The sequence below is a fragment of the Pieris napi genome, chromosome 16, assembly GCF_905475465.1.
Source record: "Pieris napi chromosome 16, ilPieNapi1.2, whole genome shotgun sequence".
Lineage (NCBI taxonomy): Eukaryota > Metazoa > Arthropoda > Insecta > Lepidoptera > Pieridae > Pieris > Pieris napi.
In genome coordinates, this window is record NC_062249.1 from 44,227 (window position 1) to 173,854 (window position 129,628).

Below are 129,628 nucleotides of genomic sequence, written 5' to 3' on the forward strand. Positions count from 1 at the left end.
AATGGACTATATGAATATGTGTGTAATGGTGAATGTGGTAAATCACAGAACAGATTTTTATTTTTTTTACTTATGTAACTTTAATGATGTTGTGGTTTATGACATTTTCCTATGAATAATTGTAATGTAAAGGGAGGGCAAAACTTGCTGAGTTTCTTGCCCGTTCTTCTCAGAACAAGGCCTCCTGGTAGTTTTCCGAACGGATGGCGTAGTCCTGCTCTTTCGTGAATTTTGTAAACGTTGTTGACATTCATAAGCATGCTCTAAGAAGCATCTAAATTGAATAAACGTATTTTGATTTGATTTGACTTCTAGTGACTTTTTAACCTTCGGTCTAGCGACATTTGCTTTAATCGAGCTGGCAACACTGGTATTTTATTTCTCCCAAGTCCCATACAAAGTTGATCTTCCCTGATTCCTCAAGTAAACACTCAAGTCAGCAGTCAGCACTCAGCACCCTCCACAAAATTGAAAATTCTGATTTTTCTGTACAGTGGCCAGTGTAGTGTACATTATTCAAAAGCGCAGAAGCGAAAAGTATGTCTAAAACTCTTGTTATAAAACATCTTCCAACAAATTTATCTTTTCAAGAAAAAGAACGACTTTTAAAGCATTTTGGAGCTGAAAATGTTTGGGAAACTGTAAAGAAACCTTTAGTGGTATTTGCGTCTTTTTCTACGAAAGAAGAAGCCGAATCAGTATTACGTAGATTGCATCAATTGGAAATAGCAAAAAGACGCCTCATTGTAGAGTATTCATACGAAAAAGAATCTTATTTATATCATAGAAAATCAGTAGGAGAATCATCTATAACAACACACAAAATTAGAGATTTTTTACGAGAATTAAATGCATGGAATCCATCTGTTGACTTTTATCAGCCTCCACCTGCACATCTTAGTTACAAATATTCTTGTTTGGACCCAAAAATAGCTGTGAATATTATATTTTCAATGTTCAATCATAAACCATTCTACATTCAAGTTATCCATCTAATGAATAAAATGTGCATCGATACCCCTTTCAGTGATAGTCCAGAAGCTATTACTTTTTTTAGAGAAACATTTCATGAACTTTTTTTTAAAGACATTATATTTCCCCCACATGAAAAACTTAGTGAATCAGAATCAGAAATTGAGTCTGGTGAGGAAAGTGACAGAACTTATCAATCCACACCTACCTTCGTAAAGCGCCTCCACACATTGAAAAAGCCTTTAAAGAGAAAGCACTCTACACCTGTGTTATTTGCTCCTTATAAACCAAATGTTAAAAAAAAACACATCAACCAGGCAGAGGTATTTGATGTTGTGACACCTGTTACTGAAGGTAAAAAAATATCTGTAGTTATTCATAAAGATATTCCACAGAAATCACTGGAAAAGCCTGAGGTAGTGGGTAAACTAGGATTATTTGAAAAAAAAATTATACCTTCAGAGCAACCTTCAGAAGCTATTGAAGAAGAGCAACCTACGATTACACGAAAAGAGCTTTTAAAGAATAGAATCTCTTATAATGATATGAAATTACTTCCAGTATATAAAAATTATACTCCTGGGCAACCATCAATGAGGCTCTACATAAAAAATTTAGCTAAGACAGTAAAAGAACAAGATGTTATAAGGATATATAGGCAATACATTGAGAATTTATCAGAGGAGAACCAAAATGGCTTTGATGTTAGAGTGATGCAAGAAGGAAGAATGAAAGGACAAGGTTTTGTTACATTTCCATGTATAAAGATAGCAGAAACTGCACTAAATGAAACAAATGGTTTTATTCTACAAGATAAGCCTATGGTGGTCCAATTTGCACGAGTAGCTAATAAGAAAACCATAGACTAACTTAATTTAATTATTTTAAGTTTTAATATTATTTGTATAATATTGTCTATAAAATAAAAAAATATGAACTTCATTTTTTTTATATATTTAACAAGTCAATAACATAAGATGAAGTTGTTTTCTGCTCGGAAATAGGAGTACCATGCAGCATCTTGCCTAACAATGGCATAACATTATCAATCAATTGCATGTCATGAATAAGGCTCTCAACAATTTTTTGTATCTTCTGTAGCACATAGGTAACCTTTGGATCATTTGTCATCAAAAACTGTTGATAAAATGTGTCCAACAGAAGTATACACCAGTCATATATCTTACTTTCACGCTCCATATCTAGCTCCGTATCCATTATAAGATGAGCAATAAAACTAATCAATAAAAGAGCATCATCCAGTGATAATAATTGCCTCAAGTGTGGTATTATTAGTGCATCACTAAAAGGTATTTGAAGGAGATACTTGAGCAAATCACCCTTTTTATTTTTTTTATAACAATCACTTAAACATAATATCCTTATTTCTTCATCATTAGTTACATCAATGTCATTTGAATTAAGCGTTGATACTGTATAGACAATGAGAGACACTATTACTGACTCGGGTATATCTGTAAACTGGATTAGTGTTTTATACAGTGCTTCAAAATCATCTTGTTCTATCAAGGCTGACATAATTTGTGAACATACAGTTCTTTCTGCCAAACCCTTCAGCCATAGATGTTTAATGTCACTTCCAATTACCAAATCAGATTTCCCTGATGCATCCCAACTGACAATTTCCATGACATTTTCTGAAATTATGTTATGTGAACCTAGAAGACTAGAAATGTTTCTATCTGTTTCCAGCATGTATGGCAGCATTGCTATGTGGTTTGAACCTTGTAGGATAATTCTATTGTTGAAACTGTAAAGCTTAGCTTCTGTAGTATACATTTTCAATGGATATCTGCATGACCCTACACCTAATACCACATCGTAAGCAACAAGGATTGCACCATCTTCCTCAGTATTACTACCAAACATGATTAAATGGTTCTTTTCCATGCAAGCTATAGACACACTAGATAATGTAGAGATCCAAGGCACAGAAACCATGTTTTTCCAAGATTTGGTTTTAATATCGTAAACAGACAGCTTTGAATCACTCCCTGAAATCCAAAAAAAATATATAAACTAACACAAGATCTTCTAGAACTCTATATAAAAATGATGTGCAAATTTATATAATTATAGAGGAAAAGAGCAAAAGGGTGTTACAAAACAATAACTTTTCTCTGAAAATTGAGATCTTAACAGCTTATTTTGTCTATTTGTATCATACACATACTGTGTCTAACGTAAGCAAGAAAATGCACTATAATATATTTGTGGACACAATAATTTAAGATAAAATTTAAACTTACACAAAAAATAGACTTTATTATTGTTGGTTGAAATTAAGTGACCAACAACATACACATCATCAGATCTTACAACCTTTTCCCTGGTCAGCTTCGCCTTTTCTAGATCTCCCAATTCATCTCGTAGAGGAGAAATAAGAATTTCATATTTTTCCTTTTTTTTATTATTAGTATTCTTGATAACATAACAAATATAATCTTTTTTTTCAATGGTGTATGCACCAACATCAATAATATTTTCGCTGTCTTTAATTATAGGTTTGTGAGCAGACATCAGTCTATTATCAACACCATATGGAAGTGAGGCACAGTTTCCATTTTCAAAAATAATTAGTGATGTTTGCTTTTGCCTCGCTAGAACCTTAAAAATTTTTGCTGAAAACTAAGTTAACCATTAAATTTAGCCTTACTAATTTAAAAAATAAATATTTGTTTTAATATTCCAACATACTTTGTATTTCTTTAGTTTATCCAAGTTTTCACATTCATCTTTCCATGCTTTAATAGTATTTTGGTTGAAGACACCAACATATGACTCTTGTTCATCATCATAAATCACAGCTGAAGTGATATGGTCCTTTGATGTCCAGCCCCCGGTCTGTTTCTGGTCCGATAGCTATTAAATTAAGCAAGGATTTAGTTTAATTATTTAGTTTTCCTTTCATTATATAAAAATACACATTACACTAACCCTGTACTTATTAACAACGTTCCGACCCAACGTAACCACAACAGTTTCGGGTTCTTTATCTTTAGTTACTCCAAGAAAACTATTTTGATCAATTAGTGGACATAGTACGTAATAGCTATAAAATTTAGCCATTTCAGTTATTAAAAAATACACATTTAAATTCACCACAAAAGCGTGGTGATAGCATGGAATATGAATAACTAAACTGGCCAGTGAATAGTTTATACTTTATAGTAGTGATCTGTGATGCTACAAACCTACAGAATTTTCCCACTAAAACCAACTATAAATACCCCTAAATATCAGTGTTGCCAGATTATCTCGGCGACGTACCTCTAGACTAATTTGATTTTCCCCCAGAAATCCCTTAGGATGCCCTCACCAAGCGGCGGTCATTTTGGGATTGTTTGGAAATGAAAGGCATTAAGCAAAGTATCTGTAATAGAAAATGGATCGACAGGTTCAAGTTTTATTCGGTTTTTGGTTACAGAAGATTCTTTGGTTGTTGATTGATTTTGAGATTAATTCTAAGTCACAGAAACAGCTCACAGCTCTCAGAATCAGAAATTGACTTAAACGTGTATCATATCAGGCAAAGACCTAATAAAAAAAATAATATTGGTTGTTTGTAAAGTAGGTTTACGATCGAGATGTTTACGTGATAACGTCTTATTGGTGATATAAATTTTTGGGAAGTAAGGAATTAATGAAGATAACAATTTTTTCAAATTTTAAATTACATCTATCGTTTTATTCACACTTTTGATGAAAAATTTCGGGTGTAAAATGACAAGTTTACTTATTCGACTATGATATACATTTTTCTTCATACATTCACGGAATGACTGGCAGCGCTCGAGATGAGACGGGAGATCGGTCCGTCTCTCTCTCGTTATACCTGCGATCGCGCTCGTGAGGTTTTGGTGTGACACAAGTTTCTGAACATGTCACCCGACTAAAACGATTTTAAAGACGTTATCACGTCAAAATGTGTGCGTGTACTAGTGTACACACGTAAGAAGTGAAACTTCTTTATGACCTTATTTTTGCAGAAATTGGTTAAATAAAGTTAAATTAGATAAAGTTTAACAAAAGGCTTTTATTATCAGAGAGATAGAGACAGACAAATAATACAATTATTTTAATTTGCCTTATTACTACTAATATTATTAAAGAATTTCATTAATTGTAATAGAATTATTACTATCATTGTTATCGTTATTATATATATTTTTTAGTAATGGCTTCGAATCTCTCCGGATCAACCGTGATAGAGATAAGAAAAAGATGGCGCGTAGCGGAATAATGTGACGGTAATTTTTTTTCCAACGCCGATAAAGAAGTTTCGCTTCAAAAATGCGACTCCAAATATCATACACAGCTCAATGTGTTTTTTATATAAATGTTACGCTGTGTGTTAAAATCGGCGTAACATGCTCGTCAAAACTCTGTTCTCCACTTTCAGCGCTAATGTTCACGAGATGGCCGACAGCGAGGACGTGTTGATATCTTTGATTGTACTTTATTATTCTTTCATCCAAATTAAGAAGAAAAAAATAGGGTGCGTGTACTTATGTACGCGCGTAAGAAGTTATACTTCTTTGGCTCTCTTTATTTTTTTAAATATTAAATAATTAATAATAAATATTTAACGTTAATAATTTAATAATATTTAGTATATTATTCAATTATTAATTAATATTTATAATAATTATTATTATTATTTATTATTTTATTATATTATTCATTCAATTTAATGACTAGGTAAGTATGTTTCATAACCTTTTAACTAAGTAACAATAGGGTTTGTGTGAAAGCATTGCTAAATTTCTTTGAAAAAATAATTAAAACTCCTTTATTTGTTTAAAAGGTACTACAAAGGTCATTATGGTCATTCAAAATTCTTGGCATAGCTGCTAACTTCACGCATATTCTACTTCTTTTACTTGTAGATTGTCTTATTCCCATCTCGCTCGCGCACGCTCGGCGCCCGGCTGGTTTAAAAACTTCTGATAATTTGATAATTTTGTGTCAAAAATACAGGATGTATTTGTCCCCCACAAAAGAAACTTTTTCGTCATTGAGGATTATTATCAGAGGAGTAGGTCTCGTCGTGCACAGTTTGTGGTTTGGGACAGACTAATATAGGTTCTTTTTCAACGGCATTTAAAAACACAGTATGGAAGCTTTGAAAGTTGATCTCTGCAGTTTCTAGAGAGTGCTTGGTTGTAAGCTTGATCATGTGTTAGAGTTAAGTTTTCTAAAAGCCTTTGTCTAATTTTATGCGATGTTATACCTACATTTTATGAGATGATAGGGTATGAAAGCATCACGCACGCTATCGTTATTGTTTGTTTCTGCATCAACAGCCGCAAAGTCACAATCTTTAGAAAGTAGTTTCAAAGCTTGTAAATATATGTCAACACTTTCTTTGTTTCCTTGTTGCTAACATGTGTCTAGCAAAAATCAGATTTTTTTGGTTTTACATACAGTTTTTGCAGTATTGTGATCGCTTCTTCGTAGTTCTTCTATATATGTAAATATTTGGTGATATATGATTTACCAAAAGCTAAAAGTTTACGCTGTCCCATTTTTCTGGCGGAGGAACTGACTGTGCATCTGTTTCTGGAGCGGTTGGTTTCTGCACGGTAATGAAACTTTCAAAAGTCTTATACCAGTGTATCCAACCACTCGTACCAGAGCTATTTGACGGAACGATATCATCTAATCTTTCAAGGAGAAGATATTTTTATCCATGTTGCTTTTAAATTGAAATAAGAGAAAACCTTTAAAGAATATTAGGTTTTTATAAGCTAAATTAACAGTAAAATATTTTGGTACACTACAAAACTTTCAAGTAAGAAGTTGGCATCACTGTAAATGGCACAAATTTAGTATACTAAAGACTAGAGGTTTTTATACTTTTAGTTGTGTTAGTTTAGTTGATCTAGTTCTTAGGGTAGGAAATTAAACACTCCAATGATGACTTGGTTTACTATCTTTCACACACTGACCCTACGTAAAATGTATAAACACCAACTTGAACAAAGGAATAGCCTGTGCGCATGTGTTACACTTGTTTTTATCATCTCGTCCCCACTCCGACTCGACCTTCCTACTTCGGGCAGTTATTCGAGTCAATTCGTAACAAATCGTAAATAACCGAACGAGTCCAATGAGTAATTATTGCACATGCGCACTTGTAGCAAAAGAATATGTTTCATAAATTATTTAGAATATTATTAAATAAATAATAAAAGCTAACAGTTGATTTTAATAAATCGATTATACTACTCACCGAAAAATAAGAAAGTTAATGGTTATAAAATATATTTATCACAGAAATATGTAGGTTATATATTAAGGGAATAAGTATTGTTCTGAAATATTAAACCAATAATAAAATTTTATTTTTTTTAGTAATTTTTATATTTCATCGTTTTTCATCTATCATTTCCAGTTCTTGTGATTTTGAAGCTGTTGATTGTCCATTTTCTCTTTTTTTTCGCGAGAAGTCGCTCGTGTCTAGCTAAGGCCATTTGTGATATCTCTTCTTTTTGTACACGGGGGAAAACTTTTGGGACATACGCGGGGCTGTTTTCAACGTTAGACTGTTTTCCTCCAATAAAATGAGCACTGCAGATTCGAGTGCTCTTACTCGGCTGCCACGGTTTGTTATCTAATGTTTTAAAAAAATAATAAAAAATAAAACGTATGGCATAAAAACGGACAATTTGGAGTTAGTATATTTTCGATACGTTTCCGGTATCAACTCGTCATAATAAATATTTACTTACATTCTTCTGACAGCTTTTATCCATTCATTTCTTTTTTTAATTTCCCAATTCCGTCTAGGAAACGAATAAAAATAGTCCAGTCATAATAGACAAAAATAAGTCATAACTTAGCCAAAATTCGCATAGAGCTGAAAATTGGCAGAGACGTTAAATACATCATTATAAATGAAATGTCAAAAATCCCCTTCGATCCTACTTCTGCAAAAATTTTTATTCAAGGTGAAAAGTATAAAATTAAGGTTTTTTCCATTTTTCTCGAAAACAGTTAGTATTATCGTGAAAATAGATCAGACATAAGTTGTAGATCATACAATTCTCTACAAAAATAGTTCAGTCACTTTTTCTCTTATGACTCACCATTCATGAGATATCGCGGTTTTAATCATTAGAAAATTCATATTTTACATAATATGCCCTAAAATGCAGTCTGTATACGTCACCGGACGTTCAATATAAATGAAAATAAGAAACTATTCGTTTGTGTAAGTAACTTGTATATTAAATGAGGATTTTAAAATATAAGACTATACTGTCAGTCCCTAATTCCCTTCGTCGGTAACCTTAAGTAAAATCTGCTAGCTACGTCATTGTTTGAGTGTGGAGGGTCGCATACCTGCCTATTTTTGAAGGAAGTAAATGAAATGACTCAGTATATACCTACTGTTAGTTTTGAAAATTCCTGTGCAGTGAGCAGACGTGCTTATTGGTAATATTTTCAATTTTAATTTGTGCTGTTAAATAATTTAAACAAAATGTCAGAAGTTTGATTTATTTGTGATAAACCTTTGAAAGAAAGTGAAGTAGTTGTTGTTGATCGTGGAATGAAGACTTTGATTGATGCAAGTGTTGAAAGAAATGATATTTTTTTTGAATACTTAAAAGACAAGCAATCTGTGACAGTCCACGTGCAGTGTCGTAAAATGTATACTCGAAAGAGTAGTATTGTTGCAGCTAAAAGATAGCGCGAGACAGAAGAAGAGAGCACGAGTAAGTGAGCCAGATTTCAACTTTAAAAAATGTTGTTTATTTTGCGGCGATGAAGCAAATGAAGAAGCTGAAAAGAAGAAAGCGCAGAATGTTCGTCGTAAAATTTATAAAGTATCTACACTTGAATTTAAAGATTCCATTTTAAAGGTAGCTCGGACTCGTTCTGATGACGTAGCAAAAGTTGTTATTGCCCGCATTGGGTATGAATTTGACTATTGGGTATGAAGTTGCTGCTGAAGCTAAGTACCACAATAACTGTTATAATATCTTTCTGAGACCTACCACGGGATATAAAGTCGGTCGTCCCGAAGATGATTCAGTAAACTTGGCGATGGAGGAAATATTTCAGTACATTGAAAATAATGATGATTGCCAATTTTCATTACAAGAATTGAAAGATATCGGCAAAAATCCAACTATAGATAATAAAACAATTAAAAGAAGATTAAAGTTAAAGTATGGTGATAAAATTATTATAACTGAGAAGAAAAGAAGCTTAACAATTATCTATTTTATTGATAATCAGTACGATATTCTTAATAAAGCTTGGTATGAAAATAAAAAACAAAATACAAACTAAGAACGATTCAGAATATTGAAAGCTGCTGCAGCAATTATTCAAGAGGATATTCAATCTGTAGTGATTGATAATGATAATTATCCCCCGCCGAGTCAAATGTTTGAAAATATTAACAAAGATATTCCGGAGTCCTTGACTTATTTTTTTGGAGCAAGTAATTTTAAAAAATCGACGATTTAAAGTAGATCATTTGAAATTAATATGTACAACTATCAGCCACTGTATAATGACTGCTGTTCGGCCTAGGTCTTTCAAATCAAGATTGCAATTGGGTTTATCAGTTTTTTTTCATCGACGATTTGGATCAAAACGTCTTATACAGATTTTTTCGCCTTTCGGATTGTGTGCATCATATAATGATACTATTATGTATGAGGCAGCAGCAGTTCTGCATCGTCTACCGCATATTTTGCCACCAAAAACTGGCACATTTATTCCGTATGTTGCAGACAATGCTGATATAAATGTACATACCTTAGACGGTCATAATACGCTTCACATCATGGGGATCATTAAAATTATTACTCCAAAAAGTTCAGTTATAGCAGAAGAGCCTATATTACGAACAAACATACTTCCTTCAGCGCAACATTTTGCAGAAAAAGCTCATGTGCCAATACAAGTCTATCAAACAGATAGTATGGTAGGATATAGCAAAATAGCTGTGCAGGATTTTGATTATAAAAATAATACAACAACATCTTTACTTAAAAATGCGCCAAGTACATTACCTCATAGGTGGTGCGGAAATGTGTGCATATTATGTAAAATATGAATTTTCTAATGATTAAAACCGCGATATCTCATGAATGGTGAGTCATAAGAGAAAAAGTGACTGAACTATTTTTGTAGAGAATTGTATGATCTACAACTTATGTCTGATCTATTTTCACGATAATACTAACTGTTTTCGAGAAAAATGAAAAAAACCTTAATTTTATACTTTTGACCTTGAATAAAATTTTTTGCAGAAGTAGGATCCTACTTTACAAATGCCTATTTTGACTGGACTAAAAGTTAATCCACGATTGCGAGATTGGGAATTTTTACATCCCACAACACAACAGTATAAAATATAAAAAATACTTAGCATTTTATATTTCATAATGCTAAGTATTTTTCATCCTCAAATGGGTCAAATTTGTCCCTTTTTCGGTGGAGAACTTTGTTAGAAGCAACACTTATGAAATGTCAGAATTCTTAATCTACGGAATGAAAAATCAGACTATATATATTATGTGATATGATATATCGCAAAAATACAAATAGATTTAAGATTATAGAAGTTCAGTTCTAGTAAACTGTTAAGGCAGGACTAAGGAGTCTAATAACAAATCTAAAATAAGTAGGGAAAAATTGATTGACATTGTAAATATTACAATTTACTATTTACGAATGCAATACAAATTATCATGTCATTAGAAAACGCTCTAGTCTCGGTAAAAGTGGTAGTTTTAGGCGATATTGGTAGAAGTCCACGTATGCAATATCATGCCCTGTCTCTGGCGAGTTCGGGAATAAAAGTGAATATCATAAGTTATACGGAAACTAAGCCTTTGCATGATGTTGAGCATAATGCCAATATTAAAATAACAAAATTGCATCGTCTAGACATAGGAGGCCCTAAGTTGATACAGTATTTTGCCAAAGCATTATGGCAGAGTATAAGTTTACTTTTAACATTATTTATAACGGGAAAATGTGATTTTGTGATGTGCCAGAACCCACCTGCCATACCAACTTTGCCAATATGCAAATTTTATTGTCTGATTACAAAAACAAAATTTATAATTGATTGGCACAATTATGCTTACTCAATTATGGCATTATCTTTAAAATCTGATCATCCCCTGTTAAAATTGTCTTGTAAAATAGAAAAGTGGTTTGGCCAAGGTGCAGACAACAACCTCTGTGTTACTTATGCCCTAAAAGAGGATCTTTTAGAGAAATGGAGTATAATGTATGTACCTATCATGATAATAAAAATTAAATGCTAACACAAAAAGCAAAACTTTAGACACAAAAGAGTACTACAACTTGTTTCTTATATCTTTAATAATAAGAACCACCATCTCTAGCCATGTTGTAGGCAGTTTTTTTATAGACAAATAAATGAAGGTATATTTTCAGCGCAACTGTTTTGTATGACAAGCCACCAAGAATATTTTATCCACTCTCACAGGAAGAAAAACACAATTGGTTTGTGAAATTAGGAAAACAATATGAAGAATTTACAGACTTAAAAGCTGTCAATCCCAAGATGAAGACAGCATTTACAGAAGTAGTTGACGGTAATGTGACTATGAGGAGTGACAGACCGGGTTTGTTGTTTAGCAGTACAAGCTGGACACCAGATGAAGACTTTAGTATATTGATGGATGCCTTACAAGGTCCTTAAGTATAGAGGTCATATTAAATTACTATGTAATATTTTCCCTATATTTTTTATTCCTTACAGTCATAATAACTCAAAACCCACAGTTAATCACTACAATTATAACGACGTAAATATTGGGTTACCAGTCTATAGTTAGTATATTCTTGGTAGATTCTAGTATAAATCACAGTTATGTCCAAAAATAAACACACGGATTACCAAATGGAACACTACTAACAAACGCAGTCGTTTTTGAAATACTCAATATTTATTTACAGTTTATGAAACAACCTATAACCTGTCAAGAAAGATGCCCAAATTAGTTTGTGTGATAACTGGTCAGGGTCCTATGAAGGAGTATTATAGAAACCAGATTGCCTTGCGTAATTGGAAAAATGTCACTGTCATCACACCTTGGTTGGAAGCGGCCGATTATCCAAAAATGGTAGCCAGTGCAGAATTAGGTGTGTGTCTCCACACTAGTTCATCAGGATTAGATCTACCAATGAAGATAGTTGATATGTTTGGTGCTGGACTCCCAGTTGCTGCTTATCAATTTAAATGGTATAATCTTATCAAATGTCAAATATAACTTAATTAAAATATTTGTAATATTAATTTGCTATTGTTTCAGTTTAAGTGAACTTGTACAGGATGGTATAAATGGATATACATTTCAAAATAGTGCTGAATTATCAAAACAAATTGTTGGTTGGTTTGAAAATTTCCCAAACAACAAAGAGCAAATTAAAATTGCTGACAAAATGAGGAGAGAATTGATCAAGTTTCAAGAATCGAGATGGGAAGATAACTGGAATTTAAGGGCCAAGAAATTTTTTGAATTGTAAATTTGTAATATAAAACATTTTCTTAGTAAGCATTTTATTTTGAAGGCAACAAAAAGAGGGTATAAAGATATTCAATAATCAAATATTGATATGATCATAAAAAATAAAACACATTACTTTATTTGATACTTTGTATTAAAAAATAAGCTGTACACATACATCTTAAACTAAAAGTCTTTCAATTTCTTGTTGAATGCTTTGTATTTGTGGCTTTAATTGAGAGCCCTCGTTAATGGTAATTGAGCAAGATATAATGGGACGAGATACACCACATGCGCGCCCCAAAGCTTGCTTCGACCTTACAAACACATACGGAACATTTTTATCTTCACATAATATTGGAATATGCAAAACAATTTCTAAGGGTTCTGCATCTGCTGCCATTATTATAAACTCCGAGAGACCCCTGTTTAGAGTTTTAGTAGCTTCATTAGCACCTTTACGGAGCTGTTTATAATTTGCCGCTTGTTGTACCAGATTTAAAATTTTTGCAGTCAGAGCTGCATCTGCTAATGGGTAAGCTTTAGGATTAACATTAGCTTCCGACTCACTCTGAAAATGTTAAACACATCTACAAAATCTAACCTAAAACAATAACCTCAAAAAGCAGTAGCTAATAAAATTTTGTAATAAGGTTAATAATATGCATTGGCGTGCGGTGTAGAAATTATTATGAGGCTTTTTTATGGGATTTATTATTACGGAATACATGAGAAGTCGAACTTACCATATTGAATTAGTTACCGCGTGTTAAACAATATTAAATATATCGGCCTCTCAGCGATTTCTCGCTTCACTGAGGGAAATGGGAAACGACTACTTCAGTGTTCACCGAGTCCAAATTTACAATAGTACTTTTATTCATTAATGTTACTTATTATAAGAATTTATATTTCCTTCGCAATAACACAGACGTTAAGAGTTAAGACTTTAAAGTATAACTATAAACTATAAAGTAGTAAGTAGTAAGTACGATTAGATAGAATCACAAATACAGATGTGGATAGGGTAGATCTGTGCACAATCTAGAGGGATGTCAGTTTGAGAACGATTAATTGAAAAATACAATATTATTCTGGGCCAAAAATCTATTTTTTAATTACATAATATATTATTAAATTGCAGTATTGAATCGATCCAGTGAATCAGTATTTCGCCTTTGAAAATCACCAATTGATTTTTATTATTTGGCTGTAAGCCATACATTTATTTATGTTTTATTGAAGTTAGACTTCTTTTAGCGCGTTAGGGAAAAATGATGAGAGTAAATTTTTACGATGCGCGCGCACACCGTCACAAAAAACTGACACCTTGAAGTTAATTATAGTCAAAATTTTAGAGTCGTTTTTTCTACCAACATAGAATAAGGCAAAAGATAAAAAAAAATAATATGATTTTTATCTTGTTACGCCAAAGAAGTATATCTTCTAACGCGTGTACATAAAACACAGACGATTTTTATTTATTTAATTTTTTTTACTATTTCATTAGTTGAATGTACCCGTAATATTATCGTGCTGCCGGGTAAAGTGTTAATTACTCAAAAAGTCGTTTCTTTTTCTGAAATCTGTTTTCTTTATATCACATTCTTTGCTTTGCAATGTATTTTTGTATTTATACAAATTCTCTGACTAAGAAAGCTCAGGATCACCAAGCAAAGCCTTTGGGTCTGATTCAGTCTGTATTTACCTGATCGAATTTTGTTTTTTAAGTTTGTTTGCTAGCTGCAACATCAATTTTAGATCTTACGAGTAGGTAGTTGTTTACCTTAATAATTATGCCTATACTGTACTGGAAAGAACAAAGAACTCTATGATAAATCACGATTAATAGCCAAGATATTCCTATATGTGTATCGTGGATGTATCTGTTCCTTGTGAGGGCCTTTTTTCATTGCCGGCAACATTGAAAGTTGTGAGTGGAACTGCATGGGTCCAAATAGACAAACTGTTATTTTATATAATTTTAGATATAAAGCATTGGGAACTTTTACTGTTATCTGATCTGATTTTGTAATAATAATAATTCTTATTACCGAATTCACAGAACTAAAAAAAACGACGCGTTGCACTCGTTGCACCGGGAGTGCCGGCAGAAGTGAAAACTTGAATATTAACGTTGTGCATTTTTGATATTTTGGAATAGTTATGGAATAATTTTGCACGAATTGCTTTAATTATCTGTATAAAAGTACTATTATTTTTGTGGTAGAATACAATATTTATTTATTGGGCTATCGTACACAAACATGACAATTTATATTACATTAAATACGCCGCGCCAGACTGTCTACTCTTCGAGTACGATATGGTACTCGTAGTCCTCGACCCTACTCACTCCGAGTGGGAAAAAGATTTTTAACCTTCGGGAGTGCTGTAAGCTCTCGGGGTTGAGGGTTGAAACTCCCCTCAAACACTCTTTCACACGGCAGTGTCATCGCTGCCAACTCTACGGGCACGCAGCCCGTAACTGTTTTGCAAGGGCGCGGTGCGTCAAGTGCTTAGGCGACCATGGCACCTCGGACTGCAAGCGGACTCTTCCGTGTGCTGAACCGCCGGCATGTGTGCTTTGCGGGCAACATGGGCACCCTGCGAATTATCGCGGTTGTCCTAGAGCCCCCAAGGCGCATAAGCCATCGTCTAGGCGCATGGTGGGTCGCGACGCGGCCCGTCGTGGCACGGGAGCAAAGCCCTCATACGTGCCGGCCCCGCCTCCCGAAATTAGTCCATGGGCCAAGCCTCCCGTTACGGAGGGCCCTCCCCAACTCACGGCAGAAGCCTTCCCACCTCTGCCATCAAAATCGGCAACCGCAGCGCCTTCCCAGGTCCCTGCGCCAACCCCTATCATAAAAGAGAGGCCCACTTTAAAGGCGAGCCCTCCTACTAAAGCCCTCAGCCCTCCCGTGAAGGCAACTGAGGAGTCAGGCAGCGTCCGAGACGCTTTTAATCTTGCGTTCAGCGTAATAGACGCTATAGGCTTAGACGCACTCGTCGCATTCGCGGAGGCCCTTAAGTCCGCTAAAACTACGTCCACCAAGGTGGAGGTAATAACCGAGCACGCCCTGCTCCTTAAGTCCGTGCGGCAATTTGTAGAATCCGACACACCGTAATAGTTACGACCATATTACCCCTTCCCGACATAAAAGGCTTTTAGGAGGCCCAGGTACACATATACACTAAAGGATTCGGATGATCCAATTACCGTAGCTAACAATAAATTAAAAGCCGCCCGCGCGGCCAGTAATAATAATCAAATAGCAAAACACAGATTGGGGTAAAAACCGCCTTCACCGGGGAAGGCGCGGATCTTTAATTCGCACTTCGCTCACTCCAGTGAGCTTCCGTCCTGCCCTTCAGGCGATTGCGACGACCCCGCGACGGCCCAAGCCGAGGTTCGAGTCTCACAGGAGACGCCCTTGCGCTAGTTGCGGGAAAAACGCCAATTCTGGCAGAGCTACGCTCGCCAACCAGCCCGTGCTGAGCTGTAAAGGCCCTAAAGGCCAATAGCGAGATTCCATTAAAAAAAAAAAGTCTACTCTTCATCCGTCTTACGAATTTTCGATTATAGTGCTTTTCATGAAAGAAGTCCCGCGGTGATTTTTGGAACTAAATTTGACAGGTCGGCAATGTTGTCATTCGTCGATGTTATCAAGTTCGTTTGTTGTGGTAGATTTTTGTGAATTTTTAACTAGCTTAGTGCATTTTGAAGATTGATTACAATGCAAAAGTTCGGCTCGAGAAATTATATTAAAGGTGAAAGAGTTCTGTGAAGCGGAACATAAGAATCAAGGTGTTTTAATACCACTAAACAATGTTCGGAAGAGAGTTGCCGCCATAACAGGTACTTTTTAGAGTTGCCATTTAATATTTTTTTGCTGCATTGGTGGGACTTTTATGGTATAAATTAGTTTTTGCGACAAAATTGAATAAATACATAACGTGATGAAACTAGGTAACTGAAATTAAAACATATATTACATATTACATAAGCATTATAAACTTAAACTTACTTATTATTTTTAATTGTTCATAATTTAATTGCAGGTGTGTCAGAGAAAACTGTAACAAGAATTACAAACGAAGGTATAACAGCGGCGTGTACTTCGAAAAAAATTGTAACCCAACAATTATGCAATAAAACTCTGAATAAAAAATTGTATTGCTTTTCTTTACCCTCATCTTTTCCCTTATTTTCTCATCTTTTCCCTATAAGTAGGTAGAACACCGCTAATATAAGTAAATAAAAATATACTTTTTATATAACAGAAATATTGTGTCATCGAAGTATGCAGAAAATAATATTATTTGATAAATTACATCTGCTAAATGTAAATAAAATAGGTAAATTTTGTACTCATAAATGGCAACATTACGTCATGCGATTGCAGCGCCGCGTCTGGGGGACTTCTTTCATGAAAAGGACTATAGTTCACGTGTCCTAACGCGAGTTTAATTTTTTTTACCCATTCCAAAAAAAGAGTACAACGCCGCTAAAGAAGTTTTCACTTCAAAAAATTACTGATAAAAGATTTACTATGGTATGTTTCTAGTTTTCCATAAAATTGATTCATATAATTTACATTATAAATGCAAACTTGAAGGATTTTCTAGACCTCACTTTTTTGTGTATCGATTCATCCGCTTACGATTCCAATAGATTTTAGGATCTCTATCATTTTCAGAAATAATTGGCATCCCTACAAGCTAGAAGACTATTTATATACCTACTATTAAACTCAAACAATTTGAGCTAGAGTTATTATGTATTACATTTACATTGGATCTGTGAAGATGAGCACAGAGGTCAACTCGAGATGAGAATAAGTAACCTCTAACGGCTAACCGGTCACAACTCGCACCAGTCCACCTTCGGATTTTGATTTAACCTAATTACCTCAAACTGATCTGTAAATTGGGTATAGGGCGCAAAACTTTAGGAGTTTGAATTTTTTAAATAATTAATTACAATAAAAACGTATTTTTATTAAAATAAAGCATATAAGTTCATTTATGTAGTAGCGTCTCCGTATTATTTTTGCTAATGCTATCGCTGAGGCACTGGCTTTTCCCCCTGCCTTAATCGTATTACGATCGGGGTCTAAAATCGATCTTTTCAGTTTGTTTGGTGCGTATCAAAAAAATTTAGTTATTTCTTTTGTTGGATTTTATAATTTTCAGTATTTTTCCGATCTTTTCAGCCAATGCTAAAAATCTGGATTCTCTAACCATGAACATAAAATTTGTGCATGTATTTTTTTCTTTACAAAATATCTCTCCAACATTGTAGACGTTACGTTACTTTAATTATTAAGGTGAGCAAAGCGAAGTCAGCCCTGCGATTCTGTAACTCACTTCACGAACTCACACAGCGGTTTTCGCATCGGCGGTCTCTCTCAAATCAGTCGTGAAGCAGTCATTTTATGATTTGGCATTCTGAAAAGGTGGGAGCTTGTACTTTATTGTTTATCAGAATGCCAAATCATAAAATGACTGCTTCACGACTGATTTGAGAGAGACCGCCGATGCGAAAACCGCTGTGTGAGTTCGTGAAGTGAGTTACAGAATCGCAGGGCAGCACTACTACAACCGGTACAATTTCTCTTAAAATTTATTATTGATATATGTATGTATAAACAAAAAGTATAAAAACATTAACAACTAACGTAATAATGTTTATGTAAAATAGCGCCATCTATTAGAAGTACTTTTAACTACGATATGATTTTGGTTCATGTAATTTCGTGTTTGTGGCGCGGTATTCTTGAATTTAAATAAAATTAAACGCCACGAAAACGTACATGTATTAATAATGTAAATGACAGAAAATAAAACTAAAAAAGTCTGATTTTCTTTAAAGTAATCAAATTGGTCTTTCATATAACAGAAACGTTAGCAAAATTGATAATACTACTAGTATATTTGAAAAACCATAACCAAAAGTTATTTATAAATACATTTATAATAACATTACAATTTATAATAACAAAGCAAAGCTGGTTATTTAAAGTTTTAAAAGAGCACATTAATAGGAAAACGAAAACAAAGTTTAGTATAGTGTGTCGATGAGTTATGGCGCAATCTGACTTGAAATAAATAGGTTAATTCAGGAAATTCGAACGTTTTTTATCTAATAATTGATTGCAGTAACATTGTGACTATATTTTTCTATAATCATTAATTGTACACCTAAGAAAGTGGGACACATAATAAAAGGCATCTTTAGGGACATTAAAAGTTATTATTAATTCGATTTTTTGAACACGTTATTATTGTTTTGGCCGGGCTGATTTGATAGAAAAGCGAGATGTCCCTTGGGACACTTGTTAGCATAGTGTCCTTTTGTCCCGCATTTGAAGCAAGTCACTTCTTCTAGAGGCTTATGCATCATTCGCTGCATTCTGTGTAGAGTTTGTTGAGAATCTTCTTCTCCCACTTGTTTTAAATAACCTAAAGCCCTGTACCTGGCTTCTTCTTGTTTCTGAGCAACTTCTCTTTGCTGAAAATAATGATAAGCATTGAAAACACGGCAATGCACAAAAATACAATTAAAGTATTTACTTCACTTACATCAGGAGGAAGTTTATGACAAGTGGAAGCTTTGTGACCAACTTCTGAACAGTAATGACATACTGGAAGTCGTTTAGTGTCCTTAGTCTGCTCGGGAGGTGCTGGCAACTCAAATCGCGGATGCATGTACTTGCAGCTTGCACCGTCAGGGCAGAATCCAGCTAAATAGTTCGTACAAAGGACACGCCTAACATGCCGGTGGCGACAATGTGGCCCATGTCTACAAAAACCTCTATCGTACCTGAAATTTATGAGACATTAAAATTAATAATAGAAATAGCCTCAATTTTTTCTCGGAACAAGCCGGACTGAAGCCACACTTAGTAGTTACAAAAGATTCCGCCCGTTGCCCTCCTAATTATTTACAAACTAGATGAAAACCCGGGTTCGCTCGGGTGAAATTTGATACACATCTAGGTGCAAAATATAGGTAGATATTTCTGTAGTCATCGGTTCTCAAAGAATATTAAATATAGATTCGTATAGCATCGTTCGTTGTGTTTAATAAATATAGTAAATAAAAACTGCAAAAGTTTTTACACAAATTATTTTTATTTTAAATCAACATTCAAAACAAAACATATTTATAAGATTTTACTCTCTGTAAATCTCTTTTTTTTAAGCACTCAGTCTTTTTCTCTACTCTACTAAGTACTTACTAATTTTAAAAATAAAAAATTAAATTGTGTCGATAAACGATAACAACCATAGAAAAAAGAATACTAATCATAACCATAAGAGTTGAAGTTTTAGTTCAAATGTCATTTAGTTTCGCATAGTGATTTATTCGTTTGGGTCACACACATCATGCCGAAAATCGTAAGTATTTCATAAACTGTTTCGTTGGTCGTGTCTCTGTCTTCGTTTATTATTATTTGTTTGATGATACCTGATCATTTTGTTAACAGCCGAATTTCCTTGCATTTGGTAAACATTGTCAAAAAGGAGCCCCCTTGCTTGAGCAGCTTCTCGAAATGATTTGTAAATAATATTTTCATAAGTTCTAACATCTCTGAAGCAAGTCGGCCCTTTGACGTGAAGAAGTAATAGCCGGAGATAATATCGTTCCCGATCAGAAAAGGAATAATTATACATTCTTGCAATTACTTTATCAGACGCTGACTGAGATATTCGTGGTTGCCACTGTCCATGGATAAATCTGAAATGTGTCGGAATTTCAGTGTAAAGATATTGTCGAGCACTTTCTTCTGTTCTGTTTAGTTCAAAAAATGATAATAATGTTCATTTTCCAGCAGATCTAGCTGTTGCTTCATGAACGTTCTGACTTCTGATCTGTAAATACGACAGTTTGTTGGTTTTCCAAATGAACACCTAACTGTATAATTGTGTGACTCATTCTGTGCATTGAAAATTCAAATATTCGCCAAACTGATTCAGGGGCCGAAACATACCTGGTATCAATATAAGCCTTAATTTCATCATGGCGTTCATTGCTTAATGTCGATTGATCACTGGACTCTTGTGGCGCTACTGTGATTTGTATCTTTGCTCGGTCATGACCTTTATAAATATATTTATTTATATATTTCACACTTTTTACGCTTGAACAAATTTCAACATTTATGTGAGCATTAAATTTTTTACATAGATAGGGATTGTATGGCACCACCCATCTGTTATCACACTCGAAATACTTCTTTTTTATTATTCTTCCGTCGTCTCTTCTTCTTATTATAGCTTAACCTCCATTTTGGGTACCATCTCTAGTTTCTTCGCAAAATGTCTTTGGGTAGTTTTTAGAACATTTAGAGGCAGTTCCATCATTTTTCATGCAAGGTGAATTCATATATCCAGGACCACATGGCCCATGGATCATATTTTTTGACACAGTCTGAAAAAGTTCCTGGTCTTTATCTGGGTCAGGTATTTCTGCACACACAAATTTATCATAATCCACTGATGACCTTGGTTTATCTTCATTTCTTAGAATAATAAGCATATGCGCATGTGGAAGCCCACGTTTCTGAAATTCAATGGTGTAAAACCACGCACTCGGTATTTCCAAAAATATGTTTCCTTGTAATGTCATCTAAAAGTTCCTGATAGGGTGGACTAGTGGCTAAAGCAATTAATTAAAATGCAAAATAAATTGTAAAACAATGTGTTTACTTGTAAGAGAAAATATATGAACTAAACTAAATGACACCGCACATGTAAAAATAAAATAAAGATATTCTAAATTTAAATGCAGTGCATCAAAGACAATTATATGTGGACAGCACCATGACCTTCCAACACCTTCTCCTGATGTTCACTCATGTTGCCGAAACACGTTTCTATATATGCATTAATCTTGCACAGTGTCTTTCAAATTCTATTTTTGATAATGGTTTTGTCATTATGTCAGCTAACTGAATTTCTGTGGGACAGTAGCTAATATTTATTGATCCATGCACGAAATGTTCATGTATGAAATGGTACCGCACGTCTATGTGCTTCGACCTTTTGTTGAAGGATCCAGACTTCACAAGTTGAATCGAACTTTGATTATCAACATGCAAATTTATTTTTATGTCCAAACCGGTTATTTCCTGTAATAGAGATTTGAGATACAATGCCTCTTTGCAACAGTCTGCTGCGGCTATGTACTTAGCTTCAGTCGACGATAGCGCTACTATAGGCTGTCTCTTGGATGCCCATGATATTGGTCCATCGGCTATCATTAGCACGGAGCCAGAAGTGCTTCTTCGCGTCAATGGGTCTCCAGCATAATCTGAGTCGCTGTAAGCATCGATTTTCTCTATTGGTTTGTTTCGTTTGAACAAAATGCCTTTCTCTTTGGTTCCCACTAAATATTTGAATATTTTCTTGACTTTTGTGACGTCTTCTCTAGTGGGGTTTTCGACCTTCCTGCTAACTTGATTGACCGCTTGTGCGATATCCGGCCTGGTTCTGGTAGACAGATACAGTAAACTTCCCACTGCTTCCCTATAGGGATATTCCTTCTCCTGGGCAGTTTTCTGTGTAGACTTTGAATCGCTACTTGCGGGCGTGTCACAAGGTTTGGCATTTTTCATGTTGTATTTGTCCAGTACGTCATTTATGTAGGATCTCTGAGTAAGAATTATTCCTTCTTTTGAGTTTTTTATTTCCATACCCAGATAAGTACTTGGATTTTCATTATTTTTCATTTCAAATTTGGTTTCAAGTTTCTTCAAAATAACTTCGATCTTTTTCTTATCTTTTCCTATGACAAGTCCGTCATCAACGAATAGTCCGAATATTATTGACTTATCTTCGTTTATGAAAACGCATCGATCTGTTTTGATTGTCTTGAATCCTAAATCAAACATCGCTTGGGTAAAAGTTTTGTTCCATGTAAATGGAGCTTGTTTTAGTCCGTACAACGATTTTTTTAATCGGCAAGTTTGCCGTAAGTAAGTTGAAGTAGTTACTTCAGTAGTATTGCAGTCAGTCTCATAGCCAACAGGTAATTATTCAACATATTAACTTCATCTGATAACTCTCCGTATAAGAAAGCTGTCTTGACGTCAAATGTCATGAAGTAGTAAGATTTAGATGCGGCAATTGCTAATAAAGTTTTAATGCAGATTGACTTACTACTGGGCTATAAATGTCTTCAAAATCCAGGTTTCCTTTCTGCTCGCATCCACGTACAACTAATCTAGCCTTGTACGTACCGTCATCTTTAATCCGAAATACCCATTTGTTCGATAGTATTTTGTGTCCTTTGGCTTCTGACTTGTCAACAAATACCCAGGTGTTATTTTTCTGTAATGATTCCATTTCAGATTGTATAGCCTTCTCCCAATTTCGTCTGTCGGTGCCAGTCACAGCTTCTTTATATGTGAGTAAAGAGCAGTCATAGTCGTCATTATTTAATTATGTTAACATGGTCACGCAGCGACTTAACTCATAATCTTTGGTCCATGCTGGTGGTCTCACGTCTCTTTGTGGTCTTCCACTTGAGAAAGATCGTTCATCAACAGGATCTTGACTAGAGCTGGAATAAAGGGGGTTAGATTCCTGAAAAGGTAAGTTCTCATTAATTTTGTTTCTTGTTTCTTGAATTTCTATTTGTTCTGTTTCAGGTTCTGGAGTAAGATCTTCGCGTTTTTCAGCAGGAGTACCGCCATAATGCATCTTTTCGATTACTTTTACGTCTCTGCTGATAATAACATCATTCCTTTCGGGTACATAGATTCTAAAACCTTTTGTATATTCCGCATATCCCAAGAATACTCCTTCTGTGGCTTTGGCTGTGAATTTTCCTCTTCGTTTTTTGTTCATCACAAACGCTCTATATCCGAATACGTGTAGGTGATTTCCTGATGGTGTTCGTTGTACCCATTTCTCATATGGGGAATTGCCTTTGAGAGCTCTTGCTGGGCTTCTATTAATTAAATAGTTTGCAGTGTCATCATCATCATCATCAACAGACATCTGGCTTTATCCATCAGCGACCGATTTTTCCTTTCACTCATGCCATTTTGCTGTGGGGTATAAGGTGCAGATAGTCTTCGGCTTATACCTATCTTTAAGGAATTTGTCAAACGATTTAGACCTAAATTCGCCTCCATTATCAGATTGTAGATTTTGAATTTTCTTCTTATGAAACAGTTCAACATAGTTTTTATATTCCTTGAATTTATCGATTACTTGGCTCTTTTCTTTTAAGAAATATACACAGCAGTATCTTGTATAATCGTCAATAAATGTTACGAAATACTTTGATCCGGCCATTGATTCATTCTCAAATGGGCCACACACGTCACTGTGAATTATCTGGAGCACTTCGGTTGAGATTATTTGTCCATGGCTTTTGAATGGTAGAGTGGAAAATTTTCCTTTGATACAAGTCTCACAGGTTACCAAAGTTTTTTCTTTAAAGTCAAGTCCTCGCATCATTTTATTTTTAACCATTTCTTTTAGGTCTCTTTCATTGACGTGACCTAATTTCTTGTGCCATTTCATAATTTCGCTTTCATCACTAGGCGTGAAATTTGCTGTCTCTTCCGGTTTATCAAATTCAAGATAGTATAATTCATTTCTTCTGTGAGCTTTTAATACAGTTTTCCCGCCTTTTTTGACACTGGCTTGTTCCTTTTCAAATAGAACCTTATAGCCATGATCCGTAATTTTGCTCGCAGAAATTAGATTATTCGACAAATCAGGTACATATAATGTGTCTGAAAGACTAATTTTATTACGTCTATCCTTTGTATAAAGTTCGGCTTTTCCTTTCCCTTTAACTTCGGTCGTATGCTTTTCTGAGGCTAGCTTTAGAGTGTCAGTCGCGGGGATTAAGTTATGGAGTACACTTTTATCACCCGTCATATGTGACGTACACCCACTGTCAAGACACCATAAACTGCGTTTACATTTCGACGTTCCTGCTGTTAAACAGATGTTATAAGTCTTTTCTTGATCTTTAGTTTTATTGGGATTATTGGGTCTCTTCTTTGACCAACAAGCTTCTATGGAATGCCCTTTCTTATAACAATTCTTGCAAAATTGTACCTTTTTCTTCGTCTTTGTGTAGAATGCTTCTGAAGTCTGAGGTTCACTCGCTTCAGTTTGCCTTCTTGCGTCGTATTCTTCTACGATTTAAATTTTTAAATTTTCAGGACTTGACAGAATATCTCTCGACTCAATTGCCGTTCGGAAGCTATCGAAATTTGTAGATAAACTGTATAACATCATTATACTTAATAACTCTGGATGAATTTTGACATCCATGTCTTCTAATTTACCTACTACATCCATAAAATTACTGAGATGGTCTCTCACGTCTTCTTCTGGAGTCATTTTCTTTAATACTAATTGTTTTAATAGCGTAGCCTTTCTTGCCGGCCCTGAACTTTGATATATAGACTTAAGTTTGTCCCATACCTCCTTAGATGTATTACATCCTTTAATTTATTTTAGTTCTTGTGGAGATATTAGTAAAATTAGCTCTGACCTTGCCTTTAAGTCTTCCTTTAGGAATGCACTCTTTTCTTCGGCAGTCGTAGTTGCCCCGTTAACGTTTTTTTACCATTAGCGTATTCCCACAAATCGTCTCTTATGAGAATCGCCTGTGCTTGTAAGCACCAGGTATCGTAATTCGATTTTTTTAATGGTTCTATGCTTCTGATACTCGAGCTCATTTTAAAATTTGTATTTTCTCATTTACTTATTATTTTAAAATATGCTTCTTTCATTTTTCACTAGATATATATCCCGATATATTTATCTAACCACGCTCTGCTACTACTGATAGGGTGGACTAGTGGCTAAAGCAATTAATTAAAATGCAAAATAAATTGTAAAACATTGTGTTTACTTGTAAGAGAAAATATATGAACTAAATTAAATGACACCGCACATGTAAAAATAAAATAAAGATATTCTAAATTTAAATGCAGTGCATCAAAGACAATTATATGTGGACAGCACCATGACCTTCCAACAGTTCCTCCAATTTAAGTTTAAAAATTCTGGCAATTAAATCGGGTCTATGTTCTTTTTTAGTGTTTTGTAAATTATCTAAGATTTCCTGCCAATTCGGATTGCATGTTATAAATAAGTCTGGTTTACCATACTTGCATACAATTGCCATAGAATCCTGATAATTTTGCATCATGTGCCGAGGGCTTCCCACATAAGTTGATGGCAATATTATCATTTTACCAATGCCTTGACCCATTTCTCTATGATTATTGTACAGGCTATCCATTAAATTGTTATAATTGTCAGCTCTGAGCTGTTTTTGATTCATTCGAAGAAACAATAATCGTTGAGATTCAATCCTAACATGACATGACGTTTGAAACTTCAACTTTTATAGTTATGATTAGTATGCTTTTTTCTATGGTTGTTATCGTAATCGGCCAATCTCAGGTTTAAAGAAAAAACGCAAAAAACCTTCAAAGAGTATATCATAAAAAGTGGCAAACCCAATATTTTGCTTCACACCAAAGATGGAGACATGCAGCGGTTTGTTTGTCAGTGCCATCGGAATTTATATTTAACGAAATTCTCCATAATCCAAATTTTGCGGATATATGTTGTCGACTCAGAATCAATATTTTTTTATGTTTTGTTATTCATATAAGGTTTCGATCGAGTCTACCGTACCCCTTGACGAAATTATTAATATAGATATCTATCTCGCTTCATGCACTTTAAACATGTACCTCCAATCCAACCCGACTTCACCATCCACGGTTGGCTCGTACATCCTAACCGCTTCTCATTCATCCACCTAATTCCCCTTCGTATCCTCTTTTAACCCACATATCTCACTATTAGTTATCCTATCACGCAGTTACAACACACATAATTACCACAAATAATTATTTCTCTGCCACACCAAACATTTACTACCGTACATTGAAGTCGAGATAAGCACTCCCCTATGTATGTGGATAGTCCACATGCTGTACATTAGAAATTACTTGGCTACACATAATGGAATGCAACTCTATTCCCGGCCTTCACTCATATTTCTATATCATCCTTGAACTTTCCATCTGGAGTAAACAGACAGCCGAACTTATCCACTTTTCAGAAGATCTCTTGATCACTCCATCTATCATAATATTACATGTCGTACTTTGTTGTGGATAAAATTAGTAGCCTGAATTTAAGATTTACAACTGGTCAAAGTTCTTTAATTTTGACACTCACTATCCGATCATCAAAACTCTAACAGACAGAAAAAACAGCAATTGTATGATACAATTAGTTTTAAGGGTGTAAATCAAGTCAATCTTGCAATTTCGGTCCGGTTTTCTACATGCACAAATTGCATAAATAAAAAAGTGAAAGAATGAGTGTACCTGTGAATAATATTATAATAAGGCTAAGTTCAGATGACCGCGCGTAGCCGCGCGTCGCCGCGCGGTTGGAGCATTCACATGACGGTATATGTACGCGCGGCAGTGTGGCTTAAACATTGATTGACTATGGACGTGGAGGAGGCAATTTGCTTATGGATTTTATATAGAAGACTGAGACGTCGCAGAAGAAGACAAAGACGATACTGGGTGCATCCAATTTTAAGTGGCAGACTTTCTTCCAGCCTGTTTGTCACTTTGTATCCCGACTTGAGGGTAACCTCAAGTCGTGTAAACGAAGATAATTTTTTTAACTATTTCCGGATGTCAGTTGCATCCTTTGATTTTTTATACGATTCTATTGAAAATGATTTAAAATCCAGTGAAGATGCTATAAGATATTGCATATCAACAAATACTTAGTGCCATATCTTCGGTACTCTTCATCGATCTATGTGTCTTTCCGTCTCAAGCCGCGCGGGTCAATTGAACAGGTCGATACAGGTTTGCAAAACTTGTGCCGCGCGCGGCCGCGTGGAAGCGCGCGGTTCAAGATCTTGCGCGCGGGTCGGAACGCGCCGCGCGTTGGCGTGCGGTACCGCGCGGTAATGTAGACGATAATTACCGTTTATATTGATCTTGTACCGCGCGGCCATATGAACTAAGCCTAATGCAATACTAGGTAGGTACGCAAATTGTATCAGTCAGTGAAACAAAATTCTGTGTTTAATATTTTACTAATTTAAAAAAGGGGAATTTAGAGGCATATGCACAAGCTTCCTCTTGCTGTTCAAATGTGCCTATAAATCCTATCTATAAGTTCGCGATTTTCGTTTACGTAATGTGTATTACTTCTACATACATAGTAACCTATCGCAACAATGCCTAATTTTGCAATTTAAAACAACTACAATGTTATTCTCACAGATAGAGGTGTATTCTATTACTGATCAGTATTCCTTTTTTTTTTTAATTTACAAATCTATCCTAAAACCAAATTCATAGGTAAAGTGATTCAAACACTTTTATATTGTTTCACTATAATTAATATTTTATAAAATTATACAACTTACTAAACACATATGCAAATTATGTAGTTAAGTTATGTTTTAACAATAAATTTGGTTCTTTTGCTTTAAGCGTAGGCACAGGCACACATCAAACTCAACTCTCATTCATGAATTTGTTGCAATTAAATTAAAAGTGCTATAAATTTTTTTGTTTGTTAAAGTATAGTACAGCACCATCTACTACCAAGTAGTGTGTTCTATTGATTATGGCTAGACACTACTAACTAATTTGTTTTAATGTTATCTACTGGTACCTCTTTACAATTTTTATTTAAACCAAATTTTTTAAGTTGTAAAGATATGAAATCAGTGCTACCAAAATTTTGCAATGATTGTAATTTTGTTTATGATTTCTTCTTCAAATTATTATATCATATTTTCAATGGGGCCAACCAATACCAAACAATATCAACCAATAAGAAACCAATAAAAGCCAAATTTTCAGGACATTTATTGTTATACTATAATATATAAAATTATATGTTCTAGCTTATCAGACTCGTAATCATGCTTTGTTGCACATTCCTCACACGAACACCTACTCAGTTTTATACCACGCAGCCCAGACATACAACACCCACTATTCAAGCCTCGACTTGTTAACCAGATTTGTGTTATGGTCATGATATCATATCATGAGCACACCTAACATACATACCTTTACTTTCACACCATTACATAACACAGCCGTATATAGTTTTACTTAGTAAAATATATTTAATAGTTTTTATTGAATTTTCTTTCTGTTAATGTTTGAACCTATTTGTATATCTATTATATTTGGCTATATATTTAGTATAATTGTTTTTTGTTATAATTTATGTTAGCTGTAGGATTAAAAATAAATAAATACCAACATTGCTGGTCTGGTAATCTACCTAGACCAAATCACCAGCTACAAAAATGATTGGTATTTCAATAATTTTACATGTGAAAAATAGGGTGTGGGTGATAGAATACAAATAATCTTAGAAACTTACCAAGGACAGTCTTTGATTTTGCTTTCTGGGTCAATGTGAAGAAATGGACACTCCTTATTATGACAAGCATTAAATCTAGCATAAAAGTAACATTCAGGCATTTTAGTCATATCATATTCATGTAAAAATTCGCACTGATCCCCCTTTTTACAAAGCCCTCGCAACCAATGTTTACACACCACAGTCCGATCACCACGAACATGCCTGTAAGGACACCGGGGTCCGTTATTACAACCTCCAGATTGTCCAAAAAACTCACAAACCGCCGCTGTAGACTCTGAAAGAAATATTGTTTGTGTAGCTGACTTTTTAAATACTAATTGAACTTTACAAATGTGGCAATTATTATTTATGGTATTAAATTCATGTTTAATTGTGAAATTGCTTAACTTACTATCCATTCCTGGAAATGGCAAAGGCAACGCTCCATACTGCTGTTCGAGAGCATAATCAATATCAAATTTAATATGATCAACATTTGCTACTATAACTTCCATGACTTATTGTTAATAGTGTCAACTTAAAATTATGTGTTTTTTCTGTTGTGGTTGCATTAACGAATTAGGCATTAGCCACTATTTTCTCTCTTATCTTCTCTCTATGGCCGGTAAACAGCTGTCAAATGTCAATGCACAGCTTACTTATAAGTTAGAACAAGTCTCAGAGTAAGTACATATAGACCATACATAGATCCACAATTTTTTTTTTTTAATAACTGTTCAACTGAAACTGATCCACTATGATTGATTTTCAATTATTTTTACTATTAAAATCGTTTAAAGAAATCGATAATTTTTACATCCCTATTAATTTTATAAAGGCAAACGGCCATTTCAAATGTGGATTTTGCTAGAACAGTGTGTGAACAGTCTTACAGTGCAAAATTTTCGTTAGAAATCCGATTCTTTATCAGTATTTTTTTAAAACTTGACTTTACATACATACTAGACACTGATTTCTTGCGATCATTTTCAAATTTCCTGTAAAATAGGTGAGATTTAAAATAAAAAAAATCCGGCGCGCAAAATTTGTGGGGGGTGATTACTATACCCCTCCTCACCCCCTCTCAAACCCCCAATTTGGGTTCATCGTTACCAATGAGGTTATTTAAAAAAATATTAATATACTAACCTAACCTAACCTAACCGAACCAAATAATAATTTGTTTTTTGGACAGCTCCGGCGCTACGGGAAATGCAGCCCTTCCACCCTTGCGTACCAAAGCACAGGCATTTTATTCAAGCCTCCGCAACCTTAACCGCTACGGCTTGCATACAGCATAATGGCAGTGCTTAGTTACAGCGGGTGGGTGCTGCTCTTCCTCCGCGTCTCCGATTATTTATATACATTCTAGAGGTAGGGCAGACAAGACGTGGGGTGGATTGTGGGGTGCTCTGATTCATGAATACAATAATTGCAATTAAGTTTTCAAGTGTAAACAGTTGCATACAATTATTGAACGTCAATTATTGCGCTTCATTTATTGCATTCAATTATTGCTCTGGTATGTACAAGAAAATGGCATCATGTAAATGGGCCTTTAATTCTTGGGTCTATTAACATCATCATTAAATTTAGCACCCAAATTTTTCATCATGGCGAAGTTGGCGGGATATCCACTATTTATTAACAGTGAGAGATGAGATTTTGTATCTTCTTGAAATTTGTTGTTTTTATGGAAATGTCGAAAAAGACACCTCGTCCCGAGCGAGAAATATTGTTTTAAAACAAAGGAAGAACGTGTAAAGCAAACTAAATCTTTAATTTTAATGAGCGAGGTAGACTTGACCAGTAAGTTGGACTGAGTGGTTTTGATACTTTTAGTTTTCTTTGTGGGTGTTTCCACTACTACTATACGGTGAAATGTGAATGGTAGCTGAGGGCACATCGAATGATGGTGTGTTTTCCACACCTCTACCACGCGCTGTAAAACCAAAGATTTAGTTTGATTTACACCGTCTTCTTACTTTATTTTACAATAATCATTGATATCAATAAGATAATAATATTTAGCTTAAGATGTAAATCCCCTATTTAAATACACACTATGATGTTTGGCTTCTATGTGCGTTTTCCAATTACAGAGCATAATGCGACTCAGTGCCGCACAATGCCGCATAATGCTGAAGCTAAATTGGAACGTGAATTAGTTTTCAAATGCATCAGCAGAGTGCGCTTAGTCAGTGTTGAAAAAAAAAAATTTCTGAATAGAGTTAGCAACCTCATTAATGTATAAATAATGTGGTTAACAATAATAATTGCTTGAAAACTTTTTACGCTTATTTTAATAATCAAATTATTTCATTAACATTTTTTTACTGAAATAAGAGAAAACCTTTAAAGAATATAAGGTTTTAACAAGCTAAATTAACAGTAAAATATATAGTTTCATGTAAGAAGTTTACATCATTTACATTTTTTTTTAATTATTTCAAAAAAAATTATATACTTTTTCAAAACCATTGCAATGTTTACAAAAGTATAATCCTGTAAAATAAATTTGTTTACAGATCCGAATTTTAAAATAAAATTGTATTCATATTTTAAATGTGGAATATAAAAAAAGTAACTATTTATACCTTCATCCATACTTAAGTTTATTTTTTTAGCAGTTTGAAATAACTTTAATTATTTTCTTTAGAACTTTATAAAATCTACGACGAAACGAAAGCCTTACAAATTTTCAACAATAAATAATAATATTTACTAACGAAAATTTCGATAAATACCAACTTAATGAAAAACACTGGTCAATTTTCTGTCACTGTGTTGGTATTTATTGCGAGAAGCACGAGAGAGCATTCGTTTCGAGAGTGCTCAATTGTGCGAAGCGTTGCTGTAGATGGAACATTCAACGTTGAGCATTATGCCGCATAATGCGCTCTAGTGCTGTAATTGGAAAACGCACTATATATACTATGGTCAAAGTCAATGGTCATATGTGTCCATTCTGTTCACACGATTTCTTATCTATGCTGTAGTTCTAATTCTTTGAAACGATAACAAATAATATTAAATATCATTACAACAACTGAGATGAAAGATCACAATTCACAGCAAATGAACTATTACATAGCTTTGTTATATTAATGTCTTTAAATTGTATATTTGTGCTGATTTGTCTAATAAAAAATGTCAGCATCTGATCTTAAACATGCGTTACGAAAGTTTGAATATCCTGCCTGTGCAAAAGAAGCGCTGCTCAAAATGGGTATATTATCATTATTTATTATATTTTTTCATATAATTGAATTTTTGTATATAATTTCGTATCATTTCAGAACAACTTCTGATAGGACGTTCCGCACCCTCTAGTAAACAGCAAGACATAGCCATGGATATAACTTCTGAATTTATATTTTGTGAAGTCGACCGTCGCGGCGTCCGACGTGGAAATGGTCTCAATCCTTTACAGGAGCTTCAACTTATTGATATACTTAGTGAATACATATCAACTTGTAATAATGAAACTACAAAGAACACAATATTTTTATCACTTTTTGGCAGCATGGAAAGTCAAAGAAAATTAAAGATTCTTAGTATCCTAGCAAGTATGGCTGTCTCAGCTTCTTGTACACCCGTAAGCCATAACATACGTAAATGCTTTATGAATTACCTTAGGTATATAACAAAATAATTTCAAACTTCTCATGTATTCTAGGTATTGCTTGCTTTAGGCGTATGGCTTCAACAAATGGGCTGTTCATCACCACAATCACTGAAGTTGGCTCAAAGTGTAATACAAGATCATTTTTACCTAAATACAACTAATCAGAATTATTTAAAATCATTAGCAATAACTGCACCTCAGTTTGTATCAAACTTTATAACAGCAGTTACAGACTTGTATATGTGTGACAGTCAAGGTGCAAGTAAAATGCCACCAAAGAATTTACTAGAAGTTATTACGTCATGGGTGAGTTCTTTGAAAATATAAAATTCTTGATGCTAGTATGACAGATCAATACCTAGAAAAGTGCTGTCTTTAACCTAACATAGTATTGGCCATTATTATAGTATTGTTTGGTTTTATATGCAAAATTCCAGATAGTTCATATATTTAGGGCTACATTATACTATTTTTACAACAAATTTAGCAGTAGGGTACAACTAGTTAATTAATATGTAAAGTGGTTAAAATATAATAAATGTATTTTAAAATGTAAAATCCCAGTTTTTATGAAGAAACAAGTGTTATTTTCTAGGTGTACTCAAACCCAACTTTATGTATGTCAGCTCAGTTGAACCCAGCAGCTCTGCCGGTTGGTGCAATTCCCATGGCAGTTGTCACACCACTGGCAGGTTTAATACACTGGTGTGCTCTCGCTTCTCTCTACGTACAAGATAGTAAGTAAAACTGTAGGCATTGGCTGATTCTCTGGTTATCAGTGAGTATTTAAGTCGCTACATAATAATCAATATATGTAATATCTAATGATATACAAATATGAACACAATACTTTGAGACAGTCTTGTCAAATACTGTGTCACAATTATTTAATATGAAAGTTAAAGCATTGTTTTCCTCTCAGCAAACACTGTGGAAGAAGAGCCGCCTATAAAGAAGATAAAAATAGAATGGGAAACACATGGTATATTATAATAATATATGTAAAATATTTGTTTAGTTAATCTATAACATGTTATAGTATAGTTTTTTTTAGTAAAACCAAACACAACAAATTATATTAAAGAGTCTGAACTATACACAAAATTACACCTAGCAGTTCTGAATAGCTTGCGAGCAGGAAAAAGATCTCATCTGCCCACGGCGTCAGTTAATGCACAACATTTAGTATCTTTGACACCAATGGTTCAGTCATATGCACACCAACTTGTGAAAAAAGGCTTCAAGTTACAGAATGACAAAAAATTGCAGGTCAGTATTTTATTATCTATGTACATAATATCATTAATAAAAAACTATATTGGTTGTAATTTTACTAAGATACAAAGCCTTCTCTTCATACAATTAAGTTATATGAAATTAAATAACTTTATTGTTTTAGGTGTAACTAGCTTAATGTTTGGCAGTTAAAATAGAATTAACCTACATAATCTTATCTAGATATTTTCTGTTTAATCTTGTATGTATTTAAAACTCCTTAAAAAGCATGTGTCAAATAATTTCTTGAAAACTTCCTCAGCAATAATATGATGAGATTTAACTTGTAAGGAAGTTTTGTTTGTAACTGATGTTCTTTTTCATATGGAGCAAGATTGCTAATACTCATTATTTTTAAATATCAGATTACATATTGTATCTCATATGTCCGCTTTCCAGTGATAAGCTACAAGAATAATTTTTTTTCATAATTTCAGGATTGCTTGGATAGAATTGGGCAAGCAGTCCAAGTGGCTTTAGCAAATAACTGTGTGTATGGAAACATAAGTAATCTCCTAGCTTCCTTAGATACACTGCCTCAAAACAAACTACTTCAAATAATCATCAGGAAACATCAATGTGTTTAAAGTTTTCAAACATAGCCAATGTATGGGTAATAGCAAAAAAACAGTGGCGCTACAACCTCTTTAGATCTTGGCCTCAGATTTCTGAATCTGTTTCATGATCAATGACCCCTGCCCTTATAGTGGTTACGTAATACTGGAACGGCCACCAAATTTTAATAACAAACAATGTTAATTGGAACCGAATTTAGTAAATCCAAAATTAATGCAACCATACATTAAAAGATGCAGATGAAACAAGATGTTATAATTTTAATGTTTTATTATACTGCCAATTAAAATGGCGTAAATCTTCTACTTTGTTTTATTTGTGCAATCTTCTTTTTATCTTCATCAAACTTCTGTCTTAATGAAACAATGTGTTTCATTTTAGACTCTCTTATTTGAAATGTGTAGAAATTGGTTAATTCTTTCTTTTTTTTACTTTTATTCTCTTTAGCCATTATTTTATTTTCAACTTTTTCAGTACGAGCAAAGCTTTGAACCTTACTTCTCTTGGTAACTGTGATCCAACCTTCATCATCTTCTTGTTCCAATTGCTTTTCCTTCTCTATTTCTTTCTTAATTTTCTCATCACACCTTTTCATAAATATCTCAATTCTATTTTTAAGTTCCATGGGCTTAAAAACTGATTCATTATGCTCATGTATGAACTTATTTATTCCTAGAACAATATGTGCATCTAAGTTCATTGGTTGTAGCTCCTTTAATTTTAAAGCATTCTGCAAATAAGCGACTTTTTTAAATACTAAGTAACAAACTCTGAAAGAAGGCTTACATGGGTCCACTGTAAATTTTTCAGTGTTGGAATTAATTGTGTTAGGTTTTTCAGAAAAGTGGACAGATTGAATAGTTCCAGCTTCTTTGAAAGCATTGGTAATGCTTTGTTCGTCAACATATGGTGGTACATTCACAATAAATAATGTACGACCCGAAGGTTTGTCTGCTGTATGATCTCTCACTAAATGTTCCTTTATATATATCATGTGAGGATTCGTAGATGCATCAGTTATCTTTAGTTGTAAAGCTGGAAAATACGATAACTCGTAAGATTTAAAAACTTGATTTACATTCAGAAAACAAAGACGGATAGAATATAATATGACATACCTTTGAAATCAAAGCTGAACCGAGATTTCATAACTGTAGCCAAATTGTTTAGGAATTATAATAATATCAAGAGACTAAAGTAAATTCAAACTTATCTTTGAAAAATCTATATCAAAGTAATTCAGCATAGACACAAGTGAACTAAATAACAAAATATAAGTTTAAGGTTATGACTTATGCAGTATGCACCCAAAAACTAAAGACTGTTTGATTTTTTTTTTTATGGCTCTGGCACGATTTGTGCATTAGCCAAGCGTCAAGTATAGGATTTTTTATAATTCGTTTAGGCACTCGCCCGGTACCGATCAACCCTCCCAAAGGCCGAGAACAAATTTAAATTAAATTAAAGTTTGCCCTCGAACCCAGTACCCCTCACCTAGCTGCCACTTAATAAGACCGCTAGGCTATGAGGCCCCCAAACTGTTTGATTTGGAAACGAAATATAAATAAAGACCAGTCACCAGTGTAACCAGGCCATAAAATCTTACTCTCAATTTATTACACTTTATACATGTGTAATTTTATTAGCGTTATTAAGCAATGTTTGCAGTATATCATAGAGTACATATATATACTCTATAGTAAGTAATATAGTATGATAAAGACTATTAAATATGCACGAAAGAGAATAATGAGTATTATAATAACGCAGTAGGAAACAGAGAAGCCACTCTCGACAAGAATTTGATGGTTGCCCTCCTAATTTTAACGTTTTAACTAAAATTACAGTACGTATTTCATAATGATGCTCTCATGGATCAAAATTATCGTATTTGTCAGGAAACGGGACAATAGTATGTTGCAAAGATGTAAGCAGGTACTATGTAGTGTACCACCATACAACACATATGGGAAATGGGAAGTTACCCCACAGGTTCAACAATTATCCGACGAACCCTGGACATTAGAGAAACTAAAAATTATTTTCTGGAAACGGACACGCGCACAGTAAATCCTTTGCGATCACGGTGTTATGTTCTATGTGTGTATCGCTCACGATTAAACGAATCAAAAGATCTTAAAATCTGTGCGATCGAATAGGTCACTTTCTTGAAAATTATTCGTTACTAGGTCAATGGTCGGGGCGATTTGCTGAGGGAGAGAAACCAACAAACCTAGTCTACAGTAATAGACTAGAATGATTATTATACCGCGCAAGCCAACAATGCGGGTTGTGTTTGTGAAGAAAAAGAAACAAAAAAAACCTAAGGTATTAATTGAAAGAGTGATAAAGGAGACTTATATGGTATGGTATTCCAATCAAGATCCCCCGAGACACCTACATACTCAGTATCATCAAATTCGGGCAACGTAATTCTAAATCCAACCCGACTCGACTCTTCCATATAAAATAGATGAGTATGAGGAGAGATAAAATATCTCTTACGTTACTTCACTGAAGGTGAAAAATAATAAATTTACATAGTCTGTAAATTTTGTATTTTTTTACATTAGCAATGCTGATCTAGTTTCTTGTTTCTAGCATTAGTCTGTGGAAATGTGATGAAAACGATTGTGAATTGTGATTTGTATTCATTAAAGTTTTTCTTCATAAACTTTATTCAATTTTACGGCCATGTGTAATAACATTGGCAAAATTACTATAAATTCTAGTGATGATATCTACCACTGCAAGTAGTAAAATTAAAAACCTCAAGTTATCTGAGGATTCCGAGGGTCCTGACCGTGAAGAAATTACACATGAAAACACAGCGGATGATAATGTCAGAGGTTATGTTGGGCTATATGATGCCTCCTCGTCTTTCGGAGGTCCGAGAGATATTCGCTTTCGAACCCGAGGTCGAGTGTCTGAATTTCGCCATTCTCGTGGCTATGGTAGAGGGGGGACAAGAGGTCGTGGCGGTTTCCCGCCACGGTGCGAACGTGATGAAAATCCCTTTAAATATCACGAATCGTTAGCTTCAACGAATAATGAAACTTGGCCTCAAGGGAACAGTAAATTTTATGAACGGTCAGACCTGGTTGTAAATTTACCTGAAGATCCCCGTATATCTAAGCTATTACGTCGTTTATGTGCGGAAGTGGATGTGGAAAAATCGATTATAATATGCAGTAAGCTTCAAGAGGCTGTCATGTTACCAGAAAATGCTAGATATATTAGAAGATCTTATGATATATTAGTTGAGTCACTGTTAGATGTCCTATATGATGCTCCGGGCATAGATACTAAAAAGGGTGCAGCTGCTGTGTTGGGCAGGATTGGTTATGTTATGGGACCAGATTTTCGGAAACATCTTGATTGGATTGCTTCTACATACAATGTACACAACAGTTGTATCAAGCATTTTTTAACTCTATCATTCTTAGAAACTTATCAGTTGGACCTGCAAACTCCTAACTTAACAGAACATGCTGAAATGGCATTAGAGAGACTTCAGGTGATCATAGAAGGTACTGATTCTTGTGATGTTTTTATGGCAGCAATTGATTCAATGATTGTATTGTCAAATTCCTATCCAGAATATTTTGCAAATCATTTTGTTGATACTGTGGATATCCTGGTGGGGTGGCATGTAGACAATGGCCAACCAAAGAAGATTAAAGAGTTTGCTCTGCAGTCCTTGTTCAAACTAAGCAGACATTGGCAAGCAGATGTTGGATTTTCAGTCAACTTACTAAATCAATTTATTGAGGACATGCTTGCATACTCTGGGATAGACAATAGAAGTGAGAAAGAAGAAGAGACTGCTCTTGAAGAATGCATGCAAAAAATTGGATCATTCTTCAATGTTTTCAACACAGTGGTAAAGAGTTTGGGATCTTTGCTAAGTCCCACTGTGTCTCATTCAGTATCTTGGACATTCATCTCTGATGCTTTAACTAAGGTTCTTCGGGTATTAACCAAAGTCTTAAAACCAGAAGCTGAAACTGATTTAATCTTATCAGGCAATGAATGTATTACACTATTACTAGGCCTCTTACAGACTAAGTCATCAGCTTGTGCACCTGCCTTGTTCACTTTAATATCAAGTGAAATGAAAAATTTTTTGCATTTGGAAGAGATTATCTGCCTCAGTGTAATTAATCTTATATCAATCTCCATTAAGGAGATTTCATCAAATCTACCTATAGATTTCATATCACAAACTATCGGCCCAGACTCCCTGTTGAAACCATTGCGATTTACACAAAATATACAGATTTTAAGAAACCTCTTGACAATTTATAGCTATCTACTTAACCTCAAGAACATTCCACTTCTTCAAGAAGCTTATAAATATGTTTTGACAGATATCCAAAATTCAATTTCAGTTATAATTCCAGAGTTACAAATAGTGAATGTTGAGTACTCTGAATTATTGAATAAGGATGACGCTGAAAGGAACATAGTATTTTATCTTCAGTGTTTATCAGATTTGGCAAATGCAAGTAATTCGATTATTGGAATGTGGGCCTTACAACCTAGTATTTTAGAGTTACTGGCAATAAAGATGTGTCCTCACAATATAACACTAACAAAAGACAGACCAGCCCTGCAGTACTCTATACTTTATTTGCTATATTCACATTGCAAAAAAAATAACCATTTCATAGCTTCCAGTGATCTTGTGACAAACACTCACCAAAGAACTAATGATTTATTTGGGCTGTCAAAGCTAAGTTTGGGAGACGTTTCTAGTACCAGCCCAACTTGTGGTCATTTAGGCATAATTCTACACACTTTAAGTATTGTTCTAGATGAACAGGTTCACAAAGAAACTTTGTTACTTATTGTTAATTGGATTTCAGATATTTTTTGTCAATTAGACAAATATTTACCAATAGTCAGCTTATCTAAAGAATTCCTCATTTTGACAAAAAATATGTTAAACTTGGCTTATAGTTTTGACAATGACCTGGTACTTCAAATTATCAAAAATTGCCTTTACTTACTTAGAAACGGGAGCCTGACCTGGAATGTTATACCTTTGAAAACATTGACGATGATCTGTATACTTCACCTTGACAATAGAAATAAAGTTGTTTCAAAACTTTGTCAGGATGTGCTGTTTCAGCTTCCGTGGGATATAGTGCAACAAGAATTAGACAAACAAATTGTGAAATTATATACATCTCGCAAGGAAGGCTTTTCTGTCATTAACTGTAATACCAAATTTAACTCTTTCAGGGAGTTTCTTATGAAAGGATCATTTTCAACACTACCTAACCATCACTTTAAATTGATAATTGATTGCCTGGTGGCAGTCAGAGATAATGATAAACAATTTTTGTTTGAAATTTTTAACTTATCATGGCCTTTGCAGTCTTGTGAAAATGAGGAAACAAATCTTTTATTTTTTCGACAAAGTGCCACAAATTTCTCAGGTATATGTATCAGTTGGGCTCTGTCTGAAGCTGCACACACTTGTATTTCGCTTAAACTGCGAACAGTTTTAGGAAAACCCCAAGAGACATTTACAAAAATTGAAAGTGCATTAAAAGGAGTCGCAAGGGAAATATCTTCCCATGAAGACAAATATGTTGCCGGAGCTGAGTCCATATTAAATTTGGTTCTTGTAGAGTTAACTCGAGCACGGTGGTTTATCGAGTTTATGATGTTTTTAGAAAAATATACATATAATGCAGCTGAAGGCACGGCATCTGTATTACCCGCAGTTGCAAAGCCCGTCAAAACATTTTTTCATACTAATTGGCCGACCTGCCGAGAATGGCAGAACCGAGTTAGACCAGCAGCTTTGGCAGTAAGCTTATATGCCGGGCATTATGGAGCTACCATTTACCACGCTTCTCTGTTACTTGAAAATGCCATAAACAAATCTAATATTGATATAGAAGCAATTGTAATCAGCTTTGCACAAGCACTCATAAAGTTACAAGAGCCTGAGGTATTGCACGGGCTATATGTATGGATAAAAACAACTTTTGATATAAAACTATCATGGCTTCGAGCTGCAGCTGAACAAGCCAATGGTAGGTATGAAATGGCTATCGAATACTACAACAAGTTTAATGACCTTAAAAAAATTGATGGTGATTTCTCAATTTCAAGTGACACTAGGTTGAGAAAATTTATAACTGAGAATATTATAGATAGCTACAAAAATTTACAAAACTGGGAAGAACTGACTGAATGGTTGAATACCGTTGATAAAAATAATGAAATGGACCGTGATAAATACAATATATTGAGATTGTTCGAAGAAAATATTGAAGGTAACCTTTGTGACTGGAATAATTTGGATCTTGAAATTAAGGAAATACCTAAACATGCTTGCTCATATCAGGATTTAGTTAGCAAATTAGATTCCGATCTGACTACAATGGCTATAAATATATTCCATGATGACTATAATGACTTATACGATACATTATTAAATGAGCGTGAAAACTTACTTAATTCAAGTACAGAAGAATTTGCAAGAAATAATTCAATTAATTTCTTAAAGGAAATAGCTGTTATTCAATTAGCTAACCATGGGCTTCAAAGTTTAAAATCTGGAAAAACTGTAGTGAATCCATTTAAACCGTCAATCATCAAAGAATGCAGATATGGAACTGAAATGAAAAATCTCACTAAAGTTTTGTGGTGGAACCAATATTTTATGAAGTTAAATATGAGCGAAGAAAACATATTTTACAATGAATGTCTAAGATTAGATGTTGTAAAAAGTGCAAGAAAGAATGTTAATTTAAAAATGGCGAAGCAAGAATTGTTAAAGCATTTTAGAAATAATCTCTCATTTCAACTTTCCTTTAACATACACAACTTGGAAGATTTATCAGAAATACTCGTAATGTCGCATAATATTTACGAGATTGATATTTGGACTTTAAATAACGCCACTGCTCTCACTGAATTGTGCAAAGTTACATACGCTAAAGAAGAATCTAAATTAGCTGCCATTAATTTATGTGCTAGTATTGCTCTAAGTTTTTCTCAGCGATTAGCAATTGGCGAACACAGTTACGAGCTTCGAGAGAAAGCTACAAGAATGTTGTTGACATTATCAAAATGGGTTCAAAATGAAAACGATAATGTTTTAGAAAATGATTCACCGTTATCGAAATTGGTTTCGGCTCTTCCAGAAATTGGCTTGGTTGATAACAACATATCAGAAAATGTAATACCCATTTCAGACTCGGCGGTAGGAAAGCTGTTGCAGTTTGGTGTTAATCAATGTCCTGGGTTGGCAAAAGCTTGGGCAAATTTTGCCGCATGGTGTTTCAGATGGGGTCGCAAGATGGTTGAATTTAGCTCAAAAACCGGAGAACAATTAACGGACAATGATAAATTACAAATTGAAAGCGTAATGATTGGTTGCTCGCCGCAAGATTTTGAGGCTGTTTGTGAAATATTATCTAAAACGAAAGCTACTTGTGATGAAGACGACATTGATTGGAACGAAATAAATACTTCAGAGATGATTGAAAATCAGTTGCGCACTGTACCATCTTTAAATAATGCATTCCCGGAACATTTGGCTCTTCTGGTGGATATTTGGCGACAAGCACAAAAAAGAGTGTTTTCCTACTTTGAACTTTCAGCCGATGCTTATTTCAAATTTTTGCAACTGATTTGTGCCTCAGACTATATTAACCACAGCGGAGAAAATGCTGTAGTCAATGCCACACTTAGATTACTTCGGTTGATAGTAAAACATGCTATGGAGCTGCAGAGTGTTCTCGAGTCTGGTCTTGCAAATACCCCTACACAGCCCTGGAAGGTCATTATTCCCCAATTGTTTTCCCGTCTAAATCATCCTGAAACTTACGTTAGAAAATGTGTGTCGGATTTGCTTTGTCGCCTTGCGGAAGATACTCCACATCTCATTACATTTCCAGCTGTCGTGGGAGCTGTTGAAAATGAACAAAACAGCATAACAGAACTACACGTTCCCCGATCTTATCTCTCAAATGACGATGTTGAGAGTGACGAAGATAATCTGGATATGGAGGACAATGCCAGCGACAAGACATCTAACAATGAGTTGAACTCTTGTTTCTTGGACATGGAACAGACGCTTGCGAAACAAGCGCCCACTACTATACTTCAGGTTAAATTGTTAGTGAAAGAGCTGCAACGAATCAACTTACTTTGGGATGAATTATGCTTAGGTACACTGGTACAACACCACTCCGAATTCAATAAACGCCTTTCTCAATTAGAAAACGAAATAGTCAAAGTACAAAACAACGCTAACTTAGTAGCTGAAGAAAAGGAAAAGCTTATTCGGGAAAAGCATCGTATTATTTTTGAACCGATCGTTTTTGTGCTAGAACAACTTCATCAGATAACTTCGGTTAAACCAGAGACGCCACACGAGATATCTTTTCAAACCAAATTTCAAGCTACAATCGTTGAAGTTATTGATAAAGTAAAGAATCCATCGAATCCGGAAAAACCGCAAGAATCATGGGCACCATTAAAGCAATTTCAATTAAAGTTGCAACAAAAAGTCAACAGAAGAACTTCATACTTCTTAAAAATGTCGGATATAAGCCCTATTCTATCGGAACTGAAGGATACCGTAATTACGATGCCTGGCTTACACACAAATCAAAGAACAGTGAGAATAACTATCAAATGCATTGAAAACAATGTCGCTATTTTGCCCACCAAAACTAGGCCAAAGAAATTGGTTTTCTACGGATCCGACGGAAAAGCATATACATACTTATTCAAAGGACTCGAAGATCTTCATTTAGACGAAAGAATAATGCAACTATTGTCTATTACTAATACGATGTTGGCACGTGACTGCGAAGACAACAACAACCAAACGTACAGAGCCCGTCACTACTCTGTGATACCGCTCGGACCGCGCTCGGGCTTGATCAGTTGGGTGGACAACGTCACCCCACTCTTTGCACTCTATAAGCGCTGGCAGAACAGAGAAGCCGCCCTGCTGACGTCTAAAACTAACAAGACCGCGAACGTGTTAAGGCCGTCGGAATTGTTTTACAAAAAACTCAATCCACTTTTGAAAGAGGCTGGAATATCCCCGGAGAACAGGAAGGAATGGCCCACGTCTACTTTGAAGCAAGTGTTGGACGCTCTCTCTGCAGAGACTCCTCGTGACCTTCTCTGGAGGGAGCTGTGGTGCGGGAGCGTCTCGCCCGACCAGTGGTGGCACATGACTCGTCGCTACTCCCACTCCATGGCCGTGATGAGCACCATCGGTTATATCATTGGCTTAGGTACGTATATTTTACATGTTTTTCTTGTCGATAAAAGTCGGGATAACGGTCATACAGAAATGTAACTTTATGTTAAGTTTAGGATGCTGGGGATTTGTCTTCAGATCCTTGTTTTTGTTATTCACTGGATGTAGTTCCCTTTTCTGTCTAACAGTGATGTTTAATGATAATAATTAGTGGACTTTTATTCAGGCGACCGACATTTGGATAACGTGTTAGTGGACCTGACGACGGGTGAAGTGGTGCACATCGACTACAACGTGTGTTTCGAGAAGGGCAAATCGCTGCGCGTGCCCGAGAGGGTGCCCTTCCGCATGACGCCCAACCTGCGAGCGGCTCTCGGCGTCACCGGCCTCGAGGTGAGCTCTCCCCACCCGCTAGCCCCGCTCGATTAATTCGGGATATGAAAAAAAGGCCAACGTCTAAGTCATCACTTTATTCTTTCATTAATCTTATAATAAATATTCTAATATTAACAAAACTCTTCCGCGATTCATTAATCTCGAAGAAAATCTATTAAATTTTGAAAATTGAGCTCAAATAACGGGTCGGCACCTAGCGCGACCGAGCGCACTATGAGTTAGAAGCGTTTCGCGTTTCCCACATTGTTCCTCACTCGAGCACTAGAGCTCCGCAGGCCCGTGCACGGGCGCGGGCTCGCAGCTCTCGCCGTCCACGTAACCCGCGTTTTCGATGACGCGGCAACGGGTCGCGACGGCGTCTCCGACCGGCAGTAGCAGGCGCGCCCTTCGGCCGGCTCGGCTCGCCGGCGGCGTCGAAACGTTAACGGAGCCTTCGCGAAGCGCCACGGAGCCCCTCTTCCTCTCGGCCGCCGGGGACCCTCGGTACTCCGATGCGTCGGGCCGTCTGCACCTGAGCAGCCTGGCGAAGGCCGCTCTGAAGCCCGCGTTCTTCCACGCGTAGATGAGAGGATTGACACCCGAGTTCGACATGGCCAGCGACGAGGTCAGCCGGTACGCGACCGGGCTGTGCAGACGCACCGCGGGCAGCGTCTGCGCGCACGCTACGACCACGAACGGCATCCAGCACACGGAGAACGATCCCAACACGAGCAGCACCACCTGAAACGATAAGTTAGGTCAAAGACGGATGTCGCACGCGGGGTCGGAGCCGGGGTCCGAGGCGGGCGCCACCTGTATGCTCTTCCAGTCGTTGGCGGCGCCGGGACAGCACGCGTTCGCGCGCAGGCGACGCGCGTGGCAGGCGGCCTCGCGCCAGATTCGCCAGTACAGCACGAACATCGCAATCCATATTAGCGAGAACATTGGCGTCAGGATGCTCGTCGTGTACGTCTTCGGCACCACCTGTACAACACGTGTCCGTCATTCTAGTAAACGTAGTGATATCAAACGAGGACGGACTGCGAATAGAATAGACAAAAGACGAGGTACACAAAGTGAGTGGGATCTGGGAGGAAAACTCCGTTACTGATAATGTAATGCTGGGTGATTGGTACTACGAGTTTCCCCTAGGAATTTAGCGTTGGAAACGAGTTCCCGGTGTGATTGTAATTGATGCAATCATTTCGAAGAGGCAAACGATTATTTTAAAAAGTAGCAAAGTTTTTCTCTAAAGAAAGCGGAAATTCAATTGTAATTCTGAGTTGCTTACATTTGATCGCGATTTGTCAAGCGGAGTGACAGATTGTATTGCTAAAAGCTTAGGTTTCGTAGAAAATCGGTGCCGTTAACTGACAGCCGTCATTTTTTACGGTTGTTGATAACTTTTTAACATAATGCAAAAAAAAACACCATTTTCGCTCGTCCAAGTCACGTTTCCCCTCATGGTATTAATTAAATATGGGCACCGCTACACGCGAAAAACGTTGAACCGCTATGACGGCCGTCATGAAAATGACTGCACCACTTTACGGTGATACTCAACGTTCTCTAGAAAACCTACTCTGATGTTATTTATAGACAACGTATGGGTGACGTCACCCAACGTTACATTACGGCCGTTGGATAACGGCACCGCTTTTCTAGGAAACGTAAGCTTTATATGTTTCGTCAAATATCACGAACACTCGCTATTTACGCTAACGATAGGGATCAAATTGTCGTACCATTTGTATTTCTTAAGTTAGTAAGTTTTACATACAAAAAAAATATCGTCACTTTTCTTTTACGATAGCTATTTAAATTTCCGTATTGTTCGTGTCGAGGCCTCCGTGCTTGGAAGAAAACGTGTTGACCAATCAAAAGCAACGTATAATGTGAATACACCTAGTGCACGAAGCAAGCTTCTTTGCCGATGAGTAGGGATGCCTTCAAATTTAATGACGTGGAATAAGTGATACATGTATCTTATGTTCCATAATAAACATATTTTATTTTATTTTTATTTCAAGAGAGATATGTGTTTTCTAGCTCTTCGATATCCCCCGGAAATAAAATACATTGTTGACCGATAGCAAGCTCCACTATCGGCGGACAACAGAGCTTGTCGTACAAATTGTAAGTGTGTTGATGAACCTCGTTAATCTATACAATATTATTTTAATTCTTACCACGTTCATTTCGCACGCAACGCCATCTGCCCAGTCGTTCCAGAAGACGGGCACGCAGCTGATGCATACCGCCACGGACCATGTCGTGCTCATGAGTAGGCGCGTCACAGCCTTGGTCATGTAGCGGCTGTAGTGCAACGGGTGCACTATGGCTATGTACCTACGACCGCAAATGAACCATTACTTTAAACTAAAAGATAAAAACACTCGATTATAGTGATAAAACGATTAGGCGTCTGACTTATCCACACCTGTCCACGGCGATAGCTATGATGTTGTAAATTGAAGCGAGGCAGGCGAGTATTATCAGGATGAAGCGCATCAGGCAGGACCACTTGATCTTGCCGAAGTCGTCGTTGAGATAAAAGACGAGGTGGTAGGGGAGCGTGAGGCCCACCATGAGGTCCGACACGGCAAGGTTCAGCACGAACTGGTTGGACACGAGCGACGACAGGCGACGGCTCGTAGTGACAGCCAAGACGGTGAGCGTGTTGCCACTGATGATGAGCACCATTAGCGCACCGTCCACGATGCTCCACGCCCAGTAATTGTAGAGATCGGGCGGAATCGGCTCCGTCGAGTTGCCGACGGCCGCGCTGTCATTGCCCGTTGCCCAGTCCATGCCATCACCGCTCCTGTCGGCCTCCGCTCATTTTGAACAAGGCTCGCGCCTGGAATCGCAGACAAGTTTAACAATCTCGAAGAGTGTACAATTTCCAGCTTCCGAGAAGAATCAATGGAAACGTGAAAATTGTCTATTAAAGTGAAACTATCGAGGCCCCGTACGGTCCAACAAGAAGCGCATTTATGAGAATTTCTATAATTTAGAAAAATCGTACTTTCTTCAAATGTTTTTTTTGCTGTGATGAAAAAAGACAGTGGTACCTCAGTTGAAACAGTAGATATGCAAAGTTTCGATAAGCAAAATAAGTCTGTACAAGCCTCTTGCTCATCAATATGCCGCGCCGATGTTCAATCGTAATTTCTTCTAAATAACTAAAGTACTGTTTAGTAAATTGTTGTATGGAAGATGTCATCGTAAAAATATGTTGTCCCACTGCGACATAACATAAAACGACTTGAAAAGCTATATATTTTTACTACTAGTCGTTCTTCTCGTTGGGTTTGTGTTCGAAAAACTATTGAATAGGATATTTATGTTTCAAATTTCACTTCACTTAAAAAATTGTTTTAATTACTCGAGTGTAACGTAATTATCTATCGTTTCTTCGTTGCCGCCTATCGTTAAACGCGACTAATCTGAGGCATTATTTAGCCCAACTACGACTTGAGTCATTTATACCAATCTAAAATATATTTGCCATTGAAATCGTTTCATTAATTAATTGAAACAATAGCAATTAAAGACAACTTTATTTGTTAGGAGCCACTTTTGAGTCAGCAACACAAAGATGCCGAATCCGAGTGAAATTTAAATTCTAACTGTAATATGACTAAAGTGACGATAAGCTGCTTAGATTCCTGCTTGCGTATTTTCCTCTAGCTAACATCAATCGATCAATCAAACCAAATTTTCTTAAACAACGCCGTGTAAAAAAAAAATTCTTTGTATCTAATATTAAAGATTCATATTAGTAGGGAATGTTGTTGTCATGTCACCGGCAGCCTCCTACTGTGTCCCTTTCGTATTGATATCGCAATCAATTTCTTTACAGCTGACCGACGTTGATGGATTTTCAACATGTATCGGTCTGCTCTCGTTGCAGTTATTTAAAGGCAGCAAACACTATCTGTTTGTGTTATATAAATACGTTAAAGCTCCCCTTTTGGGAGATATTGATTATCGAGCGCCTTGCATTCAATTATAGAGGAACGTGCCTCTGGTGTCGGCGGATATTTGCACGTTAAGCCCGATCAAAATTTGCTCTTAATTTAGTTTGATGCGCGGCGTGCGCTCCGGACCTTGATAATAATACCATATTCAAGGTCAACCTAACCTTTGTTCGAAAAATTAATATCTTTACTTAAACTTCTAGTTGTAACGTGGAAATGAGAATAACATTATTCATTTTGTTAGTGAGAATTGAAATAGGAAAAATGAGAGTGGAAACGGTTCGGTTACATAAGTTGAGGCGGGGTTGGCACTGGATGCTTACGTAAGGGCGCTCAGGGAAGCTTCAAATTATTTCTAAAAGACCAATTTAATTTCCATCTCTATGCAACGCGACCGGTTCGTGGCAAAAAACTTTGTCAAACATTAAAGCTCGCTCAGATTTCTCAGTCTTTGTTGGAATAACTTTTAAGGTGTAATATTTCAAAGAAAATGTATAATGAGTTTGATAAACGCTTTTGAGATAGTAAATAGCATCGAGATGGTCGTCGCCACTAATCCGAAACCCGTTGAGCTATTGTGTCAATATTTACCACAACGCTGTTTCCATTTGTAAAACCGCCGCGCACTATAATACACAATACACTTTTAATGAACACTACCAGTGGCCAGCTAGCACTTAAACTTCGTGTCTTCTTCCCCGGAATTAAGAGCGAGGGCAAATACGTGGTTTCGATTCGACGCTCCACACCAGACTGCTTGATGTGCTTGGATCGGAGTTTAGCCGCCTTTGCGGCCGTCGCCGTATATTGCAAAGGTCGCTTTTCGTAATGGTGTAAAGGGGAAAGTTTGTTTTTAATCAGTTATGTTGCCCTATCGTTAGCGTCGTCTCTGCGCGCTTGCAGATTATTTCAAAGCTCTAAAGCAGAGCGTAATGAGAGTTTAAAATTCATTTTCACTGTTTAATGAGATTTTTTAAGCCGCTAAGAGGGTTCAAGAGTTCTAGAGGTAGGGCCTACTTAATAACGAACGTCGACGGGTTAAAGTTTGTTCGTCAGTCTTTTTTAATAAAGCAAAGTAAACAATAATAAATTTAGGGTATTGTTGTTTTTTAATGTCCGCGTGTTATTCACATTTATGTAGTTTGTTTAGTTATACATTTCTCTACCTTTGTTTATTTATTTTGCACTTGAGTGATAGACGGAGTGGGTAAATCGCAAACTTGTATTACAAGGCCAATAAGTGAAAATATCCTGGAGCAGGGTGCGTGTGAAAGTGTTCTCCTGACATTGACACGGCTGGCACAGCGCCATTCCGAAAGATTGCTTTGTAGGACAACACAACTTTTGCCAACTAGAAGGGAGATTCCGCGGGACGACGACGAAGGGGCCATTTCAACAATTAATAAGCCACCGACCAGGGATACACTTATTTATTTTGACAGAAATATACGAGGGCGGCCGAAAACCGAGCCACTTGTTTCGTTCGAACGTAATTGATGGACCTAGGGAATAAGATATTTTACCAAAAATCTTTCCGTTGCGTCGGAGACACACAGGAATATAAAACAGAACATTATTTTCTCGCACCATTCTCACTACTATACAACACAACATTATCCTTAATCTTTTTTCTTTCTTTCAGGTAAGTTGTCACTGGGGATTTCATAAAAGTCTCGTAAGTAAAAGAACTGGTTGGGCTAACGCCAACTGCGTAGGCTGTTGCTGTGGTGAACGTGCAAAACTTTACGGCTCCCATAATGTTCGTTAGTAAACATTGCAATTGGTCTATTTGCTTTAATAAGCTAACATTTCCATATAGCTTTGGCTTTTTTTGTAAGACTACGGCGTCTATTGAATGGAAAGCCTATAAAAAAGGTTAACTCGCAGATCCAGTTATCTTATTGACTGACGTACAAACTTTATGACGCCCGGTATCTGCGGAACCCTCGTAAAACGTGCTAATAGCCGTTTATATGATCCTTTGGTGAAATGTGACTTGCAAAAAACTTCCTACTTATTTCTTATCGATTTGTTGCTCCAGGTCGCGAACATTGTATAATCAGATACATTACTGTCGTCTTGTTAAAAGTCGCACGTGCACGTGGAACGTATACGTTATATGTAGTTGCTTTACGTCTAAAGCGTTTCTGCCTCACCTTAATAAAAAGTAATATTTTAGTTATCTTACTAATACGAATACTTTTATTTTGCACCGTCAGAAAAATTTACTTGCATGTAGCTTCTACCAAGTTCGTAGTACTACGGCTACGACGCGATGTAGCGAGAGTGTTTTAGAGGTAAATGACAATGCCAAGGCGAGATGCGACGATTTGGCAGACGAGGCTCTCTCGATTGCCAACAATACAGCCTTTGTACTAACACGCACATGTTGAGTTAGCCACCTAAGCTAGCAACCTTTGGTAACTCATTTCACGAAAAGTAGAGTGCTTCCATATTTTGGCATTATGATTTAGTAATGATAAGTGTTTTCGGCAACAGCCAATGTTATCAGGTCCTTATCGGCCCGCTTATTGATATACTCATTCACATTGTATTACCGCTTATCGCAAAAGGTATTGTAAATATGTCACCTTTGAAAGTGTATTGCTCATTATTAATTCTAATTAACATTGTTTATCTACAAATACTGAATCAGCATATTTATTGTTTCATCTGCGCTTTAGTTAGCCCGCTTTACTACTTGACATAGCTGTAACTAAGTTAATTGAAAAAGATAATACCAAAGAGGTTTCGTAAACGATAATTATTATTTGAACGACCGATAATTTCTACGTTATGCAACGTATAATGCTTTTGAATAAACCATAAGGTTTTATTGAATAAAACGAACCGTTCATTAGATTCTGCCAGCTTGGATCGGAAATCCCTCGCAAATGACCCGGGCGTACTGACACGAGAGTAGCTTTGAATTACTGGCAACAATTTAAGAACATTTTTGTTTTTAAACAAAACAGTTAATCTATCAACACACAAATAAGGCCTAAGACGGCTCGGCCGAGATTAACTTTCTAACGTCTCTCTCTCTCTACTAGAAATAGCTTTGTCACTAATTTGTCCGATGGATGTTGATATTTTTCTTCTATTTACCCATATAACTTATAAGTTCGCCAAGAGATACTTTTTGATATCTTTTTCTTTATTAAATATCACTATTACACTAAATTTGCCAACTCACACAGCTTTCAGATGTGATGAACTAAAATAAACTAAGTAAAGTTTACAAAAGAAAATACCGATGCCACCGTGGCGGTAATGAAAAGTAAATATTTCCACTACAATTGATGTGGAATCATCGTTATTAGCTTTTCGGTTGCGAGGGCCACAAAGTCATTGAAATTAATAATTATTTCGTAGTGTGTCAGTATTAGAACTCGTAGCACGTAAAGGTCTACGTGCTCGCTCACGTCTGTAAATACAATTCTGCTGTTTTGCGAGTGCCCCCATTCAACTTCAATTATATTTACATATTTTATTTGCCAGAGAGTTCAAATAGCGAAATAAATGTGAACCCACCGTTGTACGGTTGTTACTTATGTAGCGTGAACCTTATGTAATTCATTAAAACGTAATGCGTAATAACGTTAAATGTTTGCCGCGAATCACATTTAGGTCCGTGAAGTTTTATATTATGAATGAAATAGGCCCATGTGACCTAATGCGACGAAACAACATATACAAGATCGATACCGACGAAGGACGATCGTGTATTCGGGTGCTGGCACAGCGCCAGCCGCCTTCCCAAGGTCCTCGTTACTTATTCATCCCTGAGTATTCAGCCTTTCCTATTCCACGCCAAGGTCGGCCGTTGTACTTTCACAGTGGTTTTAATTAGCTTTCTTTTTATTTACTCATGTCCAGATTGCGCTTAACCCAATTTAGAATCGGTCTATCGTACAGAAGCGGTTTCAGGATAATATTAATGGTCTGGTTGATGAGATGTTATCAAAGAGAGCGGGTGCAGTCAGCTCCGTGACGACCTATTAAAATGCTAATGGACTCGGCAGGAGGCGGGCAAATGCTGTGGCCTCGACATACAACTTGTGGTATCTTACGTCAAATAAACTCTTCGAAAATTTATTATTATTGTATTAAATAACAACTGTGTGTGTGTGCGTGAATTGGAGCAGAGTTTCTGCCAGTTCTACGCCCTTAAGAATATATATGTGTATATAAGTTACCTACATGATTAAAAATATTTTGATTGCGATTGGAAAGCCGATTGATAACATTTTAAGTAATTGACAACAAAAAGATGGCACGGACATGCACATGCCTGTGTTCAACCCAAATGAACGTCATATTTAAAAAAGAAGGAAGATCTAAACATAATTAGTAATATCTCTTTGCTGTGTTCAGCCGTTTCATTTACCTTCGGGAACATTTTAACGATTATTACGTAGATTTACACGGCGCTCTGATGAAATGTGTTGCCTTTATTGTACTGAAAATTATTTTATGGCGTGATATATTCCGGACGAAGTTGTGCTTTTTATGGTCTTAAACAAGCTCAATACGTACAACAGTTTTGATAAAATTGGGCTTTACGACGTGTCGATGTCGAAATTCTTGTTAGACAGGTACACCCTGATTTTGTTCTACTTAGGAATGTGTAAGATTTCCTTCTCACTGTCGCTGAAGTTTAGTTTTAACGTATATAATAAAATAATAATAGTCATTTTCGACACAATACAAAACGAGAGGAAGGTTTTGAATTTTCCTGAAATACAAAAAGTGGTAAAATGCAGTATTTATGTCGTGGCTACCGTCTTGTTCACGTAGCATATAGATGCGCTACGGCGTAGCAGAAAACTGTAGGTTGGAAAGAAAGTTGATTTTTCAAGCCGACCAAAACTCTAATCTATATTATATGTGTCTACATATTATATACATATATGATATTGCTGTCTTAACAGGTGAAATGAATCAATTCTGATGCTTTCGTGGATGATTGCACAGCTATGCTTAACCTGAACAACACGTAAAAATTCTTATAAATAGAACAGGTGTATCTTTATTATAAAGATACAATACAGTTCTTGTAATAAAGGTAGCTTTGAGACTTAACCCTATACTAAAATAAAAGCAATTTCCATGAATCGCCATTCGATCCAATTGCACTGAGCGACATTAGGTAGAGACCACATTTTTCCTCATTACCGACCGACACTTGACCCCCTTCACGCCGGAGGTGGGCAACGCGTCCAATGTACAAGACAGACATCGAAGTGAAAGCTCCGCTTAATATATCATTAAGCCGTGAGTCTATCACATTACTTAAACCTCATAATATATGTGAACGCTTTATTTGGTATTGAAATAATATTGTGTACTTAGAAATCTAAATTTCAGTACACTCAAATAAGATATGTTTGTTTAGCAATGTTAGGTAAAGTATTAAATGAAATACAACTAATGACAGCATGGTTGTAAACAAACACACGCGATTAGAAGAGAGCTCGGCATGAATAAACAATTATCGTATTACTTACGAGCGAGTGAAGTAAACAACAAACAAAGCTCTCTCGGTCTTCTGGGAGTGTGTTCGTTATATGTAGGGATGAAAACCCAACTACGCATTTATTGTCTGATGACCGAAGTCCTCTCTTCGTGTTCCAGAAGCACTTAAATTTTTTGTAGACAAGGTGAATGAGGCTGCAAACTTTGATTCGATCGCAATTTGTAAGTGATTTTTTGATCGTGCGTCAGATGATTAAATTATAACCTTTAGAACTTATTGTTTTTGGTGTACTGAACGATTTAAAATAATTCTGATTCTCGCTAATCTTAATAATTATTTATCATGTAAATTTTTAAGTAAAAGAATATTTTGACAAATTTTTATTTTATCTATTATAAAAACAGATTTTTCTTTTTTTTTTTGAGAATACTATAAATTGTTTCGTATTGGTGCTTTCGTCGCGGAATATTTTTAACTATAACGTATTATTTGCCTAAATATTAGTCGACGTGTCCAAAGGCGGTTCCCTGCAGGTCTTTAGGGAGATTGCAATAATTGGATGTCATGTTATCTGCCTGCCTCAGTGGGCCGTGTAGAACGGGTTGCTGCCTCCTCCCACAACCTCTTACATCTTTATTTCATTAACCAGCGCCTTAATGATTGTGGAGATAACAAAGTACGTCAAGGTTTTTTGAATTATAAACTTCATAATTAACGTTTTATTTTCTGACATCTTCAAACATTTTTGTTAAGTTTGGACTTTTACATTAATATAGGTCGGAGAAATATCGTCACTCTATCGATATGGACATCGTCATTCGCGGGCTTAGTGAGCGGCATGTGGGTAAAGACAAAAGACAAACGCGTTGTCTAAAGTCAAGATGGCGCCTCTACCCCACTCGAGGCATTTGCTCGGCTCTGATTAGTCGTAACAATATTCGTTAAGTAATGATTCTAAATTATACAACAATTAAATAATAACAAAACAAATCGAATGAAGTTTTTAAAAAAATATAAAGATAGGATATTAACCAAATTAACAATAATAATCGACGGTCAATCGACTCGAGCAGAACATTTCCTGATAATCCGACATATCTTCATGATCGTAGAACAATGTCGGTTTTTTAAATATCCGAAATCCACTTTTTATCATATTTGGATATTACATTGACTAAATATTACGGCTACATTAAAAAAAACCATGTGTTTTAAATGTTAAAATAACCAATAGGTAAAGTGACGGATTTGATAGAAGCATTGCAAGCGTGATTTTTCTAGAAAACTGTGTAATTTAATGTTATAATTTTTATTTTGTTTCAAAACAAACCATTTTGTTTGCTTGTACGCCAATTTTCATAATAACAGAATATGAATTAAAATTGTTATGAGAAAAACTAACATGATTATATTATTTTGAAATGGCTGCCCTGTAAAGTTTATTATTTGTCAGATCCGTCACTATTCTACGACTATATATACTATATTTCTACTCTGAATGCAATTCTTTATTAGATGCTATACAAAGCTTTCCGAAAGAATCGTTAGCGCAACGGGATAACCATTAGACTTGTCTCTGGCTGAAAATATGTATCTTTCTGTTGGTGAATTGTTTTTTCAATATCTTCGATAGTTTTTATAATTTGATAAGAACGATATTTTTTTCTATTACAAATGTCCAATTTAAAATTAGTCTTAAATAAATCTCTATCTTAGTAACAGACTAACAGGCCTCCTGTCTCTAGATTGAGATGAAATGAGATTCGAGATTAATTGAATAGTATAGTGAATGTGGGTGAGGCACTCGCGCGATGGGTTCACTCGGGCGAAACTAATGGAGATGGCCGATCTCGTGCATCTGATGTACCTATGCGTCAGCAACATTCCTACTCGAAATATGCCGCTGAAATGCTTTAGATTTCTCAATTGCCTATTATTTCGGGGCTAACATTCTGCATCATTGCAGTCAAGTGTACTGTTCTAATTGCTACTTTTGCTACTCCCGAATGCTGATTAAGGCTGTAATCTGTCTGAATGGGTAATTATGGGTTAGAAATACATACAAATTAACTGTGCGTGTTTCCGAATAATACACAGAATTCGGAGTTGTTTGCGAATAGCACGGGTCGCGGCTCATGCATGCATTGCGATATTGCATTGAGACATTTTGTGATAATATGTAAATACATATAGATGATGGGGCAGAACACACTTTTTACACAGCGTTTTATTAGGCTAACAAATTATGTCACCAGCGTAATATTTTTAGCTTGTTCCACTTGAGTTTTGGTGGTATTAAGGATTTGGACCAATAAGCAAAGTTATCGAATAATAATATTTTACGTGTGAAGTTTTGTGAGTGATAAAGACTAAGATTATCTTAATTAACTATGCCCTGATGCTGTATCGTCTTAATAATGATAGCACCCATAAGAACCATTAACAACGTGATTATTAATTTATCAAGTTCAATATCTATATATATATATATAATGAAAATGGTCTTCGTTTGAGGCTCAATCACGCCTAAACCACTGATCGTATCGACATGAAACCATTCGATGCGAAATTTTTCCTAGATGGTTTATGGCTATTTATTTATTAAATTCCAACGTTCCTTCATTTTTTTATTGCTGTTTTACTTTTATGAAAATTTATCCATACGGACTTCACCGCGGAAACATTCGGGGAGGCTTCCTAGAACCTCTAAACGTCAACATCTGTTAAAAACTCGATTTTCGAAATATTTCAATTTTCTTAGCGGGAAGTTAAAAAGAAGAATAATAAAAATATGAAAAAAAATAAAATAATGAAACATAAAATTTATTTTAATTCGTCCAGCAAAGCGGGCGCGAAACGCCTAGTATAAGTATATAACAAGCATTTTCAATGGTAGGGGGTTAGGGTTAGGGTAGTAGGACTCCTTTCTCCGCAATTAGACTCGTGGTTGGTCCGTTGTGCGTACGAGTCCTGGCTAATTTAGCCAGCCTAGCTCCTTCCAGAAGCACAGAAGTCTCCTGGGCACTTCACAGGCTTCCCGGAGCGACCTCACCGTTCCGAGGATTTTTTCACGTTGGTTAGCCACAGCCTCGCATTCCAGGACTACGTGGGTGACTGTTTCCTCTGCGCTGAAACAGCCTCTGCACAGGGGGCTGTCTGTCGCGCCTAGGATAAAAAGATGTTTATTTAGGAGGCAATGACCCGTTATTGTCCCTATCATTATTTTAAGGTTGGTTCTATTTAAGTTTAGTAGTCGCTTTGTCAGTTGCGGGTTTACTGCTGGCAGAGCCACTTTGGACTGTCTGCAGGCCGCACCATGCGGCCATCGTTGTTGCTGGAGTTCAGCGGATCTCTGGTGAATCCACCAGCGAGAAGGGCAAAGGAAGGAGCGGATACGGGCCAGCAGGCATCATTCCGGAGCCTCTTCTCGCAATCTCGTCCGCAGCATCATTGCCGAGAGATCCACTGTGTCCCTTTATCCACTGCAAGGTAACCCTATTGGTTCGGGTTATGACCTCCAGTGCTTCATGACACTCCAGTATTAGTTTGCTGTTGGTTTTTTTGTTTCCGAGCGCCATCAGCACGGATGCACTGTCGGATACGAATTTAATGCAAAAGTCATTAATCCCTAGACGTTGCACGGCTCTGGCTGCTTCGGTTAAGGCTACACATTCACATTGAAAGATCGTGCTCTGTTTGCTCAAGGGTAGGTGTATGTTGATGTTGAGATCAAGAGAGAATATGCCAGCGCCTGAGCCAGACCTTGTTTTGGATCCATCTGTATATATACGTAGCTCATTCAAGGTCGACCGATCATGTTCCTCTTCTCTCAGTTGTATGTGATATTTTCTGTTAAATATTAATTGGTTAGTGATTCTATCACAGGGCGCAGCAATAAGAGGTTGATACTCTATTGCCCTGTTGAGAATCGCTGTGTGTGCACTGTAGTGATTTTTTCCCCATAGATCCAGTACCATAAGCCTGATAGCAGCCAGGGCTGCCTCCTGCTGTATGTGTAGGTCCAGGGGTAAGATCTGCAGGGCCATCTCCATTGCTGCAGTTGGTGTTGTTTTCATGCAACCGCTAGCAGCGGACAAAGCAAGCCTCTGGAAGCGTCCGAGTTTGGTAATTGCCGTTTGAAGTTCTGTTCTGGGCCACCAAACAAGGGCTCCGTAGGCTAGCATTGGCCTAATTATGGCAGTGTATATCCATAATGTTATCTTAGGCGATAAGCCCCATTTCACGCCTAGCATCTTTTTGCATTGATAAAAGGCGATCGTTGCTTTGTTTAGTTTGTGTTCTAGATGTTTGTTCCAGAGCAGTTTACTGTCCAAAATCACACCTAGGTACTTGATTTCATTCTTGAGTATGAGTTCAGTGTTGAAGAGTTTCGGAAGTCTGTACGGTCCAAGAACTCTTCGGTTAGTAAAAAGTATTAGTTCTGTTTTTGATGGGTTGACAGATAACTCGTGCTCATTGCACCATCTCTCAATCACTTTGAAAGCTCTTCTCATGAGGTCACATAAGGTGCTTTCAAAGTTCCCAGATATCAAGATAGCTATGTCATCAGCATATCCCACAGTGTAGAGATTGTCAGCGTTGAGTTCTGTGATAAGTTCATTAACCACAAGGTTCCACAGTAGCGGCGATAGAACACCTCCCTGCGGACATCCTCTGCTGACAATGCCTCGTGTTGTGGAGTTTACCGTGAACTGTATAGCTCGTTGTTTTAGCATGTTTATCCATTCTATAAGGGTTGATGGTACTCCACATGACCTTAGTGCTCTGGTTATACTCGTGAAGTTTGTTTTCTCAAAAGCACCTTCGATGTCAATGAATGCACCAAGGGTTGACTGCTTTAACTTCAGGGAGTTGCCAATGCGAGACACAACGTTGTGGAGTGATGAGTCCGTTGATTTGCACGAGCTATAGGCATGTTGATTAGGGTGTAGGAATTTGGATAGCGATACCCGGCTGCGTATCTCCAGGTCTCCCAGCCTCTCCATCGTTTTTAAGAAGAATGAAGTAAGGCTAATAGGCCTGAAGGACTTCGCTTGGGTATAGTCCTCTTTACCTGGTTTTGGGATGAATATGATTTTTACTTCTCTCCATTTCAAGGGTATGTATCGGTGGGCTATACAGGCTCGGAAGACAGAGACAAGATAGTCTACTATTAAGTTCCCACTCCATCTTAGTAGTCCTGGGAAGATGCCGTCCAAACCAGCCGCTTTGAATGGAAGGAAGGAGTTGATTGCCCACGTTACTTTTTCATTAGTGATTATTTTGTGAGCTACTTGCCAGTCTGAGCTGTCGGTGGCTCTCTCTGAGTATGGTTGCCAGGCCTGTTCGTTGGCTATTATGCAACCCGGAAAGTGTATTGCCAGTAGTAGTTCACATGTTTCTGAATCAGTTTTTGTAAATGAGTTGTCAGGTTTTTTAAGACAACCGATCGAGTGATTGGGCTCTCTGGAGAGGCATGATTTCACCCTGGTTGCCTGGTTGTTGGTTTCAATACTGGTGCAGAAGTGTCTCCAACACTCCAGCTTCCTAGTACGTAAAAGTTTTTTGAATCGCCTTCTCGCGACCGTGTACTTGTCCCAGTCGGTGGGTAACCGTGTGTTCACTGCTCTATTGAACAGCTTCCTGGCCTTCCGTCGGTGTCTCTCCAGTTCGGGGCACATTTTCAATGGTATAATGATTATTATAATCGAAGCCCACAAGCTTATCAATGCATTTTGTGCCTTCTATTTCCTAATCAACAATCGCGTTTTCTTTCAGTATTTTTTTAAATGTTTTAGGATTAACACTAAGTGAATTTGATAGAAAAATGTAAAACTCATACCGAAAATATTATTCTGATAGTTGGAAGTAACGGACCTTCCGTATATTTACTATTGTGTACTCCAGTTCATTATATTCAGAAATAGAATAAAGGTTTATTTTGTTATATTTATTCATATTTGGGTTTTTGGTAATATTTTCTAATTGCTCCTCTGATTAACCATATTTCTGCACAAATAGATGCAATAAGACGAGATAAGCGTCGAGCCGTGACTCGACACTAATGAGGCAAATTAACTTCGTTTCGCAACAAACGTTTATTCAATCTGCTTAAATTCGCCAGTTTAGACCTAATTTGAAATATATTAATGTAGAATGATATTAACTACTTTTGTATTATTGTAATTGTTGTGTAAACATTGGTTCTCGTTTTCAATGCATTGAACGGTCTCAAATCACAAATGTCCAAGTCACCATAATCATATAAAAATATTCAAGTTAAGAATATAATTCCTATATTATTTCGGAATCTGAAACGATTTTCCTTACTAGTCCACTAAATAATAAGCATTTAAAAATACCTATTCAACGTTCCCGGGTCAAAGGATGGAGCCGTACAAAGGGCGCAGATGCTATCTTCTAATTGTGTGCGTCTGACATGAGTCCCGACTGATTGTGGATTACGTGATCCAGTCTCTATTATGAATTTACATTTCGTAAGATATTTTTTATTCGACATATTCTATCTAATGATGAGGCTGTAGTCATCTTGTTAATAAATGATGAACGCGTAGCAAATAGGAAAAATACTGCCCGCTAGCTACGCTACGCCTACCTAACCTATATTGTATAAAATGCTAGCACATTACAAATATAATGCAGGTTTTACTTATATTCTGATTCGCTGAAGAACCGATGGTTGGTCAGGAAATTATAAAAAACTGTTTAATATTAAAATAGTTAAAAAAACAAATTGTGACAATCTTGCGACCTCAAACGAAGGAGTCCTATTAACAATAGGTACTGAAATAGGTTGCAACGTGGAATTAATATTATATATTTGGTGGGTGTGTTCAGGGCATCTTCAGGCTGGGGTGCGAACACGTGGTGCGCACGATGCGGCGCGGACGCGAGACGCTGCTGACGTTGCTCGAGGCGTTCGTGTACGACCCGCTGGTTGAGTGGGGCGGAGGCCGGCGACGTCGCGGCACGAGGCACGTGCGCGCCGCACGCGCCATGCTCGCCGTCAGAGTGCGCGAGCTCAAGCACGGAATCGGCGAAGTCACGTACGTAGCGTAGCCTTTTAGTAAACTCCGGTCGACGGAGACGTGTTTCATTTACTGTTTGTTCACTTTTACAGCGATCGACTCGTCGCTTTGTTACCTGAAGTACAGCAGTGCGCCGACAAGTGGCTCGAGGAGAACGACAAGTTGAACGCGATCGAGACGAAACTCCAAGAGTGCCATCAACAGATGGCTCTGATAAAGGAGATAGAGTCGTACGGCAATAACCTCGGCGGGCATCCTTTGTATGCGATATCACAAAAGTACACTTCATACAAACAGGCTAAGAATGCAGTGGAAGATTCCATGAAAGTTCTTGTCAAAATACTTAACGATTTCGACACTCAAATTGAAAATTTCGTGACGACGAACGAAGTTCTAAACGGCCCCCAGTTAATGGCGTGGGTGCAGGAATTCTCGGCATCCAACGAAGACGACGAGAGACCAATCTTTGACCATATCCAGGAATTCCTCACTAACGCCGGCCAAGGCTCCATGCTGACCCAGTGCGAGCAGGCCGAGACCGAATTGAACCAGAGCATGCAACAGACGAACCTTCTCATTCGATCTTGTCTAGAGCTCCTGTCTCAGTACGTAGCGGTTTCGCAGTATTATCCGCAGAGTCAAACGGAGTACCATCGCATCGCCACGTTCCGCAAGTTTCTGGCCGCGGCGTTAGAGAGCAAATCCCCGGAGGTCTGCCGTGACGTCGCCAACCAAGTGACGGCCATGGTCAACGCGGAGAACACTTGCGGCGACTCTCAACAAATAATAGCATTCAATTACCGCCTGCAACAGTTGAACGCGGAGGCGAACGTCCACCTCAACAAATGTCTCGAAAGACTACAGGTGGAAGGCGGCCCCGACGCAATCGTCGCAGCCCAGGAATCGTACAAAGAAGCGAAAACTAACATCAGCAATTGGGTGAGAACCGAGGAGGGAGCCGCGGGGATTTTGGAGAGCGTGGTCATCGGGATGTTGTGCAATTTGAATAGGAGATATTTGATGCTCGAAAACGGCGCCCAGAGCGCCGGGGACTGTCTCGTGGACCTGACTTCTCGAGAAGGAGAGTGGTTCTTGGACGACATGAGCGCCCTGTCGATGCAGGCGGTGGAGCTGCTGTCTCTGCTGCCCTTGCAGTCGGCGGCGGTCGAAGACGCCGCGATGCCAGTGGCGGTCGAATGCGTCAGAAACGCAAACCTATTGTTGGCCGATTTGGTGCAGTTGAATTATAATTTTAGCACGATCATTCTGCCGGAAGCGCTAAAAAAGGTCCACTCGGAGGACCCGTCGGCGCTGCACGTGATCAACGAGCTGAACGCCGTCATAATGAACTCCCCGGTTCCGTTAAACGAGATACTGGCGCAGCTAGAATTGCACTTCCGATATTTGCTGATGGACATGGAGGTACGCATCGCGACGTCTCGAGTTCGCCGGTCGAGCGAGGACGCGTGTCGTTGACGTTGTCCGCTCTCTTTTCAGTCGCCGGCGCCCGGAGCCCAGCTGCTGGCGGCGGAACTGCGCGCTAGATACGAGGCGCTACTCTCGACGACGGCCGAGGAGGGCCAGAGCGGCGGTCGGATGTTGCTAATGGGCTTCAACGGGCTCTTCGCCGCCGTCGAGCTGCGCGGCCGCGAGCTCACCGACCACCTCGACTCGCCCGTGCCGCCCGCCTGGAGGAAGATAGACCACGTCGACGACGCGCTGCGCATGTCGGTCGGTGCAATGTAATTTTCTAGAACGTTCTCGAGAGGCTCGGAGCGCGACGAGCGTAAACGAGACGCGTCACGGTTTCAGGCGGCGATGCAGCGCGGGACGCTGCGGGCCGTGTTGGAGGACATGTTCCTGGTGCGGCGAGTGCAGACGGTGGCCGAGGTGTTCGCCATGTGCGTGCAGGTGGCCCGCGCCGCCCGAGGGGGGCAAGTCGCCGGCCCCGCGCCTCCGCCCTACGACGACTCGGCGCTCGCTAAGCCCGTCGGCCGTTACGTCGCCGAGTACGTGTCGCGCTGCGTGCTGGGCGTGCCGTCGCGGGCGTTGGCCTCCGTGCTGTGTCTGCTGCTGCGCCGCGCCCGCCTCGACCTCGGCGCCGAAGTCGAGCAGAAGGAGATCGGTGAGTCGCCCCGCGTCTCATCGAGTCTTTGCCGTCTCCGAGCTTCGCCTTCGTCTAACGCTCGTCGTCCCCAGGGGCCTCGTGGAGCGTATCTCTGGAGTCGCTGTGCGAGAAGGTGTGTCGCGCGGGAAGCGAGCGCGGCGCCAGTCTGGCGGGCGGCGTGGTCGCGGCGCGGGCCCGCCTGTGCCGCGCCGCCGCCGCCGTCCGCGCCGCCGATCGCGCTCGTGCCGCCGCCCGAGCGCTGCGCCTCAGGACCGCCGCTCACGCGCACTTACACGCCGAGGTGAGGTCCGCCGTCGAGCGAGCCGGCGGTCGGTCGGTCTGCCGACGGTCGGTCGGACGTACAGACTTGATTTTCAGGTGCTGAACGGGAGCCAGGAGTCGAGCGCGGCGCTGTCGAGGCGCTCGCGAGAGCTCTCGGCGGCCGGGGAGCGGCTGGCGAGCGCGGCGGGACGCGCCCGAAGCCTCGTGCAGTCGGCGCATCAGCGCGTCAAGTGGGGCGCCGGCGCCAACCCGGCGCTGCGCGGCGTGGTGCGGGGGCTGGAGAGCGCGTGGGGCTCCCGCGAGGAGAGGGCGCGGCGTCTATCGGGCGCCGCCTCGGCCCTCGCGCGCCACGCCCGCGCCGCCGCCGCTCTCGGCGCGCCTCCGGCCGCCCGAGCCCAGCGCACGCAGCGGGCGGCGCGCACGCTGCGCACCGCGCTCGCTCATTGGGAGAAGGTATGCGCCGACCGCGATGTTATTTATTTTCAAAAGATAAAATTTACAAATTTCAAATGAAAAAAATACCGAATCACACTGTCATTTTTAATACTCGTCCACGCTAAAAGGCCCCTTAGGCAAGGCGTTTGCAGGATGACGTCATCCACTCGCTCGAACGCTTTCCTTCACTTATTGAGCCGACCGAGTAATTCACAAGGACAGATAAATTTGTTTATAACAACAATATTATGTATAAGTTTTTCGTACATCTCTGCTATAGTATTTGGGGTAGTTTTGGATTTGATTCCTCGAGTCGTTTTATATATAGGATCGATGAATGCCACACGCGTTCCACCTTTCGGGAATCTCTCCGAAGTGTTTAAAGGAAAAATTGAATAGAATCGATAAGAGCTCAGTTCCTCATAAATACCGTTTAGCGTCGAAGGAAACTTTTGTTATTAGGTCGTTGTCAGGGAAATTGGGAAGAATGGAGCCTTGAAATACGCTATCAAAGCGCTCCATTGTGTGACACGATGTCAGGATAATCCTCATAAAATAATGAATTAAATATAGTCAATGGTAAAAATATATTTTTTTTATTAATAATTAGAGACTACAACTTATTCAAATTGTTATTTTTAATAATAAACCGGCACGAAGAAGTATTTTAATTTCTAGTATCTTCTTCTATTGGTAAAATAACATCCGAAATCGATTCAGTCGATCGCGTGACCGACGCGAGCTACTCAAAGCCGTCTCACGCCCAGATTACTTTTCATCGATCAGCTTTCCTAACAAACGTTTCGGCGTCCGCAGGCCTGCGCCCTGACGCAGAAGTACTCGCTGGCGGTGACGCCGCTCGAGGAGTCGCTCATGGAGATGCTGCACCCCGAGGGAAACATCGACGCGCACTGGGTGAGCGTTCGTCCCGACCCTCGAAGGGACCGGCCCGAGGCGACCGCGGATTCATTGAGAGTCGACCCGCAGGTGGAGACGGTGTCGGCGCTGGTGCGCGAGCTGACGCAGGGCGTCGGCGGAGACGCGACTCGAGCGCGGGCGCAGGAGGCGGCGGCGTCGCAGGCCCTGAGGCGCGCCGCCGAAGCCGCCGCGCCGCCGGCCGCCGTCCGCGCCGCCCTGCTGCCCGATCTGCGCGCGCCTCTGGCCGCCCTCGCGGAGGTGAGTCCCCCTCGCGAGACGAGCGACGAGCTTTCGCCTCGCGATTCTCAATTCGGATTTCGTTCCAGAGCGAGAGTCCGGCCGCCGAGTTCCTCGAGAGGTGGCGCGCGGCGACCGAGAAGCTGAACGCGATCGCGGCGGAGGCGGTCTCCAGGCGCCAGGTGGAGGCGGTGTCGCGGAACGCCCGCACGCTGAGGGACGACCTGCCCGCCCTGCTCGACGCGCTCGTGGAGTGGGTGTCTCTCGCGCTTCGTCCGCCGCCGGTCGACGACGCGTTCCCGGTCATTTACGTTCGTCCCGTTCTAGATTGCCGGCCAACCTGTCGGAGAGCGGCGCCGGGAGGCCGGGCCGACGGCCGCCCTCGGGGGCGGCGCGGCCCCCCGGCAGGCCCGCCGGCGAGCGGCGCAACTCCGTCGGGGCGGGCGTGTGGCGCCGCGTGCGCCTGAAGCTGGAGGGCCGCGACTCGCCCGCCTCCCAGGCGGCCAGGCGCGCCACGCCCGCCGAGCAGGTCGACTACATCATAGCGGAGGCGACGAGCGTCGAGAACCTGTGCCTCATGTACGAGGGCTGGATGGCCTGGGTGTGAAGCGACGCCGGACGTCCGGCGGCGACGAGTGTCAAGAGTTAGACGTCATCCGGGCGCGTCTGCGTCGGACGGCCCGAGCGCGCCCGGACCCCGGGACGGAGGAGACGACTCGACCGTTGCGAGCCCCGGAGGGAGGGGCTCCGATAGTGTTTAATGTTTTAAGCTTAATCGTAAATAATCGTAGCTGGACCCGGTCCATATCGCTAATCGTAAGTCCTTCTCTGTCGCGAGGCAATTAGAAGATAACCTCGATTCTGGTGAAATAAAAAGTCATCTTTTTTCTCTTATTATAATTTCGTTTAATATACAATTTACAATAATTTGTCAAACTAAAATCTAAAGGCCGCCGACAAAGTGTTCGCGACGAAGGCGATGTTCTCCGAAGTTTGTTTGAATGTTTGTATCGCTTCATTTCTATTAACTCTTATAATAAATGGTGTACGTTTAAATGTTTTTTTATTCGCTCGACCTCAGATTTTTTATAATATGGCAACTCTCTAAAAGATGATGACCTAAATTAAATATAATATAATATACCATAAGTGAGAGTTGGCATATCGCAAAAGAAGCCGAAGCGAAGCCCTAGGCCCGCCGCGCCTGCTGTCGCAACGCCACGAGTTCGTCGATCTGCTGCTTGTACAGCTGCGTGACGTCGTGCAGGTCCATCTTCAGCTCCTCCAGCTGTTCCTCCTTCTCGCCGTACATCTCCAGCAGAGCCTCGTACTGCTCCTGCACGTTCTGCAGATTGCGAACGAACCTCATTTGCCCCGTCGACGTTTTAAATTCGTTTTCGTCGTTTTCAAAACGACCGTTCACCGACCTGCGTGTCCTGCAGCCGCCGCGTGAGGCCGGCCAGATGCGTCCGCAGCGCGTCCCGTTCGGCCAGCAGGGCGCTCGCGGCTCCGCTCGCCCACGCTCCCGCCCCCGCTCCCGCTCCGCCCGCCGCCTCCTCCTGTTCGTCACTCGCAATGTGTATCGCCGTCGGACATCGTACGTTCGAAGCGGACGAGAGACGCGAGACTTACGTGCCACGCGGAAGCGGAGAGCGAGTCCGAGATCACGGAGCGCGGCGGCGACGCGTCTCCCCGCGACGACAGCTGCTCCTGAAGAGAGAGAGAGACGTCGACCCGTTAGACTCTCGCTCGCGGCTGAGCTTTTAACGGATTCGACCGAATACCTGAAGAATGGCGCTCCGCTTCCTCTCGGTGTCGAGGGCGACGCGCTCCTCTTCCAGGAGCCGCTCCATCTCGCTCAGCCGCCTCGCCGACTCCGCCGTCAGGATTTCGAAGGAGCGCTTCGCCTCCTCGGCCTCTCTGGTTTTGCTGAAATACACGACGGTCTATAGAGAAAGAGCGGGACGGCGAAGCGAGAGAGCCGAGGCGACGTACCCGTCGAGGGCGTCGCGCAGCCGCTCGGCTCGTCCCTCGAGGAGAGCGAAGCGATCGCTCAGCTCCCGCAGCCGGCGCAGCGCGTCTCCGCGGGCGACGTCGACCTCGTCGAGTCTCCTCGCGAGGGCGCCGCACTCCTCCCTCGCGAGTCTCTCTCTCTCGGTGGCCTTGGCCGCCAGCGTCTCCGCCTCCGCTGCAATTCGACAGAGAAATGAGAGACCCCGGCGGCGGTCGCGCGAGTCCCGACGCGAGCGGACGTCGTACCCAGCCTGGCGGCGGCGGCGTCTCGGGCCCGATCCCTCTCGACGGCCGCGCGCTGCAAGGCGGCCAGCTGATCCAACAGAGCGGCGTGGGGCGCCTCGGTCCGCAGCGCTCCCTCCTCTCGCGCTTCGCCCACCTCGCGGCGCAGCGCCTCCTCGCGGGACACCCACCGGGCCTCCTCTGGAAGAAGCGGAGTCGATCGGATTGCAATACCCGCACGCCCGCATGCGAGGCGTCGGCCGCGAACGGACCGCGCGACAGACCTCTGGTCCTCTCGGCTCTGAGCTGGCAAAGCTCCCGCTCGAGGCGCTCGGCCCTCCTCTCGGCCCGGTCCCTGTCGGCCTCGAGCTGTCCGCCGGCGGCTCTGACCTTCTGCAGCTCGGAAACGCTCCGCTGCAGCTCGTTCAGCTCTCGCCTGGCGACGTCCAGAGACGTTCTGGCGCTTTCTAGCTTCTGTGTGGTGTCGTCGAGGGCACCCTTTGTCTGAAAAACGTGCTCATTTTGTTTGTTGACTGTTGTGTTAAAGAAAGTTTTGTCGTACGAATTATACTTATACGAGCGCAGGGTGCCCGTGGAGGAAAAGAGGGGAAGCGGTAAATGTCAGTCACCTCGGCGAGCTCGGTATCCATCTTCTTGTTGGCAGTCGTGAGGCGGTACACGGCCTCTATCTGGCTCACTTCCACCTCCTCCTTGGACGCCAGCGATCTCTTCATGCGATCCAACTCGGCCGTCTGCTCTGCCGCTTTGTCCCTGTAATGACAAGTGGACTTTAAAACATTAAGAAAAGTGTTGCACACCACAAAAAATAATATTGCATATCAAAAAATGTGTTTTCATCATTGCCAAGTTGGCAGGGTCAACTGACCTTAAACCTTTGATGACCTGCTCGTTGTCCCGTTCCTTAGACCTTAATTTTTTTATTATATTAGTGTGTTGCAGCTCCTGCCTGGCCAGCTTCTCCCCTTCCTCCTGAAGCTGCAAGATTATATCTTCCTTCTCCTTCAGAAGTGCATCTACACCTGTCGCATTTTTTTTTGCTATTTCTAGTTTCAAACTATCCAATTGCTTTCTAAGGTGGTTCTAAAACATCATAAAACAGATATATTTGGTTAAAATAATTAAGCAAGTTGTCAAAATTTAGTTATATTTTGAAAATACTATCAACCATCTACCATTGTCACAAATATTTAATATGTTACACTGTATACCTTATCTCGAATGGCTTGCTGAAACTTTTTTTCCAGTGCTGATAGCCTCTGAGTATAATCTTCTGTAATAGTATTAATGTCACTGCTTTCCTGTTTTGCAAGCATACACTCCATTTGGCTCTTTAAATGTACATTATTCTCCACCAACTCTGCATTATTTCTACTCACTTCCATTAGTCTATTTTCCCGAGCATCCAAAATTTCTGCCATTTCACTTAAGCGTCTCATCAATATCTCGTTCTCCGAACCCTGACTTTCGTCACTTAAATTGCTCTTATTGGATGCATCTGACAATTCTCTTGTGTGCCCTCGAATTTTTGTGGCCAAATTCTTACCTAATACCAAATCAACTAAATTGGGAGATGTTGTGCCATCCAATTTGTGCCTAAAAGAATATTTTCCAGGACTACTTCTGCTACAGTGGCCGTTGTCCCCATTAGGGCTGGGAATAATTTCTATATCTGAGGAGGTTGCTGTCTCTACCTCATCACCAGAAGTGTGACCTGATGTACGATCTGATCCTATTTTAACCAAGTCACTCTTGCTATCTGAACTAGATGGTGATGTTCGCTCCTTGATACTGCAGTCTTTTAGTGAAGAGTCATTACTTCCAGGTGGACTGTGCCTTTGCCTTTCTAATTTGACAAATGCTGAACTTTCAGACCTTACTGAATCTCCAGTAACATTCACATTATAAAATGATGAAGAGTCACTTAGTTTTTCAATTAAAATGTCTTCTATGTCAGCATCTTTTCTTTCCTTATTAATATTTTCTTGGATTATACTGTCACAGTTAGCATTTAAAGTTTGGTCTGACCAAGAGCCATCATGTGATGAATTTTCAGTCATTTGTATTATTTGTGGAACTTTTTGCTCCACATGCAATAAGTCTTTTTCAACCTTTCTTTGATCTAATTTAGCTGTTTTAAGAAAAGGACTTAAAGGCTTTTCATCAGTATCCAAAACAGTAGGAGCCGTGCACTCTGAAATAGAATTGTATGACATTGTGTCATCATCATCATCAGCAACCAAGCTCACACTGTCGGCAGTCTCAACCTTCTCTATATGTTCTCCAACAGGAGTAGATTTCTTGTCTAGGCCATCACTTGGGGATGAATTTGATGAAATACTGCTATTTTTATCACTGGCATAACTATCAAAACCAAGACATTCTATTGAACTAGGACTTATTAGACTATCAGGCAAAATCTCAACTGATTCAGAATTAGGTTTCAAGCTTGTACTGGTACTTTGTGATACAGACTGATAAGATGCAACCTCAGAGTCTGGAGTGGTTTTTAGGCTTTGAGACAATACCTCTACTGAGTCTGAACTATTTCTGCTTGAGACAAAGGACAGAGCATTTGTTACTGATGACTTGCGCCTATCATCAGTCTTATATTCATTTCTTTTAATTAATGCTTCGTTACCATCTGACATGACAAGTTGGCTTTTAGAAAATAGGTCATCTTGACTATCATACTTATCTGATATTACATTCATAGACTTTGCCTTTGGCGGCCTAACGATAGTGCCGTCATGAGGTTCAGAATGCTCAAAGAATGACCCAGCAAAGGATCCCCATAGGCTTTGAGGATGCGCTTTGGAAGGGCTTGCAGTTACTACGGGTTGCTCTTTCGTTGCACACTCTTTACTTTCTTCGCCGCTGACTGTGAGACCCCACGACGAAAAGAAATCTGATGGGTCTTTATTTGCACTTTGCGAAAATGTGGTTTTTGCAAACTGCTCGGAAGGCGCAGCATTTTCTTCTTCGTCGCTCTCATCTTGGATATCTAAAGCTTTATCAATGGTCTTTTGAGCTTCTTTTAAAGCATTTTTCGCAAGGCTCGTAAACCCCGAGGTATCAAACCAATTCATTTTGAATAAGCCATATATAATACAATCACAAATAACATTTTACACCAATAGAAGGTCTTAAATGTTTTGTACTTGAACATAAGCGTTAACACAAAAAACTTTGATTAAAATAAACATCCACATAGGTGCTAAGACTTAAGAGTTATAAATTATAATAATATTATGACGAAAATGACGTTTATCAATGAGGGATTTTTCTGACAGCTATTTAAAAAAAAGATAGTTCTAAAAGCTACGATGAGATGGCGCTTGATCGCTAAAAACTTGGTGGTTACGCGAATGTTCTGTTCAGTGTTCTCCTCTGTTTTGTTATTATTACGACGACCCTGGCTTTTTCTTTGGACTGTTCTGGCTTCTTAACTCGACTGACCTTCGCGTGCACCCTGGACGTTTGCTTGCCGTTACGATTGACATTGCTTGAAGCCACTGTACTCTTCGATGTTCATTGGTAGGGAAATGGTGCGTACCAATTTTTTTACATGTTTTAACAATACAAGGATGATGAAACGTTTTTTCCATGATTATAGCACCCAAAGATGCCAAAAGACCAATCATAATCAAAATATGCAAGAGCCAAAAGAAAAGAGGAAAGACCACATAATAAACTGGCAAGTCCCATTACAAAAACAAAAACCCTTACTTGAAAATGCCATCTATTGACTAATTTTGAACTACTTTTCTTAGCTGTCAGAAAAATCCCTCATTGTCATTTCCCCTGTTCCCAGTTCCCACCAGTGTTGCCAAATGACTTGGCAATGGTTTTGTACAATCATAAAATGTTATCAATTAATTTTACCACCAGATGATTCGAAAAAGCATACATTATTTCGGTATGTATAATATAGTTTTTTAAACTCGTTTAAAAATAATCACGCTATAATAACAAAATAATGCGTAATTCTTAGATCATATAAATTTTTAACAAAAAATATCTTTTCCCTCGAACCTTTTTCTTCGTTCCTACAAAATTACTAAAACATTTACAAATAAATATTAAATAACTTGAAAAACCAATTTGACAGGATTCATCCTAATCTTAATCTGGTATTACTGAGTCATTATTGATACAGACTATATTAAATTATTATTTCTATACTTAAAACTGAATATTAATTTACAATACATTCGCAATTCAAAAATAAAATTAATTTCTATCAAATTGATTTTTTATGCAAATAGACAAGAATTACGATAAACATAAGCCTTTATTCATTTTCGACTTGTTCCATCACAGCTCCAGTGGCGCAATTGGTTAGCGCACGGTACTTATAAGACAGTGTTCGTGTGAGAGATGCCGGGGTTGTGAGTTCGAGCCTCACCTGGAGCATATTTTTTATAATATTTGTTATACTATAATTATAATGTTATAATTTATTTACACAGAATGTTCATTAATACATAGTTATAATATATATAATTTTATTTTAAATTAAAATAAGTATATTTTGTAAAAACAGTCGTTAAAGAATTAACTAAATAAAAATACGTAATTTTATAGAAAGTTTCTAGTCAAGTTCGTTTGTAAAAAAAGGAATCAGTTTTTGTTGAAGCAAATTGTTAGCTTCAGCCCTGCCCTGCGATTCTGTAACTCACTTTTCGAACTCACACAGCGGTTTTCGCATCGACGGTCGCTCTCAAATCAGTCGTGATGCTGTCATTTTATGATTTGGCATTCTGATAAACAATAAACTACAAGCTCCCACCATTTCACAATTACCAATACAACAAATTTTTTGCCACAACTAATCAGATTCCATCGAGCTTTCTTTGTTAAGTCTAGGGTTACTGTATGAGCTTATATTTAATTAAGCCATCAGTCTTAAATTTTGGGTCTATTAAATTAATAATTGTTGTTGGTTTTACTTGCCTCCTCTTACTGGATAAAATACTTTTGCAAAAATATCACACAACATGCAAAGATTCTTTTGTATTAAGGCATTTTTGAAGTGAATCGTGATTTCAAACCGGATGCAACGGAAAAAGCGACAGTAAAAAGAGACAGACACATAAATTAATAGGATTTGGCGTGGGAGAGAGTGAGATAGGAGGCATTATACAGTGTATAAACTTTAAATTAGTGTATTTTTGAACATTTTCTGAAATAAAAAACAGATTTGATTAAAATTAAATAAGTAAGTCAAGTAAGTAGTTTAATTATAAAATTAGATTATTTATCAATTTTATTTACAAAACATTAGTTATAGAAACTTTTTGAAGTGAAAACTTCGTACTACACTTAATTAAAAGTTTATACACTGTATAATGCTTCCTATCTCACTTTCTCCCACGTTGTATCTTGTGAATTTATTTCACAAGATTAGAACTTTTATTATTTTATTTTTTACCAAATTAAAGATTGATATTAAAGTTATAAATAAAAATTTAACATTAAAGTATATATTTTTTAAAGAAAAGATCCTACATTTAGATAGAGAAAAAGTCTAATTTAAGTACATATTTTAATTATAAAAACTTTGTTTTTGAAGGTTTCACTTCTACCACGTGTGAATTGGACACGTTTTTTTTTTTTTAATATTATTGTATGCGTAAGCAGACGCAGGCATCACGTTTTGGAATGAATACTAGTAAATTCTTTTTCAAAATAATTTAATGTAATTATTTTGACTATTATGTATTCTTAGTCATTATTATATAATGATGTGATTGTTTTGATTATAGAGAATTTAAAACACCTTAAATCCAATCATTAATTACAGTAATTTGTAATTTAATTTTTTTGGAAAGCTTTTTAATTACTATTATCAAAAATATTACATATTATATTATAGAACACTGTCATGCTAAAGTGACACCAATTTGGTACCACACAGAACAAAAATTCCTTATTTGTATTTAACAATAAATATATAAATACATAAAAAGCAAAGTTAAATTTCAGTTATTATAATGTTAGAATATAAATAATCTAGACAACACCAGAGTTGGTGTTAACATTAGGAGGAGCTGGCTGAGCAAACATGAAGGATGTGGCGTTGGCCAGGAACTGTTTCTTCATGAAGTCTGTTGTGACAGACTTCAGGTTCTCCTTTGCTCCAAATTTACATTTCACATATCCGTAAAGGTTTGCCCCCGTCAGAGTCAGAGCAATCATTACTAGAAGCTGGAAGTAGAAGGATTGAGTTTTTAATTACATGAATTTAGCGATATCCATGTCAATATGTACATGCCTTTGTTTCTCTGCTTACCTTTTACATAGCAAAATATTAACAAATTGATATCCTTTTTGTATAAGAATAATTGTGAGCTTAGGGATAAAGATATAGTGCTATTTAGCATCATCATTGAAAATCTAGCTTGTTTTAAAAACATGGGCTCAGTGTGAAGTTTTGTTGGTATTAAAATAATGTGTAATATAATATGCTGACTCTGTTAAAACAATCTATTCTATTATTGTTTCACTTTTATAATTTTAATTGATGATGTATAAATAGTGGTATGTGTTACAATTACCAATACAATTATACAAAATAATATGAATTGTAAGTCATATAGCAACAGGTAAAAGCTTATTAATAATAATTAACAGATATTAACAATTTAACCTAATGACAAAACAATTCCTTACATGGTCTTGTAAGTTTTAGTAAATTGGAAAAAAATCTCACCATCCATCTGAACTTGAAGCTTAGCAGACTGATAATAAAGAAGCCAGACCAAATTAGAGGGCATAAGGTGAGCCCTAACCAGAACAGGCGGCTTTCATTGCGATTTACGCGGTTCTGTAATAAAGAATTCATATCTTTTTTAAAGTAAGAAACAATATAGTATCTATAATACCTAGTAGGGATTCATACGTACCTGTTTAGACTCAAAAACCCAATGGGATTTTCCTTCATCATCCACATAGTTCCACCATCTTAGCCCCACAAGTAAACGTCCTGGGAGTATAAGATACTACTATCAGTTTTTGGCAACATAATTATTACTTAATGCTCCATAGAGGCCAGAAGTTAAGTTAAGTTAGAAAGTAGAAGTATAATTTATAGTCAATAAACTCACCACTTATATTTTTAACAGTCCAAAAATCAGCAGATAGTAAGAGAGTTACTAATACAAAACTGGCTATAAAGGAGTCAGAAAACCATCCACACAGAATGTACACTACTATAGCAGAACACCGGAAGACCAGATGAAAAAACACAATGTATGGGTGCCTGAAACATTAAATAACATTAAAACTCACTAAATAAAAAAAGAATTATTTATATTGTAAAAACAACTTCATTTTACAAGAAATTTAAAAAAAAATAGAAGTAAGCAAAAACACTGAACAAAATTTGTTGATCACTTAATAAAAAATTTGACTTAATTTTTTGGAGTGTGCTCAATTATCACAATAAAACAAACACTAAATCTTTTATTACTTTCATATTTTAGTGTATATGTAGAAACCTTACACAAATTGTTTGTTGGCATTATCTTCCTCCCCAAATGCAATTGTATCATCATCTAGAAGCGGCACCTGAGGGACACCAGGCTGTAATGGGGTTTATTATGTGTCTACATCATCAAGCCATGCAAAGCAAACCAAATATTCTAAGGGTTGTTCTGTTATCAGTTCCTAATTTAGTTAAACAATAAAACCATGTTTATTTAATTAATGATTCATAAATATATATATTCGCAAAAGAATTAGCTGTTTTTGGCTACAATTAATGATTTTTTTCGGATTAGCTAAAACGATGGCTAGTGACAAATTAAAGGAAATAATAGTTTGGACTTTTACAAAGCAGCTTACCGTAGCAGAATTAGAATTCATTTTCGGCTTGGATTTGTATTTACCTTAAAACTATACCTTTTTTTTTAAATATGTTTCTCCAATTAAGATTATTATTTACTTATAAGGTTTTTACTATCTAATTGTTAATCGTAATATTATTAGTAATTATCTTTATAAAATAAACTTATGATACCATTTCCATATAAACTCAACAATCCGAAAACCGTCAATGTCAAATGTCAATATTTTGTGCTGTCAATTTCTGCTATTCATGCGTGAATCTTAGGTAATGTACCTTTAGCCTTCGTCACTACGTGATCAATCTGTTCTAGAAAACAAGTGTGCGTTGGCTATGTCACAAATATTCACGGTATAAAGATCTTAAAATGAAAAATAAATATTTTTTTAGAAATACAAAAAAAATTGCCGATGGTTGGAATTATATTATTCGCCTTTAGAGGCTCTAGTAACTTTAAATACATACACAATATTGTGGTACAGTTTAGATATGGAACAAATTTATGACAGACAGGAGATAGGTGAGGAAACTTAGGCGGGAGCAAAGTAAAAGTCTCTACTGAAAAACTGAAAACTGTTTCAAAATAGCTTCACATTTCATCTATTTTACAATAGGTCTCCAACATGATGAAAGATAACATAATGTCAGGTTTCCGGAGTAAAAGGTGTTTAGAGAGAGACAATGATGTACCATGCCAGTAAATAATTTGTCTTGGAATGTCTTATCCTAATACCATCTTGAAGTTTAATTTCATTGAAGACTGTTTTTGGTTGAAAAATTATATTTGTGTAGTTAAATAATAATAATTAACACGGAAAACCCTTGACGTTTGCCGTTTTTACTAGCATGGTAGGTTGAAGGGGGACCCATAAGGGGTTCTTGAAAATATGAACGTTGCATTTGAATTTTTAAGCCCAATACATAATTTACTTTTGTAGGTTTTATAGTCACTAATATATAATCTGAACTGGTTTTTAAAATCTTGTCCAATAGCCCGTTCTACGGTTTCGTCTATAGGAGCTATATCTTAGATAGGTATGATTCTGGCGGGAACCTTGAAAAAGCGCGGTTGTCTTTAAACTTTAATTTTAATTTTTTTCTATAAATAGTGATTTTTTTATAGTTAAAGTGATTTTAAATATTGCTATTAGCTGCTGAAAAGCACAATAGCAATGGAGGTAAACGAGGGGGGCGGGTCTCACCCGCCCGCCTCAATAAAACGGCCAAGGCCTACGGATGAAGGAGGAGGCGTAGGCGCTGGACGATCGGACTGCGGCGATGAGCGAGATGCGTATCTGCCCTATTACAAACCGAACTATAAAAGACTTTATCCAGAAAACTCAACCAACACAGACTTTAAAGTGTATGTGGAATCCACAAACGACGATAGATTGGGCAACAAGAGCCCTATATATTTAAATCATATTTTCGCAATGGACATAAAAGGTGTGACAGGCATTCAGAGGGTGAATGCCAATAAAATAGCAGTATTATTCAAGCAGTATAATACGGCAAATAATTTTATTAACAATACCACTTTTCTGACAAAATATGAAATGAAGGCGTTCATACCGGCAGCGCAAATTGAAAAAACCGGCATAATTAGATTTGTTCCAGCGAACATCTCTAACAAAGAACTATATACTAGACTTTCTTCGATATATGAAATAGTGGCAATAAGAAGGTTTACAAAGAAGGTAGGACAAGAGCGCATTGCATTGCAAACTGTAAGCATCACTTTCTTATCTAATGTACTGCCTAATAATGTACAATACGATCTATTCTCGTACAGAGTTTTCGAATACATTCCACCTTTACTACAGTGCTATAGGTGTTTTAAATTTAATCATTCAGCTAAGATTTGTAATGGGAAACAAAGATGTAGTATTTGCGGAGGTGAACACTTGTATAAGCAATGTGATAAACCAACTGAGATCAGCTGCATAAATTGCAGTGGGCCTCATCTTGCGATTTCTAGATTATGTCCTATCAAAATAAAGAAGATTAGTGAAAAGAAAAGCAACATTTCTTATGCAAGTGTTGCCTTAACAAAACAAGTTACCACCAATGAAACAGATTTCCCTCCACTCCCTCCACCAAAACCACAACTTGTAAATAGTAATGTTATTGTAAATAAGTCGGATGTAAATAAAGTTAAAATAGTCCCTTCTAAGGACCTTAAAAATCTAATAATTTCCAACAACGATGTACTTATGGCCCTAGTGCAGACGTTGGTGGAATTAGCCAATAAAGATGACAGTACACCCACGAATATGAAAACTATAAAAGATGCATTATTAAAAAATTTAACATAATGGATTGTGTAGGGCCTAGTTCTACACAATCCAAGCTACGTATTGTTCAGTTTAATATTCAAAGTGCAAATAGTAAAAAACCTTTATTAATTCAATTTTTAAAACAACAAAATATTGATATTTGCCTTCTAAATGAGACATGGTTTAAAGATAATAATTTTAAAATACCAGGATATAATATTTACAACAAAAATTCAAACAATGCACATAATGGAGTTGCAATACTAATAAAACCATACCTTAAGTATAAAATATTAAATACTAGATTTTATGAAGATATACAAACAGTTGGTGTATCTGTATCAACTGGACATAGTAGTTTAACAATTCTCTGTATATACTGTCCACCTTCAAGTGGGCGTATACGATTTAATAGACTCCGTTACATTATTAATGATTTACCAAAGCCCATATTTATGAGTGGTGACTTTAATGCTCATCATATTGCATTTGGTTGTCAGTCAACCAAAAGTAGAGGTCAGGAGTTATTTAATTTAATTGATGACTTAGATTTGTGTATTTTAAATGATGGTAGACCTACAACCTTAAATCGCCCTAGACAAACTGCTTCTGCCATTGATGTAAGCTTCATTAGTGGCAGCCTCGCACCACTATGTGAATGGTCTGTACATGATGATACAATGGGAAGTTACCATTATCCAACAATAACAGAGATTTCATTAGATATAGATAAATATCATCTCAATTCCCCTGTAGATAGGTTTATATATAAAAGAGCTGACTGGGAAACATACACAGATCTTTCAAAAACAATGTTTAATGATTTGATACTTCAATCACATGATCCTATTTCAACATATAATAATTTCTGTTCTCATTTAGATACTCTTAAAGAAATGTCAATTCCAAAGCTCACTAAAACAAATACTTTCATAAGCAGACCACCATCTCCTTGGTGGAATTGTATATGTGAACAAAGTGTTATTGCTTCATATAATGCGCTAAAACTATATAGAAAAGAACCTACTATTGAAAATTATATTAATTACAAAAGAAAAGATGCCCAGAAAAAGAGAACAATTTCAGAACAGAAAAAAATTGCATGGAATAACTTATGTAACACTTTTAATAGAAATACTCACATAAGTAAAATTTGGAATTTATTAAAAATGTTCAAAGGCATAAGACCTAAGAATAAATCATATACAGATGTGTTTATATCTCCACTCTTGGATAAATTATCAGATAATAGCAACTTAATTGAAGTAGATCAACTGAACATTGTTTTTGAAATCAACAATGATAACCCAAATTCAAAATTTTTACTGGATCCATTTTCATGGTCTGAATTTTTAACAAGTTTGCACTCTAGACGAAATACAACTCCTGGCTTAGATGATTATCCTTACATTGTAATTAAAAACTTAGATGTTTCTGCCCAAAAGTTGTTTCTTAACATCCTCAATTTGCTTTGGAGTAATAAATGTATTCCACAGTCATGGAAAACACAATGTGTTGTCCCAATACTTAAGCCCGACAAATGTCCTGAGTTTGCTAGTTCTTATAGACCAATTTCCTTGTCATCCTGTCTTGGTAAAATATTCGAAAATATGGTGAAAGTCCGTCTCGATTGGTATGTTGAATCTAAGTGTTTCATTCCACCTATACAATTTGGCTTCCGTAGAGGGCGTAGTAGTGCAGACAGTTTCACCTCTTTAATCTCTGACCTGAAAAATGCAAAACATAGAAAATTAAACACAGTTTGCGTATTCCTAGACGTTCAAAGTGCTTTTGACAGTGTTGATCCTGGTATACTAGTTCAAATCATGTCTAGGTTGGGTGTGCCCGGGCACTTATGTAAGTGGATTTTTAATTTTTTGAACAACAGAACAATCTATGCTAGGCATAACAATATTCTATATGGACCCAAATGTGCCTCGAGAGGTACAATGCAGGGTGCCACACTATCTCCATTACTGTACAATATATACACAAGTGAAATTTGTAAATATGTAAATAATAGGAATGTAAATATTTTACAATTTGCTGATGACATTGTATTATACAGTAGTAATTACAACTTAGAGATTGCAATAGATAATATGAACAAATCCTTATTTCAACTATTACAATATTATAATTATCGTTTACATTTAAAAATTAACCCATCTAAAAGTAGTGTTATGTTTTTTGGCAATGAAGCCTCAAATTCAAATATTATTTACAATAATGAAATTATAAATAGAGTCACTTCAAAGAAATTTTTAGGAATAATACTAGACCCAAAACTAACTTTTGAAGAACATATTAAATATATATCCAAAAATGCTCACAGAGGACTAAATGTTATCAGATCACTGTGTGGTGTAACATGGGGTGCAGACCCTAAAATATTGTCAATATTGTATAAAAGTATTGTTAGAAGTCACTTAGATTATAGCTCACTCGCTTATATGAATAGTTCTCATGTAAATAAATTAGACATATTGCAGAATAAGGCTTTAAGAATAATATCTGGTGCTATTTGCTCAACTCCCATAAGGGCCATGGAAGTTGAGACAAAAGTGATGCCTTTGATTTTGAGGCGAATCTTACTTGCTGAAAGATACTGTCTCAAATTAATAGCATCAAACAACACTCAAGTAATAAACAAAATTGTACCTTATATAGATAGATCCCCAAGAAGACCATTAACAACAGCACAAGGTCTAATATGTGGTAATTCTCCAACAATGTCCGATATATTTCTGGAAATAGACAATAGTTTTTCTAAAATTAGAAAACAGTGTCCATGGCCATGTTACTCTTTCTCTTATCAGTGTATTTCACATCCAATTAATGTAGTCCATCAGACAATAAACAATAATTCGGAAATGCTTCAATTTTTGGAGGAAAATACAATGTACTATGTTATCTACACTGATGGGAGCAAAGCAAGTGATTATGTACATGCTGCTCTATATGATCCACAAGCAAAATTTTCTTCAAGTTTTATTCTGCATGAACCCTGCTCTATATTTACGGCAGAGGCATATGCAGTGTATCAGGCATTAATGCGTATTCGCGAAATCAATAATATTAAATATTTTTTAATAATTTCTGATTCCTTGAGTTTGATAACAGCTTTAACTACCCTTACAGTTAAATTCAAGTCTAATTATATCCTTTACTTCATTAAACAAATAATTCAACAATATCACAATAACAATATTCAAATTTTCTTTCTATGGGTACCTTCCCACAAAGGTATCTCTGGCAATGAAATGGCTGATAAAACTGCATATGAAGGAGTTAATGCTGTTGACGTTAGAAATACAATGAATGTTCCTATGTCCGATTACTTGCAATGTATTGACCAGAATATTCAAAATTTGTGGTTAGAAATGTGGAAGAAAGATCAAGATACGAAAGGAAAATGGTATGGAAGCATACAAGTAGACTTACCTGCAAGACCTTGGTATCATCGTATGCCAGATGTTCCTCGAGACTTTATTACTATCATAAATAGACTGCGTTTTGGTCATAATACTGCACCGTCACACCTTGCTCGACTCGGCATTATTGCGAATAAAACATGTTCACATTGTAATTCAAGTGATGGAACTGTGGAACACATTATCTTCGATTGTCAAAAATTTTTGATCGACAGACTAGTGTTGGCCAGTGAACTTAGTGATGTTGAAAATAAGTGTGATTTATTGTCCCGCCCGCCGCCTTTAAAACAATTGTTACAAGACGAACTTACTTATAAGCACATCTACAATTACATAAAAAATACAATAAAAACAATTTAATGGAATATGCTCATAGGCGTAACATTACGTCTATGAAAATTAAGAGTTGACCTAAAGGTTGTAAATGCCAGGTCATAAAATCCAAAAAAAAAAAAAAAAAAAAAAAAAAAAAAAAATTAGATAGGTATGAGTACTCCTCTTAAACTTAAGTACAGAGCTGTCAAAATTTTGCAGAAAAGTCACACAAAGCTGTTTACAATTTGTTCGACGTCCTTCTGTTTGTTCAGCGTTTGTTTTTCACGTAATCGTTTTCGTGTTTTGTAAAATGCCTTCCGGCGCCGAGGGTTTCATGTTACGTTTGTTTTCGTGATCGTCAGTTTTGTTGTGACAAGTGCGTTTTGCGTAATATCGTTACGATGGGAGCTAAAGCTAGTACTGCAAATGGGGGACAGAGTCCGCGAGCGAGAACATTTTCAACGAGCTCCGGGTCAGACGTAGTCGCGGGTGGTGCAGGCTTTAGCCTTTTGCGAGCTATACCTGGTATACAAGTGTCAAGTGACAGGCAACGAGCTCGATCGTTGTCGTCAGTGCCGGATCTACATAACTCTCATGAAGCTATTGCCATACCTCCTAACTCACAGAGTTATGAGGCTTCGGCAGCTGCCAGCCCGGACACTGATACTAGCTCAAACGAGGAGGCTGGACCGGTTCCTGGAACGTCATTGGCTCTCGGCAGAGTGTATGCGGCTCACTCCTTACCTTCACATATTTGGTCATTGAATGGTAAGCAGTCATAGTCATAACATTTTAAAGATTCAGAATCTGCATTATGGAAACTAAACTCTAAAAAAAATTCAGATCAAAATACTAAACCATTTTTTTTACCTTTTTTATAAAACTATAAGTATTGTCATGTATATTTAATCAGTTATTGTTGATATATAGTGTTATGTTAAGGATTTATTAATTCTATTTTACTTAGATATTTCTTACCAAGATTTTCTTTAAGTGTTTTGGGCTCAGACGTACCATCTTTGTGCTGTGGTCTAGCAAATTAGCGGGTAGTGTTCTTTTATAACCTAATTCTTTGAAATTTCAGTTATTTGTATCTTTACTGACACCTATACTGTTTGAAATATGTATTCTAAGGTTTAATTTGTAATGTTTGATAAACAGAATCTCAGTTAGCAATACAATATGATCTAAATACACATTAAGTAATATTAGATGTTATTGATGTTTAATATTATTTAAAATTAACAAAACTGCATTCACTGATACCAATGCATTTACCGGCATAGAATTAGGTTTAAAAATTTTGATTGTCACATTTACTTTATGAAGATTACTTGCAATTGTTGTTAATTCTTGATGTTATTTTATTAAAAATATGTAATATTTTGTTTCCCTATTCGCAATGCATGTCAAGCAAAAGGTCTATTGTGAAAGGCATATTGATGCTTTTTAATAACCTGAAATAATTCTAGTATTATAGTTTTACAAGAAGTTTTTATGTATAGGAATGATTTAATTTATTTAATTTATAAAATTAAATCTTAGCATCACAATATTGGTTATATGGGCATCCACATGAAAAAGAGAGATATATATATCTACTAGCTGATCCGGCAAACATCGTTTTGCCATTTGGTTGATCGTAGAGGGGTGAAAATTAGGGGTTGTATGTATTTTGGCATGTTGTATCATTTGAAAATAAAAACAAAAAGTTTTGTCTAAAAAATAAAATAAAAAATTTAGGTAGGTAGGGGTGGACTACCCCTAACATTTAGGGGGATGAAAAATAGATGTTGGCCGATTCTCATAGATACCGTATAAGCACAAAAAAATTCATCAAAATCGGTCAAGCCGTTTCGGAGGAGTATGGCAACGAAAACTGTGACACGAAAATTTTGTATATTAGATATGTCTTTTTGATCATTGGTAAACAAGCAATACTCAGCTTAAAATATGTATGTTAGGAACTCTAAGCTCATCCATCCAGCCTCATCCCATAAATATATAACGTAGTAGGCTGGTGGTTGCATTTGTGTTGGCTATGTTTGGTGATATTTCCTTAAATTTCATTTTTCTTTAATCAGCTTTACTGTATAAGCGAAAATTCTCCAGAGAAGAAAATCGCGAATTTTCCTAGAAAACACTGTATGACACTAGGTAATAGGATTAATTTGACGCCCTTTTGACGTGTGAGCTACTGCTACCAATCTCCAGCCCATCGTGCGTCAGTTGCGAATCTGGGCTTCCCGTAATAAATCGTAGCCGTTTTTCCGCGTAGTGCGCGTGCACAAGACGTGAGCTTTGTCAGTCAGCCGCGATCCGTTGCCGGGATAATACATACGTTCTTACCATGTACCGCCGCCGCTACCGGACTACGCTAGGATTGGGCCTGGGATCATCATTCTCGTCAACGTTTTCGACGACTCTCTCGTTTAGTTCCCGAACCTCAAGCACGGATTCAGTGCGCTCAGATGCGCGCGCGACGGCAGCTAAGCTGAAGTCGAAGTACGAAAGTGCCGGCACTGCGCAAGGTCTGTGTGTAAGCTTGTGATAATATTAAATTAGTGACCCTAAACCAATCTTTGATAATTTACAGTAAACCCCCGTTTACACAGTAAACGCGTTTTCGTATAATGCGATTTCCGTCGTATAACATCACGATTTCTCAAGTTATATTTCTGTAGTGTAAAATGTATAATGATTTCTCAAGTCCATAATTTTTGCGTCCCTTTGCACCTGTTTTAATTGTGTTGCTATAAAATCGGTCCGGGTCTACCGCGTTATAGAGGGGATCACTTAACGAAAAACAAAATTATGACCGTGTATATATAAAATTACAGAAATCTAACATCCAATTGTACGAACTGTTGGAGTAGGAATCTTCTACTAATAAGATTTATTGCAGAACTATCAGAACGCGGACTTCATTGCCTCATTTTGACAAAACCTGCTAAAGTAAAAGGTTGAATAGATGGTATTGGATTTTATTCGAAAATCAGTTTAATCTGTAAAGGCTATGCTCAAAATTTTTTTTCTAATCCACAGAAAAGTTGTCTCTCATTATTTGCAAAAAATTTTATGAAATTAAATCAAATAATTATGACGTTGATATTGCACCTGAGTTGTCTAAAGCTAAGGCTTGTCATGTTTGGCTTTAAAGTTAAGCGTCAAGTGATCTTCGTCGTCCGTTCGTCGCTTCTAAGAGTTTTGCTCGATTTCAACTTTCCGCTGTCATGGCAACCCGAAGCCAGCTAAGTCGCTTATTAAATGTGGTAGATTGAGCACTGCACTGCTTTTCTCGTATTATTTTTCAACTATCAACCACTACAACTAAATGTGACATTATAAATGAATAATAATTACCATACGTTAAAATTACATTAAACATTAAAGCTTTTTATAACTTTTACGAATATTTAAATGATCCTAATTTGCTCCAGTTCAAACAATTTGTATGATTCAAAACTTGGCGATAAAAAAGAGTGGCGGAAAGTTTCTTGCCAGTTCTTCTTACCCGCTCTACGCCCTTGACTTGCGAACTGATAGTAAATGTAAATTTACAATTAATTTAACTTCTTTTTTTACGTTCATAAGTGTACTTGTTTACCTATATGAATAAAGTTATATTGAGTTTGAGTTTGTATGAAAATGTACTGCTTATGCGAATGAAGATTTTAAATAATCTCGACGAACAAAGATCCTGTTTTGGTTTGAATACTCAGCCGTTGACCTTACAAATGTCCTGAGGTGAGTGATCGCCGACACTTTTCAAATAATTCTAAATGCGTAAACATTCGTCGCATCAGGCTATAAATCTTATCTTTTAATAAAACCAATTTAATTTAGTATTTCAACTTGCTTGCTTCAATAATTGGGAAAATATCTAAGTGTTTTGTTTAGTACCTAAAACAAATATGTAACAATATTTTGGATTAAATAACCCAGCAAGGTGAAAATTCAAATTGAATCTAATTTAGGAATAATGCACTTTTTTTTTAATTTGTATCAATCTTGACTAAGTGTTAGGGCCTTATTTGCGCCTTCTCTCTCATCATAGCGTAAACACAATTTAGCAGCAATATGAGTTAAAAGACTGATTTTTTTTTATAAATTAGGGTGATTTAACGTACCTACTAGTTTTCAAGTTTGGTTTGACGGGAATCTTACTCTTGTAAAGAATTCTATTCTTTTAATTTCTTATAGGGTCTGCAGTATGGTATGGTAAAATATGTAAAAATCATCGTTGTACCTACTGAACGTAATTAAAATTTGTTGATAACACATTAATTCAATTTGTCCGAAGTTAAAGTGTAAGAATATCGCTTCTAAAATAACCGAGTAACATGTTAGCAATAGTTCGCCCCACTGACTTGGCCTACATTGGTTTTAAATAGATTGCGTGTACGCTTCTTTCCCCTCCCCCGTCAGATTGGCAGCTGTCGAAGCTGGGAAAATGGCATACTTTTTAATTATTACTCAAAAAAAGAAAAATTAATTTGTCATGTATACAAAATTCACATTAGTAACTAGATCTGGAAAGCAACTAAGATAAGAAATATATTTCAATCTAAATAGAGTGACGTGTTCAATTTAAATGAACTAATCTATTAATCGGGGGGAAAATGTAACAAGATTGAGATTGTTATTATTCGGTTTAGTTTGTTTGAAAACAGCATTGGACCTTTCTGATGGAGGCGGGAGGTAATAATTTATTAGAAATATTTGTGCGTGCTGATTTATTGGAAGCTGGCCAGCATGTCTGTAGTGTACCACTGTTCAGGTCTGTGAACCCGCTGCAATCTGAATATTGTTGGTCGAGTGGGTGGAGAACCGGATACCCGAATGGCACATACAGGCATGGTAAGCTCTTGTGGAACTGAGCCGAACTACAATATTAATTTATATATGTACTGAAATATTTAATCAAATTAACGTAATGAAAACGTAATTATGTTTCGAGTTCAATCACGAGAAAGAAACCACTAAACCCACTGCAAACGTCTCTGCCGATATGCCGCATGATAAAATGGAGTAAAACCATCGACCAAACTTAAAAATTTCGAAAAGTGGGGAAAACTATCGATGAATATTCCTGTTGACATTCAACAGTTTTGTGCAAATAATATCGCCGTCACTCTTGTCTTACAATACAAATAAATGACGTTGAAGTTGACTGTTGTTGTAGATAAAACATTACATTATAAACAATAGTTGACAGAAATGTGACGTGAGGCTCAATTACAAATAATGCCTATTCATACGAAGCTTATGTCTGATTTACGAGCATTATAATAGTGAATTACTACTACTTGCCTATATGCTTGCTCCATTTATACTTAAAATAATAATCCAATCTATGAAGGCTTCATGCACTGGAGATGAATACATAAAGAGTAGAAGGTCACACGAGTGTGTTGTATAGAAGTGTAATTTTGTCTGGGCTTTTTTAGTATTAACGCTATCAAAATCAGCGGCAGAGTGTAAAAATACTACATTTTATAATCGGATAATATGCGCCAATACCTATGACAAGTAAGCACTGCGGTTTGCGACACACTGTCGGGTCATAAGGTAGAGCTGCGCTCGTTTACTCTGCCAAAATAGATTCTGACCAATAAATAAGTTTTCGTCGGAAGAAAGAAATTGTTTCCTTGGCAGTGACCGAGCTTTTGATACAGCTATAAACGTCACTATCGGCTGATTTTCCTGAAGATAATTCGGTCACGGTGGAAATGATTTATGTCTTGGTTTAGTGACTGTGCCAATCTGACTTTAGTTGTAATCCCTTAAACCTAGTTGTTTAGTGAGAGTAATCGCTTAGTTTATCCGCAGAGTTATATAACTGACTGTAAATTGTAGAATACAAGAAGTAGGTTAGTATTACATAACTGTCCTAAAACTATTAGAGTTGTTCAAGTTCAAAAGCCATCTTCCAAAGAATTTAAAAAAAATTCTTTTATATCCACTGGGTGTTTCAAGCTCGATCAGAGCTTAAATGTTATCGTTTTTTTATGACTGGAGATATCAAATTATTTGTTAGTAATTTATTTTTTTAAATTTTACTTCTATCTAACAAGTTGAACATTTTTGATATTCGTTGAGCCATCGCTTTCTTATATCTTGTGATTATTATGGGGAGGTGTTCGATAAATAGGGATAATGCGAAACATTCAAGGGCAAGCATAGCCCAAACATTAGATATAATAATAATAAAAAAGCAATCAATTCTCTTTTGTTGCGTCGTGTCGGAGCGTGTTTTAAAAACGGATAAAAGTAAGCGCGTTTATAAAATATCTATGCTGGATTTTCTTTACAATGGACCTGGTTAATCAAGACATGGGAGGTTTATTAGATTAGATTTGAGACATGAGGGGTTCATGCTCCTTCGTCATCTACGGTTGCGCATTGGTGTGTTGAGTTCAAGCGAGGAAGAACTTCTATTAGCGATGACCCTGAATGGGACGCCCTACATCAGTAGTGACTTCATTATTAAAAAAGTTGCAAACATTGTGTTCAAAATTAAGATTTCTGTAGAAAGTGACCATAATATTATACCCAACCATTTGGGAATGAAAAGTTTCACAAAGCAGTTTGGATTTGTTACAAAAAGGCGCTTGACCGATTTTTGTCACGATTCGTAACTTTGAACCAATGGTGTCGTAAAAGCGTTTAACATTTGTTTTAATCGTTTCTGAAAGAGCGTACTTTAAAGGTGATTAAATTTTTGAATACTGTCTTATATATATATATATATATACCTATAAATAAATTTCAGTTTAAACATATAACTTGTAATGATATCGTTAAAACTTTTAAGCTTATTAATTTAAAAAAAAGTAAAGATATATGGGGTATGTCAACAGTCATTTTAAATTCCGTTATTAATGTAATAAGCTCTGAATTGTCTATAATTTTTAACAGATGTATCGATTGTGGAGTCTTTCCGGACGAAATGAAATTAAGTAAGATTACACCGTTGTTCAAGGCAGGTAGTGAGTCTGATCCGTCAAACTTCAGACCTGTTTCCGTGCTCCCTGCGTTGAGCAAAGTTTTTGAAAAGATAATGCTAGACCAGCTTTCTTTACATTTTAATAAAAATAAACTCTTACATAATAAACAGTATGGTTTCACTAAGGGTCGCTCCACAATCGATGCCGGTGTGAAGTTGATTTCGGACATATTTAACGCCTGGGAAGAATCATATGATGGAGTCGGCGTCTTTTGTGACCTGTCAAAGGCCTTTGACTGTGTTCATCCTGATATACTCGTTGGAAAGCTTCAACACTATGGCGTTGATGGCAAAGCTTCCAGCCTGATGAATTCATATTTAAAGGGAAGGATCCAAAGAGTTCATGTCAATGGAGTCACCTCTCCGGGTTCGCAGGTATCAATGGGCGTCCCCCAAGGATCGATTCTCGGGCCTTTCTTATTTCTGATTTACATAAATGACCTCCCATTCTTTGTCAACGAAGTTCATGAGATGGTATTGTTTGCTGATGACACTTCACTTCTATTTAAAGTGAATAGGAATAACGTATTATTGGACGATGTAAACAATTCTATCTCTCGTATAGTTAACTGGTTTAATGTAAATAACTTATTGCTTAATGAGAATAAAACAAAATGTATTAGATTTACAACTACTAGCGTAAAGCGGTAAATTGGTAACCTGAAAATTAAGGACAGTGAACTAAACTTTGTTGACAAAACTGTTTTTCTAGGCATAACAATAGATAGTAAACTCCAATGGGGCCCACACATAGAGACTCTTTCGAATAGGCTGAGCTCTGCAGCATATGCAGTAAAGAAAATCCGACAGTTTACTGATGAGGACACGGCTAAAATTGTGTATCATAGCTACTTTCATAGCGTTATGTCGTACGGCATTTTACTGTGGGGTGCTGCTGCAGAGGTTCAATCCATATTTGTGCTGCAGAAGCGGGCTGTTCGGGGTATTTGTTGTGTTTCTCCGAGGGAGTCGGTACGGAATAGGTTTAAGGAATTAAATATTATGACACTATCTGGTCAATATATTCTTGAAGCCTTGTTGTATGTCCAAAAAAATATAAACAATTTTAAAACAAATGGTGACTTTCACCAGTATAATACGCGAAATAGAACTAATTTGAGTGTACGACCAACCAGGCTCCAAAAGATAAACCACTCCTTATATGGAAATTGTATTCGTTTTTACAACAAACTCCCAAGCGAAATTAGAGAATTATCACTAAATAAATTCAAAGCCCTCGTTAAACGAAAATTAATCAACAAAGCTTTTTATAAATTTGAGGACTACTTAAATGATCCTAATCCTTGGGATTGAATTGCTCCAGTTCAAACAATTTGTATGACAATACTTGGCGATTAAAAAGAGTGGCGGAAAGTTTCTTGCCTGTTCTTCTTACCCGCTCTACGCCCTTGACTTGCGAACTGGTAGTAAATGTAAATTTACGATTAATTTAACTTGACGATTCAAAAGTGTACTTGGTTACCCACTTGAATAAAGATATTTTGAGTTTGAGTTTGAGTTATATATTGTTTTTCTTTCTTTCAATATATATGTAGATAGATAAAATCAACAAGTTTATGTGGGTACTAAACCAGTGGATTTGAATGAAAGTTTGTGTTAACTAACCGGCTCTTATATCCGTTTTGATCTATTTTGTATTGAAGTAACGGTGGCACATCGCCAACGGACGTCTCTCTCCATAAATAATATGCGCTATCGTGTTAACTAATAGTGGAAAGCAAAAAATATAAAACATGCCCCTTGGCAACTTACCAAATTGAGTTAAAATCAGTTTGTACGTATTCCATGTCTACGCATCTACGAACAAGTCTTCAATACTTCCTGTATCTTCATGAAAATTAACTTCTCTCTGAAAGTGTAACTTTTTGAAGGCATTTGAAAAGGTCATATTGAGTTAATTTATTTTAAAGAAACAACCAAATTTCGTAATGTATTAAAGATAAATTCTACTTATCATTAATACCTAATTAATGTTTTTTTTTGTTTCAGGTAAGTGGAAATTTTATGGAGGTAAAAGTTTACTGCATATGTAACACACTTGTTTCAAAAGTCAAAATCACTTCTTCATATAGGTAGGTAACACAACGTATACTTAAGAACATCAAAAAAATTCATTAAATGCTTCTAATTTTACATTTACTGCCAAATTTTACATTTAGTTATCAAATCAAGAGCGAACGGAAGAGAAGAACTGGCAATAAACTCTCCGCCACTCTTTTTAATCGTTTTTTAAAAGTTTTTTGGTTTTACACAACGTTTCTAAGCAGCTGCAACCATTACACCATGTTCCACATGACATCTTAAGTAATAAATAATAATAAAATACAATTTATAAACAACCTTAAGGAAAAGCAGAAAAAAATTAGATTTCAATTAAAGTGCTACGCGCTACGCTGTAGTCCTTCTACGAAAACCTACACAAATTATTTGTAATATAATTCTAGTTACCTTATTAATTAATCAATTATTTACTTAATCATATTAATATGGAAAACGGAATAGTTTGTTTGAGTTAAAAAATATATTAGTTACCGCTTGTATCCTTTTTGAGAGTTTCTGTTGCGAAACTGAACGGTGAACATTACGCAAAATTTATTCATGGCAGAATTAGAATTTTAACGTCATTAAATTTGGTATAGAGTGTTTTTATTACAGAATTTTTATTCTTATCTAAACGAATATTCAATATCAAATGGACATCATTTGATTTCAAGGAATGGCTTAGGAGATATCGTTGTTAATTACTCCGAATTTATATAAAGCAAATATTACTCTTTTACGTCACTTCCCCCACTTCGTCACGCATGTCACGTCCCCAATGATTACGTGACCCTCTATCTTTCACTATTCAATATAAAATTGACAGATTACAATATAACCGCTAAAGATCCCTGTAACCTCTGGTCAAACGGTCACATTAAGACAATGGTTAATTAATGGGAACTGCACGAACTCATCTCGCCGCTGGCAGCAGGGTCTGGAGTGGTTTATTAGTCGCTTGCGGAGTTGTAGTTCACTCTGTGATAATAATGAGCAGTGTTGGCCTAGTGGCTTCAGCGTGCGACTCTCATACCGTCGTAGGTCGAGGTCGTAGGTTCGATCCTCGGCTGTGCACCAACAGACTTTCTTTCTATGTGCGCATTTAACATTTGCTCGAACGGTAACATCGTGAGGAAACCGACATGTCTTAGACCCAAAAAGTCGACGGCGTGTGTCAGGCACTGGAGGCTGATCACTCCTTGCCTATTAGATTTAAATATGATCATGAAACAGATTTTGAAATCTGAGGCCAAGATCTAAAGATAATAAATAATCTTGTACCACAAGGACCGGTTTGGTGGCCGTTTATATTTAACGTAGTCAGTCGTCGAGAGGTTAGACTGATGACAAATAATTTGCCTTTAAATAAAAATACAAATAATTGACCGTACGCACAAACAACAAATATGATATGGTTGAGGGCGTAAAAAATAAGCAAAATTGGCAAAAAATCAAAACTCAAAATGTGACGATCACTGGAATCAAAAAATCAAATATGCACTACTAATCAACTCATACTAAAAGGTGTAAAGTGATGTTTTGAGCTTTTTATTTAGGTTTGAAAATATCATGTAATTAAATAAAGCGACCTTATTGCATTATTTTAAAATATAGATAATCTGATGTTCTTTAATATTGTTGTAATATTGATGGACGGATGTCGGCTACCTTAAAAGATTATAAATTTGTTAATCAAGTTAAATATTGCTTAACTCGAGAAAAATATCAAAAGAACAGCGACGATGTGGCATTCGGAGAGCAGAAATTGCATTAGAAAATGAAAAATGGCGCAACATCGTTTAGTATTGGGGGTTGTCAAGAGTCAAGTGCAAGGTCGCCGCCGATCAATGGGAGCCAAGGCCAATGCTAGGGCTGTCACATAAGTAATTGACGATGTACCACCCCTTCCGCCTTATTAATATTCATAGATTCAGTCCATATTAACTTCAATTCAACCATGAAATAGGTTTGGGTATCACTTTTTGTATTATTAATTTGAGGTAAGAAGGAATTAGCTTATCTATCTATTAAAAAGTTAAGCCCAATCTTCACCTAATTTAGCGTCGAATCAAGATCGGATTATCTCTTGACAAATGTCAAAAGAGAAAACTATCGTTAAATAACACATTTTAGTATTTAGTTTGCAGACAAAAATGATATTGATCATTTAAGACTAACTTATAGATGATAAAACCAGTTATAACGGAACCCGTGAAATTGGTTTAACTCAAAATAATTTAAAGATGACGGAGGAGATATTAGTGAAATAAGTCGGTGGATTAGTTAGAAATGATAATTTCGTTGTTAGTGCAGGATAGGCCAGGCTCAACCCTAGCGAGTGCAGGCGAAGGACGTGACTGTAGCGCGGAGCCAGCACCTATTGAAACTCGTGGCCGAGTGTCGATAGAAGATGAAAGAAGATAGAAAAAAGGCTTATTGACATTTAGTACTGCATCATTCAAATTGTATGAGATTATGTTGTTAATGCCAATATACTATACTTGGATGTAGCTAGTTCACAAATGGATATATGGTGATCTAATACATACATACTATTTAAACTACCGAACAACTAAACATATTATGTCCGACCGCTGAGCATATATATTCTTCCAAGATGCATATAGTCTATCATATGTATATATGGTGACATTTTGATCATATTATCATAAAACTGTTATATTATCCTGGATTCCCTGGCGTAATTTAATCAAGTGACCATGGATAGAGATGAGTGGGAATCGATTATTATGTAATGGGTAGACTCAAATTTTTAGTATACTTTAATTATTTTTACATATAAGACTTTATTTTAAACTACATAATTGATATATTTGTCATTAGTTATAACTGAACGATATCGTGTAAATCGGGACCTCTTTTTCACCGACTTCAAAAAAGATTGTTATCAGTTCGAATGGGATGATTATTGGGTATTATGATTTTTATAAGCTTCAACTACTTGTACTAGATTTATGTAAGTTTTTAAGTGAATTATTACTTTATAAAAAGTCAGCATCGGTATATCTTTAAAGATTCAATTTAATTAACTTGCCGCATATAATCAGTGGAAAATGATAAGCTCTTTAGACGTAGTCATTTACGTCTACGAAATACGTCAATTAGCTTTATCAAATATATATAAAATTCTCGTGTCACAATGACGACTGATTCTTATGAAATTTTTTATATCATATTCAGTAAGTTTGAGAATCGGCCAACATCTATTTTTCATCCCTCTAAATGTGGTCCACCCCTAAATTTTATTTTGAATTTTCAGACAATCTTTTTTGTTTTTATTTTTTTATGATACGACGTACAAAAATACATATACCTTAATTTTCGGTCTCTACGATCAATCCCTCTCTAAATCAAAAATTCACTGAAAAACATGTTCCATGTTGGTGGTATGTACTAAAAAGGTAGGCAAAGTAAAATCACATTAAGGAGCAAGGAAGTTCGCGGGGGCAGCTAATATAATATATATATATAAAATTGAAATTGAGAAGTTTAAATTTGACCCGTATTTTCTAAAATTATTCATGAACATAATATTGTTGTTTTCCTTATCGTCCTACTTGTGACCTTTTGTTTTCCCTCTTGTTTGAGCCATAATGCAAATTTCCAGATGCAATGCAATTAGATCTTTACTTCGACTAGAAATAAAGAGCAGTACCTTGGACAGTATCCGAAACGTGGTTATGTAAATGTGAAGTTAGCGCTGTCGCTACGTACACACGGCCTTGCGGCAATTAGGCTAAATCTATTTCAATGCACCTCCTTCCTATTTCCCGCACTCCACCGCTGCACACGCCGCGCTCCATTTCATCTTTAGGTTATATTACTTTAATAGGCAATGTCTCCATTCTGTGGCTTGTATACAAGGTGTGAACAACTGCAATAAAAGTAAAATTTGATCTCTCAGTAATGAAGACGAGCAAGTCAACTCGGCTGAGCCGCGCGACACTGACCTTGCGGTTATTTCGATCCGTTCATCTGTTTTAACATCTCTCTCCGCTATTTAAGTTTTAATAATTTTTAAATTACTCAGTGCAGGCTAAATTACATTTGTTTAGAACGAATCCTAGGGGTAAATAGAAGAAGATATGCCCAACTCCTACCTGCTATGTAGTGTATACTGCACCGGAGGTTTTTGAGTGTAACATGCCGTTGAGGTCCCGGTAGAATGCGAGAGCGACCCCGGAGCCTCTATAGCGCGGCTTTGTAGGAACTACTCGAGGTGGTTTCAGTGGGTATTGCTCACCCAGTCTCTGAATAGCAGAGATTTTGGCGTCGGTCGAGTCCCACATACCCCTGCATATTTTGAAAGCAAGATGCGCAAATGCATTTCCACTTCGTATATAAAAAAAAGGATAAATTACATTTAGTATGTTGGTATGATTTTTACTTGATTGTGTTGTATGTAATACGTTGGTACTCGACGCCTCGACGGAAGAATGACGTAATTAGTTTTGCGGAGTTAATCTACAGCTTGACAAATTTTTCAGTGCTGCCATCTAGGGCTCGATTATTGTCCCCTTACATTCGTCAGGAGTCGGTTTTTGTTAGTAAAATATATTTACTGGGAAGGTTGTTTATTTTTCGTATAATTATTTGAGATTATATTACCCTAGCTTATTTATTACTTAAGATGTCACGTGGAACATGGTGTAATGGTTGCTGCTCCTTACAAACGTTGTGTAAAACAAAAACTTGGCGATTAAAAAGAGTGGCGGAGAGTTTATTGCCAGTGCTTCTCTTCCGTTCTACGCCCTTGATTTGACAACTGGCACTAAATGTAAAATTAGAAGCATTTAATGTAATTTTTTTGACGTTCATAAGTGTACATTGTGTTACCTACATAAATAAATGATTTTTGTTTGTTTGTTTGAGTCCATTAATATAATATAATTAAACTAATTCTAATTAACATTAAAATTTTACTAATAAAAATAATAAATTAAAAAATTCAATTCATGTTGCGAGTGTATTTTCCCTAAAATGTACGATGAAAGTGCGGCCACAGTGAGGAAATTCAATTCAATTACGATTCATAGGTATTGAAAGGGTTTAAATCATTGATTTTTCCCAAGCTCCGAGCTTCGAGCGAGGAATGGATCTCTGTCTGTCTACTGCCGATAACTGAATTGGAAATTTTCTGATCGAATTGTTTGAAAGATTGGAAGCGGGTGGCAGCCAACGGTCGCATATCGCCGGAGCCTCATTCAGCGGAACAATTGTTTCTAACCGACTTCAAATAACAATTGAAGCATAAGGAATTCTACTAAAAACATATAAAGAACCACCTAACAGAGGCGTTCCACAGTATCATGTTGGAAAAGGGTGTTTTCTATTGTTTAAAAATTCAGCGCTCGTGTTGACACTCCAGAACCTGGCAGTTTAAATGCTTGGTTATAAAAATAGTACAATGAACTATGTGTAGAGTTAGTTGAAGAACGCAGTTAAAGCTTTTGTTATGCGAACTCTCATTCAGTGCCGCTTCAGACTGCTTGCACTTACGGTACAAATTGCGATTGTTTATCGTAGCTGTTGCTGTATTCCTTTTATTTTGATTCCCCATTGTCAATGATCTCATATCTTCTTATTATGTTAATTTTCGAATTACTTAACATTTGTTTATTATTCTTCTTTGTACTCTTCATTACTAAAGGTCGTGCCTGTCTTGAAATGCTCTAAAGGATCCTCCGCGATGTTCAGACCCATAATTGTCTTAATTTGGTCAGAGCAAAGGGTAGGACCCCGACTTCTCCTGCCATCATTCCTCTCTACCATCACCAGTTTGTCGAGACTATCCGGTGCTCTCCTGGCAATATGGCCAAAGTAGCTAAGCACCCGTTTGTAAATGATAGTTGACAGTGGTGATCTTTAGTTGGTTGAGAATCCACAACATTCTCCTTCAATAGAATCCCCGTACAAAATTATGCAAAATGTCAAATTTTTGAATAGTCAGATTTAGTTCAAGGCTAAATTTAATTAACTGATTAAATTAATATATAAGAGATTCTTGAAATACCCCGGTTTGGAACTTCAAAGACATGATAATAATATGTTGCGGTTTACATCAAAAGAGCGCCTGCTACAAAATGAAGGCAATTTCTCGTACTCGTTACTCTGCGCTTTAAAGGATAGGCGCTTTGAACATGCCTCTATGACTGTTAAGAATTGCGAAAATTATGTTCATCTAAGTAATTATATCTCCGATGTGTAACTCTCTTTTGCGCGTTTCATGTGGCGCGTCGATTTTTGCAGGATGTCTCCTCGTGTCGTCAGTCTGAGATGACTATTGATTCGATTGTGTTTGATTTCTAGTTGGATGGAGAGTGACTTAATAAAGAAAGACGACAGATTACGATCAGTGACAACAGTCTATCAGACACAATCACTGTTTACCAAATAGGTCGGTGTGACACGCTCCAACGTCACAAGGAGCAACGACAAGTCTCGGGCACTCTCAGGGTGCCAGTCGCCGGCTGCCTATCTGTGTATCATCGGAGTGTACGGGAGATTGTACTTGTAGGCGTCAGTAGCGGACTACGACTCGCCTCGAACGGTTGTGCTATGGGACGTGGTCGGTGTCAGTGATCAGCTGTTTTGTTGTTTTTATCTCGTTTATTTGTGTGCAATATGGGGCAAGCGTTCGGCACCAACAGCGGCGAACGTCAATGCCCTAGGAAACCTTTCGGTGCGTATTGTTCTGTAAATAATAGCGATTAATAATAAATTACTTGAGTCCGTTACGAGTTAATGTACATACAATACTAGGTACATAATCGATACTGTACTTGGAACTTGCTCTCTACTAAGAAATGTTTACATCTCTCCGTGCCGGCCGTTAGTTTATTTATGTACAAGACCCGCTTGATAAGATCCTATTTAAAAATAGTTGTGACTGAACTGCGAAAAGCGGAAAATATTGATATTGTGGTCGTTTTTAATTCGAGAGTGCACACAAACACACATATGTATATGTGTTTCATAATTAAACTTGTTGGTTATCTGTACTCATATCGGAAGTGTCGACCTTACAGTTGAAAGCGAAAGCATTTGCATAATCGTCTTTTGTGTGAAAGGATTTTTTACTTTGTAATGTTTATTACGTATTCACAGTTTTATATTATTAATTATAAATAAAATAAATAGTGAGCTACAGTTGGTACACTAAACTTGTTTGTTATAAGATGATCTATGGATATACATCAAATACAAGCATAATTCTTGTGTACTTTCTTATATTGCCTATAATGAGACATTGTAGTCATTTACTTTAATGATATTTGCGTAGTTTTTATTCCCTCTTAAATATTATTTTGTTAATTTGGATCCTTTCCGTCAGAATATAGAATTTAAATAATTAATAAGGTTTTATATGTCGAATGTCTTGGTCTTTGACTTCAATACAAAACAATAGGTTCGCTTTTATCATCACTTGTTTCATTTTAAATAAAGGAAGTGACGTATTGGCAATTTACGACTCGACTGAATAGATTAGCATTGAATACCGAATTTTTTCTCTGTTACGAACCAATATCGCGCAAGGCTCTCGCCGTATAGGGCAGGTATATTTTGTCTCCGGTCAACTTTATATTTAAAGTAAATATGTCTAACCTTCTCTTTTCATAACATACACTTAAGTGAGACAAAGATATGTATGTGTAATGACTACAGTATTGAGTGTCTTCCTGTTGTGTACACGTGATTGATGAGTGTGTGCACTCAAATCATAATGTATAGAAGTATGTGTTTTTATGGGACATGGGGTAAAGGAGCAGGCGGGTCATTTAGTTAATGTCTAACCGACGCCCATGGACGCCACTTCTTTTGAAGGCACCATTTACACATTGGGGTCAAATAAATGTATAATTTGTTTTACCGTCTGTGGAGCGCGCCTTAAGGTCGTAACGACTTAAATAAGCCTTCATAAATAAATAGTAAATTAATAATAAAACAACACTCGACACTGCACAATCTCATCAAGTTTTTATGATATACCCTCGGCGTATAATAAATAGTGGAATGATAATTAATATTTATAGACCGTGGTTGTGATTAGGTGATACAGGTCACGTGTCAGCAGTGTTATAGTATTATTGAAGTGCGGTTGGCACGTGAGCGCACATTGTAGCCTCTGAGATTAGCCAAGCTCGTGGCCCGTGGAATAAACCAACGCCATATAAACTTAATTACTTATTTATATAACCTATTTACTGACATATTCTAACCTCACGTGTCTATGGTTTTCATTTTAATGTTAATTGTAAAGCATACAGACAATTCTACCATTTTTCTGCTCCTGTTTTTTTAAATATAAATGGTAAAATTAAAATTTTTTTGCGTTTGCCGCTCAGCGAGAGAAAATGTAATTATTCACATTGACAAGTGGGTCACGTAAGTTTTTGCCGTCATTTCGAATCGTTACGTAAGAGCAAAACTTTGAACTCCTAAGCGCTTTCTAAAATCGACGATCATTTACTATGTTAACCGCTGAAACATGGTTGAACATAATAATATATTAACAACATCATAACCTACGAAACTTTTATTAAATCAGCGTCACTTATGTTCTTAAGACAGCGAGGTGGTAGTTTTTTATTTATTTAACAAAATAAGCTACCATTAGGTACAGAGTACTCCAATGCGGCTATTTACATTTTACATCACACCCAAAACAATACATACACATACAAAAAACAAAACAACATTAGACAAACAAAGACTAACTATTTCCTACAGTAAAGAAACTGAGAAGCTAACTTTTTGTCAGTTCATACAACGAACAATTAAAAACGTCTTTTCATCTATGCAGTTCGTTAATTTTATCCATACAATATGCCATGTGTGCCCTTTTCGAGAAGTTAGTCTTCACTGTGGTAACCATCAGGCAACCTGAGTCCTAAGTACTGGAGCACTGCCAGATGTATTCCTTCATTAAATACATGAAAGCGCAAATTCTTGGCGCACTCTGAGTTCGTCGTAGCCCACAGAAACTGTGAGGTGGTGCATTTTATTATATTAATAGTTTTTTAATTAGTGCGGTTATAGGTTATATTATTGTTTCATCTGCATCGACATAGCGCTTGATAACGTATGATAACGTGTCGTTGCGACAACAACAAACCTGTGTTTGTTGTCGTCTTTGTTTACAACCAGATAATGGCTATAATATTTACGCGCAGATGATATTGCATCTCACACAGTCATTGGAGAGATAAAAGATATTATTTTTTATAACTTTAACTATGTATTTGTACGAGTATATCTGATTGGTATGCATAGACAGTGCGATTATTTGTAAATGAGATTACTAACATTAAATAAATTGCAGGTTCATTTAAAGTTTGCAGTTATTTGCGTTGTAATATACCTATTCTAATATAGTCAGTCTTTACTGATATCTTTGGTTCCCTTTGAGCTCTGTTCCCGTAATAAATATGCAATGAGCACATTATCGAAGTAATGCGCATTAATTGAAATGAATATAATGGAGTACTCGAAGTGCGATATCGTACACTCAGACAACCACAAGTGCTGATAATGTTTGTTTGCTCTGTTGATAATTGCGTTTGTCTCACACCAGAAATTGAATAACAAAATATAGAGTTTAGTCTTACCATAGAAGACGCATTAGGTTACAGATTAAAATCAATCCCAATGGTGCTTTATACCGATAGGCTGATGTAACTATTCATACAAAAAGTAAACGCGCTTCACAATGTTGCCTGTATATTCTATCAAATTAGGAGGGATGATAATACATATAGACGAACATAAATAAACCGCTGTAGGCCAAGGAATATTTAAGAACGGTTTTTATCTTTGCGGCGAAAGTTGTTGCGAAGCTGACGTAATGAACACCACGTACAACGTTGTCCTTTGAAATGTTTTTAATCATTATAACATTTCGGTCAGTATAAATATTGTCTGTGGCAAAAGTTATGTTTCGGAGATTGGTTTGCAAGTCGATTTCAAAATTTGCGACTCTTTCAATGTTTTCAAACGTCTATTTACTTTTTAAATTCCTTTGTTAGTGTCACCTTGAATTTTAGCAAGGTTAAAGGTAAATTAAAAAATATTATTATTTTTACACAAATGCAGCTTATAAATTTGTACTTCATCAACTGATAGATCGCTATATTAACACAGTAAATTTTATATGATCTAATATTGTTCATTGTTTGCCTCTTGAAAAGACGAAATTAGGCAGGTTTAAGAATAGTTACTAATAGACAGCTATTATGTTTTTACCCGAGTTCGCTTAACCTGGTTTCCACGATGTGACAGCGTCATTCTCACAACGTGCAAACTAGGATTTGTAACGTATTTCTCTCAGAATGATTGTACTCGTATGATTTCACGTACACTTTAAGTAATTTTTCTTTTTATAATTTTCATATTATATTATGTATTACATTCTATTAATTATAAGTTATTAATAATAAACAGTTAACCAACGAGTTTGTTATTAGTTTAAATGAATATCTGCGAGAGCCGATTGAATTCAAAAATGTAAAGAAAGGTCAGTCAGGTCACAAAATCAACGTTGCAGCATTGTTTTAAAATAATTAAGTTTGAATGACATTTAATAATACCGTTATTGTTACAGTTTCAGGTATGTAATGGTTTACAATATTTACAATGTTAAAAAGGAACTGGTAAGTTCAATATATTTATAGCAATACAATAAATAATACTTTACGTATTAGGTACAAGTAGATTTATTATACCGAATTAATATTTTAGTACTGTAATGTCTATTTGTTAAATGAAGTTATCAGCACTTTAAGTATTTTCCGATAAAGCCTTAATGCCAAATACATGTTTCAGCGTGATGAATAGGAACGACTAGTGGAGTAACAATTTATTTTGTTCAATTTCCTCGTTATAATCGCTATTCTTTTAAGTAAGGTCACTTCATTCAATAAATTTTTAAAAGGAAGTTTTAGAAAGGTTTCTCTTAAAATTTTGTTAAAGATATCTACAATAAGTTGATAACGACAATGGTAATGACAGGAAATTAGAAAGATTTAATATTCTTATATGCTTTAAATTATTTTACTATTACTGTGAATCCTTGAGATAAACCAAGCTAAACCATTCAATTATTTTCAATATTTTGGTCGTGTCGTGTTTGGACGAAGATTGTGGTTTGAGGCAAATTGTGATGTTGATGTCACGAATTTCTAATAAAAGTCCGCCTTTAATTTAAAGATGCTTCATGTTTAATTTATCTTAAATTGTTTCTTTGATGAGTTATGTTATACTTCCGTCGAAGTTATCTTTCGTGACTAACTTATCGCATCATTACATGACTGTGTTGATATTTCATAACATGTCGTACATGTTGTATCGTACCAGCTTACATGTGGCAAAATATCATCGCTCTTAAAGATCAAACAATCGTGTCTACTGTGTAATATCTGCCCCCTTGCGCATCAATAGTGTTCGATTTAAGGCTAAAAATTTAATTAATGTATGGTACTTGCTTCTGAATATTATTAGTTTTGAATATGAGAATAAAAACTTGCTATTCAAGTAATATCTTTTTAATTATATCAGGAGATAAGATTTCCCCATGCTTGTCGAGAGACTATTGTTTATTGTCTAACTACTGACAGCTGATCATAGCCGTTTGCGCGTCTGTCACATTAATTGCTGTCATGGCAGTGACGTGGATGACGTTTTTGTTTTCAAAGTATGAATTCTATTGAATGTGTACTTTAGGAACTCTTTAAATCCTATATACAACCAGTACTTTATCCGCCTTATAATGCGATACGTGCAATTGTGAATCATGACATGTCAGTGTATTTATATTCGAACAAAGGGTGCGTACGCACAGGCGCCATTCGATCAAGGCTACCCACTCTCGCACTTCGCCGATGTTCACGTTACCTAAATGGTCAACAGGAGAGACCAAAATAGATGGCTGGGTTTCATTTCAGTTTATGTATAAAGTCCCTGAGTTGAGATGATTAGAAGTTTAAATGTCTACTATAACAAATTCCTAGAATACTGCGACAGATAAATCCCTACACAACGCACTGGTCGTTCAGTTACGTTATTTTCATTCAAAATATTCACTGCAAAGTAACTGAAACTGTTTTGTTTCACTGATATAAACATTTAATTGTCCTTCCGCACCTCATTGTCTGCGACAGCAGCGCGATCTCATTATCAGAGCATGAGACGATTCTAGCGTATAAAACTGTTGAATTGTTTACGTTATGAAGACCTATCCATTAACTGCATCTTAGAAGTAATAATAGTAAAAAGTCAACAGCGTCAATTAAACAATTAAGGTGTAAGGTGATACGTTGTTATTTCCTGCTGAGGTTTCGCATAGCGACCGTATGAATACTTCACATTGTTATTATGTTATGTACGCTGTAGGCGTTAAAGGCGCGTGCTTCGAGTAACAATTACCTGAAAATCTATTTGTTTTGCCTGGCCGTTTAATGACAACCGCCTCGTGGCCGAGCGGTGTTGGAGGCCACCCAGACGCTTGGGGTTCGATTCCTCGTCGAAGGGCAAATTGAGTGAATACGAAAACGACTCTTTGATGCAGTTGTGTTGAATCTGTTCAAGGTGGTCATTGTGAGTAACTCACGTGGGCTCGCTGAATAGTAAAGTGACAGGGGTTCCACATTTGTTTGGGGGATGAATGATTTTTTTATGGGGGGCAAAAAGATAACGTATTTATTTTAGTTGCGACTAATAGGTCCTGGGTATCCCGGAAACAATTTTTTGTTTTTTGTTTAAGCTCAGAAAGCTTAACTTTCTTTATGATTAAAAAATTATCAAAAAAAACAAACGCAGATAACTGAATGCCCCTTGCCCCATGAGAATAAAACTGTAAATAAAGTGATATGTAAGTATTATTTCTATATGTTGGCAAGAATGAATTGTTAAACCCACGGTATAAGTAAATGATTATTTTACAAAGATGTTGACTTTGAATCATCACTGCTCACTCCTTAGCAACCATTTTTGATACCACGTGTACATTAAGTCTATTTACATTTATCTTAATTAGTTTGAAGAATTATTACTTTTGCTTAAAATATAATTGTGTAGCTTGATTCGTAAAGCAAGTTACGATTATAATTGTGTTAATTATAACGACGTTAATTATAAATATTAGTGGATCTTGCACGTGTTACCATCGGCGCTTACGCATGTTTAAAGTCCCGTATCGAACCCGGAACTTAAAAACCTAAATCTAATCATGTCACTACAATAAAACATTACGTCAAACACGTTTGTCATCATTATTAATTCTCTTACAAATGACTACTGTAGATCGTACTTAAGGTGATATCAGACGGTTCACTCGAATGATTGTTCACTCGAGTGAATGCTTCTTCTTTTTTCATTCTATGTTCACACGGCGTAGACGAAATGATACAGAAATGAACATTCATTGTTCTTTCTTTTAAATATGGCATCGAATGAAGTCGTACGTCTTGGAATTAGTTTAATTTGTGATCATTTAATCAAAGAGTTGACAAAAAAGAAGCAAAGAAAACGTCGACGGTGGTGGGTGCGACCATGGATTGAAAGAAGAAATTTATTAGGAGCTTTCAATACATTGTTGAGAGAACTAGCCGTTGAAGATCCTGATTCATATTGTAATCATCTTCGAATGGATGAAAATAAATTTGAAGAAAAGTTAAAAAAAAGTTATAACTTCGTCGACAACGTGATGTCCGTCGGCTACAGGACTCGAAACAAAATGGCCGAATCCGAATGAAAGTTCTCTCAGTGTTCAGACCGTTCATTTCTCGTTCATTCGGAGTGGGAATGACAGATACCGGATGCCAATATCCAACACTGTTGGATCGGTTCACTAATGAATTCATTCGGCACTCGTGTTTCATTTTTTGTTCAGACATTTCATTTCGAGTGAAATGTACCGAATGAAAGGTGAAAATGAACAAAAAATGAACCGTCTGATATCACCTTTAGATTTATATATGATTTGACGTTATTTTACGCTCTTGCCGAACGAAACCGAATAGTCTCTATTTAGCTTTAACTAGTGAGACTTATTATGTTGACAAAACTACTATCACGTAATCGGCCTTATCAATTAAGGGCGCGATGACAGTGGTCTATCTGTCAATAACTTGTCGATAACGGCCTTCAGACTGGACGATGTTTATGTGTTTGGGTACTGTTAGGATTGATATCAGCCGGATCATCGGACCCGATGTATACAAGTTCTGACCTCCATAAACGCAGATAGATAGAAGTGTATGCTAATGAGCATGGGCGACAATTGATTAAACAGCCAATTGACAGACATTTTAACCCGGGAGGATGTAGTTACTATTTATACCATCGCCTGTAGCACACACCCCAAGCTAGGCCAGAAATATATGAAAGAAAAACTTTAACCTAGTTGACATGGAAATATAAGGAAACCAACAATCGGCAAGACAGTGTCAACGACATTTATCTGGAGCGGATAATAGTCTTAGCGGGCACCGAGGGCTGACTTCTGTTCTTCTTTATACTGAAAATAATTTATTTATGTATGTTACGGTTATAACTCTTCATGTTTTGGAGAACCCCTTATGACTCATCGCCAATTAAGGCCTGAATCATAGTAATAACGCTTATTATGCGTCATAATCTAATGTGATTTATTTTTATTTTAACTATATAATAAGACAGCCAATCATACAAATTCAACCATAGACTCGAGTTATGTTCAGCACCTCGTACGTTTTGTGAAAACAATACAATGTGATAGGACTGTTTGAATAGTTGTCCTATCAATCTAAGCTTTCAAATCAAAGTAAAGGACTTTGATATATGACAATCATTTTTCTGGAAAGTACCTCTATTTATAGACATGAGATAGCCACTATCTACCAGTGCTTATCGTTATGAAATATTTCGTTATGTTGTATACGTGTCTTCAGAATTTATGATTATTAGACTAAGAAGTACGAATTAAAAATGAAAATACACTAAAGTAAACAAAAGTCTACTAAGATTTAAATGTCTCCAAGTGAAAACATAATAAAAGAAAAAATTAATATGTATAAATGGTCAATAATAAAACTGTGTCAGCTAAGAGTTTCCCGAGTACTGTTATTTGCTATTGTTTCTGGTTTTCGAAGAATGAATCCATTTCACATTTCTCTTCTGCTGACGTGAAAAACACGTTTCATGTACTTGATAATTTGTGTGCAATTACAGTTATCTTCCAAAGAACCTGTTATTGAACCAAATGTCACCAATTTACATGTCTCATTATTATCTATTGTGGGGCGGACTCATTGTCACATTTCACTTTGAGAAAGAGTTGTAAACTAATTATTTTAAAATTATGGTTTCACGGAAAATAAGGATTTCAGGTCCCATTATAAGTTTTCAGTATTTCTCGCCAGCACAAATATTCGATGCATTCAATGTTTCGACTCATGTCTAGACTGCAATTCAATTTAAAATATAGTGTAGAAGGTATTTCCTATATCTTAAGAGCGGTTTTCGTGTGTTATGGGTTTGGTTCCGGGTTATTTTAAAAAGCCGTCGTCCTTTAAGGCGTATACCGTCTCGCCGCATCGATCGCAAGCGACGCCGGTGGACAACATTGTACTGTACACTGTACAGTGTACAGTGCTATTATTCTATTAAATACTCATATATGCAGGGATTGTCTTGAATAAGTTATATCGTAATATAATTTAAGAAATGTTACTCAAATGTATAATTAAATCACCAGATTACATAGACGGAACACAATTAACATAAATTAATCGCCTCGTTTTCGATTGTATGATTAAAAGATATTTTCGGCATGAGAAAATATTTATTCTTTACCAAACCCCCTGGTAAAGCTGACGATTCTTAAAACTATCCAGTTGAGATGCTAATGTGTTTAAGTTCCTAGATTCAATAGCATTTTTTCGAACCATGACTTCTATAAACTGAAACGTATTGGCATCGCAAAACCGAACAAAAGAACGATAACTTTGTTTGTGGTGTCTATGTCAGTTCTGAAATTTAACTGTCTAACTTGCTTCGACATACTTTGAAACTATTTTAAATAAATCATCAATCACAATAAGCTATTATGTCTTATTATATATAATCATTTAATAAAAAACTATTCTATTATATTTGAAACGTAAAGTTATCTGATGCTATTATAGTTGACACTACAATTTTTAAACGTTTCCGACAAATTTTGATAGGAGCTATCAATATGTTGGTGTTTACAAAATGTCAGTTAAATAATAAATGTTTTACAAATTGTTTAACTTATAAATATCATGGGGTAAGTATTGTTCACGAATTTGTTTTCAAAATTAAATACCTATATCGAGGTGAATTATCGATATAAAACCTTTGCAACAAATAAAACAAAACAACTTATAACTCGAAAATCATAAGTAACTTTAATATAAAAAAAAACCTTTTAATTGTACAAATTTCGTTTATACATTAAAATGACAAACTCGTTGAATTGAGAGACACGTTGGCGAAGAATGAACATATAGAGAGAAAAGCCCCAAAGAAATAGATGAATATATGTTTACACCCTATTGAATATTGCCTAAAACATCCTATGTTTATTCAAAGAAACAAAACAGCAGAGCAGAAAGTACAATTCATGAACATAATAAGAAATCTTTTAATTATAATAAATACTAGTGATATAGAATTATTATTCTTATTTATTGTAAAGTGAAGAACCAGGCGGGGTGTCTTTTTTTTAAGTTTTACCTATACTGTACTGATTCTTCAAGAAGGTTTAGGTGTGTAATTCATTATGCTATATTTTAATACAATTATCATTGAAGAAGTCGCAGGAAAGACGCGGGCTGGTTTAAAATAATATACGATATTCTAGCGAATAATGTTTTATTGTGTTTGTTATACTATCTACATACCTCCATAATTAATTGAAGATTATTTATTATACATAGTTTGTGCAATTATATGTAGGCACTGAAATCTTCAGCGAATCAAAGTCGTTACACTATAAACTCGACATCTTCAAAGTCGTTAGAAGGGGATTGTCTATATTCTTATCTTAACTCAAAATTATTCCAAAATAAAACTCTTCTATATCCGAAATATAAAAATTATAAAGTTTTTACTATATTGGACATAGTATATTATCCTATTAATCTAACTTTATGAGCTAATATTAATTAAAATATTGAATTCTATGTGTTCTTATCTATTATTTGGACACGTTCGATACAAAAAAGTCGTTTTTACAAACAAAACGTAACGTTTTTAGAATGGCTTATTCTGTCATAGTTTGAAGGTCATGGTACGAATTGTCATACAAAATGAACGAACGAAATCTGATTACCGCTAAGGTGACGTGGGAACATACACTGTCTCGTTTTTTCGATGCCAGGCCATGGTACGAATAAGCGATGCATCCCAGTTGTGGGTTGTCAATAGGCTCGCAATAAGTGCTCATGGTTTTTTGACCTGGGGGCCGGTCAAAAAACAAAATTAAATATATAATATTGCAATTTTGCTTATTTTTATTTAATTATATTTTTTTATTATTAGATTTCTGAAAGGTCCTCATTTAAAAAAAATAGGCATTTGAATGGTTGAACCCACCATTTGGATGCGGTAAAAATTTAGAGCAAGGGTTACCTCATACAAAAATGATTGCAATCAATATAATGAAGACCTGGCAAGTTCCCGTGTTTCATTTGGCATTTTCCAATGGCTGCGTGCCAGGCTGGCCGTGCTAATGCACTAGCCGCGAGTTCGATACCCCTAAAACAATAACCTACTTTTGAGGGCGTCTACATCAATGATTTTGCCAAGTGCCCTGATGATTACGGTGTTAACGAAAGGGGTGTCAGAATTACATTCTTCCGGGTAACGGCAATTCAAGAGCTTCAAAATTAATGCCAAGTCTGTTAGGGGATTAAATTGTGGAGTATTCGATTTAGAGCTGTGCAACTCTGTCGCAAATTGGCTTCTGCGTTCTCTGATTGAAAGATGTTGTAGACCGTAGAGTTCCTGTGAAAAGCTTAAAAGGACTTTCCGAGGCTCTACTGTCTACTGGCTGTACGCCTACGCTAGTCGCCGCTCGGCGCTCGTAACGGGCGGACGTAACTTTCACGTCCTAATAGATAGATCCTAGATGTAATCGAAATTATCGCGTGTCTAGATTTTGATACAATAGTATATGTGCTCTCGATTTTAATATTTTTACTCATAGTAAGTTACCGGAATGCGGGTCAACATAGATGAAAGTGAACCGTGCTATATTATACATTTTAAATAGTAACTAAAGCTGTTGATAACTAACAAATATTATAGTTATAACGTTGTTTTGCTATACTAAGTGTATAATGAAATAAATATTATTCTTGATCTAAATGCTGCAAAATATATTTAACGCTGCTCTGCATCGCGCTTCATCATTATGAAAGGCCATTAGATTGAACAATGAATAGTTCGGACTTCGTTCACTGTTTGCTTCACCGGTATTCATATTAAAATCAAATTATCTATTAATTTAACGCTGTAAGTAAATAAAAAAAGACACCTTCACACATTAGCATCATTTAAAAAATCCTTTTTGAAGGTGATGTTGCACTATAGTAAAGGATACGTGTTAATTGGTAACTAATTAATTGGTCTCGGGAAATTCGTCATTCAATATTATGGCTAAACAAAAATATGTATATGATACGATACACAATAGGCCAAACATTTATTAACATTCAATTGATGTTGAAGCCCGATGATAATATATTTGAAGTTAATCTAAAATATACGTGCATGAAAATAACATAGCCGATAGTGGTATGATTAAAGAGAAGGCCATAAACAAAATTACACGATAACGAACTTGATTGATGTCAACGGCATAATTTAACTTCTAACCACATACATTTTCTATTCATTACGGATGTTAGTGAAATTCCCTCGTACACGCGTAGCAAAACCACTGTGTTTTATTGATTTTTGTATATAAAAGACAGACGGGCCGCTCACTCATTCGTGCTTCAGGTACCTAAACTAAAAATAGGCTGCAAACACTTCTTGTGTGACGTCTATAATTTCATAGCGTATACAGTTTATAACTTCACCACAACACTGTAACAAATTACAGTTATAACCCACCAAACCGCCCTAAGGAGTTGCGTTTTGGTCACGTGTTCGATTCATATCGATATATCATGCGTAATAAATACTAATAAACACAGGATTCCTCTTAATGTCTATATTTAAAGCGCTACGTCAACTGCAACGAGACATCACAAATGATTGTCGTGTCAATGTTGTTCGTTAATAAACATCAAATGGATTAAATAAAGTGATAAATAACTCCACTGGGGCAAATGGTTTTCATTCCATGGAAAATGTGCAGTGGGTTGCAATAAGTAGGTGGGTCAGGTGGTCAAGGCCGCGGTAAAATGTTCGATTATATATTGCCTTGTGCTTTTACCCTTTGCAAGTTGCGTGTCGAATAAGATATGAGATACGACTATATTTTACACATGACCTTTGTTATTTCGGGAAGTTTAGCACATTGCGCGCCGACTGTGGGAACTTAATGGGCGGAATAGCCCTGAAAGGTTCAATGATCTGAATTTACACCACTTTGGGGTCCTCGAGTGGTACTTGTGAATCATTGGATTATTTGCTGAGTAATCTTTGTCACCCACCTCATCTCTAAACACAATAGTGGAAAGTTCAGAGTATATATAGAGATAGATTTTTCGATATCTGCCTTTGTTATTTACAATTCAGCCACTGGTTTATTTTTCCGGTTAATATACCAGTGATTTAAGCGTTTAAACGGCGGTTCAAAGTTACTGGTTACTCACTGCTGTTCTCACAAAGCATTACGACATTTACCAGAGCCCAGATTAAATTGACCCCATTTTGGATTGTTTTATTAGAAAGATCCTTTTTTATAAAGTATTAAAAATAACGCGTACGTATTATCTACACCTCCTTGTATCAAAACCGCGATTTATCTAATATCCGACAGATTATAACAGAATGTCATCTGCAGGACCGTGACCGGATTGAAGCAATCAGTTCTCCGCAACAGAGGCTGAGATATCGATGCTGAAACGACTTCACACAATCGTAGACCTTATCATCTCCCTCTTGAGGTTAATATCCCTTGAAGATGAAACTTTGACGACAAAAATGACGATCAAAATGTCCTTTGTTTGCACAGAGTTGGCGATGATCGCTTTTGTTTTGTTGTTTGTAATAAATGTGCTTCTCATTTGTAATATTTGTGTGAGTTGTGATGTGGCGAGACTTTTGATGTATGTAAATGGTTTTCATCAAGATTTTAAAAGGCCATATTCTTATATTAATAAATATAAGATAATATTTTTGTTCATTCCTTTCAGCCTGTTGACGTAGGCCTCCCCCCTAAATTTCCAGTTCGTGCGGTGCCCCGCGCTCTGCACCCAGCATCTTCCCTCTACCGTGATCAGGTCATTTGTCCACCTAGTGGAAGGACCTCCATTCCAGGACTCTTTTACCCCATCGACCGTTCTTCGGGTTCTTCTGCCATTAAGCTTATTGGTCCTTCTTGCTATGTCGGTGACCTTAGTTCTTCTACATATAAGATATCTTAAGAGACAATAACACTTTCATTTGGGCTTATAAATCAATTCAAATTCTAGACCTGAATCGTTAAAAAATGATGAGTTGCTAATGTAACTGATGATACCACGAAGTAGTGTGGAATTAAACAAGAGATATTGTGATGTGAACTTAAATATTTAAATTCTATATTATAAAGATGTGTTTCGATAAATTCTGGATAGGAGCATTTAATAGTAATAGTATTTTAATTTCTTAATATGAATCACACTTAAACGTCAAAACTTCTTTCTAGACTTTAAAATTGCCATTCTAAAATACCTTACTTGTCGTTTAAAGTGAAACAATAAATAAGTTTAATTAATAACGAGACTGTTATCGTGTTTAATATTGTTTGGGATCAAGGATGAAAGATAAACCGTTTGCGGTGATGATACGATACAAATCTTTAAAAATAGTTTATTTTCCGTGTCTTTGCTCATGAACGATAAGAGTACGTTGCCCTTCTCTATTTACTCTCGAGCTGCCTATCACCGACCCCTGTATGCACTCACTTATACCTAGAGGAAGATCGAATGACAAGTGCATAAAACACAGTTCACAAGTGACGAGATGCAGTGACCCGGTGACGCGGACGGGTCAATCAATAATCTATTAGCTTATACGCTCATACAGAATAATGGCATCGTTGCACAAGACTGGGCCGGACAACATACGCGGTTACTGGTATTAATGATAGTAAGTGTTCAGTTTGGTTAGAAAAGGCAAATAAATATAATTTTTTAAGCCACGAAGGCCTCACAGCCCCCGCAAACGCGAGGTTGTATAATTAACTTATCACTTAAAAATTCTGTCAGCTTTGTAAAAAAATTAGATGAATGGAAGTGAAGCGCGATAATTACTGAAAGTATAAAAATAGAAAAAGCCCACAGACGCTCCAATTAATCTAATTAATTGAAGAAATTTAATGTTGCTTCATTTGATGAATTGTTTGAAATATGAAATCAGACTAAGGTATCAATTAATAATACCTCTGAAATTAGTAAATCGTTTTCATTTTTAATATTTGAAATCAAAACCTATCTAATCATAATGATTGATGGTAATCGATATGATTACTCACGGATTATGGGTCGTTTGGTCTGGACGCAATATTTTCCTATTATTATTTTATTAACTTAATGTTCTATCTTTTCGCTTTACGATCAATCTCTAGATGGTAAAGGTAAATATTTAAAAATCTATTACTCAGAACAGTGTGTTGAGTTAAATTTTACACCGATTCGGTAAATCCTTATTATTCTAGTTCAGCGTAGTCGGCTTAATTAATGGCTTATAAATAAATTCTTTATTATTTTTTTGTTTACCTTTATTGATGAATTTAACAAAACATTAAAGGCATATATTGATAAGATGGAGGATTAACTCACATAAAAGGAAAACATTTTTTCGAACAAATAAGGAGGTTCATTAAACTATACTCCTTATACGGGAAACTACATTTCATTGCCTTATATATTATTAGCAGACTTTTGTAATAGTTTGAAGACGATAAGCTATGTGTTTTTGGCGTAGAAGAGAGATCATGTCAGTGTAAGACAAGACATTGGCGATGCCCATTAAACGTCCTCAAATAAATGGCATGTTTTTAGATGTTGATTTATATTTAAAAAGCCTATTTTTGACGACTTATTTTGGAGCAGGTTTAATTTAATATAAATATATATTAATTCGATTTAATTCATTACTCGATGATCCGGTGAACTTCCCATCGCCTACATTTATTTATGTCAAAACTTTTTAAAACCAGACTAAAGAATTGACGGACCTTATACAACAGATATAGAATAAATATATTACAACCGAGTGACAATTTTTTATTTCTAAACAATCATCAACAAAATGTTCTAACTAGGAACAGTTTTTATTGCAAAATTCAATTGTCGTTTTAAGTATTTTTCTTTACTTATTATTTATGTTTCCCATCGTTTCAACCATCCCGTTACTTCCATAAATATTTAAAGATCATTAGCCAAATCGGTCCAGCCATTCCCGAATTTTAGCGAAACAAACGAACAGCAGCTGTTAACAGATAGATTACATCAACAAGCATAATATTGCAAAAAAAAACTAAAATAAATAAGCGCCTTTTGGTTAATGATCTGTCTTCCAATTTCGTAAGAAACGAGGAATGGAAAAGTTGTTTACTGGCCTGCGTCGATTGTGACGTATACAGAGGTGACGCGCCAATGTCACTCTTGACCAGTCGGCCGCGAATCATTTGAACCCCTCGCTGTGAGTTCGGACCGCGTCTCCTCGTCGACGGAAAAATCTGTTTGTTTAATTTATCACTATAAATGTTATGCTAATTATTTCCTGATTAGCTTTTGATACGATTCGCGAGTGGAACCTTTTTAGACGTGCGAACGCGTTGTGAATTTATTAAACGATAAAAACGACTTTGCTGAATAATTAAACACTAAAAACTGTGATTTATGTCAAATATCAGAGTATAGTGAGTGATGAACCGGACGTAGCGTGGAGTTATGGGAATCATAATAGGGACCTGTGTCCCAGATTCCGAACCAGAGGTGGCCTACGGCGCTCAGTCTCGACGCCCGTCCCGCAGGATACTTTATTATGGTAAATAAATGAAAATATAGTCTGAAGTGTGTCTATAATATTTACATAAGAAAATGTTTATGAAAATGACAAAAAAAATCCTTGATATTTTTAAACAATGTTTCATATTAGAAATATCAAATGTGCTTAAATATCACTAATTATCTCCATTCGCATTCATTGTTGATGGCAAGGTTCGTTACGATGTATTAATTTTAAAATTCAGTTGTGGATTACCTTTACGTGAAATGAAACTAGTAACAGAATAAAACCGCTCGAAGTTTGCTTTTAGAGTTTTCTTTTAGAAGATTTGCAGTTTTGGCATCACATTTTATAAGCCTGATAAACGACTTTTATGTCGCATTGATCTGATCTAGCCTCATAAAATCGGTTTCAAGTTATTACTTAAGGAATGTCGTTCTAACTGAGGCCACTGACCATACAAAGCTCTCAGGTGTAGATGTAGTTTGTTTGCTGATCACGTAGCGAATATCGTCATACAAACCTATTATGACCGACCTCTGGGCGCTTATTACCTACCGCCTTGTATCGCAGAATTTAAATTTCATTGTAAATCCATGCTTCGTAAGACATTTTTTATTTAATGTTTATCTTATCGAATACCAAGAAAAAATATAATTATTGTATAACTCTTTAAAAAAATCATCACTGAAACTGGAAACAATGTAAGCTCCAATGTGTGTCATGACTGTATCTTTGTGTAACCAAGGAGCCCGATATCAAAATATACAATAAGGGTTGATTTAGGAACGAGTAGAGACACGCGACTACTTGTTGATCGTTACAGGTATACGACTACGGTTCACAAATCAATATACATTTAATCTCAAGTTCGTATTTCAGTTAGTTTATATCGCAATTTGAAATATGAGCCGCTAATGTTTCTTTTATGCATATTTTTATAAAGTCTTCGAATACACGAAGAGAATTAGTTTCTAGACCTTATTAGGCAAAATACCTCTACCACTTGCACTCGGAAACCCTCGGCAAATGGCAAGGTTATTTAAATTTAACATTTTGATAAACGCGAACAACCACTCACGCCACTTAGCCTTACTTTCCACGTAAATATCACGTTCCGGGGACGAGCACGTCCAAGTCGCGTATTCTCGATATTGGATATTATCACGTCTTCAATTGATTTGAATATATTACTATGCTTGTAATAATTATTATTTGGGCGATACCACTTCGTTTGAGTACCGATATCAGTAATATTAATAGAAAAAAACTGGGAGTGGGAAGAACGCTATGTAAGTTAAAGTGAGTTGTTTAGCTGATGGGTCGAAATGATCACAAAGTCGTCTAATTTTCGTTTAAAAGGTCTTTCGGTACCCCAACGTACAAATAGGTATATTCTTTTTCGTTCTCTGGTAACACGAGCTTCTGATTAATTGTTTCCGTGGTCACTTGGCTCTGAATCGGGCAAGGGCATAGAGTCTGCGGCATGAAGGGCATACAGTAACACGGTGGGGGCTTCTTGCAGGGTGTGGTGGGGCACGGTCGGCGAGTCGTGGTTGTGCTCGTTGTTGAGGTCACGATTTTTTTCAATGGTAACTTTTTCGTCTGTTCCAAATCTTCGCAAGACGGCTCGGGACAGTCGGCTATTTCTAAAAAATATTTTTGATTAATTCAAATAATTACAGAATCATTTCATTTCGTACTACTTTGAAACTTGTAAATTATTAATTATTATCAGCATTTATTTAAGGCAGTTCAACAGCTTCCCGAAGTTACCTTGCATGGGATAGCAGTCGTCCTTGGTTGTCATCGCACTCGCTGCTTGAATCCGTTCTATCCTTCTCTCTTTACACTCGGTACACATGGCGCAATAGACCTCCACCATCTCCGGCAATTCCGTCTTTTCTCTGCAGCGGTGACACGCCGCTCTGCAGTCTACCACGGCAGCGCTATTGGATATCAGTGATAGAAACGCTAGTGCCAAAAGCATCATACACTTGAAGGATTACAGAATGAATTCGTCTAAAATACCACTCTGGCATATGCTGTAAAAACATAGTATAAACTCTTATCGCGTTTACTTACACGTGAAATTCAGGCAATAAACGAATTATGTTATATTTCGTAAGTACATATTCGTAGTCGTGTACATTCGGTATCCTATTGTACAAATACCACCAAGCACACTACATTTATTTGAGACCATAAAACAATGTCAATCACAAAGATATATTCCGGATATTTGTATATGTTACCTCGGGAAATTGTCGTTGTGTGCTAAGTGATCCGGTTCCCCGCCCACTGTGAGCCACGCTGGGTAAACGGAAACCGCCCTCGACAGGATATGGAAAACTCTGTTTGGAACAGTGCACTATACTGTTGATACATTATGCCATGTGTCTACAATATACGATGGTAGTCCTTAGTTTATTATTGGATTGTTAAAGATAATAGCATTAATCGTATACATATTATTTTTAAATTTGTAGTTATAACTGAAACATTTCAACGAGTAAAGTGAAAAGGCTCTTTTCATTTTCCAAAAACTGACATTTACCTAGAACACAATGCAACTATGTATAATAATATTACTAAAGCCTATGAAATGATTTTTAGAACTGAAAGTAAATGTAAAAATAGAAGCATTTCATAGAATATATTAATTTTTTGACTTTCATAAAATTCATTATACAAAATGTATAATACCAATATGAATAAATGATTTTGAATTGAATTTAAACATTTTGAATATTAAGGATGTTTTAATGAATGGTATGAATAGAATGAATATTTTAATGATATCAATATTGTAATGGATTATAATGCTATATTTACGTATATGTTAGTTGGACATTAACATTGTCGAAAGGGAATTTACTGATACTGATAAAACATATTGAAATATACAGGTGGTTGATCGTGTCGAATTAACACTATGTGTACCAAGAGTCTGCAATCGATGCGTTGTCTAGTGTCTACACCGCTCGGCACGTTATGTTTGCTACCAAATGATATATCGTATAAATATATACTCATACCTTTACTAACTACAGAGAGCACAAGAGAAATATTCGCCATGGAGAATATTTATTGTTATTTGTTAAACAACAGAGTTTTAATAAATTTGTCTCAATATTATCACGGAGGAAAATGAGTGTCACGTTCATAATAAATCTGATTTAGACCGTACGTCGATCGGTGTCGTAGATTTGGGCTACATGCAACACAATCGATGTGGTTCTAATGATATCAATTATTGCATTTACAGGAATCAAATGTCCAGTATGCAGCAAATTCGTGCTGCCGGACGACATCGAATGTCATCTCGTCATGTGTCTCACCAGGCCTCGTCTCTCTTATAATGGTATGTTAACTTTCCAATAAAAATATAATTATTAGTCTGAGAACTCGTTAAAATAGTTTGTTACTATGCAAGTAACGTAAACGAACCAGTTGTTCTATAAAACACTGATGAGATAAAAACAATGTTTCAGAGGATGTCCTGAGTGACTCAAAGGGCGAGTGTGTAATTTGCCTGGAAGAGCTCTGCGCCGGCGACACCATCGCCCGCTTGCCCTGTCTCTGTATTTACCACAAGGGGTATGTAATCACATCTTTAATTTCTAAGGCTAACCACGAAAGCTTCGCTGGAATATTCACTCTATTGTTCGTTTCCAGATGTATAGACCAATGGTTCGAAGTGAACAGATCGTGCCCCGAGCACCCCGGCGACTAGAGGTCGCGCGGATGCCCCATGTGTGCCATGTCGCGAGTGATAGTTTTATACAGTGAAGACTGCCGCCTCCGGGCCTTGTAAATATTACTGTGCTAGTGAGATGTTTTACCGTTTAATTAAATCTAAATAAAGACAATTACGATGATAGAGGAAGCGCTGCGCGAAATTCTCAGTGTAATTTAAATTTTACATGGTTCTAGTTTCGTTTGTTTATGAATAATTATATTGTATATTATTATGTATAGTGACGTTATGTTGCATAAGCGTAGTTGTTTTGGATTACCGCAGTACACATATCTGTTTAGCTTATGTATTATATCATTTGATCTTTTTTCATCTTGGTAATAAAGTTGATTTGTTTCTAAATTTTCGACATTTGTTTTATTTCTCACCATTTGGCCATAATTAACATTTTATAACAAATGTACTATTAACTTGGATTCAGAAATCATTATATTATAATAGAAGTAAACATCAAACTAAACGTTTACCTTTGAAGTAGTAATTTATTATATTTTTTTGAAATTCGAATTTCTGAATTATAAAAATAATTGAATTTGATATTCAATTATTTAACTCATTTCGTTTTCTTCAATTTGTTTAAAACGCATCGAACTGACTCCCGACTGAGTATTAACTAACTAAAAATAAACACCAACTTTGTATCAGTGGTCGGTTTTATAAGAACTAATTAAATTATTGGAATAAAGTATAGCCTTTCAAAACTTACATGAAAGAATAAACATATCTGCTCTAGTAATATTTAATCAAAGAACGGGTCACAAGTATAGGTACTTTACATTGGAGCAATCGGTAGGTATACTGTGCTGTATTATTGTTAAATCATAGAGACTTTTTTCTCAGTGCAAGTAATAATGTCTTCTTTAATTCTATAAGGCAATATTAAATTTTTCGCCGACCTAAGCGCCAGCCTACTTAGCCTACTGGTTAATCCACCACTGGTAACATTAAAAGTGTAGTAGTGGGTAGGTACGTTAGTAGGTGCTGCGGTTGCATTCCTTATCACCGTGAGGTGTAATAGAGCTTTCTGTTAATTTATAAAGGATATGAGATAATAAGGGTTTGAGATAATAACCATTAATTCATTACAAACTTGTAATTGTATAGCATTTTTATTTCACTTCCAGCCCATCACGAGCCTTCTACACCTATCATGTTATTGGCTCAAGGAACGGGCGTGCTGTCCATAGATCTTGAGAACCACACTCACATTTTTCTCAACAATCTGTCGGCGGTTGGAGATGACCATTATCTCAAAAACAACGTTCTTTTCTTTTCGAACACAGATGCTATTACAAAAAATAAAGTGAGTGTAGAAATATTATAGCCAACCTCTCCAACCCTGCCGATGTCGCTCTCGATCCTATCGCTGGCCTCATTCATCGGCGATGTTGACCAGGAGAAACTGTATATCTTTATCTAAAACTAAGTTGACTTAAGTAATATAACTATAATTAGATTTATTATCTTTCCTGTTGTAGATCATTCGTGCAAATATGGACAAGACACACTCTAAGACAATAATAAGTAATAAAGGACCGATACCAATTATGCGTTCAGCGTGGCTGTGGACGCTGTAAGGAAAATATATATTTTGTTTCCGCAATATTGCATTACATCGAAGTAGTACAGACTATAATGGAAACTTAAGGACTCCAATTCCGAAGGTTGAAACGTTCCTCATAAATCCTTGGAGAGTGGCTGTATTTAATGATGCCGTGTTCTGGTCGGATGACATTGGCTCCTGTATCAGTTCAACAAACAAACCTCTTCGACTGTTAAAGAAACACTGGGTACCGGTGATTTAGAAACTCTAACAAGTCCTAGAGCCTTGACCGTCCTACACGCTTCGAGACAGCCCGCGGTGAACAATCCCTGCGGGAACAACAACGGCCAATGATCTCAGTTCTGTTTAGTGACCAACGTAGATGGACACTTAAACTACAAGTGCTTCTGTCAGCAAGGATATATTTTAAACAGAGAACAAAAGAACTGTGATACAATTGAGGAGATTCTAATTTATTCTCGAAAGTCAAATATTCAAGCCTTATCGACAGATGACTATAATGATGTTTTTTCTCTAGATGTCAACATCGAAAGATTTATAGATATGTCGATTTCGATTCACGCGAAGATAGACGCATTTACTACACAGAGATTAATGACAACAGGATTTACAGGATTCATAAAAGTGGTACCAACAAAGAGACCGTGTTACGTGCTTCGAAAACTTTTACAGGAGATTTGCAGGCTGAAGGTTTAGCTGTGGATTGGCTGTCAAAAAATTTATATTACGTTCAGTGCCAACGAGGAACCTTACACGTGTTGTCATCGCTTAATAAAGCCTATAAGAAAACAATAATGAAAACATTAACACGACCACGTATATTGTTGTGCACCCACAGAGAGGGTACATTTTATTTTCTGAAGTAAGAAAACCAGCCTCTATACATAGAGGTAATACTGACGGCAGTCGTAGACTTCAATTTGACACCAACACTTGGTTGGCCAAACGGGCTAGCTATAGACCAAGATGCTGACAGAGTGTACTGGTGCGATGGTTTACTGCACCAGGTCCAGCACGCTAACTTTGACGGTAAGGATGTTGAAAGATGTAATGGACATCGAATTTTATCAGACATCCCTTTTCTATAGCCGTACATGCAGAATTTATGAATCTAAACGATTGGAAAACATCAGGTCTCATCCGCTTTGATAAACTGACAAGAGGACAAGAATGCATATTGGTAAAAGAATTTCCGACTAAACGGATGTTTGGTCTGGAAGTATACAGCAAAAAAAGCTCAAAATTTGGTAGAAGGTCATCCCTGTGTTGACATGTCCTATTTTTGTTTAAATTACGAGGGCGGCACTGAAAATTTCGGGAATCAAGGAAGTGACACAACATTACTATTTAAAAATGTATTTATTTGCTTTTCGAAGTATTCTCCGCGAAATTTGACACATTTTTCCATACGATGGAACCAATCATTGATGCAACCATTCCATTCGGAAGTTGGGGTCTCCAAAATGGCCGTTTTGTAGGCGTCCTTCTTCAGCGCAATCTCTGACAACGCAATGTATTCTTTATTTTAGCACGCACCAAGTAACGCAAGCCGCTTTTTGCTCTTCACAAAGCGAATGCGGTATCCATCGGGAAAACAACTTTTTTACACCTAATTTTTCATGCAAGATTATTTGTATTTGACTCATGCCAATGTCTAAAGTTGCCTGAATTTCGCGGTATGTCACATGTCGATCTTCCTCAATCAGCTTACGCCCAGCATCAACGTTTTCTTGGGTGACTGCAGTTTTTGGACGACCTTGACGGGGACCATCACTGAGCTTGACACATCCTCGTTGAAATTCAGCAAACTAGCGATAAATTGTGGTTTGGGATGGGGCTTCATCACCAAATTCAGAAATCATCCGGTCAACACACTGTTTTTGTTTTTTTTATAAACCACTTCGAAAGTCATAATAAATCATCGCTCTTGAATTTTCTCGAGTCAATTCCATTTTCTCAACGACTAAACAAGTTTGATAAAACTGTGTGAAAAGACCGAAAATCATTTAAAAAAAAATTAATCGTATTCGATTAAAAAAAAAGGAGTTTTCAATTAAAATGATTTAAATAATGACATGAACAGTGGTATTATTCCATTCCCGATACTTGTAGTGCAGCCCTCGTATATTATACCTACAATAGTGAATAGTTAAGTGTTTAAGGTGTCATTTAAAATAATAATAAAACAAATTTTTATAATGTTCTTGTCTTGTTCATTTCTCACATCCTCTAGTGCTTAGCAATCCTAAGGTTATTATCTTCTTATATTTCTTCTCTCATATATTTAGTCAACTGTACAACTAGACATTTTACAGTCTACTAGCTAGCAAGCTGTACAGTATTTTTGTCCACAGAAAATTCTCAGAAACCTAAAGTTATCTTGATATGATCCCATTGATATACAAAAAACCCAAGATGCACAGTCTCATATAAAAGTAACGCTCGAAAGTGTCCCGAAACACTATTTCTGTCCATAACAGTATATGTTACAAGCATATATTATTGCAAAATCAACCTTACGCGAATTGCTTAAAGTTGTTATTACAACGCAGTGTATACGTACTTAAAGCAATAAAATTTTACGACCGACCGTGGTCGGTAGGACAAGGTATTGAGTGGAGTCGAACATGACTTTTTTATTTACAACTATTTAACATAATTTTAAATTTATCCGACTTTTCGGGTGCTTTACAGCGTGCGTGGTCACGGTGACTGAAGACAAAAGGTGTTGGATGTTAAATAGTTGTAAATTTATAATAATACATAACTTTAATCCGGTTAAAAAGTTTTTTCTTTAAATTAAAAAAAAAATGTTAAATTGGCTACCTCCTGACCCACACTTTATATAGCGTAAATATATTTGTCAAAAACTACACACAAAAAAGTTCAAGAGTATATAAATTTATTTATAAAAAAAAAACACAAATAAATAACATCGACTCCACTTGTAGACGCGAGACTATTTGAAATGAGCGCACAATTTAGAATGTTGCGCTCATTTTTTGAGGACGTTTTTTTGACGTTGAGTGTGCATCTTGGGTTTTTTGTATATCAATGTATGATCCGCATTTGACTTAAGTCTCGGTTGAGTGGTTTTTGACACAGTGGCGGATTTATAGATTTGCCGCCCGTAGGCTATTCAATTTTTGCCGCCTCTAATGGTAGGGGAGCCCACGATGCTAAATGGGGATTTACTCGAGCGTCGTAGAGACCTTTTGGGATGCAAAGCTTAGATAATAAGAAGAAAAAAATGTTATATGATATATACCTTTTCATCGGTGGGGGAAGCGGCTATAGATTGTTAAATATGTAAAAAAAAACTGTTGCATTGACATCCTCGAGCGCGTCAGATATTGATAGAATCAATGCCCTACGTATTTTTAATAATGTATGTATGTTAATCTGATCGTTTGCATGATGCGGGTGGTTGTATTTAAGGGTTGAAAATGAAAAAAAAATAAAAATTATCGAGCGCGTCAGATTTTCTAAGGGAGTGTTAAGTGCACCAAAAAAAAGCTCTCATTCACTAATCTGACGATTTCGATGGGACGCAAACCCACGGCCATTTTCATAATTTGCAAAAAAAAAATCGCAATTTTGAAATACTCAAGCGCGTCAGATTAAGATATATGTGGTTCATCTTTATGTTCTAAACGTACTGTCTCATAATATGACGATTATCTAGAGGGATTCGCCTGATCTGACAAAAAAAAATTAGAAAAACGGTTCACCTAAAGGTCCATCCCTGCTACTTCCCGCTAATTCCATTCCTGGGCGCTTAAAATTGATATTTTGAGCTCGCTGAGTTCAAAGAAATAACATTTCTATGCAATTGAGCTTTCCCAGCTCGAAAGTCTGATAGAAGTTTCATAGAACACTATTTTTGGAATTTTCAAACCGCAATAACTTTTGAATGGATCAAGCAATTTTCACGCGGTTGGCGGCATTCGACGCAGTTTTATCATCCTCATAAGTAATTTTGCAATTTTAATTGATAGAACCACAAACTTCGGAGTAATCCCGAAAAAACACTTTTTCGGGTTTCTTTCGTTCACGATATCTCTCGAACGAATCAACCGCCTTTGACCAGCTTGGTGGCGATCGACGTGGTTTTTCAAGCTCAAAGGCGGATTAGTTTTTGAAGTTGATCGATAAAGAAACCACTTTAAAAAAAAAAATATTTCTTATTTTTTTAAGATTTTTCAAAATTTCTCAAAATCTATCGGTCCGAATCGGTTCAAATTCGCAGGAAATGTAATTTTGAGGGAAATATTTAGAACGCCGTTTAGTAGATTCCGATCGGTTTAAGGAAATGTAGGCATCACGCAGCTGCACGCATTTAACTTTATCGACGAATTTTGTTATTTCGGCTTGCGGAAATCGTCAGATTATATATTTTTCATTATTCTTGAATTATTTCTTTCAAAATAAAAAAAAAAAATTAGAAACGCTCGAGAATGTCGAGATGACGTTTTTTTTTTACAACTTTGTTGCCCTCCCCTTTTTTTCCGTCACTCTCAAATTGTCAGATTAGTGGAATATACACTTTTTAGGATGTAATTAACTCACCCTACCTTAATCTGACGCGCTCGGGAATTTCTGATGGTCAATTTTTTTTTACTAATCTGATCCTGTCTCCTTCACGGGCGGCCTTATATATGGGCCTCATATTTTGTGGAGGTACTTAACCGGGTACAAGGTATCCCCCTATATATTAATCTGCCGCGCTTTAGTAAATCCCGAAATCCCCTCTTGGGCTCCCCTACCATAAATTTTGATATCTTAGTCCACAATCATATCAATTTTCTATCAATAAAATTCCAACTTTATAATTTGTGCTCCATCATCTTCGTTACATCAACTTTTCCCATATAGTTAGATATTATTATTGAGAACTATGGTACCGTGTTAGATCCTTGATTATTTTTACAGCAAAGAATTATCAAAAAACATTATTTTAAGGAAAAAATATCTCAATCGTATATCACTTTTAAAGTAAGGTAAGGAATGTCTTAAAACTACAAAATATGAATTAAGCTTACGTGAAAAACATACATTTAGCGAACGTTGATTAACATTTATTATTACACTCACAGCTTAAAAACAATACTATAAATATATCTTTTCTTTATTATTTGTTAGCATTATGATTTACGTTAAATTATAAAAGCATTACAATACTTTTTTGCGAGACTTTGAATTCGCAAAATCATTTATTATATCGTCTTACGAAATCTTGTTCATTAGCTCTGACTCTATGCACAAAAGAGCTAAAGCGTTTAGCTTTTCTTGACTTAAAGTCGATCGTAGGTAGTTCTTTACTCTCTTCAAGCAAGAGAAACTTCTTTCACCAGAACAATTTGCCGCTGGTGTACAAAGAGCCATACGAAGTGCTATATCCAAGTTTGGATAAATGTTTCCTAGATTCTGTTCTTGCAGTAATGAAGACAGACTTATTAATTATCCAGAAATTGGTTTTATTAAAATTCTTAATTTAAATTATTCGTGCACGACATGAGCGCTTAAGGCCTGCTCATTTGGATATTCCAGACTTTTTCTTACTGCAAATAAAATAATTAACTGATAAAATGTATCAATTTTCTAATGAGCAATTTGTCTCACTTCATATTTTGTGGAGGGATTTTATTTGATTAATATGATCTCTATAAGATTTCGATTATAATATCGAATCGCGACATTCTAAAAGTTCATAATCATTAATGTTAGTATAATTATTAGTAAAGCGTTTAGGAATTGTTCATGCAGAGATGTTGAAATATTTATTAATTAGCACTGTATATGAGAATATTTCGATTTTTGTTAAATATTTTAATTTCTCTCCAATTTTCGAAATTCGTATTATGTGTGTGTATAATATTTTTTTTTTAATTTGTAAACCGAAATAAAAAATTTATGAACTAAATTTGCCGCCCTAGGCTTCAGCCTACTCAGCCTGCTGGTAAATCCGCCACTGTTTTGACATATCAGTATCAAAGCATTCTTAGAGGAGAATTATAGATAATTAGGTAAATAATGTTGACAGGGACTTAAAGTTCGCTTTATTTTTCTAAATTCTAAATTAAGTTTATAGAAATCCCGCTTAAGTAGGTAAGGTACCTACTCTGCGCTTACAACTTAGTTTTTTCTCTTCTTGGTCTGTTCATTCTAATAGTACATGGGTGTATGAATGTAGAAATAATATAGAATAAGGGATACGCTATTATCTATGTAAAGTTGTTATATGTGAAAAGTTACTTAAGCGTGAAGGAAAATCTCGATTTTATCACTAACCACACACTTTTCTATATGTATTATGTTTTGTTAACTTTGATACTTTATTATTACTTTATCAATAAAAATAACGTCTTATAATGTTTAACATCGACAAAATCTTCAGTCGTCACTTAACAAGCATGGAAATATGTATAACTATATACTGAAACGCCAGTAACAGCCTGGCCACGGGACATTCGCCGACGCGAATATTCGCGCGGTGCGAACCGCGATGCGTCTAGCGACTGAAATAAACTCATAGCAATGTACTAATCAAGCCACGCGCAACGGCGACCAGCGATGCGACCCGCGAAATGTACCGAGCGAATCGCGCGGGCGACTGACGTCGCGACGGGCGAGCGAAACAAATGCATGAATCAGTACGGTGCAAGCCACGGAGTCGAGCGGCAGTCGCGGCGAATAGAGAAGGGAATAAATAAGTTTAGTCGTGGTCGCGGCGAAAAATGAATACAGAGTTTTTTGTTACTGAAATACTGGCTAGACCAGCTATTTGGAAGTCTGGCCATCCACAGCATTAATTTAATATACCTTAATCTCAAAAATAATTTTTCAGCGGCACTTAAAATTCTATTTGCATTAACTTTTTTCTCCAATTCTGGTTAAATATTCATAAGAATATAATTGAAGGTTTCAATACTCATTCTGGTATACTCAAAAAAATAATTCTGGATATATTCTGAATTTCTCATACTTCTTGTGGAATTCTCCACAATTTCTCCAAATATTAGGTCTTGCACCAAAAGCTATTACTTTCCAAGCAATATCGAGATGATTTCGATAAAGACATTTCGCTGTCGAACTTCCTTACTGGTCGCGGCGGCAAACGTGACTGGTCCGTGGCCTGCAAACGGCCCCGCGCGAATGGTCGCCTCGCCTCCCGCATCGCAGTTCGCACCGCCGATCCCCGTGGCCAGGCCGTAACCAGTTTGACATTTTATTATACTAACACCGCTGAAATATGTTGGAGGTTGTTTAATCAATGAGCTATATAGTCCGCGCCACCATTGAAATCTGAATGCCGATAGACGCGGCGTTAAGGCGGAAACATACTACTAAAACGCGACGTGACGTGTCGTGTCGACACCCCATGTCCATCGTGCACATTACCAACACGCGACACCACGACACGCTTGCAAATTCAGAAGTCATTTAGCTGATTTATTCCCCGAGCAAGTTTTTACCAATTTGAGGTTCAGATTCGAGGAATGTTTGCAGCGCAATGGTGCACACCTGGATGATGTTATTTTTAAGAAATAAATTTCCCAGATGTCTATTTTAATTGAAATAAAAAATTGTATGTGTATTGTATTTAGTTTTTTCAAATTCGCAAATCTTTCTGGCCCATCCTGTATTTTTCTAATAAACTAGCAGGTTATTTGTATTAAACTAACAACATCCTAACTCCCTGTTTTTGTCCTTGTATTGAGGTAATCTCATGTCATATAAAACAGAATATTGTTTCACCAACTCAATTAATTGTTCCTCGTTCATTTCGCCAAATAAATCCAAAAATATCTAAGTATATAAATTGACATTCGTGTCAAAAACTCGAAAGACTGACGCATGACGTCATCATCACAACATCCACAACAGCACGATTAATTTAAAAAAAAAAACGATTTTTTAAAGTGAATGTAAGAGCCATAACATAACCAATAGAAAAGTAGAAAATGGCGGATTGTTTACAAATTTCAATACATTTCACAAAACTTTTTTTTTTTTAAATAGACGCATTTCCTGCAGCAAAAATCACTTGGAGGTGTTCCAAACAAAATGTGCGTTTTCCAATTACAGAGCATAATGCGACTCAGTGCCGCACAATGCCGCATAATGCTGAAGCTTAATTGGAACGTGACTTAGTTTTTCTATTGCATTAGCAGAGTGCGCTAAGTCAGTGTTGAAAAAAAAAGGGTGCGTGTATAGTCCTTTTCATGAAAGAAGTCCCCCAGACGCGGCGCGCGCTGCAATCGCATAACGTAATGTTGCCATTTATGAGTAAAAAATTTACCTATTTTATTTACATTTAGCAGATGTAATTTATCAAATATTATTTTCTGCATACTTCGATGAAACAATATTTCTGTTATGTAAAAAGTATATTTTTATTTACTTATATTAGCGGTGTTCTACCTACTTACAGGGAAAAGACGAGAAAATAGGGTAAAGAAAAGCAATACAATTTTTTATTCAGAGTTTTATTGCATAATTGTTGGGTTACAATTTTTTTCGAAGTACACGCCGCTATTATACCTTCGTTTGTAATTCTTGTTACAGTTTTCTCTGACACACCTGCAATTAAATTATGAACAATTAAAAATAATAGTAACTTTAAGTTTACAATGCTTATGTAATATGTAATAAGTATATGTTTTAATTTCAGTTACCTAGTTTCATCACGTTATGTATTTATTCAATTTTGTCGCAAAAACGAATTTATATCATAAAAGTCCCATCAATACAGCAAAAAATTATTAAATGGCAACTCTAAAAAGTACCCGTTATGGCGCCAACTCTCTTCCGAACATTGTTTAGTGGTATTAAAACACCTTGATTCTTATGTTCCGCTTCACAGAACTCTTTCACCTTTATATCATTTCTCGAGCCGAACTTTTTACAACTTTTGGCATTGTAATCAATCTTTAAAATGCACTAAGCTAGTTAAAAATTCACAAAAATCTACCACAACAAACGAACTTGATAACATCGACGAATGACAACATTGCCGACCTGTCAAATTTAGTTCCAAAAATCACCGCGGGACTTCTTTCATGAAAAGCACTATACTTATGTACGCGCGTAAGAAGTTATACTTCTTTGGCATTATTAAAAATAGTTTTTGATTGCATGCAAATAATTAATTACAATTAAATAATCAAAGACTGGAAAAGGAGTCATTAAAGTCAATAAAGTTCAGTTTACATTTGAAAAATTAAATAAATAAATATTTATTATTATTCTCTTACATTAAACAAATAAAACACTATTTATCTTTAAAACATTTTTATTTCATTATACTATTTATTTTTAAGTGACATTAGAGTCTTCATCAGAATTTCGGCTTGTAATTTTAAATTAATCATTACTTGGTTGTGCATCTACGAGGCTTCTCCAAAACTAAAACTACTACTTGCTTTCTGCAACAAATAAGAGAATATTAATTTAAGCTCTGTCCATGCAAAACTTAATTTTTTTTATAATTCATATTATAAATTTTTTTAACACATTTATATTAATATAATTATATAAATGTGTTAATAATATAATTTGTAGCACATGCTACAGACCTGGATAGCAACTTTCTTTTATTCTATTTAGAGATAGAGATCATTTAAATATAATACCGGTGTCTTCCTTGTAGGTTTCTTTGGAGTTGTTTGGGGATTCTTGTTGTTCAGTTCGACACGAAATTGCTTGCCATCATTGATTTTCTTTAACCTTTCTTTAATCCTACAAAATAATGAAATTGGTAAGTTATGTTGTCACTGTTGTGCACACCTTTGTTTGGCTTTTTTAGTATTCAAGTTATGTCAAAACTGATTTATTACCTTGTCATTGTTGGCTTTATTTGCTTTTGGGATATCAATTGTTTCCAAAATGATTTTATTTGTAATATCCTGAAATATATAAATATCATCTATTAATTTAAGTATCATGGTGAGTGGTTCGCACTCAGGTATTAAGGTGTATTATACCCACTGTCCATTATAAGTGGGAATGGTCTCACTTCTGGCTGGACAGAGTTTCGGTACTACAAGTGCAACATGGAAGTTTTGAGGTATTACAATATCTCTAACTACCTTGTAGGATTCATTGAAATCTACTTCAAACCGTTGCGGTACCATCTCTGCCATATCCATTGTGTCTGGAGAAGGTGATGGTGGCTTTGTTCCGCCTCAAGTTTTTGATGTTTCACGGCGATAAGAAGACAACTCTTTTTTTGTATTCAATTTAGTGCACTTCCACTGATTCATCAATTGTTTTTTGTCTCTTGTCCTTATATTTGCTAGATTAAATCTGAAAAATTACATGTTTTGATTAAATAATGTGGTAATTTTTTTGAGATGCAGGTACTTATAAAAAAGTTTACTTCTCTGTTATATCGCTCCAAGCCTTCATTTTCTCCTTATTAGTATTCGTGCTTAAATCTTTGTTCTCAATTATTGATATATAGGGTCGTAGAATATTTCTAAAAAGTTGCTGTAATGTATATTAAAACAAACGCAATAAACAAAAGCAATGAATAACCGTTCATGTTTCAGTTTTACTCAAAAATAATACTCGATAATACATACGGATAGTTAACCTCAATTGTATTGAAGCACTCAGGAAGGTTGGCACAGTTTTTTCACAAATATTTTATCATATTAATTAGTATATATTTAGATAAAATAACTAAAACTCTTATATTTGTTTAAAAGGTAAATGTCATTGTCATTCAAAATTCTTGTTAAGCTACTAAGCTAAGAAATAGCTAACTTCACGCATATTCTATTTCTTTTTACTTGTAGATTGTCTTATTCCCATCTCGCTCGCGCACGCTATATCACACTCCCAATTTTGTGTCACAGCTGCGCGCGCAACGTAAAATTTCACTCTCATCAATTTTTCATAACGCGCCTAAAGAAGTATAACTTCAAAAAAAAATGTTCTGAATAGAGTTAGCAACCTCATTAATGTATAAATAATGTGGTTAACAATAATAATTGGTTGGAAACTTTTTACGCTTATTTTAATAATCAAATTATTTCATTAACATTTTTTTACTGAAATAAGAGAAAACCTTTAAAGAATATAAGGTTTTAACAAGCTAAATTAACAGTAAAATATATAGTTACATGTAAGAAGTTTACATCATTTACGTTTTGAGTAATTTTTTTAAAATGATTTCTATAAAAAATTTAATACTTTTTGAAAACCATTGCAATGTTTACACGAGTATAATCCTGTAAAATAAATTTGTTTACAGATCCGAATTTTAAAATAAAATTGTATTCATATTTTAAATGTGGAATATAAAAAAGTAACTATTTATACCTTCATCCATACTTATATTTTTTTTTTAACAGTTTGAAATAACTTTAATTATTTTCAAAATCTACGACGAGACATATTT

At 36.6% G+C, this 129,628-nt stretch overlaps 12 protein-coding genes, 2 long non-coding RNA genes and 1 other non-coding gene across 22 annotated transcripts; 7 read left to right on the forward strand and 8 right to left on the reverse strand.

Annotated features, from left to right (window-relative positions):
- Positions 1-423: 423 nt before the first annotated feature.
- LOC125057205 (RNA-binding region-containing protein 3-like) lies at positions 424-1,914 on the forward strand. Its single transcript, XM_047660727.1, has one exon. It carries the CDS (start codon positions 540-542, stop codon positions 1,839-1,841), a length of 1,302 nt encoding a protein of 433 aa, XP_047516683.1. The 5' UTR covers positions 424-539; the 3' UTR covers positions 1,842-1,914.
- Positions 1,772-4,182, reverse strand: LOC125057204 (nucleolar protein 11). Its single transcript, XM_047660726.1, has 4 exons — positions 3,931-4,182; positions 3,691-3,855; positions 3,243-3,621; positions 1,772-2,987 (listed from the first exon to the last, which is right to left on the reverse strand). Exons 1-4 carry the CDS (start codon positions 4,060-4,062, stop codon positions 1,921-1,923), a joined length of 1,743 nt encoding a protein of 580 aa, XP_047516682.1. The 5' UTR covers positions 4,063-4,182; the 3' UTR covers positions 1,772-1,920.
- Positions 4,183-10,513: 6,331 nt separating this feature from the next.
- LOC125057258 (chitobiosyldiphosphodolichol beta-mannosyltransferase) lies at positions 10,514-12,544 on the forward strand. Of its 5 annotated transcripts, none has more exons than XM_047660840.1 (4): positions 10,515-10,662; positions 11,425-11,684; positions 11,950-12,235; positions 12,306-12,544. In XM_047660840.1, exons 2-4 carry the CDS (start codon positions 11,555-11,557, stop codon positions 12,517-12,519), a joined length of 630 nt encoding a protein of 209 aa, XP_047516796.1. In that variant the 5' UTR covers positions 10,515-10,662; positions 11,425-11,554; the 3' UTR covers positions 12,520-12,544. The 5 variants fall into 5 exon arrangements, with proteins under 5 accessions (XP_047516795.1, XP_047516796.1, XP_047516794.1 ...); XM_047660838.1 differs by having other exon boundaries at positions 10,517-11,254; XM_047660842.1 differs by having other exon boundaries at positions 10,529-10,639.
- A 92-nt stretch (positions 12,545-12,636) lies between these two features.
- LOC125057260 (NHP2-like protein 1) lies at positions 12,637-13,483 on the reverse strand. Its single transcript, XM_047660843.1, has 2 exons — positions 13,247-13,483; positions 12,637-13,071 (listed from the first exon to the last, which is right to left on the reverse strand). Exons 1-2 carry the CDS (start codon positions 13,247-13,249, stop codon positions 12,682-12,684), a joined length of 393 nt encoding a protein of 130 aa, XP_047516799.1. The 5' UTR covers positions 13,250-13,483; the 3' UTR covers positions 12,637-12,681.
- Positions 13,484-18,736: 5,253 nt separating this feature from the next.
- LOC125057367 (cleavage and polyadenylation specificity factor subunit 4) lies at positions 18,737-29,556 on the reverse strand. The gene is made up of 4 exons (XM_047661021.1): positions 29,332-29,556; positions 28,938-29,214; positions 19,086-19,326; positions 18,737-19,014 (listed from the first exon to the last, which is right to left on the reverse strand). The coding sequence occupies exons 1-4, from the start codon at positions 29,432-29,434 to the stop codon at positions 18,760-18,762; spliced, it is 876 nt and encodes a 291-aa protein (XP_047516977.1). The 5' UTR covers positions 29,435-29,556; the 3' UTR covers positions 18,737-18,759.
- A 2,338-nt stretch (positions 29,557-31,894) lies between these two features.
- Positions 31,895-34,700, forward strand: LOC125057261 (uncharacterized protein C7orf26). Its single transcript, XM_047660845.1, has 7 exons — positions 31,895-32,148; positions 32,219-32,517; positions 32,599-32,853; positions 33,143-33,284; positions 33,470-33,529; positions 33,602-33,816; positions 34,260-34,700. Exons 1-7 carry the CDS (start codon positions 32,070-32,072, stop codon positions 34,407-34,409), a joined length of 1,200 nt encoding a protein of 399 aa, XP_047516801.1. The 5' UTR covers positions 31,895-32,069; the 3' UTR covers positions 34,410-34,700.
- On the reverse strand, positions 34,651-35,720 carry LOC125057262 (ribosomal RNA-processing protein 7 homolog A). Its single transcript, XM_047660846.1, has 2 exons — positions 35,517-35,720; positions 34,651-35,433 (listed from the first exon to the last, which is right to left on the reverse strand). Exons 1-2 carry the CDS (start codon positions 35,545-35,547, stop codon positions 34,682-34,684), a joined length of 783 nt encoding a protein of 260 aa, XP_047516802.1. The 5' UTR covers positions 35,548-35,720; the 3' UTR covers positions 34,651-34,681.
- An 8,377-nt stretch (positions 35,721-44,097) lies between these two features.
- Positions 44,098-49,550, reverse strand: LOC125057371 (octopamine receptor 1). Its single transcript, XM_047661026.1, has 5 exons — positions 48,592-49,550; positions 46,458-46,877; positions 46,207-46,366; positions 44,831-45,001; positions 44,098-44,758 (listed from the first exon to the last, which is right to left on the reverse strand). The coding sequence occupies exons 2-5, from the start codon at positions 46,826-46,828 to the stop codon at positions 44,300-44,302; spliced, it is 1,161 nt and encodes a 386-aa protein (XP_047516982.1). The 5' UTR covers positions 46,829-46,877; positions 48,592-49,550; the 3' UTR covers positions 44,098-44,299.
- Positions 49,551-60,571: 11,021 nt separating this feature from the next.
- LOC125057370 (serine/threonine-protein kinase SMG1-like) lies at positions 60,572-65,563 on the forward strand. Its single transcript, XM_047661024.1, has 9 exons — positions 60,572-61,950; positions 62,026-62,259; positions 62,341-62,653; positions 62,728-62,936; positions 63,014-63,370; positions 64,169-64,267; positions 64,340-64,528; positions 64,597-64,760; positions 64,835-65,563. Exons 1-9 carry the CDS (start codon positions 60,733-60,735, stop codon positions 65,112-65,114), a joined length of 3,063 nt encoding a protein of 1,020 aa, XP_047516980.1. The 5' UTR covers positions 60,572-60,732; the 3' UTR covers positions 65,115-65,563.
- LOC125057369 (TATA element modulatory factor) lies at positions 65,386-70,062 on the reverse strand. Its single transcript, XM_047661023.1, has 10 exons — positions 67,972-70,062; positions 67,629-67,843; positions 67,372-67,513; positions 67,027-67,246; positions 66,767-66,943; positions 66,503-66,695; positions 66,292-66,436; positions 66,140-66,217; positions 65,935-66,066; positions 65,386-65,852 (listed from the first exon to the last, which is right to left on the reverse strand). The coding sequence occupies exons 1-10, from the start codon at positions 69,847-69,849 to the stop codon at positions 65,697-65,699; spliced, it is 3,336 nt and encodes a 1,111-aa protein (XP_047516979.1). The 5' UTR covers positions 69,850-70,062; the 3' UTR covers positions 65,386-65,696.
- Positions 70,063-71,082: 1,020 nt separating this feature from the next.
- Trnai-uau lies at positions 71,083-71,176 on the forward strand. The gene is made up of 2 exons: positions 71,083-71,120; positions 71,141-71,176. It is a non-coding gene; the product is annotated as a tRNA-Ile (tRNA).
- A 1,545-nt stretch (positions 71,177-72,721) lies between these two features.
- On the reverse strand, positions 72,722-83,001 carry LOC125057547 (uncharacterized Golgi apparatus membrane protein-like protein CG5021). 3 transcript variants are annotated; one of them, XM_047661314.1, is made up of 6 exons: positions 82,984-83,001; positions 74,268-74,347; positions 73,870-74,024; positions 73,669-73,748; positions 73,476-73,589; positions 72,722-72,970 (listed from the first exon to the last, which is right to left on the reverse strand). In XM_047661314.1, exons 1-6 carry the CDS (start codon positions 82,984-82,986, stop codon positions 72,776-72,778), a joined length of 627 nt encoding a protein of 208 aa, XP_047517270.1. In that variant the 5' UTR covers positions 82,987-83,001; the 3' UTR covers positions 72,722-72,775. The 3 variants fall into 3 exon arrangements, with proteins under 3 accessions (XP_047517270.1, XP_047517269.1, XP_047517268.1); XM_047661313.1 differs by lacking the exon at positions 82,984-83,001 and adding an exon at positions 74,609-74,811 and having other exon boundaries at positions 74,268-74,332; XM_047661312.1 differs by lacking the exon at positions 82,984-83,001 and adding an exon at positions 74,609-74,811.
- Positions 80,822-117,004, forward strand: LOC125057549 (E3 ubiquitin-protein ligase znrf2). Of its 2 annotated transcripts, XM_047661315.1 has the most exons (5): positions 80,822-81,402; positions 100,326-100,331; positions 116,166-116,261; positions 116,392-116,497; positions 116,576-117,004. In XM_047661315.1, exons 1-5 carry the CDS (start codon positions 81,036-81,038, stop codon positions 116,631-116,633), a joined length of 633 nt encoding a protein of 210 aa, XP_047517271.1. In that variant the 5' UTR covers positions 80,822-81,035; the 3' UTR covers positions 116,634-117,004. The 2 variants fall into 2 exon arrangements, with proteins under 2 accessions (XP_047517271.1, XP_047517272.1); XM_047661316.1 differs by lacking the exon at positions 100,326-100,331 and having other exon boundaries at positions 80,824-81,402.
- A 180-nt stretch (positions 117,005-117,184) lies between these two features.
- LOC125057546 lies at positions 117,185-119,915 on the forward strand. The gene is made up of 2 exons (XR_007118214.1): positions 117,185-117,960; positions 118,136-119,915. It is a non-coding gene; the product is annotated as an uncharacterized LOC125057546 (long non-coding RNA).
- A 7,684-nt stretch (positions 119,916-127,599) lies between these two features.
- Positions 127,600-128,111, reverse strand: LOC125057551. Its single transcript, XR_007118215.1, has 3 exons — positions 128,061-128,111; positions 127,857-127,962; positions 127,600-127,649 (listed from the first exon to the last, which is right to left on the reverse strand). It is a non-coding gene; the product is annotated as an uncharacterized LOC125057551 (long non-coding RNA).
- Between the last annotated feature and the right edge of the window lie 1,517 nt (positions 128,112-129,628).

Coding starts and splice junctions, on each gene's coding strand:
- LOC125057205 (XM_047660727.1), top strand. CDS start 540: ATGTCTAAAACTCTTGTTATAAAACATCTTCCAACAAATTTATCTTTT.
- LOC125057204 (XM_047660726.1), bottom strand. CDS start 4,062: ATGGCTAAATTTTATAGCTATTACGTACTATGTCCACTAATTGATCAA. Junction 3,856..3,930: donor ACGTTGTTAATAAGTACAGG/GTTAGTGTAATG, acceptor TTAATTTAATAG/CTATCGGACCAGAAACAGAC. Junction 2,988..3,242: donor TAATAAAGTCTATTTTTTGT/GTAAGTTTAAAT, acceptor TTTGGATTTCAG/GGAGTGATTCAAAGCTGTCT.
- LOC125057258 (XM_047660838.1), top strand. CDS start 10,707: ATGTCATTAGAAAACGCTCTAGTCTCGGTAAAAGTGGTAGTTTTAGGC. Junction 11,685..11,949: donor ATTGATGGATGCCTTACAAG/GTCCTTAAGTAT, acceptor ATTTATTTACAG/TTTATGAAACAACCTATAAC. Junction 12,236..12,305: donor GCTGCTTATCAATTTAAATG/GTATAATCTTAT, acceptor CTATTGTTTCAG/TTTAAGTGAACTTGTACAGG.
- LOC125057367 (XM_047661021.1), bottom strand. CDS start 29,434: ATGGAAGTTATAGTAGCAAATGTTGATCATATTAAATTTGATATTGAT. Junction 19,327..28,937: donor AAAATCAAAGACTGTCCTTG/GTAAGTTTCTAA, acceptor CATAAATTTCAG/GTACGATAGAGGTTTTTGTA. Junction 19,015..19,085: donor GTCATAAACTTCCTCCTGAT/GTAAGTGAAGTA, acceptor CATTATTTTCAG/CAAAGAGAAGTTGCTCAGAA.
- LOC125057261 (XM_047660845.1), top strand. CDS start 32,070: ATGTCAGCATCTGATCTTAAACATGCGTTACGAAAGTTTGAATATCCT. Junction 32,854..33,142: donor TAGAAGTTATTACGTCATGG/GTGAGTTCTTTG, acceptor GTTATTTTCTAG/GTGTACTCAAACCCAACTTT. Junction 33,285..33,469: donor TTCTCTCTACGTACAAGATA/GTAAGTAAAACT, acceptor TTTTCCTCTCAG/CAAACACTGTGGAAGAAGAG.
- LOC125057262 (XM_047660846.1), bottom strand. CDS start 35,547: ATGAAATCTCGGTTCAGCTTTGATTTCAAAG. Junction 35,434..35,516: donor GTTCAGCTTTGATTTCAAAG/GTATGTCATATT, acceptor CGTATTTTCCAG/CTTTACAACTAAAGATAACT.
- LOC125057371 (XM_047661026.1), bottom strand. CDS start 46,828: ATGGACTGGGCAACGGGCAATGACAGCGCGGCCGTCGGCAACTCGACG. Junction 46,367..46,457: donor ATAGCTATCGCCGTGGACAG/GTGTGGATAAGT, acceptor TTGCGGTCGTAG/GTACATAGCCATAGTGCACC. Junction 44,759..44,830: donor ACGACTGGAAGAGCATACAG/GTGGCGCCCGCC, acceptor TTATCGTTTCAG/GTGGTGCTGCTCGTGTTGGG.
- LOC125057370 (XM_047661024.1), top strand. CDS start 60,733: ATGGCTCTGATAAAGGAGATAGAGTCGTACGGCAATAACCTCGGCGGG. Junction 63,371..64,168: donor CGCTCGCTCATTGGGAGAAG/GTATGCGCCGAC, acceptor CGGCGTCCGCAG/GCCTGCGCCCTGACGCAGAA. Junction 64,761..64,834: donor CTGCTCGACGCGCTCGTGGA/GTGGGTGTCTCT, acceptor GTCCCGTTCTAG/ATTGCCGGCCAACCTGTCGG.
- LOC125057369 (XM_047661023.1), bottom strand. CDS start 69,849: ATGAATTGGTTTGATACCTCGGGGTTTACGAGCCTTGCGAAAAATGCT. Junction 67,844..67,971: donor AGCAAGCCATTCGAGATAAG/GTATACAGTGTA, acceptor ATGATGTTTTAG/AACCACCTTAGAAAGCAATT. Junction 65,853..65,934: donor GGCGGCTGCAGGACACGCAG/GTCGGTGAACGG, acceptor CGCAATCTGCAG/AACGTGCAGGAGCAGTACGA.
- LOC125057547 (XM_047661312.1), bottom strand. CDS start 74,629: ATGAATTCTAATTCTGCTACG. Junction 73,749..73,869: donor GACTGTTAAAAATATAAGTG/GTGAGTTTATTG, acceptor TTATACTCCCAG/GACGTTTACTTGTGGGGCTA. Junction 72,971..73,475: donor GCTTCAAGTTCAGATGGATG/GTGAGATTTTTT, acceptor TTCTACTTCCAG/CTTCTAGTAATGATTGCTCT.
- LOC125057549 (XM_047661315.1), top strand. CDS start 81,036: ATGGGAGCTAAAGCTAGTACTGCAAATGGGGGACAGAGTCCGCGAGCG. Junction 116,262..116,391: donor GCCTCGTCTCTCTTATAATG/GTATGTTAACTT, acceptor ACAATGTTTCAG/AGGATGTCCTGAGTGACTCA. Junction 116,498..116,575: donor CTCTGTATTTACCACAAGGG/GTATGTAATCAC, acceptor GTTCGTTTCCAG/ATGTATAGACCAATGGTTCG.